We start from the raw sequence: 133213 nt of genomic DNA on the forward strand, positions 1-133213 counted from the left end.
GCAATTTGCATCTGAATCTTCACTTTGCACTTCACTTGCATTTGGAAATGACTTTTTGTGCCTTTGTGGGGACCATTTCCAGAAGGAGCCCAGAGTCTGCAGTAGAACTTCCCTGATGCCAACATTCTTTGCAGTCTGTGATGCCACCTCCTTGCCTCCCAGCACTTACCTTTCCTGCACTGGAGAGGGTCTGTGAGGGAGAGCGGCAGCAAGAGAGCAATTGCATTCTAGAAAAGGCAAATTTCTGGTTTAAAGTAGCTTTTTGCTGCCCCTGGTAACTCGTTTGGCACTACAGCCTGAGTTGACTGTTTAAACTCGCCTCCTTGGCACAGCACCCCTGGAAATAACCCAGCAGTACCTTTATATTTTAATCCCAAGATTAAAACCATTTCTTTGGGGGTAACCGGTTTCCCCCATACATTTTCTAATAAATGGAACATTAAGGGGCAAATTCATCAAGCGTCGAATTTCGAGGGGTTAAATCCCTCGAAATTCGACTGGGGAATAGAATCGGATAGAATCGAATAGGCAAATTCGGGCGAATTTACGCGCTGGCGAATAGTCGAATTGGCGAATATTCGGCAGGCGAATAGGCGCTCGATCGAATATTCGCGCAAAGGATTTTCATTCGATCAAAAACATGGAAAACAAGCCTATGGGCCTTTCCCATAGGCTTTTAAAGCAATTCGGTAGGTTTTAGGTGGCGAAGTTGGCAGTCGAAGTATTTTTAAAAGAGACAGTACTTCGACTATCGAATGGGCGAATAGTAGCAGCGTTTTTGCCCTCGATCCAGTACTTCGACTATCGAATGGCGAATAGTCGCAGCATTTTTGCGCTCGATCTATTCGAATCATTCTACTCAGGCGAATTTACGCCAATTCGATAGTCGAGGAGCACAAAAATTCTACGTTTTTTTACTTCGAATCCTTCACTCGAAGTTAGTGAATCGGCCCCCTAACTATACACTGGGCTCATGTGTAGGGCATTATAACAACTGTATTCTCTTTAGTAAGGATCTCTGGACATGTGTAATTAACAGTGGAAATGTAATATATTTGCTGCAACATAACATAAAGAACTCCATTCAACTTTAAATTTCCCGCCATATGCAAATTAACCTGAGTGCAAGTGAATTTGTGCTAGGCAGAAATGAACACTAGCACAAATGGGGGCAGATTTACTTAGGGTCGAATATCGAGGGTTAATTAACCCGCGATATTCGACTGTCGAATGTAAATCCTTCGACTTCGAATATTGAAGTCGAAGGATTTACCGCAATTCGAACGTTCGAACGATTAAATCCTTCAAATCGTTCGATTCAAGGGATTTTAATACATCGATTGAACGATTTTTGTTCGATCAAAAATCATTAGAAAGCCTATGGGGACCTTCCCCATAGGCTAACATGGCACCTCGGTAGGTTTTAGGTGGCGAAGTAGGGGGTCGAAGTTTTTTTTAAAGAGACAGTACTTCGATTATCAAATGGTTGAATATTCAAACGATTTTTAGTTCGAATCGTTCGAATCGAAGTCAAAGTCGTAGTCGAAGGTCGAAGTAGCCCATTCGAAGGTTGAAGTAGCCCATTCGATGGTTGAAGTAGCCAAAAAAAAACATTATAAATTATGTTTTTTTCCTCTATTCCTTCACTCAAAGTAAATGGGCCTCATGGAGTGTGAAAAAATGGCTGCAACTGGCTATTGGATAGCAGCATGGAGACTAGCAGCCTGCAGGAGGATCTGTTTGGCAGTGTATGGAGTTTCTCTGTCAAAAAACTTGCCTTTAAGCCAAGAATTAAAAAAAAAAAAAAAAAAAAAGAATTAAAAAAACAAGCACGTCCTTAGAGGTCCCTGGGAGCAACATCAAATGGTTCAGTAGCCAACATGTTAATTAACCCTCGATATTCGACTGCCGAATTGAAATCCTTCAACTTCGAATATCGAAGTCGAAGGATTTAGCGCAATTCGTTTGATCGAATGATTGAAGGAATAATCGTTCGAATCGAACGATTCGAAGGATTTTAATCCATCGATCGAACGAAATTCCTTCGATCAAAAAAACCTTGTAAAGCCTATGGGGACCTTCCCCATAGGCTAACGTTGGCCTCGGTAGGTTTTAGGTGGCGAACTAGGGGGTCGAAGTTTTTCAAAGGGACAATACTTCGACTATCGAATAGTCGACCGATTTTTAGTTTGAATCGTTCGATTCAAATTCGAAGGTCGAAGTAGCCAATTCGATGGTCGAAGTAGCCTCTATTTTCCTCTATTCCTTCACTCGAGCTTAATGAATGGGCCCCGTTGTTTGGGAGCCTCTGGTTGGGGATCACTGATTTAGATGGTTACGGTATTCATACAGTATATAAATCCAATTGGTATATAAGTTTAAAAATATCTTAGCTGAGTCAGAAACAGTTACTTAAATCAGGTAATTAAAAAAATAGGCAAAACCTTTTTTTTAACACAATGCTATTAGGGAATAAAGGAGAAGAAAGTTTTGTGTTTTTTCCAGGAAACTGAAAAAAGGAAGTGGTGAGACCTAATGACAGTTACATGTTAGAGATAAATAACTGCATGCATGAATACTCTCTTTTGTTGTGTGCACATATGTCGTTGAACATACTTTTTGCCTATTATTTTAAGCATACAAATGTATGCTTGTATAAAGTCCAAATGAGTTTTCTATGACACAGAGCCCTCACAGGGCTAAAATCTCATTTTTTATTGGTAATTTATTTAAAATCATGGAGTGCTCAAAAGATACACGCTGACGTGGGTCATGGGCCAAGCCACTTCCACAGTATCGTATTTGTTATTTATTGAACTAAACAGGGCAATTGAAGCGCCTCCGTGTTTAGGTAAATAGTTAGATCACCAGTGCCAACATAATTTGTATTGGACAATAATGTAAGTACTAGTACTGCTTAGGCTTAGGAAACTCATACTACATGAAGCAGAAGACTGATGGAATCTCATCCAATGCGGATATGGGACCCCAGAACTTTCTGCAGTGGAGCTAATAGGGAAACTGAACACTGCAGATATAATCTGGTAATGTGGTAAAGACAAGGCGGCTTGGACAAGGATAGAGTCCGGGAAAAGGACATATATATTAAAATCATAAGAAATGGACCTGGGGACTGGCGCTAACATAATTCCCCTTCATAATGGACTTACACAACAGTCACAACAAAGGGTTATAGTAGAGGTTTGTATAAACCAAGCAAGAAGTAGCTTCAGTTTCTGTGCTCCTCAGCAAGTAGCTGGGTGGATGACAACTTTTTATTCCAGCTCGTTCAAGAACCTACTAGGAATAACTCTCTTTTGGACCTTTAATAACTAACAATACTGAACTCATCTCTAACATTTGTGTGGGTGAGGGGCATTTAGGGAATAGTGATCATAACATGGTCTCCTTTGAGATTCTGTTGCAGAAGCAATTCTATAAGGGAGTAACTAAAACACTAAATTTCAGACTTGCAAACTTTGACAGTATAAGGGCATCTCTGCAACATATTAAGTGGGAAATGCTTTTCACAGGGTTAAACACGGAACAAAAATGGGAAGTCTTTAAAATGCTGCTTAATAAATATACTTGTCAGTATATTCCACTTGTAAGCAAGGAACGTCGTTGCAAAGCAAAACCTTTTTGGTTCAATAGAAGCGTTGGTGTTGAGGTGGGTAAGAAAATACGTGCTTTTAAGGCTTTCAAGTTATCTGGTACAGCCGAAACATTTATAAGGTACAAGGAGGCCAAAAAATCATGCAAGGAAGCTATAAGGCAAGCTAAAATTGCTATAGAAAAGGATATTGCAGCTAGCAGTAAAAAAAAATCCAAAATTATTTTTAAAAATGTTAATAGTAAAAAAATGAAGCAGGAAGGGGTGGGACCCATACTATCAGAGGGGGTCAGCTGGTTGATGAAAACAAAATAAAAGCGCAGATTCTGATTCATATTTTTCATCTGTCTACACAAATGAGGAACCAGTAAGTGAAGGTTTCCTTCTTAACAGTCCCAATTCTAGTAATACAACTAATGATGCATGGTTCACACATGAAGAAATTCAAAAGAGACTAGAACATGTTAAGATTAACAAAGGTCCAGGGCCAGATGGTATTCATCCCAGGGTAATTAGCGAGCTTAGCTCTGTGATTGCCAAACCTCTTTACTTAATTTTTCAGGATTCATTGAGATCTGGCATAGTGCCGAGAGACTGGCGAATTGCTAATGTGGTGCCTCTATTCAAAAAAGGATCCCGTTCTCAGCCTCAAAACTATAGGCCAGTTAGTCTGACGTCAGTGGTAGGAAAGCTTTTCGAAGGGTTAATAAAGGATAAGATACTGGACTTCATAGCAAATCATAATACTATGAGTTTGTGCCAGCATGATTTTATGCGTGATAGATCTTGCCAGACTAACATAATTTCTTTTTATGAGAATGTAAGTAGAGACCTCGATTCTGGGATGGCAGTGGATGTGATTTACTTAGACTTTGCTAAAGCATTTGATACAGTGCCACACAAAAGGTTACTGGTTAAATTAAGGAATGTTGGCCTGGAACATAGTATTTGTACCTGGATAGAGAACTGGCTAAAAGATAGACTACAAAGAGTGGTGGTAAATGGAACATTTTCTAATCGGACCAGTGTTGTTAGTGGAGTACCGCAGGGCTCTGTACTAGGTCCCTTGCTTTTCAACTTGTTTATTAATGACCTGGAGGTGGGCATTGAAAGTACTGTTTCTATTTTTGCAGATGATACTAAATTGTGCAGAACTATAGGTTCCATGCAGGATGCTGCCACTTTGCAAAGTGATTTGTCTAAAGTGGAAAACTGGGCAGCAAACTGGAAAATGAGGTTCAATGTTGATAAATGCAGGTTATGCACTTTGGCAAAAATAATATTAATGCACGTTATACACTAAATGGCAGTGTGTTGGGAGTTTCCTTAAATGAGAAGGATCTAGGGGTCTTTGTAGATAACACGTTGTCTAATTCTGGGCAGTGTCATTCTGTGGCTACTAAAGCAAATAAAGTTCTGTCTTGTATAAAAAAGGGCATTAACTCAAGGGATGAAAACATAATTCTGCCTCTTTATAGGTCCCTGGTGAGGCGTCATCTGGAGTATGCAGTTCAGTTTTGGACTCCAGTCCTTAAGAGCGATATAAATGAGCTGGAGAGAGGGACGGAAGACTTAAATTATGAGGGTAGACTGTCAAGGTTGGGGTTCTTTTCTCTGGAAAAAAGGCGCTTGTGAGGGGACATGATTGCACTTTACAAGTACATTAGAGGACATTATAGACAAATAGCAGGGGACCTTTTTACCCATAAAGTGGATCACCGTACCAGAGGCCTCCCCTTTAGACTAGAAGAAAAGAACTTTCATTTGAAGCAACGTAGGGGGTTCTTCACAGTCAGGACAGTGAGGTTGTGGAATGCACTGCCGGGTGATGTGGTGATGGCTGATTCAGTTAATGACTATAAGAGGGACTTGGATGATTTCTTGGACAGACATAATATCAAAGGCTATTGTGATACTAAACTCTATAGTTAGTATAGATATGGGTATATAGAATTTATGTAAAAGTGGGGAGGGGTGTGTGTATGGATGCTGGGTTTTCATTTGGAGGGGTTGAACTTGATGGATTTTGTCTTTATTCAACCCAATTTAACTATGTAACTATGTAACTATGTATGCCACCACTAATTTATTGCCGCCCTAGGCCTGGGCTTTGCTGCCTCACTACAAATCCGGCCTGCATTGAACACATTCTTACGTATGACAAATCCAAACCCAGGGAATTATATGTATTCCTGATTACTGTAGATTTGCTCTTCTGCCTAAAACAGCCATGTTTTTGACTTTGGGCTTTGCCCTCAGCTACTCAGGTGCCACCAGCGTATACACCGTGAGTAGTGATGGGCGAATTTATTCGCCATGCGCGAATTCGCGGCGAATTTGCGCGATTCGCGCCGAGCGAATAAATTCGCGAAACGCCCGCGAAAATTCGCGGTAAAAATTCGCCGGCGTCAAAAACGGGCGCCGGCGCCAAAAACGGGCGCCGGCGTCGGAAAAACGGGTGCCGGCGTCAAAAACGGGCGCCGGCGTCAAAAACGAGACGCCGGCGCCGTTTCGCGAATTTTTCGCCGTTTCGCGAATTTCGCGCGAAATTCACGAATTTTTCGGCGAAGCGAAATGGCGCAAATTCGCCCATCACTAACCGTGAGAATTCAGGAACTTCAACAGGGGCAGGCAAGGGAGCCAAACATATACACTGCAGGGGACGGAGCTGCTCAGGAAAGAGCTGGACGTAGTCAGACAGGTTCACAAGCCAAATTTGAAGTCAGGAACAAGCCAAGGTCAAAACCAAGAAGTCAAACAGGGGAAAGAACCAGGGAATCAGAAATCAGGGAACAATGATAGCAGGATTCAGAGCAGCTAGGAACAAGCAAGATTGACCTACTGTATATCAGGTAGTGAGTAAGTGCAGGGAAGAGGGTTTTATAGCCAGACGCATGGCTAACACTGATCACATGTGGCCAGATTAAATATAGACATATACAAGAAGTCCTCTGCACTCAACCCATTATCAATATATTTAAGACATTGAGAAATTTTGTGCATACAACTACTAAAAAATGCCTTCCCCTTTAAACAAAACAGGGATTATTTATCCATATATTGCAATATATTTAAGCTGGCCAACTACGTCACAGTCATCACATATCTGGCCAGCCCTACAGTCAACTTTCATCTGATTCATTAAGAATTCTATTGCTTCATTATACATTTTACAAAGGGACTAAGTTTTACCTGCAACTTACTTGCTGCTTTCAAAGTAAAACTCCCAAACTTGGCTGCACTTTTATTAGACACCAGTGGGATCACCTGACTATAGCTGGGAAGGGTGGGAGCTACAGTACAACATGGAGCTGGTCACTGCTCCTGTATAACTATAACAAACAAGGGAAGGTTGTGCTCACCACTAATTTTTAAACCATTAGGCGGGGGTGCAATGAGGCTGTGACCACAAAATACATATAGACAATTACAAGAGGTCCTCTGCACTCAACCCATTATCAATATGTTTAAGACAGTGAGAGCTGGACTTAGTCAGACAGGCTCATAAGGCAAATTTGAAGTCAGGAACAAGCCAACGTCAAAACCAAGAAGTCAAACAGGGGAAGGGAGCAGGGAATCAGAAATCAAGGAACAAAGATAGCAGGATTTAGAGCAGCTAGGAACAAGCAAGATTGACCTACTGTATATCAGGCAGTGAGTTATTGCAGGGAAGGGGGTTTTATAGTCAGACTCATGACTCATGATCACATGTGGCCAGAGTAAAATCAGGTAAAAGAAGTCAAGTAAATACAAGGATACTAATTACCTCTGCTTGGAGCAGAGGTTTCAGAGCTTCAGTAAGAATCTTTAGTTCAAATCCAGGCAGAAAGTTAAACTCACGTTGCACGAAAGAGTAAACTTTCAGTTTGAGGCAAGAAAACCCATTTGCTTATTTCTGTGACCACATGAGAGCAGCGGGGCCTCCCCCCCTCATTCCTTTTGTTTGTCTCATATAATCATATACTGTGCACTTAACATCTTTTCTTAAGAGTAATTTGTAACCAAGATTAAGTCACAATTTCAGAATAACTGGAACTGAAAATCAGCCCCTCTTGTTCTTCTTCCAGCTTATAAAACCCCCCTTGCAGGTGTGGGGAGGATGTCTGTTTTTTTTTTTCACTAGAGAAATTATACGACAAATGAAGCAGAACTTCACATTTCATTTAATGAATCTCTACATCGGTATGTGTTATTTTACTTGGTGGAAATACTCTCTATAGTCAAAACAATATGGAAACCATATATGGACCTCTCCCTAGTAATGTCTACTGATATCTTATTTCTGAAGCATAGACTTGTTAGGGGCTGTACCCAAGTATATCATCTCCCTGCACAACATCAGATGAAGGTCAGAGTGGTTTAAAGGTCCCCACCATTGGAGCAGAGAAAACCAGATCTCTTCACCACTTGCCTGTCTCATCCCCTGAAGAGTGGCTTGTATGACGTCTTGGAAAAGTATATCCAAGGCTACAGTGATCTCAAGATCTACAACTACTTTAGTAGAGGTATGTGTTATTTTGTTATATTTGAATATATCCATATATCTGTATATTTTCAGCATACAATGATTCTGTGGCTGAATTGCAGCAAATCCAGGGTTTTTATAGTAGCAAATAGATTATTAACTACATATCAAAACATGATATACAGAATGAGATGGATAAATAAGTAATGTATTAGAGCAGCCACTCAAAGACCAATCTTCCAGACAAACTTAGAAAATGATTTGTAGTTTACACCAGGATACAGCCTTACGCGTTTTGTAAATCACAGACAGAATTTATTAAGGATCGAAGTAAAAAATTAGAATTCAAATTTTTCAAATTAAGGGATTTATCATACTCTGGCCCTTTAAGAACTCGAATTCGACTATTCACCACCTAAAACCTGCCTGAATTTCTGTATAAGTCAATGGGAGAGGTCAAGGGATTCATTTGGTGATGTTTGTAGCCGTCCTGACATTCAAGTTTTTTTCTCCTAAAAAAAACTGGAGTTTTTCTAATTCGAATCAAATTTGATTCGAGTTTTGGGTCGTTTTAAATCGTTCGAGTTTAAAAAATGTGATTTTATTAATACATTTTGACTAGTGGAATTTTGAATTTCTTGGAGTTAAAAAAACTCACATGAATTCGAAATTCCACTCTTGATAAATGTGCCTCGTAGGCTGTGATTAAGGGGCAGATTTATCAAGGTCCAATTTTTTTGAACCCCCATAACTTCGAAATTCAAATAAAAAAAAGACCAACCACAATTTATTAAAGAAATTTTTTTTTGCGGGTACATAGGCTGTGATCGATCATTTGAATCAAAGTAAGATCACATTCGTTTGAATTCGATTTGAAGTATTTTTAAAAAAAACTTAGATTTTTCAAAGTCCACCAATTGACTCCAAATAGGTTCTAGGAGGTCTCCCATAGGCTACAAAATGCGTAGGTCCCATGCAGATGTGAAGTTTTTAACTTCAACTAATACACATAGTTTTTTACTTTATTCCTTGAGTGCTGGATAGCCCTGTCCTTCTTTTTCACACATTCTGGTTTGCCACTCCTTGAAGCAGGGGCGTTGGGGCTTGGTACCTGGACCACTCATTCACTTGGTGAGCAATTCACATTTATATCTGCATTGATATTCTGGGCACCCTTTTTCTTTTGTCTTAAATTGTATAAAGGTAACTCAAACCACCAGGAACCATTAGCTTTTTGGAGAACTAAACCCCCTTTATAAAAACGCCCCATTAACTACCCTCCATGATCCCCCCCCCTTTTTTTTCCTTCCCGTATAGTCTATTACTGCAGAAAGTATCCCTGTATACAGTATAATGATGGCTTATCCATGCAGAGTGACACAGCAGAGCTCAAGGGGCTCCATCTTCCTTATCTTTGGATTTCTTTGGAAGGGGACCGATAACACTGACCTATTGGTCTGTCTGGTTTTCGCTCCAACTGTGCATGTCCTGGAGAGCTCCGTAAAGTTCCAAAGGGAGGAAAGAGGAGCCAGAGAGACCAGTGTTATATTCAGGGACAGTTTTTGCAGTAATGGGCTATGCAGGGAGGAAACAGGGCGTGGGGGCAATGGTGGGTAGTGGATGGGGCTTTTTTCTTCTTGGGGTTAGTTCTCCTTTAAGAACATGTAACTATAAGTGGAATTTGACACATAGGGGCAAATTCATCATGGGTTGAATATCGAGGGTTAATTAACCTTTGATATTCGACTGGACAATGAAAATCCTTCGACTTCGAATATCGAAGTCGAAGGATTTTGCACAAAAACTTCGATCGCAGGAATAATCGTTCGATCAAACAATTAAATCCTTCGAATCGAACGATTTGAAGGATTTTAATCCAACGAACGAAGGATTATCCTTCGACCAAAAAAACGTAGCCAAGCCTATGGGGACCTTCCATAGGCTAACATTGGGTTCGGTAGCTTTTAGGTGGCGAACTAGAGGGTTGAAGTTTTTTCTTAAAGAGACAGTACTTCGACTATCGAATAGTCGAATAGTCGAATGATTTATAGTTTGAATCCTTCGTTTCGAAGTCGTAGTCGAAGGTCGAAGTAGCCCATTCGATGGTCGAAGAAGCCCAAAAAAACACTTCGAAATTCAAATTTTTTTTTTTTCGAATCCTTCACTCGAGCTTGGCGAATGGGCCCCTTAACCAGTAGGATCTAAATAACAATGATAAAAGAGATTTATTTTTTATTAATAAAAACCGGTAAATCTTCTGATTTGAGCCTAGACTCTAGTGAAGGGCTAATCTGACCCGTTTTTGCTTTGGCAAAAATGTATCGGAATACGTTGAAATCAATGGGCAACGATTTTTTCCACCCATTGGAGTCTATGGGAGTCATTTTCATGACGAAACACCTTGGGGGAACATTTCGCTCATCACTACTGGACTCACATTGTGGGTTGTGTAACTACGTAGTTACTTCTGTTTTTTTTTATGCTTTGCAAAAAGTGTTGCCCAACAGAGAGGCAGAAGAGAAGAGGAAAGCAGAGTTTGCAACACACAGACACAGGTACTGGCACTGGCATGAAATCGGACTATGAGACGAGATAACAAATATAAAGAAGGAAACAAGATAAATGGAGAATTCAGAGGCTCTGCACTGCAGGGTGAGTGAAAATTAAGCTGGAGGGTGGAGGGTGCTAGGTTGGACGTTGGGTGCAGTATAAAACCTTTCTGATCTAATACATTTATGAATGTAGTATTTTATAATGTTGTACAGTAATAATGTCTCTCCTGAGTTAATTAAATGAACTAAACTTAAGATGTGCTGCTCAGTAAATGAGTAAATGTGGTTGGCAGGATTTGCTGGGGGTTGTACACTGGTGCAATAACAAACACCACAATAGTGGCGGGTGTGTTAATAAATGAAACCCAAACAAGTTGTTCACTTTACTGGTCTGCAAAGAATTATACTTCCGACCAGAAACCAACAAACAAGGGGTGTCACTAGGGATGGGCGGATATGACCCATTTCGCTTCGCCAAAAATTTGGCGCTGGCAAAAAATTCGGCAAAATGCATTAAAGCCTATTTGACATTTTGTTTTTTGAAATGCGGATTTTTTTTTTTCCATTGAAGTTTATGTGCATCATTTCTGCGACTCAACCCTAGTCATTTTTGGGGTATGGTGCCGAAAAAAAGGCTATGTCTGGAGATGGCCTTCCCGATAATGGGTCCCATACCTGTATTATAATAGAATTAGGGATGCACCGAATCCAGGATCCAGTTTGGGATTCGGCCTTTTTCAGCAGGATTCGGATTCGGACAAATCCTTCTGCCCATCCAAAGCGAATCTGAATCCCAATTTGCATATGCAAATTAGGGGCAGGGAGGGAAATCACATGAATTTTTGTCAGTAGCAGTAGCACAAAATGTCTCTGTCTTAAATATATTGATAATGGGTTGAGTGCAGAGGACTCTTGTATTTGACTATATGTATTTTGTGGTCACAGCCTCATTGCACCTCCGCCTAATGGTTTTAAAAATTACTGGTGGGCACAACTTTCCCTTGTTTGCTATATATATTTATTTATTTAGGGATGAGCAACATTTTTGACAGTTTTGGCATGAAAAAATCCCCAAAAACTCCAATCTATTGTGCGCCGAGAGAAAAAAAAAGTTAAAAAAAACTCTGCAAAAAACTTCAATGCATTTTGTGACTTTTAGCCATTGCTGAAGCAAAATGGGACAGATTCTTTCATTACTAATACAGGTATATACACACACACAAGTATACACACATACAAATACATACATTCTCCCTCTGAGACAAATTGGAGAGGCTTCAGATGGGTTTTTTTTTGCCTTCATCTGGATCAACTGGCAGTTAGGCAGGTTATATATAGAGTTAAGGTTGAACTTGATGGACATGTGTCTTTTTTCAACCTAATTTACTATGTTACTATGTTACATACATACATGTACATACATGCATTCATATATATATATATATATACTGTACATACTGTAGAGAGAGTGTAGAGCAATTTCCTGCCTGAGAATGTTCCCTCAGTAACTCCCCATGTTCTTTTCTGCTGATTCACTGCACATGCTCTGTGCTGCTGTCACTTACTGAGCTTAGGGGCTGACTCAAAATACATAAAGAATATTAATGTTGCAATATAAGGCTGATTAGTAAATAATTCAGATTATTAGTACATGTCAGCTCAGAAACAAGTGCAATCAGCATCTGGTTGTGACAACCCCTAAGCTTAGATTCTCAACAACTGCCCAGAGCTCACTGAGCATGTGCGTGTCTTTCACCCTCCGAACAAAATGCAAGATGGCAAGCTCCTGTGACAATTTTGACAGCCTGGATCATTGTTACTATAGAGGCACTGAACATTTAGGCTGATGCAGTAAGTTCATTATATGAAATATAGCATTTCTGAATATATTCATTTTGTTGGTTTAGTTCTCCTTTAAAATATGCCCTAACAAGGATGGAGATTTTCCTGTGGAGATGAAGGTATCGATCATTACTATTAAGGATTTTAGTCCGGTACATCAAATTCAATATATAATGTACATTTCCAGCCTCATTCTTTTTTTTAGGGTTTAGTTTCTCTTCCCTCTGCGGCTGTCAATGACATTTCTGCTTTTTTTGTTATCTTGAGAAATAACAGGCCCTCTTTGTTATTTCTCCTTTTTCCATGCAGTACATCATTTTTTACATTACAGCTTAGTTTTTTGCGGTATTTTTATATGTGCAATTGGACTTATTTCTGTGTTCTACAGAAGAAAGTAAGGGGGGCTTTCACTAGTATTCAGACCAGGGTCGGACTGGGGAAAAAACACTGGCTCAGACCCACTCCGTGTGTAAAGTCTTTGTGGCTTCTGACTTCCCTCCCTGGCCCCCTGAAGTGGCCACAAGAGGAAGAGGTAGGCACAAGAGGCTGGAGGGGGGGTTGCTGCTCGGGTAGGGGGGCCAGATTTGCGTCTGGGGCAGGGGCTTTGTGATTTGGATGGAAGTAAAAACCCAACCCTGTGCCTTGAAAGAGGTTGCCTTATTTTAGTTGGGGTAACTTCTCTAAGAATTTAGTGATACAGTTTTATACAGTAATCATAATATCACATGGTATTGCCTTAATAATACATGGGCAGCATGGTGGATCAGGAGGTTTTGATTCCAGTTGATTCCGTTTTGATTCCAGCCAAGGCACTATCTGCACTGAGTTTATATGTTCTTCCTGAATGGGTTTCCTCTGAGGACTCTGGGTTTCTCCCGTGCTCCAAAAACACACAGGCAGGCTAACTGGTTTGTAATAAAAATGAATTTCCCTACAGTCTGTGAATGTGATAGGGACCTTAGACTGCAAGCTTTGCTGGGGCAGATGTATAATTTATGTATAGCACGGCATAAATGTGTCAGAGCTACCTGTATATTGGAAAAGGAGAAAGGGAATAATTTATAGAGAATTTTATTGTAAGCAAGCCATTATAGGCACACTAAGAATGCTGGGACACCATACATAAGATGCCACAGAGAATCGAACCAGGGTCTCTAGCATGAGATCTCCCATCAAAATCTGATCACTTAACCTCTAGGAAATAAGATTACTTACCACATCCTAACATTTTAACCTGTAAAACTGGAAACTGTAGGCCATGCTCAAAACTGCTATAATCCTACCAAGAAATATCTACTCACTACCCAGAGAAAGCCAGATTAGGGCTACATAGATTAGCAACAATTGACTCCACCGAGGATTGATAGAAGGAATTAGATCCCAAGGACATTATTGCCTAGTCTGTGAAACAGAGACAGGTTATAGGGACCAGATTCCTACCTGGGTTCTACTAAGAGTTGTCCTCAGAGGAAACTGCTTTCACCCCTCCTAGAGCTGTCAACTTCATAACAGCAATAATCGGGGAAACTTTCCAGGTCTGTGACATAATAGAAAGTGATGTCACAGGAAGTGACATCATGCACATGCGTAGAACCTCTCCTGAAGCCACAGAAACCATGCTGATGTCACTGAAGCAGTATGCGCATGCGCACATCTGTTTTTTTCACTACAATACTGCACAATTGTCAAAGTTCATCAGAAATCGGAGGAATGTGGGAAAGGATGGGAATCCAGTATTGATGGGCAAAATTATTTGGCAGGCGTGAATTTGTTGCGAATTTCCACTTTCCCCACTGGTGAATAAATTTCTCGAAATTGCCACGAAAATTTGCATAGTCAAAAATGGCCGTTTCAGGAATTTTTTTGGAGTTTTGCTAATTTTTTGGCAAAGCGAAATGGGACAGATCCATCACTAATTAGGAAACCCTGAGTAGCATTACCAACTGTTTTCCCACACTTAGCTGCATTAACTTTATGCCCATCCTTACCTCTTCTTCTGCTCTGTTATATTTACAGAGTATAGTACAGTATATAAGTAGACCTCAAAATCCTATGAATTCTGTATAGAAGTTATAAGGCGGTAACAAATGAGGCAAGTCAGGCTTATTTTGCTTAATACAGTATATGATTACACAGCACTGATGAAAGGGACATACCGTAGGAGACCATATGGAAGGAAATGTCATACCTCCTAACATTTCTAAAATAGAAAGAGGGACAGAAATAGTTTGACCACGCCCATTTTATGACCACACCCCCAAATGCCACATCCATTTTACTAAATTTGTTAGGTTATGGAAAGTCTGAACACATTTCTGGAGGTTTTAGGATCAGGTTTTTATGTGTTATTACAGTTTTGTTAATGAAGGTGAATTGACCTTTAAGCTGCAAGTCACAGTTTCCCCAAGAGACCTGCTTATCTTACAATTGTTACAATTGTTTCTTTGCTTAAATTGTTACAATTGTTTCTTTGCTTATCTTAAATTGTTCCAAAAGTATCCAAGTGCAGCTGCCACGTATTCTGGGCTCTCTGCAATTACGTTTCAAAAACGTTGTATCTTTTAATGGCTGTTCAGGGAAGGAGGTAAGAAAGTGAGAAAGACATTTTAGTAACAAAATTGGGGCTGTCAAAACCAGGACTCTCCCGTGAAAAATGGAACAGTTGGGGGGTATGAGATGTAGATACAACATGAAATGGCAGAGATTACTATATTTGGGGAAATGGAACAGATAGCATTAACAGCTAATTTAAATGTTGATTAAAATAGTAGAAATAGAAAGTAAAAGATAGAGAGAACCACAAAACCTCATTATTTTACACAACATTTAGATCAGCACTGAAACTACGTTTCGGGGTCACGTATCATTGACTCAGCTGTTTAATTCCTCAGCAAGATTTCTCCTGCTAATCTTGCTACTGCCAAAATTACTGCAACCAACTTTCTGCATCCTCCTCAACATACTTTTACTGAGCAAAAAAAAAAAATATATAAATATATGTATTTATAATCCAATCCTTTTGCAACTTTGAGTGTATTTGCACCCCTAAAAGTTCTATTGAACAAATTTAGCCATCTCTTTGCATTAAAGTGGTTGTTCACCTTTAATTTAACTTAAAGTATGTTATACAATTACTGATCGGTAGCAACTTTTCAACTGGTCTTCATGTTTTTATTCCTTATTGCTTTTGAATAATTTGCCTTCTTTTTCCGACCCTTTACAGCTTTGAACCGGGAGCCACTGATCAATTGCTCATTGTCTCAGAATATCAAGCTGTACATCATATTAGAAAGTAGATTTTAAAGTGAACAGCTGCTGTAATATGTTTTTGGTCTTTTCTGTTCTAGGTGAAGTGATCCTTATTCGGTTGTAGACCCATCTATACTGGCTGTAGATCAGGATGGGGAAAAGAGGATCTTGGTGTTGCTGGGAATACCTTGTTATTATACTGTTATTTTTTTCAATGCAGTGGAAGGGTGAGTATGGCTAAATTTGAATTAATCAAACACATACAACTCCAGGATTTAACTAATCAAACTGAACCCTTTAACTGGGTGGTCACATGGCCTGTTTAGTGATTACTTTCAAGATTTGTGTTCTTGGGGGCCTTTCATGGCAGATGGCAGTTGGGTTATATACACACTGGGGTCATTTATCAACACTGGGCAAATTTGCCCATGGGCAGTAACCCATGGCAACTAATCAGATTGCTACATTCATGGTTCTACTTTCAGCTGGCTTTCAAAAGCTAATCGCTGATTGGTTGCTATAGGTAACTGCCTAGAGGGAAATTTGCTCAATGTTGATAAATGAGCCCCACTGTCATTTTAACATAGCAATAAATTCTGTTATACAGTTACATAGTTAGTTACATAGTTACATAGTTACATAGTTAAATTGGGTTGAAAAAAGACAAGGTCCATCAAGTTCAACCCCTCCAAATGAAAACCCAGCATCCATACACACACCCCTCTCTACTTTTAATTAAAATTCTATATACCCATACCTATACTAACTATAGAGTTTAGTATCACAATAGCCTTTAATATTATGTCTGTCCAAAAAATCATCCAAGCCATTCTTATAGTCATTAACTGAATCAGCATCACAACATCACCCGGCAGTGCATTCCCCAACCTCACTGTCCTGACTGTGAAGAACCCCCTACGTTGCTGCAAATGAAAGTTCTTTTCTTCTAGTCTGAAGGGGAGGCCTCTGGTACGGTGATCCTCTTTATGGGTAAAGTTACATCAGTTACTACCTGTGACTTTTCAATAATTATTTTATTACAGAATGGAACAGAGAATCGTGTAAAGGTGCTAACCCTACCTTCATCAACACCAGTTATTATTAGTATTTTTATTACAGGTATGGGACCTATTATCCAGAATGCTCAGGACCTGGGGCTTTCCGGATAACGGGTCTATCCATAATTTATTCATACCTTAAGTCTACTAGAAAATCATGTAAACATTAAATAAACCCAATAGGCTGGTTTTGCTTCCAATAAGGATTAATTCTATCTTAGTTGGGATCAAGTACAAACTATTGTTTTATTATTACACAGAAAAAGGAAATCGTTTTTAGAAATCTGTATAATTTGATTATAATGGAGTCTATGGGAGACGTAATTCGGAACTTTCTGGATAACAGGTTTCCGGATAACGTATCCTATACCATTATTATTATTATTATTATTATTATTATTGCTGTTAATAATAATAATAATAATAATAATAATAACAACAATAATAATAAAAATATTAACATTCATTTCTAAAGTACCAACATATTCTGCCACACTGTTTAGTACTGTAAATGTGATTTATCATAAAGTTCCTATTTGGTATCATCCTGTCAAAAGTTGCAGGCCAGTAACTGTAATTATGGTGTATGACATACAATTGCACTATAAAAAAAAATATGTTTTACCATGAGAACTAGTGATGGGCGGATTTGTGGCGTTTCGCTTCGCTGAAAAATTCGCAAATTTTCTGGAGAAAAATTAGAGAAACTGCGCCGGCATCTCGTTTTTGACGCCAACGCTCGTTTTTGCCGCATTTTTTTGACGCCGATGCCCATTTTTTGATGCCGACACCCGTTTTTAACGCCGGCGTCCATTTTTTTACGCCGGAGACAATTTTTTTTGACGCCGGCGAACTTTCGTCAGCGAATTTTCGCAAATTCGCCGCAAATTCGCGCCTGGTGAATAAATTCGCCCATCACTAATGAGAACCATTTATTACAATGTTAGTACAGTATGTCAGGCTGCTGAGCACAGCTAAATGCATGAGTTAACTGAGTCTCTTGTATTTTACCCAGGCAGTGAGCACTTACATATGCGATTTAGTGCAGTCACATTCTATTGTGTATTTTTCAAAATTATGGGGCAGATTTACTTATGGTCGAATATCGAGGGTTAATTAACCCTCGATATTCGACTGCCAAATTGAAATCCTTCGACTTCGAATATCGGAAAATCGTTCGATCGATGGATTCAAATCATTCGAATCGCTCGATTAAATCGTTCGAATTGCTCGATTAAATCGTTCGAATCGCTCGATTAGAAGGATTTTAATCCCACTATCAAATGATTTTCCGATATTCGAAGTCGAAGGATTTCAATTCCGCAGTCGAATATCGAGGGTTAATTAACCCTCGATATTCGACCATAAGTAAATCTTCCCCATAATTTTGAAAAATACACAATAGAATGTTACTGCACTAAATCGCATATGTAAGTGCTCACTGATTTTTCTTCGACCTAAAAGCCTATGGGGACCTTCCCCATAGGCTAACATTGACTTCGGTAGGTTTTAGGTGGCGAACTAGGGGGTCCAAGTTTTTTTTTAAAGAGACAGTACTTCGACTATCGAATGGTCGAATAGCCGAACAGCCGAACGATTTTTAGTTGGAATTGTTCGATTCGAAGTCGTAGTCGAAGGTCGAAGTAGCCCATTCGAAGGTCGAAGTAGCCTTCGAAATTCAAAGTTTTTTGCATTCGAATCCTTCACTCGAGCTGAGTAAATGGGCCCCTATGTAGCCTGTAGTGTAATAATGCTTTGACTTCACTTGGTTGTGTTCATGGTTTATGTCTTGATAATATTGTATGATGTGTTTGATGCACAATTAAAATGCCAATAAATAGCAAAATTCATGTTGGAATAAAAATACTTCCATGCATTAAAAATGTATATTCATTCAATATTAATGTTTTGAGATGTTCAATGTGCAATTCAATAGCTGTACAGTCGTGTGTCTGTGTGTAAGTGCCCAGAAGGTTACATCCAGTTGCACGGGGCTGATGTAGAGCTGCAATATTTGGGATTCACCCCCTCAGATTCCTGTACAATAACATGCACCTTGGGAATCAAACACTGAATGGAATCATGTGCAGTATGTTATTTCAATCTTAGTAAATTCAATTCGATTTTTTTTCTGACAAAATATAAAGAATAATAATTAAAGCAAATGTTTATGACATATAAAATATTATCTCCTCTACAGGCAGGAACTGTCAGCGACAGACAAAGGAGGCTCTACCAGGGTTTAAAATTGAGGCACCAGCAGAGGTGACAGTGCAGAGGGGACTCTGTGTGCTCATCCCCTGTAACTTTACTGTTGGTCCTGGTTATACCTTAACCAAAGATGCCATTGGAATCTGGAATAAAATAAATGGCCCAGTTGCAGCTTCTACTGACTCCTCTCAGTTCTCTGATACAACAAACGGGCGCTTTATATTCACTGGGAAAGTGAGTGCAGGAGACTGTTCCTTCTCTATCAGTGATGCACAACCAGGAGACACTGACCAGTACTGGTTCAGACTTGAGGATAAATATCCTTTAAAATTTACCTATGTTGGTATCAAACCATCTGTATCTGTGACAGGTGAGTGAAAATAAAAGCAAATTGAATGAATGTACATGACTTGTGGATCCTCAATGCCTGGGCCCTATTCTTCTTTCCCAATAACCGACACCAAAACAATAAATCTGGTTGGAAAGGCTGCAGCTTCTTTTATTACACATTTACAGTAAATAGCAATCTCTTAATACATACAAATGATCAACCACAAGATATTCACAAGATACATAAACACATACATAAACCATTGCTGGCTGCATATAACACATACAATGTAACATTCTCCTGCCTTTATTTCGAACCTGAGGCTAGTTCCCAACACTCCCACATGCTATGTCTAGGGATGGGTTTGACCCGTTTAGTTTCTCCAAAAAATTGCCGCCATTGAAATGTCGCCGACGCCCATTAAAGTCTATGGGCGTCAAAAAAATGTTGTCGCTGCAAAATTTTTTTTGATGCGCGTCTTTTTTTTTTTTGGCGCACGACGCCGTACAAGTCTCTGGACGTCATTTCTGCAGCGAAACAAGGGGAAAAAATTCACCCATCATTAGCTGTGTCACTTAACTGGGCCTAGCCCCCCAAGGCCTACTCAGACTTGAACTACCTCCTTATTTTTCCCTTTTTTGGCTGCCCATAGTGCAGCCCACCTCTCCCCATCTAGCTGCGACTATATAACCATCACTGTTCCAATCTTCCCCTTGACCCCGTAACTAGTGATGGGCAAATTTATTCAGCAGGCGAGAATTCACAGCGAATTTCAGTGTTTCACCGCCGGCGGGTAAATTCACGAATTTGACGCAAAAATTTGCAAAATCGTGAAATTCTAGCATTTTTACTGAAAAATCCTGAAAATCTGACATTTTCCCAAAAAATCTCGGAAATTGACGCGGGCGAATTTTCGCCACTGAATTTTCACCGGTGAATTTTCTCAAGAGATTCGCAAATTTATTCGCCAGTAGCGAAACGCGGAGATTCACCGCAAATTCGTGCCATTCAAATTTATTCGCCCATCACTATTACTCTTCTATGATTGTTTGTTATTAATATGGCACAGGCATATTCCAAAGAGCTTTACAGAGATTACACATCAGTCCCTGATCCAATAAGGGTACCCTAGGGGCTGATTCACTAAGCTCGAGTGAAGGATTCGAAGTAAAAATACTTCGAATTTCGAAGTATTTTTTGGGTACTTCGACCATCGAATTGGTTAAATTCGTTCGAAGTTGAACGAAATCGAACGAATCGAACGAAAAATCGTTCGACTATTCGACCATTCGATAGTCGAAGTACTTCCCCTTTAAAAAAAACTTCGACCCCCTACTTCGGCAGCTAAAAGCTACCGAAGTCAATGTTAGCCTATGGGGAAGGTCCCCATAGGCTTGCCTGTGATTTTTTGATCGAAGGATTTTCCTTCGATCGTTGGATTAAAATCATTCGAATCCTTCGAACGATCGATCGCAGGATCAGCGCTAAATCCTTCGACTTCGATATTCGAAGTCGAAGGATTTCAATCCGAGGGTCGAATTTCGAAGTATTTTTAACTTCGAAATTCGACCCTTAGTGAATCGGCCCCCTAGTGTCAATTTTATCAGGAGCCATTACCCTGCCTGACACCCACTCACACATACACAGGGAGAACATACCAACTCCTTGCAGATAGAGCTTAAAGGTGAACTAAACCTTTTAAAATGAATATGGCTAGAAATACCAAATTGTATATAATGCACTTATTGCACCAGCCTAAAGTTTCAGCTTCTCAATAGCAGCAATGATTCAGCCTTAGATTGTGACATTTCTATTCTATGTGTACTGTATATTGTGAGTGGGTCCCTAAGCTCAGTAAGTGACAGCAGCACAGAGCATGTGCAGTGAATCAGCAGAAAAGAAGATGGGGAGCTACTGGGGCATCTTTGGAGACACAGATCTTTACTGCTAAAGGGCTGGGGTTGCCTTGGGCTGGTACAGAAACACAAAACTGGTCTGAGAAAGGTTATATGCTCCCAAAAACCTTTTATGTATGCATACAAAGGAAAAGTGCAATAAAATGTAAGGAAAGCTAAGGAAAAAGGGAAATGTTTAAGGAAGATAACAGGTAGGTGGGTTTAAAGGTAAAGGTACGGGACCTGTTCAGAATGCTTGGGACCTGGGGCTTTCTGAATAACAGATCTATCTGTAATTTGGATCTTCATATCTTAAGTCTACTAGAAAATCATGTAAACATTAAATAAACCCAATAGGCTAGTTTTGCTTCCAATAAGGATTAATTATATCTTAGTTGGTAAAACAGTACAAGGTACTGTTTTATTATTACAGGGAAAAAGGAAATACTTTTGAAAAATTTGTATTATTTTGACAAAATGGAGTCTATGGGAAACTGCCTTTCCATAATTCTAAACTTTCTGATTAATGGGTCCCATACCAGTATTAGCTCTGAGAGGCATAAAGAAGGTGTACGTTGCAGAGACTTGTGCATAATTCTTTAGATCAGGCTTGCTTAAAGTTGCAAATAGGCATGTATGGTTGAAAGCAGCTTTTTGAATAACATCAATGTGCCTTCAATTTTGCATTTATTTGTGCACTTGACCTTGAATTCATAATGCCTTCTTGTCTCATTCATCTTACAGATCTAAAAGAACCTGATATATCTCCCACCAAGGATCTGATCGCTGGTGAAGAAGTGACTGTGACTTGCACGGCTCCTACACACTGTCCTGGACTCTCTCCAACCTTCACATGGGAAGGAAGTGTAAATACAGAAAATACACAGAATAATAAATTGAGGCACCAAGATGGGAACTTCACCTACTGGTCAAATATCACTTTCACTCCATCACCGAGTGACCATAATTCCTCCTTAACCTGTACTGTGACTTATAAACATGGGTCTGCTACAACAAGCATCACCTTGAATGTTATATGTGAGTTTAGTTTTTTTAAATGATTCCAGACCTGTAGTTTTCCATCTTTCCAATGACATTTTCTATTTAAATAATATTGACAGTTGTATGAGTACAAACACACACATATGTCATTTTCCTAAAGAACAAATCAAGCTCCAAAGAGTTGCTTGTTACTTTGTTTAGAATACCTGTCCCTACAGTTAAAGTCTCAGCTGTTCATTCGCATAGGGTGGGTGATGTGCATGTAACACGCAGGAGGTTTTGTGTGAAGCAACAGCACTTTCTTTCCTACTCCTTCTCCACTGGGCTAAATAAGGAGTGTTGGTACTTAAAAAGTTTTCGGTCAGGGCTACCATGTTTTTTTTTCATAGCCCTTTCTTGACACTCCAGTAGAATTGGATCCCACTTGCTTTACCTGGAGTATTACCTCCAGGTGAAGAATGTGTTTTTTTCTATACAGCTAGAGCTCTAGGCTCTTTATCCAAGTTGAGCACACCACAACTTATTTAAGAGATTCCGTCTGTATTCCTGGGCAGTTCTCTCTCTTCCAGTTTGTAAAATTATTTCCAGTCTTGCTCATTCCTTAGGACATAATGATGGCTGTATGCACAGTACAACCTTAGGATCATTAGAAAGGGCAGAGTGTTGTATTTGCTGGCAAAAACAAATTTGACTTAGGCAAGGAGGCAGATTTTTTTTTTTTAATAAAGGGAAAAGAAGAAAACATGATTTATACTGGCATGTTTCAAAAAACTAAATAGGACAACAACTGATTTTCAAATGTCCATTAAGCAAAATCTCAGAAATCTCAGTAATTAATGGAACACTCTACATGTATGATGTTTTAATATGTACAAATATTTTTGTTGCAGATCTGCCCATTCTGAACATCACTGTTCCAGGTAATATTCCATTCACAGACCCTGTTAGAGGGGCTGGTAGCCCTGACCTTTGTGCAATATGGTCTGAAATTAATTTTTTTTTGTCTTTGACATATGCTTAATTGAGCCTAACCAAATGCTTGGCCACAATGAGAAGCATAACCTTTACCAATATATCATTGTGTCATTTATTTGCCCTACAAAGACAGTGAGCAGTCATTTGTAAGTAATTATTTTAGCTTTTTATTGACATTTTACAGTTTGTTTTTATCTTTGATGATACGTTTAATACCTTGCAGGGGGAACAGGAGAGAGGAGCAATGTGAGCATTAAAGAAGGAGACTCCCAGGAAATCTACTGTAAAGTGAACAGTAACCCAATGGCCAACATTAGTTGGACTAAAGGAAAAATCCCTGTTGAGAATACCAAGCAGAATGGACAGAAACTGACTCTTTTACTGAAGAATGTAACAGAGAATGACACTGATATATATACATGTACTGCACAGAACCAAAGGGGAATCAACAACCGCTCTATCAGTGTCTCTGTAGAATGTAAGTTACACGTATCTGATGTAAACTCCATTTCTTTTATAATAATAGCTTATATTTCATTTAAGTACTTTGAGGGTCCGAAACAGGGATAAAAGACTTCTAATGTTTGGAAAGATACCAAGCTTGCAGTTATTTTAGCCTGTACCTGAATATATATATATATATATATATATATATATATATATATATATATATATATATATATATATATATATATATACGTAAAACTGAACACATATGATCGAGTTGTGTAAGAAAATAGTGTGTTGGTGTTTCTTGTGTATTAGAGAGTTGGACTTCCATTGCTCAAGTCCATAAAAACTTCTATTTATGTTTTACTTTGCCTGATGTTGCCTTACCTGTAAATATGTGGGAAAGGGGAGCTCACAACAAATATGTTTTGCTGCATATAAGGTTGCTAGGACAAAAGGAAAGTCTCTTTTGACTTAGAAAAGCTGAATGGTCATTTCAGAAGCCTGTAGCAGGTGCCTCACTAGTCTAGGTCCTGTGGAACTGACTAATGTGTGAAGTTCTAGTTAAAGGGTTATTACGGCAGAACAAATTTGGTGTGTAATAATACATCAGTAGGGTCAGAATAACTCAACAGGATACCTGGTAAACTCTTGGTGGGCCTAGAAGCCAATGGACTCTTGGTGGGCCTAGAGTCAATGGACTCTTGGTGGGCCTAGAAGTCAGTGGATTTGTCACTGAAATAAAAACAAATTTGCGGACTTGGAGGGATACAAGTGGGAGCCGGCTGGGATTTGTGGACACAATTGAACCTTGGGCCTATCTTTCTTTTAGAAGTCAGTGGACTCTTGGTGGGTCTAGAAGTCAATGGACTCATGGTGGACCTAAAAATCAATGGACTCTTGATGGGCCTAGAAGTCAATGGACTCTTGGTGAGCCTAGAAGTCAATGGACTCTTGGTGGGCCTAGAAGCCAATGAACTATTAGTGTGCCTAGAAATCAATGGACTCTTGTTGGACCTAGAAATCAATGGACTCTTGGTGGGCCTAGAAGCTAACTAAATATTGGTGGGCCTAGAAGTCAATGGACTCTTGGTGGGCCTAGAAGTCAATGGACTCTTGGTGGGCCTAGAAGTCAATGGACTCTTGGTGGGCCTAGAAGCCAATGGAGTATTTGTGGGCCTAGAAGTCAATGGACTCTTGGTGGGCCTAGAAGTTAATGGGACCTCCTGTTCACCGAATTATTTGACTTTCTATAGCTATACCCTAGACATTCCCCATTTATATGCGAAAACAAAGAGGAGAAATGGTGGGAAGGACAGATAATAGAGTAGAGTAAAGTGATGGTTTAACGGTAAATTAAGTGGATTCAGTCTGGGAGTTTGGCCATATTTTTTTTTATATAGTGAGAAGTCAAGATTTAGTAAATAACCCCCTTGGTGTTGATTGTTTTGGTGAATGTGCATTGTGCTTATTGACTCAGGGGAGCTGTAGGAACCCTGGAGTTACCACCTAATTCAGAGAGGGTGGTAGCTCCAGAGTTCTCTTGTGTCACACAGCAGAACTCAGTTTGGAACAGGAGGCAGAAGGAAGGTGCTGAACAAAACTACACAGAAATGCAAGGTGTGCATGTTGACTTAAGTACATTTAAACTGTAGTTTTATACACAACCGGTGGAAATATAGGGGCCTGCAACTGTGCTTGTGCTCATAAATTACCTGTAGTAAGAGGGTTTTATGGTCTATACTTGAAGCCACTGGGATACAGTTCTGATTAGTCTGCCTTGTCGATGGAGATGTCTACTTCATGTATAGTAATAAACATGGCTCTGAGCAATGCCGAGAATACTGAATTCCATTAATTGTGAAAAAGGCAGGAGCAGCCATATATTTTGATCACAGTAGAAGATATTAGTCTATTACTATTTCTATTCTGCTTCCTTTTATTCTTTTGTATTCTTTCCCTCATTGTTTAGTGGGGGGAATGTACTTCTTCACCAAAATTTCCAAAATCAATAGTAATTTGAAAGAAACAAATTCTTACAATTTGAGCTTAGGCAATGAAAATTATTTTTAACAAAAACTGCCCATAAAATTCTAGTTTGAAATCTTTTTAAAATGTATTTTTTTTATTCACATTTCAGATGCCCCCCGACAGCCAACGATATGTGTAGATAAGCCGGAAGGTAACACAGGTAATGGATTCAAGAATGCTTGGGACCTGGAGTTTTCTGGACAAAGGATCTGTCAGTAATTTGGACCAGCAGACCTCAAGTCTGCTAAAAACTCAACAGAATTGTTTTGCCACCAGTATGGATTCATCCACTTTGTTTTCCATCAAGTACAAGGTTTATTATAACAGAGTAAAAGGAAAATCATTTCAAAATCAGAAATATTTGATATGGGAGATGGCATTTCTGTAATTCAGAGCTTTCTGGATACCGGGTTTCCAAGAAAGGGATACCATACGTGTAGTATATTTATATTTTTTTCTTAAGAATCTAGTACAATAAAGACCAGTTGTGTGATGCACTAAATGCATAATTTAAAGTCACGGTAGAGATACTTCTGTCCAGAGCTGATATTGATCCTGATACTGACAGCAGTGCTACAGGGAACTATCAAAGCAGAGGAAAAACAAATTCCACATTGCAGTTCAATTAAAATAGCCTATTGTACTAAGTACAAAAATGACACAAACGGGCACTTTTTACATTAACAATGCAACCTTATTGCATAGGAATTCAACTTAATTTTGGGTAACTGCAAACTAGACAGGATAATTCAGAATTTAAGGATTCACCAAAACTCTCTAATTTATATTAATATATTTTATCTTTACATTAATTCCAATTTTTGTTCTTTCCAGTTTGCCTTGCTGCTGGAAATATCACTGTTCCAGCTGAATCTGCACTGACCTTACAATGCGTTGCTAAAAGTAACCCGCCAGCAAATTTCTCCTGGATTCAGAGTAATCCATTCAACAAACATTCTGGAAATAGGGCTCTGATGGTCCAGGTTCTAAATGATATTGAATATACATGCCAAGCTGAAAATAAATATGGGCTATCAAATATTTCCATCATTATTATTGTCACACGTGAGTATGAATGAGAACGGTGACCCCGTGTTTAGGTTGTGTATACATGTAAATATATATATATATATATATATATATATATATATATATATATATATATATATATATATAGGTCAGCCTTTTTTTTCTCTGAACCCCTCAGCAAAAGATGTAGGTTGTATTTCTGTAGCAGAAGGAGACTGGGAAAACATAACAGGGTCCTGTAAAATAGTCTATTTGAAGCCTAGATCTTATGGTTGGTGAGTCAAGGAAGAGGAGGTAGTGGGGGTTTCTTAGTAAGCTCATTTATAGCAACTCAGTATGATTGAGCAAACACTGCTTAGATCTTCTTTCATGTCCTTGTTAATAAAACTACTAGCAGATGGAAAACAGAAGTGAGTAGTATGTTCCACTAGTGTTAGGTGACCCTTTGGTATTTAAAAGGGAGGTGATGAGGATTTTATCTGACCCCCTAGTGAAGAAGGGAGGATGTAGAACTGCCACAGGAGGCTGTAGGAAGACGTAGCTATTAGAGAGTTACATATGGGTGCTCGAGAAGCACAAAGTAGTGGGGGGTTGTTCATTGATACTCTGCAGGACAGGTAACATATATTAAATTTTGTTGGAACCAAGTGTAAGTACTAGAACCATTGTGTGCAACTTATTCTGCTCAAAATATGATTAAAGGGAATTTAAAGCTCCATAACACTGCTCCACTGCCCCACACCGAGTTCTCTATATATATGAAGACCAACAACAACTTGATTACAGACACAAGAGACTGCTCCAGCAAGAATGCAACTTACCAGCACTATGTCAGCTATGTTTCTGTTAATTTACATACAAGGATTAGTGACATATTTGCCCCGAGCTTCCAGCTCCAGTTGCAGGAACAAAAAACATGGAGCCAGATTTGAAATTCTTATTGAGAAATTATTTTACATGTTAATGGTGTCACTAGCCCTGGGGAGGTATTTGGATTCATGGTGTTGCTGGGCTACAGCTTTCTGTTGTACTTATTTGTTTAAAATCATAGAATATGCTGAGATTTGTAGCCCAGCAGCAGCAGCTCAGTAAAGCTCGATTAAGCAGAAACAGTTTAGTATCCTTATTTTTTATAACTTGAAATTTCCCTGTTTCTCTTAATAATAAAACATCTTAACCACACCATCTTTGAAATTTCCAAAGACTCATCCATGCATGTAAGGGCTGAGTTTATAGAGTTTGATTTTTATTTTCATATGATCCTTTTCTATTTCAGCTGCACAAAAGCCTCAGACAAATCTCCTCATTGTCGGACTTTGTATTTTATTTTTCACGCTTGTGTTGACAACATTGGTGTTTGTATACAGAGGGATGAGAAAGTGAGTCTTCCGTGAATTATTCCTTTGTCATATTACTGTATCGTTTCCAGGATTAGTGCTTTGATTTTATAGATTCTTTCTGTTGTGCAGAAACATACATTCAAGAATCATAATACAGCAAAAAAAAAAAAAAGTGTTATCTAGAGGCAGAACTAATTCATAGTGTGCATCCAAAACACAGTGGGGCTTATTTATAAACACTGGGCAAATTTGCACCTGAACAGTAACATTTCATTGGTTGCCATGGGATACTGTCTAGGTGCAGATTTGCCCAATGTTTATAAATGAGCCCCTTTGAATTGGGATTCCTAGGGCCCACCAGGGAACTGACACTGAGTGCTCACTTCACAACACTTAGGGGTTATTTATCAAAGGTCGAGTTGTTTTTCCTAAAAAAATTTAGTTTTCGAGGGTAGTTTCAGTAATTTTCAAATATTTTGAAAGTAGTTTGAATCTGAAAATACTCCAGCTGAAACCTGTGGAGGTCATGTAAAAGTCAATGGCAGAGGTCCCTTCAACCATTTGAAATTTGTAGCCTTCATGATGTTTGGGTTCTTTTGGAGGTTTGTGGTCAAAAACTCTATACATTTTTGGTTTTTTTTTTGGAGGAAACTTGATAAATATGCGTATTTGTGTTTTTCCCCCTGAATGCACTGATTCCAGTTTTTTACATTCAAGTTTTTTCATAAATAAGAAAACATTCGAGTTTTGAGTTTATAAACAACCTCACAAACCTCACAAACTTGACCTTTGATAAATAACCCCCTTAGATGTACACAGTGCTAAATGTAATAGGAGTCATGTTGACCTACTGTATTGTAAAAATAAGGAAAGTAACAGGCTGTGGCCACCAGAAGATCCTTCAGTAATGTGGCTGAACAGTCCAACCCTGTTAGAACAAATGGCCAATCCAATGCATCAGTTCAAGTTACGTTTTCTAATGTGTTTTGAGAGATCTGAAAAGATATGAAAACGCCCTTATTTGCTAACCACCTGCATCTACCTCTTGGCCCTGTCATGCAATTGCTTGATAATGTCTAAGTGACCTGGTTTAGACAACGCCTTTCGTAACAAGTTTAAATACAGAATTTGTCTTGACAGATTTATCTAAGGAATTGCCCATTGCTGACTTAAAATGACCAGCCCCAAAGGCACTATAATGGGGTTGTGCTATTTGGATACATCTGTTGAACTGCCCTTCATATGCTTTCCATATATTTGTATACAGTTGTATATATTTATTGATCTTTTTCAAGGTTTTATAATGTTTGTAGAAAATTTGTAACGAGCACAGGGTATTGTAAATATTTTTGATATTATAAAAATATTCACCTTGAGTCATTTTAAGAAACAGGTTAAAAAGTGTATGTATGAAAATTGATAGGACATGGATATAAAAAAATTAACACTGATTTATATTTTATTTCATCCTTGATATTATTCCTTATTCACTAATGAATTTTTGTCATTTTATTAATAGGAAGAAGGACTTACAGGAGGACACAACTACTAAAGAGATGCCTAAAAGTGATGGTGATGTGATTTACAATAATGTAGAGAATATGAAAAGCTATAGCAATGTAAGTGGTCATGTTGGGTCTCATCTATAGTACAATTCCCATTGTGTATGTAAGTGTGTACTCCTGAGTTTGTTGTTCTGCAAAATACAAAGATTATTGGATGAAATACAGAATGCTGTATGTAGCAGATGGTAGAAACAATACATCTTAGTTATACACTAAACAGAGTGTGCAGGGCATCCTTAACTGAGAAGGATTTGGGGATTTTGTGGATAACAAACTGTATAACTCTAGGCCAAGTCAGTTAGTGGCTACAAAAGTGCTGTCTTGCAAAAACGAGCCATTAACTCATGGGATAAAATCATAATTTTCCCTCTTAATAGATCTCTGGTAAGGTCTCACCTTGAGTATGCAGCGAAGTTTTAAGCTCCAGTTCTTAAGAAGAATATTAATGAACTGTAGAGAGTACAGAGATGTGCAACTAAACTGGTAAAGAGAATTAAACAATTAAACTATAAGGAAAGACTAAAGGTTCCAGTTATTTTCTTTGGACAAATAGCACTTGTGAGGGGACATGGTTACTCTTTACAAGTGCTGTATAAAAAGATAGAAGGAACCCAACACAAAAGAGGCCTTGCCTTTTTACTAGAGGAACTGAACTGAATTTGAAGCAACAAAAACGGTTCTTCATGGTGAGGACAGTGAGGTTGTGCAATGGCCTGCCAGGTGATGTTGATAAGGCAAGGAGACCAGTCCCTATAGGCAGCACAGTAAATAGTTGCAAAGGAAAAGGTTCTTGTTTAGGTTTATTTATCTTGTAATAAAGAATAATGTTTAGTGATGGGCGAATTTATTCGCCAGGCGCAAATTCGCGGCAAAAAATGTTTTCCGAAAAATGGCCGCCGGCATCAAAAACGAGAGGCTGGTGCCGTTTCGTGAATTTTTCGCCGTTTCCCGAATTTTGCGCGAATTTTTCGGCGAAGCAAAACGGCGCAAATTCGCCCATAATGTTATATTCCATATAGTCATACAGAAATGTTATTTGATTTTCTGCAGGAATCCTACATCAACACAGAGGGAGAAAAACCGGATAAGGATGATTTGTATATGAACTATGAAAAAGAGCTGCAATATGCCTCCCTCAATTTCTCAAAAATAAAACCAATGGAAGCTCCTCAAACGGAGATCATATATTCAGAGGTCAAACGCAATTAACCCTGGAGATATACTGAAAAGAATGCATGGCTGTAAATAAAGAAGGACTGTTGTACTATTGAGACTTGTTAAGACAATGTAGATAAAGGAAGCTGCAGGATATGTCTGTTTCTCAGGTTTTTTTCCATGATTGCTCAGTGGTACACTGGTTCTCCCTGACTATTGTATAACTGAGTCAAAGGTACCAGTGTTGGACTGGGGGGCCTGGGGCCCATTGATAAGCTGGCTGCCCTTCCTGAGCCGCAACACCGCTCTGCCCACCCCCACACACACAAACATACCTCTTTCTACTTGCGGCCATGGTGGGGGCCAAGTATGGAGCTCAAAAGCAGCGGCAGAGTCATTGTGCAGGGAGGGGGTCTGGGCAGGGTTTTTTTCCTGGTATCCCTCCTGCTTAGTCTGACCCTAAAAGGTGCCACAGCATTCTTCCTGAACATGGCAGCACTTTCTGCTTTTCTCATAGGCTTATTCAAGACTGAAGCTTGCACAGATAAGGTATATTCAGGTTTTCTACCAAACTGCATTTTCAATGTATTGTTGACACCCCACTGCATTATTACAGCATATTCAAATGAATTCCATGAGCATTACATTAGTGCCATGTTATATCAAAAGCAACAAAGGTTTGGGCACTGAGGCCCATGATCAACCCATGATTAAGTTACTATAGGGCATAAATGCATAGGGCATGGAGATGTTTTAATTTTGCTTTGAATAAAGACTTTTTTTACTTTTAAGGGCAGTGGCCAATGGGGAGATTTTTTAATCGCTGGAGTTATGACCAACATGTTGCTAAATTGCCCAGAGTTCAATATAAATACAAAAACTGGGTTAAATAAATATGATGTGCAAAATAAAAAAAATGTTTCTAATATAGTTAGTTATCCAAAAATGTAATGTATAAAGGCTGGACTCTAACATAATATCCAGAACACTACTGCCTGCTTTGCAGCTCTCTTAGTTTTCACTGATTGGTTACAAGGCAGTAACCAATCAGTGACTTGAGGGGGGTCATATGGGTCATAACTGTTGATTTTGAATCTGAGCTGCATGCTGAGGAGCAAAAGCAAACTCACTGAACTGTTATGTCCCATGTGGGCCCTCTTAAAGTCGCTGAAAAGCAGGAAGTTGTTTTCTCGCTGTTATGTTAGACATCCAATCACTTATACATTTTTGGATAACTAACTATATTAGAAATATTTTTTATTTTGAACAGTTTATATTCTGTTTTTATACTGAACTGATCCTTAAACTAACCATACGTTTGTTGCTCGTTGTGCTGAGAGACAGAGGCTGGTGTATCTGGACCACTGGGTGAGTGTTTTTCATACTTTGGTCTTTGGTGTCCCTTTTCCTTTCTATAACTTTTTGCTTTAACATCAAAATATCTTTCCATTTTTTGCAAATTTAAGTTTTTTTAAAAAAAAAACAACTTTTGTATTTTAAGGATATACCATATGAGCAAATCACTTGAGATTCAATAACTATTTTGGCCACCAGCCAACAATGTAGAAATAAAGATCTCATGTTAAATGTGAATAAAGTTTTACATATTTTAATTATTATTGTCTGAATGTATTTAAAATTAGGTGTTTTGTTATCTTTTGCTATGGAATAAATCTGATTTGATAAAAAGATTTTTTTATTACGGAAACATTCTTTGTTTTGACCTGCTTTAATTGTGTTTTATATATATGTCAGACTATCACCAATCACCAGTTTTCTGAATGGTTTTATGAACATAAGCAGAACTTGCTTTAACCACATATCCACAAACTGTTTAATGGGTATATTACTAGCTAATTACTTTTGCTTATTTTATCTTGTAAACTTGAATACAAGGAAAAAAGGGAGATTGATAGAGTCAGATTTATTAAGGTTCAAATGGTAAATTCAAATTCGAATTTTCAAATTTATTTTTTGGTCAAAAACTCACAAATTCAAATTTTAATGTACCAACTCGAGTTTGAATTTGAACGTGAGATTTATCACACCTCGACCCTAAAAACAGTTCTAATCCGAATATATTTACCACCTTAAATTATTAGATTAAGAGATGGTGACTAGTGTGAGAAAATAAAAGTCAAAAAAGCAAATATTGTGATGCAAAAGAGAACTGATTTGAAGAATATTCACATTTCCAAAATATAGTAACCATGGATATACGAGAATAAAACAGACAAGCTCATTTACAAATGTTCCAATACTATGGTCGGTCAAGGGAGAAGCCTTTTAGTAGTTACTGCACAGTCTTTTTACATTATGTTAAAGGTACACTAAACCCTGTAGCACTGTTCAACAACACTTTACAAAATTCTGAAGATTTTGTGTTTTTTGGGCAAAAATCAGAAAAAATTGAGTTTTTGGGCGGAAAATCCAAAAAATATGTACAATTCAAATTTTCGTACAATTTTCATGATTTTTTTTAGAGTTTTTTCCCACAGTGGAATTTTTCAGAAAATGTATTAATAAAAAAAGGGATACAGTAACAACCTCCACTCTGAATATACTGTACAAAAGTTGCACCTGATTTGCTTCAAATGGCAAAAACAATTGCATCCAGCCCCAAAAGAGCTGGGGCCCACCAGGTTTTTTCCCGGTGTCCCGTCGGCCCAGTCTGACCCTGCCTTTACTGGGACTAGTTCCAGAAAATGGAGTCCAGAGTCTGCAGTAGAACTTCCCTGGCGTGAACATTCTGCGCAGTATGTGATGCTGAATTCTGAAACAACACAGTTGTAACCCTAATAAATATTCATATTAATTGTTTGTTATTATAATACAATTGTTATAGATTTGTATCTATTCATAATAGGGCACCACTAGAAACTCAATGATGATTCTAACCTGCAAAGTCAGTTATAATATATTTCTTCAATAGTTACATGGAATTCACAATCCAGACAACGGCAAAGTGTAGATGAGACACATATTTCCCTTCTCCCTCCGGAGTCAATGATGGAAGCTGTGACATTTTAAGATTTTAGCAATAAGTTTACTGGAATCAACTCTTTTGCTGCCAAGGTGGAATGTAATTAAAATCTCAATAGCTTTTTTGCAAATATATAGCTCTGTAAAATCATTACATCACTCATTATCGCTAAGCAAAGGTTAAAGTTAACACTTGCTGTGGAATTTTTTAAATATTTTGCACAAACCATGGTTTGCAATTGAGACATTTTATTACACGCACTATGCATTTACGCAAAAGCCATTTTTTTTTTACAAACTTGGCTAGGAAGTCGTTGAGGTCTGAAATCAGTCAAAAAGGATGCAAACAATAAAAATCTTGGTCACTAATGTTTGCAATGGTCTTTGAAAGATTTCTTTTTTTTTGCTCTAACCATTTCCCTAGTAGTGTTCAATATCAGTGTGAAAGCATTTAAGGGAATGCAGATTTCAGGTGCTTTAGACTGGGGGTTCCCAACCTTATTTTTTTACCAATGAGCCACATTCAAATAAGTTGGATACCAACAAAAGCATAAAAAAACCTCATATTGAGTGTGGAAAAAATGGCTGCAATTTGGTAGCCCCCTGCAGGAGGGTGTGTTTGGTAGTGGATGTGGTCTCTATGGGGCAAATTCACTAAGATCTAAAGTTGCACCGGCGACAGCTCCGCCACACTCCGTCGCACTTCGCCAGGCGTAGTTTTGCCAGCGCTACGGAAATTCACTAAAATTTGAAATTGTGTGTGGGGAGGCGAACGGTAGCGAAGTTGCGATAGCATTTTATTTTGATAATATTTTATTTGATTTTCATGTTAAACAAATGATAACAGTATGACAGCAATTATAATGCACATTTTGTAATTGATACAATGGCATAGTATTATTAAAAACGAAATACCATTTAAAAAGACTGACAACAACTAACTGAAATTAACTAAAATTAACTAAGCCAGAAGATGTACACATATAGAAAGAACGAAAGAAAGAAAGAAAAAAAGAAAGAAAGATGTCCATTTGTCAAGTGGAATGTCTAAAAGCGCATCTTACAATTGGAAAAACCGTCCTATTTGTTCACCTGTATTGGAGTTACAAGCTTCAATATAAGGAGACCAAATCAGTTTATGGAATTATTTCCTTTGGTTTTGGTTAATAAGGCTTCTTGCCAACTAAGCTGGTTCATAAAAGAAATAGCATCTGCTAAAGATGCTTCTTTTTGTAACCAAGAATTAAATAAAGCTTTCTTGGAAGCAGCTAGAAAAAAAACTGTCAATAATTTCTTTTCACGGGAAATAAAATTTGTGTTAGAAACTGAAGAAAAAACTATATTGTCTAGATGCAAAAATGCAAATCACGGAGACAATTTAATCTTTATCTTCAATTGATAAATCAAAAAACCAGTGATTTCCCTCCAGTATAGATCAATCTTTGGACAGGACCATAGATAATGAAAAAGTGACCCATTAGTCTTGTCACATTTAGGACAGTATGAAATAGGGCTATTTTTCGAAAACAATTTTCCATAGCCTAGGTGGGTAATCTTAAAATGTTGTATCCTCCAACTTTCTGCTAAAATTAGTTTATTATAATCCCTAATAGATTTTACCAAATCTGAGGGAGTTATTTGACAATGCAAAAATTCAGACCATTTAGTGGAAGGTTTCGATAATAGGGGTAAATCTGAACTATAGGCATTCCCAAATTTTATTGAAAGAGAGCTAATAGAGATCAAAACAGGGAAACTCTGCCAAATCGTCTGCAAGCTTGTGTTCAACTAAAACCAGGTTTTTGTTATAATGTAGCATATTAAGACCGCATTGACACGCTAAATAATAGTATCTATCAGTAACCCGAAGCTTGTATTGTTCTTTGAGTTTTGACCAAGGCATTAAGGCTTTCTTGAGCGGATCAAATATATCTTTTACCAAAACCAGTGACTTCCTCTTAATTGAAAATATAAAAGTATCAGATTTTTGATAATCTGAAGGTTTAAGTAAAGGTGGCCATACACGGGCCGATAAAAGCTACCGACAGACCGTGTCGGCAGCTTATTGGCCCGTGTATGGGGCCCACCGATGGGCTTCACCGATCGAGATCTGGCCGAAAGTCGGGCAGACCTCGATCGGATGGGACAAAAAATCCCGTCGGATCGCGGCCGCATCTATTCGTTGATGTGGTCCCGCGATCCGACCGCCCGTTAGGCATCGTTAGAATCCGATCGTTGGGCCCTAGGGCCCACGATCGGATCAGCCCGATATTGCCCACCTCAAGGTGGGCATATCGGAGGGAGATCCGCTCGTTTGGCGACATCGCCAAACGAGCAGATCTCTCCATGTATGGCCACCTTAAGTGTTTGGCTGGCATGTAAGGGGTTACTGTATAGCTATACCCATGACAAGAGAATAAATGTTTCCACACAAATATAGAGTCACGATAGATAGGATTCCTATTAAAGTCATAAGGAACATTACCCCATTTGCTATGCAAAACAGATAATATATCAAAAAAGGGTTCTTGAATAGGGATGTAGCGAACCGCCGCCGATGTGTTCGCGAACGCCGTTCGCGAACACCGGCATAATTTGCGAACTGTTCGCGAACTGTTCGCGAACTTCGATCATCCGAAAATCGTTCGATTCGAACGATCGAAGGATTTTAATCGTTCGATCGAACGATTTTCGTTCGAATCGAACGAAAATCGTTCGATTTTAGCGATCGAATGGTCGAATGGGCGACCGATTTTGACGCGAACGCCTATTGGCGAACGTCGCGCGACGTTCGCGAACTTGCGGCGGACGCGAACAGTCGAAGTTCGCGCGAACTAGTTCGCCGGCGAACAGTTCGCTACATCCCTATTCTTGAAAGATCTCAATGTCGGGGTTTGTAAATTTATTGCCTTGAGAGATCCACTCAATAAGATATCTGGTGAGGGCTGACAAATTAAATGCTCTGAAATCAGGAAGGTTTAATCCTCCAAGCTTAACTGGAGCTCTCAATTTATAGAGGGCAATTTTTGCCTTTTTACCGTTCCAAATAAATTTAGTTAAAGCAGAGTCAAGTTTCTTCATATCATTGTGTTTTACAAGCAAAGGGAGATTCATTAATGGATATATTAGCTTGGGAAATATCAAGGATTTAAAAAAGAGCATTCGTCCCTTAATATTAAAGGGAGAGTTGGCCCATTTTTCACACATGGAAAAAATTTTTTGACAGGCTGGGGTAATATTCAAAAAATATTAATTATTTAGATCTGAAGGAATTATTAATGCTAAGTATTTGATTTGATTCTTTGGGTTTTTAGGTTGGAATTTCTTAAAGGACAAGGAAAGTCTAAAATAGAATAATGCTGTATTTTGTATACTAAACATAAGCATGAACTTACTGCACCACAAGCCTAATCAAACAAATAATTTATGCTTTCAAAGTTGGCTACAGGGGGTCACCATCTTGTAACTTTGTTATACATCTTTGCCTGACCCTGACCCTGCACATGCTCAGTGTGGTCTGGGCTGCTTAGGGATCGTCATAAACAAAGCTGCTTGAGTTCTGCATGGCTGGGAAGTAAGGCGGGGGCTCCCCCTGCTGTTCATAAGTATGATTGTTTCCCTGCTCAACATTTAGGGACCATCTGACAATTCCTATCGACAGCAGTAAATGAAGGCAGAATTTCACTGCAAACAGTCAGGTTTCTTATAAAAACGGTACACATTTTTTAATTAAAGTATATTGGAGATAGGTTACTTTTTCATTAAAGAAAGTAAAAATGGGATTTTGTTATTTTGCCTTTCCTTGTCCTTTAAGTAGTGAATTAGAAAAAGAACCATAGATATTCATTATTTCCGATTTCTCAGCGTTAATTTTGTAACCTGAAAAAGACTGCTGTTCACACTGCTGACTCATGACTGTGTGGCAAGTCATGGATCCAATCACATCATCAAGTTCGCTGATGATACAACTGTAGTAGGTCTCATCAGCAAGAACAATGAGTCAGCGTATAGACAAGAGGTGAAATGGCTAACGGACTGGTGCAAAGTCAATAATCTGTCCATGAATCGAAACAAAACAAAGGAAATACTGTAGTTCAGGAGAACATGTGGGGATCATTCTCCACTCTACATTGACAGATCTCCGGTGGAAATTGTCAAGAGCACCAAATCCCTTCCATCTGGCAGAGAACCTCTCCTGGTCCCTTAACACCAGCTCTATAGTGAAAAAGGCACAGCAGCATCTCTACTTTCTGTGAAAGCTGAAAAAAAGCCCACCTTCCACCACCCATTCTCACTATCTTCTACAGAGGGTCTATTGAAAGCATTTTATGCAGCTGCATCACTACCTGGTATGGAAACTCCTCTGTATCAGATCACAAGATCCTGCAGCGGGTGGTGAGGACAGCGGAGAAGATCATTGGGGTCTCGCTTCCTGCCATTATGGATATTTCCCACACCCGCTGTCTCCAGAAGGCGACCAGCATTGTCAGGGATAGCAGCCACCCTGCACATGATCTCTTTACCCTAGGAAGGAAGCAGTGACTTAAAAGAAACAAGTTATTCCTAAGATTGCTTTAGTTTGTTGAGTGCTGCATTCAAAGCATTGAATATAATAAACTTTATTCACAATAGAGCTGTTATTGAAGCAGTGTATTTGTCACATTATTTTTTTTAGTGTTACTGTTCCTTTAAGTAAAGAAGTAAACTAGAAATGTTGTGCATTATGTTTTGTGCTTCTGTACCAGCCCTTAAGCAGTAAAGATCTGTGTCTCCAAAGATGCCCCAGTAGCTCCCCATCTTCTTTTCTGCTGATTCACTGCACATGCTCTGTGCTGCTGTCACTTACTGGGCTTAGGGACCCACTCACAATATACAGTACACATAGAATAGAAATGTCACAATATAAGGCTGATTAGTAATTAATACACATAATTACTACATGGCAGCACAGAAACCAGTGCAATTAGCATCAGAATTTAATAATCAGCAAACCTGTAGCATCAGCTTATATTACAGCCAGGGAAGCCCATTTTCTGCTGGATAATTAGTGACGAGCCCTAAGCTTAGCTTCTCAACAGCCAATCAGAGCCCACTGAGCATGTGAGTGTCACAGACACTTTCCAAGATGGTGACCCCCTGTGACAAGTTTGAAGTCCTGGATCATTGCTGCTATTGACAAGCTGAAACTTTAGCCTCGTGCAATAAGTTCAGTATATAAATTTCTAGCCATATTAGTTTTTAGAGTTTAGTTCTCCATTAACACTAGTGATGGGCGAATTTATTTGGCAGGCGCGAATTCGAGGCGAATTTGCGCGATTCGCTGCCGGTGAATAAATGCGCAAAACGGCATCGAAAATCCGCAGACTAAAGTTTGCCAGCGGCAAAAAAAAATTGTCGCGTCGAAATACGGGCGTCGGCGTCGAAAAACGGGCGTTGGCGTAAAAAAAAAAACGGACGCCGGAGTCAAAAACGAGATGCCGGTGCAGTTTCTCAGATTTTTTGCCGTTTCACGAATTTTGCGAATTTTTCAGTGAAGCGAAATGGCGCAAATTCGCCCATCACTAATTAAGACCTCAATGTCTTCCTTGCAAAGTTTGGGACCAAATTGCTTTTGTGAACGTTCACAGTGTATATAATAAAATTTTGCAATCTCAGACCTTTTTTTATGACAAAAAAGAGCAGGTGTTAAAGGTTTGCAATGCGCAATCTCATTGCAATTAAAGCCAAATAAAGAATATTACATTTTTTTGCTAGTTGCGAATCTTATTACATTTTCACCTTAGCTCTTTCAGGATCATAACTGCAGAAAATGATATGATGGTCTTTTCCTTTTCACAGGGTGATAGGCTGAAAGAGATCGAAAAAAATTTTTTGGGGTACCCTCCTTCCCCCCTACATTTGATAACATATGGCACCTAAACTATACTGTGGGCTCATGTGTAGGGCAATATAACAACTTTATATCATTTTATTAAGGTTCCCTGGCCTTGTGTAGTGTAATGTATTTGCTGCAGCATATACGGCCATTGTCCTTTAACTGCACGCTGTAAGCTAATTAGCCAACGCTAGCGTATTTTCGCTAGTGCAACTTCGAAAGCATTCACTACCCTGGAGCAACATCGAATCTTCGTGAATTAGCGTTGTCCAGACGAATTTATGCCAAGTGTTGCGATGTGCTCGAAGCCAGCGCTGGCAAATTTTTGCAGGTAAGTAAATTTGCCCCTAAATCTTCAGAGAACCCCTATTATATCAGTGAAGTTTTTTTTTTTTTATTTGAAATAAAAAACAAGGGGTAACCGTCTATGTCAGCACATCAAAGATAGTAATACATGCCAAAGTGAGTCTTCTAAATTATTATAGCTGTTACACAGTATCACATTATCTGGGGGCATGTCATAAGTCATTCATATGGATCAAACGGGGACCGATTTAGAGGGCCTTCTCTTTGCGTGTTAATGAATGTCCCTCTCATTGTCAGGCCTCTAGCTGATTAATGAGATCAGTCATGGTAGGTTGTGCTGACAGGCAGTAAATACAATAAAACACAGTATTTTTTGTAACAATCAAAAAAGGTTCAAGCATAGAAATCTGAGAGAGACAAGAATATTGGCATAGAAAAGTAATAGAGGAGAGAGAATAGATACATTCTGCCCAGTGAAGTTGTTTTGCATAAAGGTAAGTCAAGCCACCAGGAAAGAGAAGGGATCACTTGATTTTCCCTGCATTAAGGGCATGTAAATATAAGAATAATTTGACACTTGGCCAATAGGAAGTAAACAAGAAAGATAGAGACATTTGATTTTGCTATTAGACAACACAACACATACATCTGATGTTGTGGGTTGTGAGTCTACATAGTTACGTCTGTTTGTTCTGTATAAAGTGTTGCCCAACAAAAGAGAAGTAGAAAAGAAGAAGTCAGAGTGTGTAACAGACACAGGCAATAGAATGAACGAGGGCTAGAAAAAGAGACATCACAAGAAGGAATCAAAATTAATTCAGAAGTTCTCTCCACTGCGAGAACATTGAGAATCAAGCTGGAAACCAAAGGGAATAAACAAGTAAGGAGATGGAAATCTACTATGGACTGCTGAGCAGATCTCTGTCTATTTATACAGAGGAATCCTGCTGTTTTATCCACTTTATTTATCAGATGCAGAGTTTATTGTATGGCAATGCAAGTGAGCTCTAACATGTGTATATGTGAAAAGTGCAGGATATGTATAAAGACGTATATAGATTTCATAATCTGTTGGGAGCATATCAGTGTAATATAATGCAAATATATACAAGCTCTGAGTAATTCACAGTGTGTGTGTGCTAGTGTATCTAGTGTGCAGATAAAACAGTTTATTGAATTGAAAAAGTGGGGTGTTGAGTAGTGATGAGTGAATTTGTCCCGTTTCGCTTTGCTGAAAAATCTGCAAAACACATTGAGGTCAATGGTCGACAAGAATTTTTTACACAAGTGAAAAATTTTCTCTCTCCAAATGCATTGAAGTCAACGGGTGTTTTTTCTTATGGCGACTTTTTTTCTTATGGCGACTTTTTTGTCCAAATGCATTAAAGTCAATGGGCGTTTTTTCTTATGGCGACTTTTTTGTCCAAATGCATTAAAGTCAATGGGCTTTTTTCTTATGGCGACTTTTTTGTCCAAATGCATTAAAGTCAATGGGTGTTTTTTCTTATGGCAACTTTTTTGTCCAAATGCATTAAAGTCAATGGGTGTTTTTTCTTATGGCGACTTTTTCGTCCAAATGTATTAAGGTCAATTGCTCTGCTGGGTTAATGAAATGAACTAGGCTTAAGGGGGGCTGCTCAGCAAATAATTAAATGTTTGCCCATGGATCTGTGCATTACAACTCCCAATCCAAGATTGTTAGGCTTTGCTGGGAGTTGTACACTAGTGCAGTAGGAAAATAAACAACACAATAGTAAGGAGTGTGTTAATAAATGGAACCCAAACAATCCATGTACAAACTTTATTACAACTTTCCCAAAAGTGTGATAATTTTTCGGACAAAAATTTGACACACCAGGGTGTCACATTTTTGGGGATGGTGCCAAAAAAAATAGGTTAGAGAGCAGATATTTTTACTGTCTATTCTAGCATGGTCCTCGCATGGTCATGGACTATATTAGTGGGCTCACTATTTGTTGATCTTTTTTTTTTTAAATTGAATTTACATTATACAGGTTTATGGCAGATTTACAAATGTCAGATGTTCATGGCACAGATATAGTACCACTTATCCAGAATGCTCGGGACCTGTTATATAGAAACCCATTATCTAGAAAGCTCTGAATTATGGGAAGCCTGTCTCCTATAGACTCTATTTTGATCAAATAATGAAACTTTTTAAATTGTCTAGTATAGGTCAATCTAAATACAACTGGACTTGCTGAGTAATCAATGAAGACGTTTCACTACTCATCCGAGCAGCTTCTTCAGGTTTGGGAAGTTCTCGTCATTAAAACTCTTCCACTAATCCAATCACAATGGCACATTGTAACTCTTCAAAGAGGTGAAATCTGAAGAAAGAGGTGTTGATTCTGTGTAGATACTGTGATAGGATTATCTATACTAGATATACCATGACCTGGATGAATGAAAATCTTATTTTTAAAAATGATTTCCTTTTTCTCTGTAATAATAAAACAGTAGCTTGTACTTGATCCCAACTAAGATATAATTGATCCTCATTCGAAGCAGACTATTGGGTTTATTTAATGTTTAGATGATTTTTTTAAGTAGACTTAAGGTATGAAAACTTAAATTACAGAAATTATTATCCGGATAACGCCAGCTCCCAAACATTCTGAATAATCGACCCTATACCCGTATCTTAGTTGGGATCAAGTACAAGGCAATGTTGTATTATTACACAAAAAAAGGAAATCATTTTTTAAATCTGTATTTGCTATAAATAGAGTCTATAGGAAGAGCTTTCTCGATAGTCGGTTTCAGAATAATGGATACCATGTCTGTATCATTTTAGTCTTGACAAAAACATTGATAAGAAATAAAAATAAATAGGATTGAAGCGAGACCCCAGAGTGTAGCATTATATATATATATATATATATATATATATATATATATATATATATATATATATATATAGTGAATAAAGTACCCCCTCTTGTAAAATATAAGGATATTAGAAGTTACCGAGGAGTTTCATGACCATATAAAAGTACGAGGCAGAAGGCCGAGTGTTTTTATACAGGTCATGGAACTCCGAGGTATCTTCTAATATCCTCATATTTTACAACTGGGGGTACTTTATTTATTATAATACACAAGTTTCATTGAGTCATGTGACAGAAATGACATCACAACTCACCGTTTATAACTGATGACATCAGAACTCACCGTTTATAAGGATATAATTTACAGGATATTCATGGCTTTTGTGTATTATATATATATATATACACATGCTGATGTTGCAATAAATGTGCAATAAATTAATTGTAGGGCTTCTATTAGCCTGTGGCTGGAGCCTAAACTCAAAGAACACACCTCTTGTACAGGTATGGGACCTGTTATTCAGAATACTTGGCACCTGGGTTTTTTTTTGGATAACAGTTTTTTCTGTAATTTGGATCTTCATAGCTTAATTCTACTAGAAAACTAAACATTAAATAAACCCAATAGGCTGGTTTTGCCTCCAATAAGGATTAATTATATCTTAGTTGGGACCAAGTGCAAGCAACTGTTTTATTATTACACAGAAAAAGGAAATGATTTTTAAACATTTGGATTATTTGCATAAAATGGAAACAGCCTTTCTATAATTCTGAGCTTTCTGCATACTGGGTTTGCGGATAACAGATCCCATACCTGAAGTAGTACAAGTCTATGCTTTATAGTATACACCTGTCTTCTATACATATATTGTAATGAGGTAAGTCATGTGTACAAAGATATTTAGCTCCAAATATGAGCACCGTTAGTATGCAGAGGGCCAGAAACCTACCTGTGTGGCATAAAGGGGATATAGACATTTAGCAACATTGCTCTATTCTGTTTCTGTTGCTTAATTATGTTTTTTACTTATAAATCAGGTGATTTTATGTTCCTCAGGTTAAGGGCATCCCCACCTGGTGTTCTCATATATATATATATATACACAAACTACTGGATAGGTGCACTTAGAAAACAATGGAAACGCCTAGGTGCTGGAACATATATCAAAATCTATAGAGTCCGCACTCATAGGTCTTTTGTGAAGAAAAAAATGGGTTTATTCAACGTTTCAGCTCTTAGACTCGAACCGTCCTGATAACGGCTCGAGTCTGAGAGCCGAAACGTTGAATAAACCCATTTTTTTCTCCACAAAAGACCTATGAGGACGGATTTCTTTGCTCTCTCTCTCTCTCTCTCTATATATATAATGTATAAAGACAAAAAATGTCAAAGAAGAAAAAGGTTTCTACGTCCAACAACAAAGGTACGAATACGTTGGACGAATAAACCTTTTTCTACTTGACATTTTTTGTCTTTTGCTGTTTAAATCCTGCGACTGCCATCACTTTATACATTGTATTTACTTTCTATGCGTAAGCACCCAGGTCTCGACTGCCTTCAGGTGTGCGTCTCATACACGCTGTTTTATATATATATATATATATATATATATATATATATATATATATATATATATATATATATATATATATATGAGAGAGAGAGAGAGAGAGAGAGAGGGGGAGAGAGAGAGAGAGAGAGAGAGAGAGAGAGGGGGAGAGAGAGAGAGAGAGAGAGAGAGAGAGAGGGGGAGAGAGAGAGAGAGAGAGAGAGAGAGAGAGAGGGGGGGGAGAGAGAGAGAGAGAGAGGGGGGGGGGGGAGAGAGAGAGAGAGAGAGAGAGAGGGAGAGAGAGAGGGGGGAGAGAGAGAGAGAGAGAGAGAGTAGAACACTTGCTGACTGATATAGGGACAAATAAGCAGTCTCTGGGTGTGTTTCTAGAGAGACAAGAGGAGTCATTTACCAGCCAGAAGCAGGGTGCAAAGCGTAAAACTCTGATGACACATTTATCATATTTTGTAACCAGTTGGTAAGTGTGATCATTTCTAAAGCCACTGACATAAACATAACATACATGACTTCTGCATTTGCCTGTTTAGCTGTAATTGACATCACATACATCTGCACCAGAACTTATTAATAACACGGCTTGCAGCATCAGATTCTATGATGGCTGTAACTTCACTGTCTTATAATGTTCAATGTTTTACAGTGATCCCTAAGTTCAGCCTCCTGACAGCAGCCCAGAGCTCACCGAAGGATTGCATGGTCACTGAATCTTAAAGGGCTGGTTCACCTTTAAGTTAACTTATAGTTTGTTATAGAATGCCAATTCTAAGCAACTTTTCAATTGGTCTTCATTATTTATTTTCTATAGTTTTCGAATGATTTGCTTTATTCTTCTGACTCTTTCCAGCCAGGGATGGGTGAATTTCGCACATTTTTTAGCGTTTCGCCAATTTTTCGGCGAAGCGAAACGGTGAAGAATTTGCAAAATTTAAATTTCACCGCCTACGTCAATTTTGCCGCCCATGTCAGTTTTGACGCCTGTGTCAATTTTTAAACCCGCATTAAAGTCAACGGGCGTTTGACGCCGCAATTGTTCCAAATTTTTTTTACGCCTGCGAATTTTCAGAAATTTATTCGCCGCCAGCGAAATGCGGAAATTCACCGCAAATTAGCGCCTGCCGAATTTATTCTACCATCACCATTGTAGGCTTTCAAATGGAGCTCACTGACCCCATCTAAAAACAAATGCTCTGTAAGGCTACAAATGTATTGTTATTGCTACTTTTTATTGCTTATATTTCTATTCAGGCCTCTCCTGTTCATATTCCAGTCTCTTATTCAAATCAATGCCTGGTTACTAGGGTAATTTGGACCATAGCAACTAGATACCTGCTAAAATTCAAAACTGGAGAGGTGCTGAACAAAAGGCTAAAGAACACATTTATTAATAAATGAAGACCAGTTGCAACTTAATCTCTACGTCATACTAAAATTAATTTTAAGATGAACAGCCCATTTAAAATGTTTTTGGTCTTATCTGTTCTAGGTGAAGTAGAACTTATAGAGAATCCATTTATACTGGTTATATATCAGGATGGGGGTCAGAAGATCTTGGTTTTACTGCGAATACCGTATTATTTTTCTGTTGATTTTTTTAATGCAGTGGAAGGGTGAGTATGGCTTAATTTGTATTGAATCAAAATTGTTTTCACTGCCAGAAGTGTAGGCTAAAAAACAACACATTCCAGCTGAGTTATTTTTTTCAACAAAACCTTCGTTCCCTGTGTGGAATGTTGGAGAGCACACACTAACAGCTCACTTATTATACACATGCAAAATAAAAATAGAAAAGTAACTCAAGGCTGTAATTGTCCTAACTGGACCTTTAACTGGGTGCTCACATGACCTGTTTACTGGAGAGGGTCTTTTGGCTTCATCACTTTCAACATTTGAGCTCCAGGAGGCCTTTAATTTCCATTAACATAATCCCTAAATCCAGATGGCACCTACTAACATTGCAATGAAATGTGTTACTCATTTACTTCAATACCTGTGGAACACAGAACAATGTAAAGATGCTAATCCTACAGTAATAAATCCAAATGCAAAAAAACGATTGACGGATTGAGGTTTCTGTGAAGCTAATCCTACAGTACCTTCATAAACACACAATTAATAATATGCATTATATTAAAGCACTTACATATGATGTAGTGACGAGATTTATCATAAAGTTCCTATTTGTTACCATCCCGTCAAAAGTGCTTTGCAGATCAATATGTAATTATGGTGTATGACATTCAGTTGTACTGTAAACAATAATTAACCACAAGAATCACCATTTATTGTCATGTTGGTATATCAGTGAGTATTCTCAGGTGTCACCCCTTTTGGGCATTTTGTCAGTGGTGGTAAAGGTTCCCCAAAAACCCAACTCTTGATCTTGATCAAACCAGTGGTATAACTTGATATTACTGGGCCCCAGATTGACCAGTTTTACCAATATTTGTTTAAATTATATATGAATTAGGACCACATGGGCACCTCTGTACCTCCTGAGCCCCCTGGAGCCATAGGGTCTGCTTCTTCTATAGTTACGCCCCTAAAACTAAAAGACCCAAACAAGAGGTTATAGGCTGAACACACCTTAACCCATGAGTTAATTGTTTGTTTCTTATTCGGCCTAGTGATCACTTAGATCTGCGTTTTAGTGCAGTCACATTGTGTGTGTTTCAAGCACAATATTATGCTTTTTTTGTGTTTGATGCACATTTAAAATTAAAATAAATTACAAAATGCATGTTAAACTGAAAAAAAGACCTGATGCACTAAAAAGGTGTATAAATTGAGATGTTCAATGGATATACAGTATAGATACTGTTTATAGTCAAATGCCTGTCTTTATAAGGGTTATTTATTAAAGTATGAACGCCAAAAACTAGAAAAAATTTGAGTTTTTTATTTTTACTATAAAATCCAATTTTTTATTGGAAAAAAAACATAATTTATTTATGATACCTCTAGGCAGCAAAATGTCTGAATCCAAAAATGCACACAATGTCAGATCTGCCTGAGTTGTATGAAAGTCAATGGGAGAGGTCCCTATCCTATTCGGAAGCTTCTGTGGTCTCCGCTGGCAAAATCCAAAAAATACTGGCTTTTTAGGAAAAAGCCTGAAATAATTGAGCGGTTCCGGGAAAAAAAAAAATTTGAAAAAAATAGTGCGATTTGGATTTTTGTTCTAATTTATACAGTTTCCCCCTGTTCCGATTACAGTAATTCAACCGTTTTAATAATAAATAAGGTCAAATTGTGGATCCTAGTTTGGTCTGACTTTTTTTTCAATAAAATAATCTGAAAAAAATCGGATTTTGATAAATAACCCCCTCTGTGTCGCACAGGGCTGCTGTAGAGCCACATTAGTTGGGATTCACTCCCTGCAGAATAACAGGCACCTTGGGAATCAAACAATGCAAGGAATCATATAACAGTTATTTGAATTTGAAGTTTATTTTTCGGGTAAACTGTAAAAGTATAATAACTAATCAAATGTGTATAAAATAGAACATTTTATCTCGTCTACAGGCAGGAATTTTCAGGGACAGAAAGAGATTGTAGATGGATTTAAAATTGAGGCACCAGCAGAGGTGACAGTGCAGAGGGGACTCTGTGTGCTCATCCCCTGTAACTTTACTGTTGGTCCTGGTTTTACCTTAACCAAAGAAGCCATTGGAATCTGGTATAAAATAAATGTCCCAGTTGCAGCTTCTACTGACTCCTCTCAGTTCCCTGATACAACAAACGGGCGCTTTATATTCACTGGGAAAGTGAGTGCAGGAGACTGTTCCTTCTCTATCAGTGATGCACAACCAGGAGATGCTGCACAGTACCACTTCAGACTTGTGGATAGAGATTCTTATAGCTACATTGGTATCCAGCCAAATGTATCTGTGACAGGTGAGTGAAAATAAAAGTAAATTGAATGTACAGGCTGCCGTTTTCATCATGAAGACCCAAACAGATTAGACAGTGTAAAAGGCAGGACAGGGACTGGAGGCAATATGACAACAAACTGTCATAAATCATCATCATCATCATCATCATCATCATCACTGACTGTTGCTCTTTTATTATTATGTTATTTATTTAGCACAGGCATATGACACGGAGCTTTGCAAAGGTTGTACATCAGTGACAGTCCTTTATCTCATTAAAGGGACAGTTCAGTTGAGTTAGTATGATGTAGAAAGTGATATTCTGAGACAATTTTATTATTTGTGGGTTTGCAGTTATTTTGCTTTATCATCTGGCAGCTCTCCGGCAGTTTGCAATTTCAGCACTCTGGTTGCTAAGGTCCAAATTCCCCCAGCAACCACTCACTGATTTGAATAAGAGACTGGAATATGAATAGGAGAGGCCTGAATAGAAAGATGAATGATTAAAAAAAAAATAATCACAATACGTTTGTAGTCTTACAGAGCATTTGAAAACTGGGAAAAAAAGGAATGTGACAAATCATTCAAAAACTATTAAAAATAAATAATGAAGACCAACTGAAAAGTTGCTTTAAAATGGCCATTCTATAACATATTAGTTAACTTTTAGGACACAATCAAGCTCAGGATCCCAGTGCTGCAAGGTAGGAGTTATATCCATTAAAGGTGTAGTTCATCTTTTAGTTAGTTTTTAATGTCCCAGAATTACCAATTAGTTGCAAATTTTCAAATAGTCTGCATTTAGTTTTTTTATTATTATAGGCGGCCAAATAATTATTGTTCTGTGACTCTGCAATTTTATGGTAATTGTTACTTTTTATTACTCATCTTTCTATTCAGGCCTCTTCTGTTCACATTCCAGTCTCTTATTCAAATCACAGCATGGTTGCTAGGGGAATTTGGCTCCGAGCAACTAGATCACTGCTGGAGAGCTGCCGAGCAAAAAAAAAATTAAATATTTCCTAAACCTCAAATTAAAAGTGAAGACCAATTGAGAACAGTCTCCTCTCTATTAAGGGGCACATTTACTTAGGTGTGAATTTTCACTTTGGAAATCTTCGCCATACTTCGAACAACTACATTAAGGGGCAGATTTACTTAGGGTCGAATATCGAGGGTTAATTAACCCTCGATATTCGACTGTCAAAGTTAAATTCTTCGACTTCGAATATCGAAGCCTAATTTTAAAAGCTTCAGCACTTTTGCGGCAACCTCTAGCCGCACAAAAATCTTGGATTAATTTTAGCAGCAATCATTCTTCATACATCTTTTACTTCACTGTCATCTTATTAATTCACCACTCAGAACTTGGTGAGTGGCAAACTAGACTTGGGTGAAAAGGGTAACAAATAGAACATTTCTCAGCTTGATAAATTGCTGGATTTTAGTTTCTTCTCATGAGCGAAAATTAGACTGGCGAAACGGCGTGAAAGTTCTCTAGAGCTGAGTATTTCCTCAAGTGAACTGTCTTACTTGCCTTTTAGTAAATTGGCGAATTCACTGTCTGTGAATTGTCATTCTGGCAAATTTCTGTCAAAAAAATGTAATATGCTCTTTAGTAAATGTGTCCCAAATGTTAATTTAAAGGTTAAATACCCATTTAAAACACTTTGCTGCTGTTTAACACAGATCTGCATTTCTGCTTAAAGGAAAACTATTCCCCCCAAACAATGTAGGTCTCTATAAAAAGATATTTCATAAAACTCATATGTAAAATCCTGCTTCATGAAAATAAACCATTTTCATAATAATATACTTTTCTAGTAGTATGTGCCATTGGGTAATCCTAAATAGAAAATTGCCATTTTAAAAAATAAGGGCCGCCCCCTGGGATCGTAGGATTCACTGTACTCACAAACAAACCAACAAACCATACATGTAAGGTCACATGAGCCAATTAACAGACATAGTTGTGTCTTTTGCTTCCACACTTCTTCCTGTTACAGTTAGAGCTGCAGTATTTCTGGTCAGGTGATCTCTGAGGCAGCACACAGACCATCATGAAATGGTGGCTCAAGGCAAGAGATGTAAAAGGGCAAGATTTACTTAAATATATATTCCAGTTTGGTAAGTGTTCATTTTGGGGGTATAGTTTTCCTTTAATGAGGGTACACATGGAGTTCTTAGAGACAAGTAAATAATTCAGCTCTCTTAATTCAGACTTCAGGGGTTAACCTCTGATTCCTTTCTGCCATATTCCTCTTGTTTTATTTACAGGCAACGCACATTACTGCTGCCTGGAAAATTGCTTCTGGTTGTAGAACAACAAGATAACAACATAAGTGCTGTAAAAATCTGTTATTTAACTTTAAAATTTCCAGTGCCCTCCTCGTTGCCTGGCTTTAGGTTCAGTGTAGTGTTGGGCAAATTTGGGCCGCTTCTCTCCGCCGAAAAATTCACAAATTTACTACAAAATTTGCGTAACAGAGAAAAATTTTGTCCAAATGCATTCAAGTCAATAGGCGTCTGAATGATTTTGATGCGCAACAATTTTATTTGCGAGACTATTCTGATGGATTTTTTGCCAGCAAATTTTCGCTGCAGTTTCTAGAATTTATTCGCTGTTTGTGAAACGTGGACATTCGCCACAAATTCGTGCCTGGCCCTTTTTTTTGCCCATCACTAGTTTAGTCCTCTTCTCACTTCACTTTCCATTAGGTCAACTGGTTTTTACAGCACTTATCTTATCAGCAGTTCTCTTGTTGTGCTGTTTGCCCAGTACCTATTAATGAGCCAGTGGGGAGGCCACTGGGAAAGAAAAAACAAGGGGCAATCTACATTACATGAAATGTTTTTGCAGGTATGGGATCCTTTATCCGGCAACCCATTAACCAAATATTATGGAAAGGCATTCCTCATTTTAATACATGCACTTGTGCATAATTCATCAGATAGGGCTTGCCTAAAGTTGCAAAAGAGCATGTATGGGCAAAATAACTTTTCTTAATTGCATCAATGTGCTTTTAAATTTTACATCCATTTGTCCACTTAGCAATTTGCCCTCATTTCATAATACCTGCTTTTCTCATTCACCTTACAGACCTAAAAGAACCTGATATATCTCCCACCAAGTATCTGATCGCTGGTGAAGAAGTGACTGTGACTTGCACGGCTCCTACAGACTGTCCTGGGCTCTCTCCAACCTTCACATGGGAAGGAAGTGTAAATACAGAAAATACACAGAATAATAAATTGAGGCACCAAGATAGAAACTTCCCCTACTGGTCAACTATCACTTTCACTCCATCACTGAGTGACCATAATTCCTCCTTAACCTGCACTGTGACTTATAAAAATGAGTCTGCTACAACAAGCATCACCTTGAATGTTATATGTGAGTTTTCTTTTATCGTGTTTCCTTTTTTTTATATACACAAGCAGTAGCTTTTCACCTTTTCAATGACATTTCCCATTTGTTTATGTCTATCTATTTATCTTAAAGGAATTGTTCACTATAAAAAAACTGGGTAAATAGATAGGCTGTGCAAAATAAAAAAAAATGTATCTAATATAGTTAGTTAGGCAAAAATGTAATGTATAAAGGTTGGAGTGACTGGATGTGTAACATAATAGCCAGAACACTACTTCCTGCTTTTCAGCTCTCTTGGTTTCCACTGATTGATTACCAGGCAATAGCCAATCAGTGACTTGAGGGGAGGCCACATGGGTCATATCTGTTGCTTTTGAATCTGAGCTGAATGCTGAGGATCAATTGTAAACTCACTGAACAGTTATGTCCCATGTGGCCCCCCTTAAAGTCATTGACTCATTAACTCAGAGTTAGAGAGCTGAAAAGCAGGAAGTAGTGTTCTGGCTATTATGTTACACATCCAGTCACTCCAGCCTTTATACATTACATTTTTGCCCAACTCACTATATTAGAAACATTTATTATTTTGCACGGCCTATCTATTCACCCAGTTTTTATTTTTACATTGAACTGTTCCTTTAAAGAACAAATCAAGGTCCAATAGGGATGGGCGAATTCGACCCATTTCGTTTCGTCAAAAATTTGCCGCCGGCGAAATGTCGCCAACACTTTTTTTTTGACGCATGATGCCATACAAGTCTATGGCCATCATTTCCGTGGCGAAACAAGGCGAAAAAATTTGCCCATCCCTACCAATGAGATGTTTGTTATTTTGTTTGTTCTAATAACTAGGGCTGCCATATCTGTGCCTGGACTATGCAGCTAAAGTTTCAGCTGTGTATTCACTACTCCAGATTCCCATAGGATATGTAATGTGCATGTAATATGCAGAATAGTTTGTATGAAGCAACACCATTTCTTTCCTACTCCTTCTCCATGGGGATAAATAAGGAGTGTTGCAGGGCATGATTTGCCTTGCTGGAGAATGCTGTATAGTATTGGAGCTCCTCATTGCAAGGATCTCATCCGAAAACCTATCGAGAGGAAATGATGGGCAGCTAAAAACAGGAGATATGTCCAACACCCCCAAAAATCAAAAATAGCATACTAAAACCAGCACAGCACCACTATTGTTAAAGAAAATGATCATCTTGTGTCTTTCAAAATGGCGCTGATTCACAATGTGCTTGGTGCAGTTGGACGTGTCAGAAAATGAAGGTGAATGCCAAAAGGAAGAAGATATAAACAGTTGCACACTTACCTCAGACAGTTGACATCCAAATCCAAGAAGTCAAATCCACTATCAAGTAGTGCTGCTACAGACATTTAACAATATGCCTAAAGGGCATCTATCGTGAAAATTACAATTTAATAGAAGCATTATCTCACTGAAATTAGACATTTTCTAAATATAATCAATTAATAATTCTGAACCGTTTATAAAATAATGAAGTTACTCTTCACTCACCCTCTCTCATCTATCTCTTTACTCTCTTCGTGCAGTAGATGGAGTCAGATTTTGATTGACAGTTACTGTAGGTCTAATACATGCTTTGAAAAGATTCGCACCCTTTGCCTAGAAGTTGTATTAGTACACTATTTCAAAATCACCGGCTCTGATGGAAATCCTGTTGCTCTGCGTTCAGGGTATGTGCTAGAGTCAGTTTTTTTGTTACCTTTTGCTTGTGTCAGTTATATGAGTTATGAGTGAGCTCTAAAATATGAGTTGTATTACCTGTCAATCAAAATTTGACCCACACCTCTGTTATGTTTTGGGTAGCCAAGGATGAGTAGAGTACAGTGCTTTATTAGCAGAGTCATGCAGGCATTACACAACAGTAAGCTTTCACGTTTTAAGCTACCAGGAAGTATGCACAGTATAAGTCTGGGCACAGTGACATCTACAGGCCATTTCTATAAACACCACAACTTCTGCATGAAGAGTAACAGGTGGCTGAGAGTGAGATACTAAAGATTTCTGATTATTTCATGAACAGAGCAAAGGCATCCAATATAAATGGGGGTACTTATTTTGCCTAATCGCTAGGAATGATGGAATATATGCTCACTTCACGAAACAGAGACGTACTTACACAATTTACAACTGGAAAAAGTTGCATTACAATTCTGGGAGGTCCCTACTGATCGTAACTTGGAGCCAGACTTCACACTACAGGGCGAATGGAAAACTCAAACACCATGACTGGATCTCTGGGCAAGAAGAAATTATATTTCATGCCCCTCCCCAATTCCTCTGCTGTGAAAAGTTTGTACAGATCAATGTTTACTTTCATATGACCATTAAGATGTCATGACCTTCTTCTCTTTTTCAGCTGCACAGAAGCCTCAGACAAATCTCCTGATTGCTGGACTTTGTATTGCATTTATCATGCTTATGGTGGTAACAACGGTGTTCATATTCAGATGGATGAGAAAGTGAGTCTTCAGTTATTTATTACTTTATCATACTATCTCTTCCAGGATTGGTGCTTTAAACCAGAGGGATAAAAGTTAGTGATGGGCAACTTTATTTGCTAGGCGTGAATTTGCGGCAAATTTGCATGATTCGCCACCGGCAAATAAATTCTCGAAATGGCAGAGAAAATTTGCTGGTGTCAAAAAAAATGGATGCTGGCGTAAAAAAAAACGGATGCTGGTGTCAAAAATGGGCGCCGGCATCAAAAACGAGACACCAGCGCCGTTTCACGAATTTTTCGCCATTTCGAAAAAAAATTCACTAATTTTCCGGCGAAGCTAAATGGCGCAAATTCGCCCATCACTAATAAAAGTTCCTTTTTAATCATTCTTTCTCTTGTGCAGAAACACATATTCAAGAATCATGTAGTGGGGCTACAGAAGTAAAAAAAGGGTGATCTAGAAGCAGAACTAAGTCCAATACATGATGAACTGGGCCTCTTAGGGTAACAAGTTGTGGTGAAAATTTTTTGGGTCAGACTTATCTAAGGAACTGCCCATTACTGCCTTAGAATTACCTGCCCAAAGGCACTATAATGCAGTGTTGCAAATGAATAAATGTGTTGATAAGTAATGACTGAATTTATTGGCCAGCCATAAATTTGCAGCGAAATTCCAAATTTCACAATGTGCAATATGTGCAATATATCTAATTTTTTTTTCCGCGAAACTGCAGTGAAAATTTGCACCAGAAGAATGCTCATAAGAAAAAAATGGCTATAAGAAAAAATGCCCATTGACTTTAATGCATTTGGACAAAAAAGTCACCATAAGAAAAAACACCCTTTGGACTTTAATACATATGGAGCGAGTAAAATTGTTGCTCATGTAAAAACTATCACGAGTAAAACCGCCCATTCACTTCAATGCGATTTGCGAAATTTCTAAATTTTTTGGGCGCAGCAAAGCAGGACAGGTTCACTCATCACTAGTGTTGATATTTTTCAAGGTTTAGAATGTTTGTAAAACATGAGTAAAGAGCATTGGGTATGCCAAATGTTTTTTCATTGTTTTAAAAATATTCAGCTTGAGTTATTTTAATAAACAAATGACAAGTTAGAAAATGTATGGATGCAACCTGATAGTATATGGTATGGATACAAAACAAAGACTAACTCATTTCCTCCTTGTTATTATTACTAATTCACTATTGCATTCCTGTAATTTTCATAGGAAGAAGGAGTTACAGGACAGAACTACTAAAGAGATGCCTAAAAGTGATGGCGATGTGATTGTCAATGATATAGAGAATATGAAAAGCTCTAGCAATGTAAGTGGCCATGTTGGGTCTCATCTATAGTATAATTCTCATTGTATATGTAAATTTGTGCTACAAAGATTATTAGATGAGACACAATCAGTTGTTTGTAGTAGATGACAGAAATAACAAATGTAAGTTAACAGAATGTCCTAGGAGTATTCTTAACTGAGAAGGAAATGTGGATTTTTGTGGATAACAAACTGTGCAACTCTAAGTCATGTCAGTTAGTGACTACAACTTAACTTGTTGGATGAAATAGTAATGTTGCCTCCTAATAGATCTCTGGTACGGTCTCATCTTGAGTATGCAAAGCAGTTTTGGACTCCAGAAGGATATAAATGAGAGAATGCAGTAACTGCGCAACTAAACTGTTTAAAGGGATGGAAGATTTAAATAATGAGGGTAGACTCAAGGTAGACTCAGAGTCAAGGTTGGGGTTGTTTTCTCTGGAAAAAAGACTTGCGAGGGAACATGATTACTCATGATTACATAACAAGTACATTATAGACAGATAATAGAGCATCTACTTTTATAAGGAAAATAACTAAAAGCCAGAGGCCTTCCCTTTAGACTTATGGAACTGAACTTTTTTTGAAGCAGCAAAATTGGTTCCTAATAGTGATGGTCGAATTTATGCCAGGTGTGAATTCTCGGCGAATTTGCGGAATTCGCCGCCGGCGAATAAATTCGCGAAAATTTGCTGGCGTAAAAAAAACAAGACACCGGCGCCGTTTCGCGAATTTCGCTGGAAATTCTCAAATTTTTTGGCAAAACGAAACAGCGCAAATTCGCCCATCACTAATTCCTAATGATGAGGGCAGTCGGGGTGGGGAATGGCCTCCCAGGCAATGTTGTGATACTAGATTTGTTTCATGACTTTACTTCTTAAACAAGCATAATATCCAAAGCTATTAGGATCTTAAAATCTACAATTAGTTAGTACAGGCATATATATATATATTATATATATATATATATATATATATATTACACAAGTTGAACAGCCCTTGCCACTGCTTCAAGCCCCACAAGCAGGCCATCTATAGACAATATTTATATAGTTACAAAGGTATGAGGAACACTTGTACGGTACTTCCCCAGCATTATATAATATACTGTATATTTTAATAGGTCTTGTTCATCTTTATATTTTAAATAAAGTACAACACAAGCACTGTATGTTATATCCTATATAGTGACACACAAACATGAATTATTTTTCTGCAGGAATCCTACATGGACACAGAGGAAGCAAAACAAGATAGGGATCATTCCGATTCATATATAAACAATGAAAAAGAAGTACAATATGCCTCCCTCGACTTCTCAAAAATAAAACCAACGGAAGCTCCTCAAACCGAGATCATATATTCTGAGGTCAAACGCAATTAACCCTGGAGATGTACTGAAAGAACACATGGATGTACATATAGAAGGACTGCTGTACTGTAAAGACTTGTAAAGACAAAGTAGATAAAGGAAGCTGCAGGTTATGTCTAATTCTCAGGATCTTTTCCATGACTAGCGATGAGCACATTTTTCCACCAGCCATGGATCTGCAGCAAAATTCCACATTTCGCCATCTGCTCACATGTTTGTGAAACTGCAGCAAAAAAATTCACTATGACATAAAACTCGCAGTGACATAAAAAGTCGCCATAAGAAAAAAACACTCATTGACTTTAATGCATTTGGACTAAAAAAGTTGCCATAAGAAAAAACGCCCATTAACTTTAAAGGTAGTTCAACCCCCACTAATAAAACCCCCTACCCTAAATAGTCCCTGCTCTCCCCCCACACACACAGGTGATCACACCTGTAATTGCCCCTAATCCTATACTCGCATATAAGTGCTCACAGGCGCCATTTTCCCAAAGAAGACTGAAGAGCTGAAGAAGACGCCCATGAGCTCCACTGAGCTGTCTCTGAAACAAGAGGTAATTAAAGGATTATAGGGGCACTTACAGTAGTTATTGCCTGTGCGGGGGGGGCAGAGAGGGGGGACAATGTAGGGTAGGGGTTTTATTAGTGGGTGAGTTTAACTCTCCTTTAATGCATTTGTACAAAAAAGTCACAGACAAAGAAAGTTGCCTCAAGAAAAAATGCCCCTTTAACTTTTTGAACCATTTTGTGAATTATGGGAGTTACATGAATTTTTTTTCATTCAAAGCTGGATTTGCTCATCACTCTCCATGACTGCTTAGTGCCTGATACACTGGTCCTTACTGACTATTGTATAATGGAGACAACAGTACCACAGCATTCTTCCTGAACATGGCATCACTTTCAACATTTCACATAAGTTTGTTCCTGTAACAACAAAAGTATGGACACTGAGGCACTCAATGGATTCCACAAGGGTCACATTGTTAAATGTAAAAAGTCCTTATTCAAAGCTACATTAAAACATCTCCATGCCTTACACATTTTATGCCCTAAGGGCATATAATCAACTGGTCCATGATCAACCCAACCATTCAGTTTATGCTCCTCCTGGTGAGAGTCTGAGGCTGGTGCACCTGGACCACTTTTTCTACTGGTTTAGTGTTTTTTCATATTTTAGTCTCTGGTGTCCCTTGTCCTTTCTACAACTGTTCACTGCGACATCAACACATTTCCCCTTAATGTTGCACATATCATCTTTAAAGAAAATATTACACTGAGAAACTACCTTTTCCGGTATTTTAAGATTATACAATATGAACAAATGACTGGGGATCCAATAACCGTTTGGCCACCAGTCAAGAATGTAGAAATTAAGATAAATATTGTAATTATTTTTGTCTGAATGCATTTAAAATAAGATGTTTTGTTATCTGTTGCTACATAATAAATCTGGTTTAATGAAAGAATTATTAATTATTGTTTTGACCTGCTTTATTGAATTTTATATATGTTCTGCTCTTAAAACCTCTGATTTTTAGAGATTTTAACACACATGGTGTAATTTTCTTCCCCCTATTTCCTCTCTAGTGTATAACAAATGGCTCAAAGTGCCCACTGATATCTAAGGCCATGTTGAAGATTTACAATTACAGTTTTTGCTGGAGTTGGAGCAACCTATCAGAATTGTGCTTTCTTCAGTGTACCTGCACTTGACCAATCAATCTATCACCAGTTTGTTTTGATGAACATAAGCAGAACTTGCTGTAGTCACATATCCACAAACAGTTTCACGGCAGAATATAATCTAAGTACTTTGTTCACAGCCCACTATTTTTGGTCCTGACCAACAGGTCTCCCAGTGTACAGAATACAGAAAGCCCAATATGCAAAAAAAAATTATACATACTGAAATATTATGCAAACGCTTGAAGGGACCATGATTTTTATGGTATAGTTTTTATTACTAAATTAGACTGTGTACATTGCAAGTAAATCATTCTACCATTTAAAATGTTATTCTTGAACCATTAATGTGGTTTTTTAAGTTCAGTGTGTAGGCAGCCATCTTAGGTCATTTTTCCTGTAGGGCAGTGATCCCCAATCAGTAGCTTGTGAGTAACATGTTGCTCTCCAACTACTTGGATGTTGCTTTCAGTGTCCTCAAAGCAGGAGCTTATTTTTGAATTCCAGGCTTCAAAAGGCAAGTTTTAATTGCATAAAAACTTAGTATAGTGCCAAGTAAAGTCTCCTGTAGGCAGCTAGTTCACATAGAGGCTACCAAATAGCCAATCACAGTCCTTTTTTGGCACCCCAAAGGACTTTTTTATGCTTGTGTTGCTCCCCAAATCTTTTTACATTTGAATGTGGCTCACGGGTAAAAAAAGGTTGGGAACCCCTGCTGTGGGGAAAGGGTGGGAGTTGTGATATCACTAAAACTTGCAAAGAAGAAGTAAAGAGTGACTTAAGTTTATCAGAGCACAAGTCACATGGCTGAGGGTACCTGGGAAACTAACAACATAGGTCATCTCCCATAGATTCCATTATAATCAAATAATCCAAATATTTTAAAATTATTACCTTTCTCTCTGTAATAATAAAACAATATTTTGTACTTCATCCAACCTAAGATATAATTAATCCCTATTGGAAGAAAACACAGCTTATTGGGTTTACTTAATGCTACATGATTTTCTAATAGACTTAAGGCATGAAGATCCAAATTATCCGGAAAATCCCAGGGCCCGAGCATTCTGGATAACAGGTCCTATACCTGTAATAAAATTGGGACTTGTGTAATAACCATTATTGGAGAAGCTACAGTATACTGATGACTGAATAAAGTCGTTCCTGTGTTCATCTGCGAGACTGTGTGGACCTCCAGTTTATTCTCCTCTAGTGTGTAACAACAAGTCCTTTCTGTTTGATGGTGATGTGCATCCTAAATGGTTAATTCAGCCAATTACTAATAATATTATATTATTACAGGCAGGAGAAGATGGTGACAAGGGGGAAGTATGAGAAGATAAAAGGCAAATAAGCCAGTGTTATGATGCAAAAGAAAACTTCACAAGTGAAGAATATGCACATTTGCAAAATATGGTAACCATGGTAATAAGAAAATAAAACACAGACAAGCTCATTTACAAATGTTCCAATGGGGGGGAAGCCTTTCAGCAGTTACTGTTATACAAGGTTCCTACGCAGTCTCTTTTAATGTTGGCCACATGCCTTCCCACTGTATCTTCTTTTGGTTCACTTTCACACGCACTTCACAAAGTAGTTCCTACTAATTTTCCTTAGATTTTTTATTTTTGTGATTTCCTCTTTCTCTTCTTTCCATATTAACTCCTTACTTGTCAGAAGCATTTGCACTTCAATTAACACTTACTGCCAGACCATTTTTGAGCATTTAGTGCTCCTTCAAGTTACGGGAATATCCTGGGAGGGGACTTTATGTTTAACCAGGGAAAACTATAAATCTATTTTCTCAGGTCAACCTAAATCTTTAAAATATGCTGGAATTCTACTTCCGTAGCACAATATGGGGGCAAATTTTCCTACCTCCGAAGTTGTGACAGCGTTGACTTCGCCACACTTCGTGCAAATTCACGAAGATCCGAAGTTGCGCACAAGTTACCGATCATTTGCAAAATTGCGCTAACAATGTTACAATCTGCAGTTCGAAGTTACGCTAGTGATGCCTAATTTGCATACGGCGGGAAGTTAAAGTACAATGGACGTATATGTTGCAGCAAATACATTACACTACACAAGCCCAGGGAACCTTAATAAAAGAAAATAAAGTTGTTATATTGCCCTACACATGAGCCCAGTGTATAATTTATGTGCCATATGTTAGGAAATGTAGGGGGGAAGGAGGGTGCCCCCAAAAAATGTATGATCTTTTTCAGCCTATCACCCTTAAAAAAGTAAAAGACGCCAGCATTTTTTGGGACATAGAAAAAATGTCAACTTTTTTTTAAGCAAGTCCTATCTACTCTATTGCACTTCGCCTGGTCTGAGGTGGCGAAGTAAAGTCTGGCACAAGAGGTAACGTTCAGTAAAATCCACAGCTTAGTGAATTAGCGTAGTTACGTCCGTTCGCCAGAGCGCAACTTCGCATGGCATAAGGGTGCGAAGTAGCGCTATAGTAGCGCTGGCGAATTCTCACTAGCGTTAGCCAATTTGCCCCATAGTCTTTTAAATATCTGAAATAAAATTATGTTTTCATTATTTATTTTACGGGCATATGTCAGAAACAGATTTTTTTATACTCAAAACTACAACTGATTAGTAGTGATGGGCGAATTTATTCGCCAGGCGTGAAATCGCTGCGAATTTGCGCAATTCGCCGCCAGCGAATAAATTCGCGAAACGCCCGCAAAAATTCACGGCAAAAATTCGCCGGCGGAAAAAAATTTTGTTCGGAAAAACAGGCGCCGACGTCAAAAAACGGGCGCGCCGACGTCAAAAAACGGGCGCCGACGTCAAAAAACGGGCGCCGGCATCGTTTCGCAAATTTTTCGCCGTTTATATCTTTGGGTGCTTATTTTTCAGCTGCCATATTATACATTGTTTATATTTATGGGCCTCTCTGTGCCACGTACTTGGGTAAACCTATATACATTGGACATCAAACTATTCAGTTGATCTCTGGCATTCATATTTACTGTAGGTTGTTTGGTACATATGAATTTGTGGGAGATGAGTTTTCATAAAATTTAAGAATTGAGGTGATTTAGAAATTTCATAAAAACCCTTAATTTTATCAAAGTTTTGGCAGTTCGTTAGTTCAAAGTTGAATAATATCTTATTATCCATTTTGGATTCAGGAGAATCTGCAGTTTACAAAAATATATGGTTAGGTTAAAAAACCCTCGAATTCGACCCTCGAAGTAAAATCCTTCCAATTCGAATATTGAATTCGAAGGATTTTAGCGCAAATGCTTTGATCGAACGATCGAATAAAAATCGTTCGAATCGAACGATTTTAAGCGATTGATCAAGAATTTTTATTTGACCAAAAAAAGCTTAGAAAAGTCCTGGGTCCCCATAGGCTAACACTGGACTTCGGTAGGTTTAAAGTGGCGAAGTATGAAGTCGAAGGATTTCTTAAAGAGACAGTACTTCTATTATCGAATAGTCGAATTTGATCGAATTTGACCTATTCGATGGTCGAAGTACCCAAAAAATTACTTTGAAATTGGAATATTTTATTATTCAGCTGTTGAGAAGCTAAGCTTAGGGGTTGTCACTAATTATCCAGCAGAAAATGAGCTTCCCCTGTAATATAAGCTGATGCTACAGGTTTGCTGATTATTAAATTCTGATGCTAATTGCACTGGATTCTGTGCTGCCATGTAGTAATTATCTGTATTAATTACTAATCAGCCTTATATTGTGACATTTCTATTCTATGTGTACTGTATATTGTGAGTGGGTCCCTAAGCTCAGTAAGTGACAGCAGCACAGAGCATGTGCAGTGAATCAGCAGAAAAGAAGATGGGGAGCTACTGGGGCATCTTTGGAGACACAGATCTTTACTGCTAATGGGCTGTGGTTGCCTTGGGCTGGTACAGAAGCACAAAACATAATGTACAACTTTTCTTCCTTATTTCTATAGTTAAGCTTTATGAACCTATGAACACATTCTGGATTTGTCAGAATGTAACAATATCTACTTCTCCACATTATGTAAACATTTTTTTTTTTATTATTTTAGGTATTTAGAAGCCTATATATTGTTACTGAAGTGAGATTGCACAACAGTTCCTTTTGTGCAATCCCACTTCAGTACCAATATATAGGCTTTGTGAGAAAAAAAAGCATCATTTCCTAACTAAAAGCTCCACCTCCAGAAAATGGCCCTAAAATAAAAGAGCAGCAAATGTAAAAGAATTTGCCTGGCAGTATGTTCAACTAAAGTGCAAAATACTTCTTGGCGGTGAAAGAGTTAAAAAAAGCCAAAAGGGGAAATTATAAGACATAAGATCAGTGAAACAGGAAAAGAAGAATGTGAACTGCTTTGTGAACTTCATTTTAAAGTGTTATGCACAAAATAAGATATAGGGAGGAGGGCTCTAACCAACAGCTTGGAATACACAGAACCCAGTCAAGGTTGTGAGCTCCAAAAACCAGTAAGTACTGAGAGGCTTCTCTCTTGCCTGACCATCATATTGGCACATTTATGAATGAGCTTGCCTGTGTTTTATTTTCTTATAACCGTAGCTACCATATTTTAAACATTTTAATATTTTTCAGTTCTTTCTCTTTTGCATCGTTGAAGGTTGAATTTTAGTGGTTTTAGAGGTTTTTGAAACCACAACGGTCCTATAGTATCAGTGCTCCTCCTACTGACTTCTAAAGCACCTCAAGAACTTTTACTTGGCGAAGTTTGCATGAAGGGCTTTTGTGTTTTTTTCACTTGATTATGTTTAAGTTTTAGAGCTTTTTAGAAAAATTTGTGGAACACAACAAAATTTGATTGTTAGTAAATGGACCCCATAATGTTGGATCTTACTTGATTCGCCTTTGAAAGCTTCACCCTTGCCATTGTCAACTCACAGCCTAAATCTAGTGCTGCACATATGCAGTAAAGAAAAGACACCCCAAAAGCATCGGATCTGTGGTTTCACTGGTCAGGAGGCACCTTCTTGCATGGACTGTGGCCAGAGCAAAATGTAATACTTTCTGTTGCAGTATTTTGGTGTACATTTTCTCAAATGAGAAAATGTTCAACAAAAATCAAAGAAACATCTCCAGGGGTTAAGGCAAATAAAAACAAATCCACTTAGTTTCTAAGTGGATAATGTCATAACAGGACAACGTTTGCTCCAGTTCTCACAACCCATAGCAACCCGTGGGTAGCGTTTACTAAACTGCTGTTTGAAAGAAAACATTTGATTGGCTGCTTTTTGGTGCAACGTTTGTTCTTGTTATTTGATAATATACCAACCCCCATAAGTAATAAAATGCAGTAACAGTAAACCATAGCAACCAATAAGGTGTTTGCTTTTACATAGGTGACCAGTAGGGTTGACACCTGGCCGGTATTTTACTGACCTGGCCGGTAAAAATGATGCTTGATGCCAATGTTATTAATAGGAAAAAAGGTAAGAATATAGGAAGGCCGGTATTTTTTTCCAGAAAAGGTGGCAACCCTAGTAAACAGTAAATTGTACCTGCTGATTACTAAGGGTTACTGCTCCTGGGCCTTTTATTACATAACCCCCTAAGGTGAAAATGTAAGATAAGTTGGCATTTGTGTACTTGGACTAGTGACCTATAGCATGTTAGCAACCATTTAGCAGGCAACTAGGGATGGGTGGTTTTTTTTTGCCTTGTTTTGCCGCGTAAATGACGCCCATAGACTTGTATGTCGTTGTATGTAAAAAAAAAAAATGATGCGTGTTAAAAAAAAACTTTGTCTCGTGTCAACATTTTTTTGAATTTATGGGCATCGGCAACATTTCGCTGGCGAAGCAAAACGGGTCAAATTCGAAATGTCGCCGACATCCATTAAAGTCTATGGGCGTCAATTTCTTTTTTTTGACGGGTGATGCCATACAAGTCTATGGGCATCATTTCTGCAGCGAAACAATGCGAAAAAATTCGCCCATCCCTTCATATATCCTGTTCAATGGATAACTGAAAAAGAATGATATGCAGATTGCTAGGATCATTATTAAACTGATATCTTGCAAATTATAAAAAACATTAAGTCAAGAGAGACAAGAACCCATTAAATAGAGTACCCTAAAGGGAAAACACCTTTAGTGAAGTCTGGGAACAGGGACCCAGTTGAACAAGGGCTACATCTGCCATAGACACTCCTGGAGTGTAAGTTGGATAGAATTAGCTAACAAGCAGTCTTGTGCTCCACCGTACTGCTGATTGCTAGTGGTAGCATTTATCTACCTAAGTGACACTGGGAGTTATAACCCTGTGGTGTGTTGCTAAATAAACAATTAATTTCATGTTTAAGAACCTTTGGCCTCCTACTTATATAAAGGGATACTGTCATGGGAAAACATTCTGTATCAGACTTCCTGCGTTCAGCTTAAACCTCATTGCCCTGGGCAAGAGCATGCTCAGTTTGCTCCTCTCCCCCCGCCCCCTCCCTTCTCTACTGAAATCTGAGGCCAGAGCAAGGAGAGACTCAGACAGGAAGTGATGTCACACCACGTTATTACTGCAGCTCCTATCCTAAACAAACAGAGAGTTTCTAGAGCTTTTTACTCCGGTATGGTAAAACATTCTACAGAATAAACATAGCATTCTATCTTGCACTATTGCAGCTAATCTATTGGCAATAAAATGCCTCCATAGCTTTCCTTCTCCTTTAATAGTGCTGCTACAGTAGAATTCTGCACCAAAATCCATTTATCAAAAGAGCAAATAGATTTTTGTATATTCTATTTTGAAATCTGACATGGGGCTAGACATTTTGTCAGTTTCCCAGCTGCCCCAGTCATGTGACTTGTGCCTGCACTTTAGGATGGAACTACTTTCTGGTAGGCTGGACTTGGCTTTTACTATTAAGTGCTGTTCTTATATCTACCAGGGAGCTGTTATCTTGTGTTAGGGAGCTGCTATCTCGTTACCTTCCCATTGTTCTGTTATTAAGCTGCTGGGGGGTGACATCACTCCAACTTGCAGTACAGCAGTAAAGAGTGACTGAAGTTTATCAGAGCACCAGTCACATGACTGGGTGTACCTGTGAAACTGACAATATGTCTAGCCCATGTCAGATTTCAAAATTGAATACAACAAAATCTGCTTGCTCTTTTGAAAAATGGATTTCAGTGCAGAATTCTGCTGGAGCAGCACTATTAACTGATGCATTTTTTTAAAAAAAACATGTTTTCCCATGACAGTATCCCTTTAACTTGTGCATCTGAGAGGTGTAGTTTCACTACATTCCTCCCTTCCTCTACACAACATTGTTAGGGTCCAACTGGGAAAGAGAGTCTTTAGTAATCAATATTTGTACCAACTCAGCTAGACAGTAAATTCTGGTCCAAGATAGGGTTAAATATGTATGGCTTCTTAAGCAATACAATACACTATTTTGCTTACCAGATTAGCAATAACTGCCTGTTTGTGCAATTCTACATCATAGGGTGGAGGCATGTTATAAGAAAAGTTCACCAGAAAAACATTTTATAAAAGCAGAACTATAATAATAAATAAATGGTAAAGTTGTGCAGTTTACCATTTAGGCACTGGCTGATCAAAGGTTAGGCCCCCAATTGACCATTCACATTTTGAATACCTGTGAGGAAGTCCACAAGGGCAACATATTCATTGGTCGTTGGCCTCCAGGACTAATGGACTCAAGAATATTTCTACCATGGAGATGGTGAGACTTATCCAGTGGGTTAATGTTCTGCCTGATCAACTCATTTACATGTTGCTAGGTATGGACACTATGGGGTCATTTACTAACAATCAGATTTCTATTTTTTTTTTCTTTAAAATTCGTGGTTTTCGCATTCTTTAAAAAAGCTCTACAAATTTGATATTTATGAAGTGTAAAAAGCACTAGTACAAAACTTTGCCAGGTAAAAGTTGACGAGGTCCTATAGAAGGGCTGCTCTAAATCAATTCAGACTTTTACAGGTTTTAGCATTTTTTTTCGCTAGGAATTGTCTAAAAAACTAAAATTTTCAAGGTACGGGTATGGGAACCATTATCTCGTTATCCAGAAAGATTCAAATTACGAAAAGCTCATCTCCCATAGACTCCATTTTATCTAAATAATCCAATTTTTTAAAAATGATTCCCTTTTTCTCTGTAATAATAAAACAGTAGCTTGTAATTGATCCCAACTAAATTATAATTAATCCTTATTGGAAGCAAAACCAGTTTATTGGGTTTATTTAATTGTTACATGATTTTCTAATAGACTTAAGGTATGAAGATCCAAATTACGGAAAGATCCATTATCCGGAAAGCCCTAGGTCCTGAGCATTCCGGATTACAGGTCCCATACCTGTATTCAGATTTTTTAGTTCAGAGCAATTTTCCATTCATACCCTTTTTGTTAGGAATTTATATTAAATTCCTCGACATTCGCAGTTTTAGGGGGTTATTTACTAAACGCTGAATGCAAAAATCATAAAAAATTAGTGATTATTTTTTCTGAAATTGGACTTTTAAAAAAATCACGAATTTTTCGGAATTTATTAAACGCAGAGGATGGAAAAGTCTGAATCCGAAAAATCCAGCATCTCAGACCTGTCGAGGCTGCATTTAAATCAATGGGAGAAGTCCCAATGATTTTTGGATGTGCGCTAGGTTTTTGGGCAAAAAACATAAAAAATCTGCGTTTTCAGTTGAAAAATCCAAAAAAAATCTGAATTTTCGGATGAAAAAGATGAAAAATCGTGAAAATCTAATTTTCGGGGAAAATGTAATAATAAATAAGCGTAAAAAACCCGAGTGGATTTGATCCGAGTTTGCAGCAGAAATTGTTGAGATAAAATCGGACTTTGATAAATAACCCTCTTAGAGTTTGTTTAGAGTTTAGTCATGGTCTCAAAAGCCACTAAAACCACGAAAATGAGACTGTTGATATATAGGCCCCCACGTTTTCTGGAGGTTGTGCCTATTGAATACAATTGTATTACTTTAACTTTTGATGTGTTATATTGTTCAGTATTTGGGAATACTGTATAAGGGGCAATTTATTTAAATAACTCATAAGCAATTGTAGAATTAGATGTGCCCTTTATTGTACATATACAAACACCTGCCGGCTAATTGTGTGTGCAATTTTGGTCATTTCCAATAGGCACTGGGTACTTTTAAGCACATATATTTTGTAATTATGATATAGCGATGTGATGACACCTGACTTTTCACTGTGTGCCTGGCATATTTTAATGTGTGTGTGATTTTAACTTTTTTTCTATGAGGACTAAATAAAGGCAATTTAGTATTTTCAATACTTTGTCCAGGTGTAGCTCCTTGTACAGGGGTTTTTCTTTATTTTTGTTTACATGTTATTTATTGCCCCTAGAAAGCTCCAATGTATTTAGGTTAATTTGGGACAATGAGTGAGTGTTTTTGCCTGGCTTTTTTCGTTATTATAGGTCCCCTCATATGGGCCAAGCAAAGCGACTAGAAGTGGGTCAAGTATAAATGGCGCTTAATCAGGCCTGGAGTTATATTGTGGGCATCCCCAGGACAATCGGCCGCCCCTTGCAATGAATCACTGGGAATTCAGCACTAGTTATGAGCAAATAAATTCACCTGGCACAAATTTATGTGTTTCGCCGCCAGTGAATACATTCGCAAATCTCCCGTGAAAATTTGCCAATTTCAGATTTTAACGATTTTTTCATGAAAACGTTCTAATTTCTCGATTCATGAAAACGTTTGAATTGCTTGATTTTTCCATGAAAACATTCAAACTTCAGGATTTTTTCGTGAAAACATTTGAACTCCTGGCACTTCATAAAAAATAAATAAAATGCAACCTAGGCCCCCCCAAAAAATCCTTAATCAGCCTTTAATTGTATTGAATGAAGTTAAAACTAGGTCCATGTTTATACAATGTGACCATATCCCTCAGGCATTTCTTCTTGAAAGTAGCTTTGTTGTAGTGTAAATCATCTTCGAAATCCATTTGACTTTGCCACAAAACACAAGAACTTAAACCCCCCCCTCCCAAAAAAAGGGGAAATCTAGGGCACCACAGACACACCTTTTACAATTTGACATTGTATATTGTATAGTGAATATTTGTATTGGATTTTAAAACATATAAACATTGCTGGAAGGAAAGAGACACGTGTACCAAACATGGGGCGTGAGTTAAATTTAGCGTAACACATTATATTAATATCATAGGTTTTCTGTGTGACTACAGAAGCCGCAGACAGGCAGCTTTTTGAAGGGTCCATCTCCAAAATCAAAATGGTTCAATTTTATTTAAATAAAGAGAAAGTGAAAAAGAAAACAAGGGGGTTCATGTGAATTTGTGCAGTGACACACTATTCAGTCCTGCCAATATCCAATGCTGTTGAGGTGGTTATTCTCACGACTTTATTCTTCTGTTCAAACCCTTTCCTTGTACATAACGTTTTTCTGAATCTTTTGTTTTGCTGTCCAACCAGCATCTATCCAATCCACGAATACCAAACTGAATCCGAATCCTAATTTGCATATGCAAATTAGGGGCAGAAAAGGAAAAAGTGTGAACATATTTTTCACTTCCCTGTTTTATCAGGCAGTAACCAATCAATGACTTGAGGAGGGCTCACTGAACAGTTATGTCCCATGTGGGCCCCCTTATAGTCACTGACTAACTCAGAGTTAGAGAGCTGAAAAGCAGGAAGTAGTGTTCTGGCTATTATGTTACACATCTAGTCACTCCAGCCTTTATACATTACATTTTTAGATAACTAACTATATTAGTTACATTTTTATTTTGCACAGCCTATTTACCCAGTTTTTATTTCCACGCTGAACTGTTCCTTAAAAGTCAAAACTTTCAAAACATAGACCATGACCATAGACAATAATAATGCAAATAAAATAGAGGGATAAAGAAGAAAACTGAATGAGTTGTTACTACAAATTCTAATGCTATATTCGCTGGCATGCGCGACACATATATTTACATCTGATTGTTAACATTGGCTTATGGTATTTTGAGGGTTTATGGATATAAATGCCAATAAAAATGATTGAAAAATGAAAATGAATAATGAAAGTGAATGAGAAGGAATGAAAGGAAGGTAAATGATCTCTCTCTCTCTCTCTCTGTCTCTCTCTCTGTCTCTCTCTCTGTCTCTCTGTCTCTCTCTGTCTCTTTCTGTCTCTCTCTCTCTCCCTCTCCCTCTCCCTCTCTAAATATATATATATATATGACAAACAAGGGAAAGTTGTGCTCACCACTATTTTTTAAAACCATTAGGCGGGGGTGCAATGAGGCTGTGACCACAAAATACATATAGTTAACTACAAGTAGTAGTTGACTATATGTTGACTATATGTATTTTGTGGTCACACCCTCATTGCACCCCCGCCTAATGGTTTTAAAAAATAGTGGTGAGCACAACTTTCCCTTGTTTATTATAGTTTATACAGGAGCAGTGACCAGCTCCATGTTGTAGCTCCCACCCCCTCCAACTATAGTCAGGTGATCCCACTGGTGTCTAATAAAAGGGCAGCCAAGTTTGGGAGTTTTACTTTGAAAGCAGCAAGTAAGTTGCAGGTAAAACGTATTCGTCCCTTTTATAAAATGTATAATTAAACCATAGAATTCTTAATGAATCAGATGAAAATTGAGCATAGGACTGGCCAGATATGGGATGACTTTGACGTAGTTGGCCAGCTTAAATATATTGCAATATATGGACAAACAATCCCTGTTTTGTTTAAAGGGTAAGGCATTTTTTAGTAGCAGTATGCACAAAATGTCGCTGTCTTAAATATATTGATAATGGGTTGAGTGCAGAGGACCTCTTGTAGTTGACTATATATATATATATATATATATATATATATATATATATATATATATATATATATATATATATATATATATGGGCAAATTTACTAAAGGGCGAAGGGACTATGGCTGGGGAGAATTTGCCAATTTGGTACGGTCGATGGTGTAACTTCACTACCAAAGGAGATAGACTCTGGCGGTACTTCGCTCCCTAACGCCTGGTGAATTTTCGCTCTTGCCAATGGATGTAACTGCGCAAATTCACTTAGATGCGGATTTTAGACCAGGCGAAGTGCAATAGAATAGATAGGTGTTCCTCAAAAAATAGGTAAAATTTTTTCTAAGTTCCAAAAAACTTAAACTATACACATAAACTATACACTGGGTTCATGTGTAACAACTTTATTTTATTTTATTAAGGTTCCCTGGGCTTGTGTAGTGTAAAGTATTTGCTGCAACATATACGTCCATTCAACTTTAACTTCCCGCCATGTGCAAATTAGCGCAACTTTGCTTCACTTGGCGCAGTAACGATAGCGCAACTTCGCCAGCGCTCGGAGCCCTTGACGCAACTTTGGATTTTAGTGAATTAGCATTGTCCTGGCGCATCTACGCCTGGCGAACTGTTGCGCTGTGAGCGTAGCCATCGCTGGGGATAGTGAAAATGTCTGCATCAAGAAAAAGTTATAAATGTATATATATAATATGAAAGTACAACAGGACTGAGCATAGTTACAATGAGCATCATATTACATTATTAAAAGTGTGTTGACAAACCTTTGCTTTATTCAAAGCAATGAATGACCAACTCTGGTTTTTCTGTAGGCATATTTAATAGCCCTAAAGCACTTTGTATAAAGTCTCCATTCCTCAAGCCCCTGCATGTTTTCACTGGGAATGTAATTGTTGTGGTGATATTTCTAAACAAATTGTGAATAACTGAGAAATAAAACAGAATTTAACCACAACATGCGGTTTATGCTTCCACCAAAATCTACACTGTGGTGCAAAGTTCTGTAACTTCTCCTTTTTCCCACAAACTGTAAATAGGCTGGAGCAAATAAATAGTTGCTATAGTGAGATCATTTAACTTTTGTAATATGTCTCCATTAAAGGGACACTAAAACCTGCAGCACTGCACTGCTCAACCAAACTTCAGTCAGTTGTTGCTGAACTATAAGGCTATGGACGCACAGGCTGTTTTCAGTGGCTGATCAGCAGATGTTTTGAGTAACTTTGCAGGCTGAGAGAAGCAGATCTGCTCAGTGCCCCGCTCTATTGATTTAGAATAAGTGATGGACAAATAAATTTGCCTGGCACGAATTTTGCGATGAATTTCAGAGTTTCGCCACCGGCTAATAAATTTGCAAATCTAATGCGAAAATTTGCTGGTGAAAATTCGCCGGCGTCAATTTCCGATTTCGTTCGAATTGCTAGATTTTTTGTGAAAACTTTCAGATTGCTCGATTTTTTCCTTGAAAACGTTAGAATTTCACTATTTTTTTGTGAATTTTTCGCCATTTCGCGAATTTTGCGGGAAATTCACAAATTGTTTGGGGAAGCAAAATGGGAGAAATTCGCCCATCACTATTAAGAATTAGCCTGTGTAACAGGCTGAAAACAGCTGCTGACAACAGCCTGTGTGTCCATAGACTAAATTCCAGAATTTTTTTTACATATTATCAGGGTTAAGGCAAGCTGAGAGTTGTAGTCCAGCAACATCAGGGTTGTATTCTTAAAGCAATATTGCTCAAAAAACTTCACCAGCTCTCCAGGGACTGTGGCAGTATTAAAATGCAAAATAATCCTCCAATGAGAATCCCAGCTGATCTGTATAAATCTGACTCCCTGTTCTTTGTTCCTGTAATTGGAGTTGGAAGGTTTAATCCCAGTTTCCCAGCACTGAACAAGTCTGTCCTTTATCCCCATGTTTGATTCCAGTGTCATATAATGACCCCAAAATGACACAATAATCTCTGTATGACAGATACAAATGGATCAAATGGAAATGATTGAAAAGCTGAATGGTCATGATAAGGTGCCTTTTCTGTTAGTGGAGCAAATGCCCCATTTGTTATTGCCTTCCAAATGGAGTAGACTGCAGGGATCCCCAACCTTTTGAATCCATGAGCAACATTCAGAAGTAAAAGGAGTTGGGGAGCAACACTAGCATGAAAAATGTTCTTGTGGTGCCAAATAAAAGTGTTATTAAATTATAAAATATTTATTTGTTTGCAGGTCATGTGCCGGATCTTTAATTGTAAGGGGATGAAGAGAATGTTGATGCCACCATCGCATGCTCTGATCACCATCTTCCTTGTGCTTCTGAAAGGCAAGTATGAGTTCAACCCCTTGTGCTTATTGTGTTTGTCTTTGAATCCTAATACAAGTACCACATTTGGGGAGGGATCAACTTTTGTGCCTCCTGCTATAAATTAAGAAGAGGTAAAATAATTAGTGATGGGGCAAATTTATTCGCCAGGCACGAATTTGGGGCGAATTTCAATGCTGGCGACGATTATGATGCCGGCGACGAAAAACAGACACCCATTGACTTTAATGGGGGATGGCATCAAGTTTGACCCCGGCGAATTGTCGCAGGTGGCAAAATCGCCGCTTTGTGAATTTTCTGCCGGTTCGCGAATTTCGCGGGAAATTTGCAAAATTCGTGGCGAAGCAAAACGGGACAAATTCACCCATCACTAAAAATAATAGATACGTATGGCAGAAGTCTCATATTGTACAGTTAAAACTGTCATATATTTCTGGAGGGTACATTTATTATAATGCATCTTCTTTGGTGTATGGAGATTTTTCTAGCAAATTTTGTAGAAATTCGTTTTTTTGGAGGGATCATTCAGATATCAACCAGGCGGGCCCCATACATGGGCCAATAAGATGCCGACTTGGTCCAGAAGTTGGAATCTAATTTTGGCAAATGTATGGCCACCTTGACCTTGATTTTTACTTTCAAAGAGGCGACTTGTAAATGCTACGTGCTGCTTGATTGCTATGGGTTACCAGACCGGTTGCAAACTCTGCTAATTTCCACGTGCCTGTTCATTCAATACCTAATATGTTACCAGCATTTTGGCGTTTTGTATTATTTACATTTTCCTGTGCAATGTAGCATTTAAAATAACACAAGACAATAGCTCGTATATGTCTCTGTGCAGGCAGGGCCACAGCAACTTGTTTATATAAACTATAGTAGTACATATCTGTTAGCTACTGTGTATCATGTGCTTGAATGGCTGTCCCCATGGCTATACAGCAGCTTTTTTATATAAACTATAGTAGTACTTATCTGTTATCTACTGTGTATCCTGTGCTTGAATGGCTGCCCCCATGGCTACACAGCAGCTTGTTTATATAAACTATAGTAGTATTTATCTGTTATCTACTGTGTATCCTGTGCTTGAATGACTGCCCCCATGTCTACACAGCAGCTTGTTTATATAAACTATAGTAGTACTTATCTGTTATCTACTGTGTATCCTGTGCTTGAATGGCTGCCCCCATGGCTACACAGCAGCTTGTTTATATAAACTATAGTAGTACTTATCTGTTATCTACTGTGTATCCTGTGCTTGAATGACTGCCCCCATGGCTACAAAGCAGCTTGTTTATATGAACTATAGTAGTCTTTCTGATGCAAACCGACTAGTTTTACCAGTGCAGGGCATATTGTCATTCCTTTAAAACACTTTCATTACTTGGTTTCACTTTAAGGAACCAGTTATGACAGAATATGCCCCTTCGACATAGCCAAACCCCCTCTGCCGCTAAACAATGGGAATTTCCACAAAACTGAAAGTACCAGCAGGACTCGTAACCCTTTTCTAGAAAATAGAAGAAATAATTATGCATTGAGCTGTTACTATTTACATTAGGTTTATGCCACAAAGGGATATTTGAAGCCACTACTTATAACTCTGAAAATTGGTTTCATTGTTCCTATGGAGGAATTACAGTAACAGTGTGACCCATTAATATACGATGAAACCAGTTTCCAACCAACAAATGGAATTTGAGTAAAATAATTCATTTGAGTATTTGTTTCTGCACAACTAAATGAAATATAAAATCTTCTCCTCTCTGCAGATATTAATTGCGAGTATACTATCAACATGCAAAAACATGTGACTGTCCAAAAGGGGCTGTGTGTGCACATTCCCTGTCACTTTACTGTTCCTAAAGGGGAAATATTATCCCCAACAGCCACTGGAATCTGGTCCACGTATCGTACTAAACTTGTATCTTCTGCTGATTCTAAAAAAACAAGATTTACCCTGACTGGGGAAGTAAGCAAAGGAGACTGTTCCCTTCTGATCAATGAGGCCAAACTGGAAGATACAGGAACTTACAAATTCAGACTGGAGGATACACTATCATACACTTACAACAGTATCCAACCGAATATAAAGGTGACAGGTGAGTACTGATCAATCTCCACCTACTTGCCAGCTACAAAAATTATATTCAAGGCCGCCATTAGAAATCACGGGGCCCTGAACAACAACATTTTCGGGGCCCCCTGGCGCCCAAGCCCCGCCTCAGATCCCGCCCAGTCCACATCACAGTTAAAAGACCACACAGACATCAGCGCTAAAAAAGGAACCCCACCCCACACACAAGTTATAAAAAGCTATTGATGGTCAGGGCCCCCTTATAAGAAAAAAAAAAAACATTGGCCCCAGGGACCCCATAAAAGTTTTTTTAAAAAAAGCATTGGTGCCAGGGCCCCCCTTACAAGTAAAAAAAAATTGGGGCCCCAAAAAAATATTTAAAAAAAAAAAACATTGGCGCCAGGCAAGGCCCCCCTTACAAGTTAAAAAAATTGGGCCCCCAAAAATTTATTTTTAAAAAAACATTGGCGCCAGGGCCCCCCTTAAAAGTTAAAAAAAAATTAGGGCCCAAAAAAATATTTTTTAAAAAAATATTGGTTGCGGGGCCTATAGTATATTAAAATAATACATTGGTGGCCAGGGAATTAAAAAAACACAACTCGGTGTTCAGTAGAATTGAACTCGTGGCTTTAGGACTTCAACTTCACCTCCTTTCGTGACTTTGGGTCTTTTCACCGCTTCAGGACTTCAATTTCGGCTGTTTTTGTGACTTTGGTTCTTTCCGCCGCTTTGGGACTTCGGCTGTTCTGGGATTCATATTTTCGGCTGTTCAGGATTCAAAAATGGCCGCAAATCGGCACTCGCAAGGGGGGCCCGGCTCTTTCAAAAGTGCAGCACTGCCGGGCCCCCCTTCATACCCAGGCCCAGAAACACTTGTCCCCCCCCTGATGGTGGCTCTGATTATATTACTTTTACAGTATACTGAAGGATTGCATCTCAGTGACAAAATATAGGCTAATTTATAAGATAAAGTGTGCAAAGTGCAATTTATGCCATTTTTTACCCGCAATGCAAAGTTTATTTTCCAATAATTCCAGTATATCAGCAGTAGAGAAGGTACAATGCACCTCACACAATTGCAATCTTTAAAATAAATGCACTAGTCTAGTTAGCATCAGTTCTGGAATTACATCTGCACTAGGGCCATTGACGTAAAATGCTATGGTAATCCTGGAGCTACTGCCAATTTTGGAGATGGGGTAATTCCAGGGCCCCCCAGCATTGATAGGCATGCTGACTTCATTACAGAACATGAGAGCAAGCAGTGGCAAGTATAAGTTACAGAAGTGCAAGAACACTATTCACACAAGAAAGTGAAACCCAGGACAGTGCATGCTGGCAAAGGGTGCATGACAGGGGCGGGACAAAGTTGCCTGGCAGGGGATTAGCAGTGGGTTTAGTGACGTAGTTGGGGGGTGGAGTTGTAAAGGGATGTGTAGCACTAACTGCTAAGGAGGGCATCCATTTTGGAAGAAGAAAAGGAGTCCCACCCTCCCTCCCTTGTGTTACCCTTTGTGCTAGTTGTCACAATTGTGGCCTGGGTAGTGGGGCACAGGATAAGTTGATGTGGAATGGTGAGTATTGGGCTGACTAACCAAGAGGTGATGAGAGGGAATAGCCCGTTGTCACAGCCGGGCGGCGGGTCCCTGGCAATGGGGAGAGTTAATTAAGTGGAGTTTTACCAAGTACCAAGTTGGTTAATGGAACTTGGTTGGTGGTGTTCCTCTCTAAGAGCGGTGGTCTCTGGGAGGGTATGTTGTATTGGGGGTAGCATGCAGTCCTGCGTACCCATCATGCTAGAAGGCACAAGCGGCTGGTGGCTTAACGATTGCATGCACCTAATTGGGTCCATTGCCAGGGGCCTTGCAGAGGATTAAAATGTTAATGGTATATCACTGTTCATATTTGTATGTTTATAATGTTGTTAATATAACTGTTATTGATATATGTGTTATCTATTGTTAAATAATCTGTTGTGCAATAAAGCTGTGGACAAAAAGACTCCAACAAATAAAATGTATGGTGAGCGAGTTGGTTATTCCTAGGCCAGTTTGGGGGAAAAGGCAGGTATTTGTCCCTGCCCATGTCATGGTTTTATTTGCACAACTGGCTGTGGCAAACTTGAGCAGCTGCACTTGGGTCTAAAATAGGTGGACTATAATGTATTTATTACATAGGCTATATGGGAATATTTATGGATAGATATGATTATTAATAACTTTAAGTGATCCACTATCATAGTAATGATAACACATGTCACTGTTTGATCCTTGTGTTTTAAGATTTATGGAACATTTCCAAAAAGGAGCCATATATATCTCCCAATAGGAGTATGGCGGCAGGGGAGGAGGTGATGTTGACTTGCACTGCTCCGGAATGGTGCACTGGGATTGCCCCCGTATTCACATGGAAAGGAAGTATAAGAATTACAGAAACCCGAACCAATGCATTGCTGCACCCATATACTTCCACCTACATGTCCAACATCACTTTCACCCCATCACAGCAGGACCATAACACCTCATTAATCTGTACAGTCACTTATGGACAAGTCTCTGCCATCACAAGCATCATCCTGGATGTAGAATGTAAGTGATCTCTCTGGGTTATTATTATTATAATGGATACAATCTTGCATGTCCAGTTATTGCTTAAGAGGCATCTAATGTTAAAATAAACAGATTTATCAAGGGTCTAATTGAAAATTCAAATTCGAAATTCAAATTTTCAAGTTTTTTATGGCCAAAACTGTCAAATTACAATTGAATTATTCAAATTCAATTAAAGTTTTTTTTTAAAAAAAAAATTTGAATTTGATTTTCAAGATTTATCATACTCTGGCCCTTTAAAAACTCAAATTCGGCTATTCGCCACTTAAACCTGCCAAATTGCTGCTTAAGTCAATGGGAGACATCCTGGGATCAATTTGGAGTTGTTTGCAGCCTTCCTGACCTTCGAGTTTATTTTTCGGAGAAAAAACTTGAATCAAGTTTTTAAAATTCAAATCGACTTTGATTCGAGTTTTCGGGTTGATCTTATTTACCCGAGTTGAACAAATTCGATTTTCGAATTTCGAGTTCATGGGAGTTTTTAAAAACTCCCATGAATTCGAAATTCAACATTTGTAGACATCAATATGATTTTATTTTATCTTGTTTTGTACATTTTTCTTTTTTGTTCTGTTCTGAAGATCTCATTTAGATCTGACCTTATGTCTTATGTAGTAATTTAAAAGCCCCTTTTTACGTTTTACAGGGCACCAGAAAAAATGGTGTAAAATAGGGTAAAAGGTAAAATCAGGGAAATACATCAGGCAATATTTATTAGTGAGAACGCCAACTGTGTAAAATGAGGGGTTTTCACTGTATCAGAAAGTCTATGTTAAGCATTTTTTATGGAATCCAATTCAGAGTTGCGAAAGGAAACCAGCGCTAATCCAGCACGAGGTGTAGACAACAAGAGAATGATTCTCATATAGTGTAGTATTTTTGTATAAATGTAATACACCACTTTGTGAAATTAGAGTAATAAAACAGTGCCCTTTATAAATTATACTGTTTGCCGTGCCACTTATAAAAATTCACACAGTGAAGTGAATCTTATGTGAGGGTACTCACGAACGTTTAAACGAGGTTTTGGCGTTTAGAAAGATAGTGTAACATTCATCCTCTCACTTCTCTCCAGATTCTGTAGCTTTAAAACAATGCGCTGACATAGTGTAAAATCGTCACTTTTTTAATCTCAAAATAGCATTAAAAACACACTCACAATGTTGATGTTAAAATTTTCGCATAAAACAAAGTCACCACTTCGCCATCTGTTGGAGTCACCAGGCAGCCAATGTAGATGGTATAGCCGGCGTCTCGGCCGCCTCGTGTATCCCAGTGCGCTTGTGGATGACGTCATCCACTGTAAGCATTTTTTATGGCTTGATATTTTTAAACCAATTTTTGTTGTTTCAAAAAATTTGTGTTATCTTTGCAGATCCACCTTCCATGAATATCACTATGCCAGGTAATATTATATTTACATAGTACTGTAATAAAAAGGCACAAAGTTTGCCCAGGTCTAGTATCCCATAGCAACCATATGCTTGTTTTCAAACAGCTGAATAGTTAAAGGGCATGTGTACAGTTTTTATAAGAAACCTGACTGTATGCAGTGAAATTCTCCCTTCATTTACTGCTGTGGATAGGAATTGTCAGACGGTCCCTAACTGCTCTGCAGGGAAACAATCATACTTATGAACAGCAGGGGGAGCCCCTGCCTTACTTCCCAGCCATGCAGAACTCAAGCAGCTTTGTTTATGACGATCCCTAAGCAGCCCAGACCACACTGAGCATGTGCACAGTCTTAGTCTTTCAAAGATGTTTAACAAAGTTACAAGATGGTGACCCCCTGTAGCCAACTTTGAAAGCATAAATCATTTGTTTGATTAGGCTTGTGGTGCAGTAAGTTCATGTTTATATTTAGTATACAAAATACAGCATTTCTAGCCTTATTCTAATTTAAACTTTACATGCCCTTTAAAACAACTTGCCAGTTGGTTGCTTGCAAGACCAGTAGCAAACTTTGCACCTTTTAATGCACCTTTTAATACACCGCTCCCATAGAGTTTGCAAGATATTTCACTTCACTGTATAATGAATTCAAACAGTGTCACTGACAGAATGAAAACAATTACAGCAGAACCCCCATTTTATGTTTTTCAGGGGACCAGAAAAAAATTATGTAAAATCTGGGAAAATGTTAAATCAGAGAAATATATTAAGCATTATATATTGATGGGACTATAAAAAATAAGGGAAAACAATGTCAGGGGCTGTGTAAAATTGAGGTTTCACTGTACAAACAATGGGAAGGGCAGAAATTGAGAAATTAGTTCAAAGTGCTCTGACCATGAAAGCTTACAATATACTGGTTGTGTTAAATAATACTTACTTCAACGGTTACTGTATTTTTAACCATTTTTATTAAAGTAGTGATAAGCAAAACTTTTCGCCATTTCTTTTGCGGAAATGATGCCCATAGACTCCAATGGGAGAAAAAAAATTGTTGCTCATCAATAAAAATGTATCGCTCATACACTTCAATGCATTGCGAAAATTTTTTACACATCAAAACAGCTCATATTTGCCCATCACTAAAGACACTTAAGCCCAGCAAGGTGAGGGGTGTGTCAGTATATATGGCAGCCAACTGCTGACTATAGACAGTAAATTGCAAGTGAGCTGGTCAGTATTGTTCTTCTTTAAAGGGGAACTCCACAAAAACATAACTTGAGCTTTTTGAATAATTTCAAGCAACTTTGCAATATACATCATTTAAATAATAAGCAGACTTTTCATGATTTTTTTATGGTTCAGAACAATTCCCTAAGCCTAGCCCCCTGCTCTCCTGCTGATCTGTCTGACTACTTTGCTGAGCTGACTGACTACTGTTACTTTGTATAAACAGCCATCTGTCCTCAGCCTGCATCCTCCAACCCCCACAATTCCCTGCACACGTGATTTCAATAAGGAAAGGAACATCCCAGTGCAATGCATTGTGGGTTATGTAGTTCCTGCATGCTGTCTGTAAGCTGTGGAGAAATTGATACAATTTGTAACATCAGTGTTTAGTCCCTTCTTCCCTGCCAGGATTTCAAATGATGCAGAAAGAGAAGAACTGTTATACAGCTGGATTTCAGCATAGAAAATGGCATTTAGTCATACTTTTTGAAGAAACAGGTAACTGTGATGGGTATCAAATTTTGGTTTGGAAGTCGGAAAAACTTCAATGGACCGACGTTTCTATAGTGATTGCCCAATCTTGCCTGCTATCCAAATGGTTCTGACTTGGCACACGTAAGCAAAACAGGCAGTAATACTACACATGTGCCAGTCTAATAGTAGGTAGTGATGGGCGAATAAATTCGCCTGGCACGAATTTGCGGCAAATTCCTGTGTTTCGCTGCAGGTGAATAAATTCGCAAATTTTCGCAGGAGATTAGCAAATTTATTCACCGGTGGTGGTAAAAATTTGACGGAGTCCATTTCCGATTTTCACAATTTTTTCATGATTTTTTCGTGAGAGATTACGATAAAGATTCGCCCATCACTAGTAGTAGGGATATAATACACATATGCAGAGTTAGAGCCATTGGGAAAGCAGGCAAGATGCACCGCTGCACCTCTAAAGAAAGTGACCAGAACCAGTGTTATCCAAAGTGGGCCAAACAAGGAGCAGAAAGGAATAAATACTTTTTTCCTCCATCCCATATCAAAGAAGCAATTAATGTTGTATCCTTGCTTCTCTAAAGGGGTTATTTAGCAAAGGTCAAATTTCGAAGTTATGTTAATATATATTTTTTATTAAAAAAACCTTGAAATTTCAGGAAGGCAATTAACATATTCAAATGGTTCAGCAGACATTGACAACTACATTAATTTGGCAGGTTTTAGGTGGTATCGAAAGTATCGAATTAGAACTGTTTCCAGGGTTGTGGTGTGATAAATCTCACATTCAAATTTTACATTTTAAATTTAGAAATTGTGAGTTTTGACGGGAAAAAAAAAATGAAAATTCGAATTTACCGTTCAAACTTTAGTATTCTGCCCCAAAGAGAGAATGCTGTAAATCACAATTAACCATTAGTAGAAAGGAGCATAATACTTTCATCTCAGTTGACAGAAATATTTTTACCATGGTTAAGTCTGATATTGACTGAAACTGAGAAACAAACAGAATATATTTCCCAGTGATAATAAGATTTACTCTGTGTCCTTTTGTCGCTATACTTGGGGGCCAATTCATTAACTTCGAGTGAAGGATTCAAAGTAAAAAAAAACTTCGAATTTCGAAGTGTTTTTTGGGCTACTTTGACCGTCAAATGGGCTACTTCGACCTTCGACTACGACTTCGAATCGAAGGATTCGAACTAAAAATCGTTCGACTATTCGACCATTCGATAGTCGAAGTACTGTCTCTTTAAGAAAAAACTTCGGCCCCCTAGTTCGCCACCTAAAAGCTACAGAACTCAATGTTAGCCTATGAGGAAGGTCCGCATAGGCTTGGCTATGTTTTTTTGGTCGAAGAATAATCCTTCGATCGTTGGATTAAAATCCTTCGAATCGTTCGATTCGAAGGATTTAATCGATCGATCGAAGGATTTAATCGTTCGATCGAAGGATTTAATCGTTCGATCAAAGGATTATTCCTTTGATCGCTCTAGATCGAACTTTTTTGCGCAAAATCCTTCGACTTCGATATTCGAAGTCGAAGGATTTTCATTCCCAGTCGAATAGCGAGGGTTAATTAACCCTCGATATTCGACCCTTGATGCATCGGCCCCTTGATGTTAGTGGCATTTTAGCCATGAGTTGAGGTTAAAGTTTTGACTATGTGGCCCTTCTAAGGGGTCTTTTACTTTATTCTATGACTTTTATTAAATTGTGAGACTTTATTATACCCGTCACTTTCTACCATCCCAGTTAAATGTGTCTTTGGTGTAATTGGAAATTACAGGGTTTCACATATGTCTGTGAAGATTCTCATTGATCCAGGTCATGGTATATTTATAGTAATAAATCATATTAACTGGACTGTCATTTTTTTTTCTCTTAAAGACATTTCGCTAGTCCTCTAACTGGCTTTCTCAATACAGAAGAATGGGTTTCACAGCAAAATTTCTTAGGGACATGTGCACCCCATGGCTTTTTTTGGTTACCTTGTTCATCATTGTCCCCAGTCCCCAATAGCTGGATCTGGTGCCTAGTTTGTCACTCCCTTTTTTCCATACCAACTTATCTATTTCTGTTTATGTTTTGTTCAAGGATATGAAAGATTGTTAACACAAGAGAACAAATCTGTGACTGTAATAGAAGGAGAGTCCCTTAATATCTGGTGTACTGTGACCAGTAACCCAATGGCCAATGTTACCTGGAGTACAGAAGATGGTCTTATCCTAAGTACAACAATAAATAAGAGTCTAACTCTTGCACTACGGAACATCTCACTTAGTAATGCTGCAACATACAGATGCCTTGCATGGAATTCACATGGAAACACTAATGATTCTATCACATTATCTCTGGAATGTAAGTGCCACCCACTCAGCTGCTGAGTAAATGAAATACGAAAAATATGAAATATGAGACTTAAGATTGATAAAGCTCATAAAAAGACTTTTCTGAATCAAAAACCCCCTTATTGGTTTGCATTGCATTCATTTTCAGGGCTTAATTATTCAGTGTGGTGTTAGAGCTCAGAACTCTAACACCCCATAAGACAGAATGAAGTCCAACCACTGAAATCAGTGGGACACACATAGATAAACTGACACATCGATTAAAGCTTTTGATGCACCAATGTGTAAAGACACTTTCCTGACTATCGGTAAAGTATTAAATGTGATAACATTTAAACAGATGGAAATACATCAGGATTCCTCAATGTCTTATAGGTGCCGATTAAGAGAATGTTTCATACATAATACAAGATTATTTATGCATTTTTCCTGGGTCCCACAATTGTGGGAAACACTGTACTGGCTGGAGGGGAACTGACTACGGCATAGTGGATCATGTATTCAGATCAGGCTTTATATGATGGGAATTCTACTAGGCAGAAGGCCACTTAGGCCACAAGAGGTCTTCTAGTACCTTGGAAGGCCAATACAACGTTATAATGTAGCTTGAACACAACATGCAACTGAATGTATAAGAGCCATGTTTTGGCATCATACAACACTTGGGGCAGGTCACATGTTGAATATGATTGCAAGCGAGCACAGTAAAAATACACTACGGTGGGGTCCAGCTTTAAGATTTGGGAGAATATGAAATGTACTGTATTTTTACTTCATTTTAATTACAATTATTTTTTTTTCTTTGCAGATCCCCCAAAAGAAGCAACGATCTGTATATACAAATCCAACCCTGACGGTAAAATCAGCAGGGGGGGCAACTGTGTGTTAGTTATATGCACCTTTGTTACTGTTTCATTCACCCACCTAAAGTGTATAATGCAGCGGCACCTCAGAAGTGGCAGAGATTTCCTTACACCATATTACATAATGTTTTGCTGCAGAGGCCTTTGATTGTATTGCCAGTGTACTCGTAAAAGGGAATTGAGGTTTTAGCCATAATATAAATACAGTGTTTCACAGAGAGCCACAGGGCAACACATGCATCACCTGGAGAGTCCAAAGAGAGACACTCTGGAGAAAATGATCTCAATATTTTCTGAAAAAAACTCCGACCAAATCCGCCTGGGCTTTTTGGGGCTTATTTATTAATACACTTTCCAGAAAAAATCTTGAAAAATCAGGGTTTTTTTTCATATTTTTCATCAGATTTTCACGATTTTTCCGGATTTTTCACCCGAAAACTCATAATTTTGCCCAAAATCTTCAAAAACTTTGGGGTATTGCTAAAAACCCAGCGCATATCAAAAATCATTGGGACTTCTCCAATTGACACAACCTCGACAGGTCTAAGATGCCGAATTTCGAGATTCAGACTTTTGCCATTCTTGGGGTTTAATAAATTCCGAAAAATTCGTGATTTTTTTTAAAAGTACGATTTTTTAAAAAAAAAATCAAGAATTTTTCGTGATTTTTGCATTCGGAGTTTAGTAAATAACCCCCATTAAGTCCCAAAGATTTCTATAAGTATATAAAAAGTTAAAAATGTCACTTTAACCCAAACCATGCAATTAAAACTTTGTAAAAGAGGCCCCTTTAATATCTTTGCAGGCAATATTTGTAAATGGTTTTCAGTGCAATATGTTCAATATATGCTATACGGAAACCCGTTATCTAGAAAACTCCTAATTATGAGAAGGCTCTCATAGATGCTATTTTAGTCAAATAATTTGTGTTTTTAATATTGATTTCCTTTTTCTCTGTAATAATAAAACAGTACCTTGTACCTGATCCCAACTAAGATATTTGTCCTTACTGGAGGCAAAACAATACTATTAGGTTTATTTAATGTTTAAGTTATTGTTACATAGATACATAGTTACATAGTTAAATTGGGTTGAAAAAAGACAAAGTCCATCAAGTTCAACCCCTCCAAATGAAAACCCAGCATCCATACACACACCCCTCTCTACTTTTAATTAAATTCTATATACCCATACCTATACTAACTATAGAGCTTAGTATCACCATAGCCTTTGATATTATGTCTGTCCAAAAAATCATCCAAGCCATTCTTATAGTCATTAACTGAATCAGCATCACAACATCACCCGGCAGTGCATTCCACAACCTCACTGTCCTGACTGTGAAGAACCCCCTACGTTGCTTCAAATGAAAGTTCTTTTCTTCTAGTCTAAAGGGGAGGCCTCTGGTACGGTGATCCACTTTATGGGTAAAAAGGTCCCCTGCTATTTGTCTATAATGTCCTCTAATGTACTTGTAAAGTATAATCATGTCCTCTCGCAAGCGCCTTTTTTCCAGAGAAAACAACCCCAACCTTGTCAGTCTACCCTCATAATTTAAGTCTTCTGTCCCTCTAACCATTTAGTTGCACTTAGTCTCTGCACTCTCTCCAGCTCATTTATATCCCTCTTAAGGACTGGAGTCCAAAACTGCCCCCATACTCCAGATGAGGCCTCACCAGGGACCTATAAAGAGGCATAATTATGTTTTCATCCCTTGAGTTAATGCCCTTTTTTATTCAAGACAGAACTTTATTTGCTTTAGTAGCCACAGAATGACACTGCCCAGAATTAGACAACTTGTTATCTACAAAGACCCCTAGATCCTTCTCATTTAAGGAAACTCCCAACACACTGCCATTTAGTGTATAACTTGCATTTATATTAATTTTGCCAAAGTGCATAACCTGCATTTATCAACATTGAACCTCATTTTCCAGTTTGCTGCCCAGTTTTCCAGTTTAGACAAATCACTCTGCAAAGTGGCAGCATCCTGCATGGAACCTATAGTTCTGCACAATTTAGTATCATCTGCAAAAATAGAAACAGTACTTTCAATGCCCACCTCCAGGTCATTAATAAACAAGTTGAAAAGCAAGGGACCTAGTACAGAGCCCTGCGGTACTCCACTAACAACACTGGTCCAATTAGAAAATGTTCCATTTACCACCACTCTTTGTAGTCTATCTTTTAGCCAGTTCTCTATCCAGGTACAAATACTATGTTCCAGGCCAACATTCCTTAATTTAACCAGTAACCTTTTGTGTGGCACTGTATCAAATGCTTTAGCACAGTCTAAGTAAATCACATCCACTGCCATCCCAGAATCGAGGTCTCTACTTACATTCTCATAAAAAGAAATTAAGTTAGTCTGGCAAGATCTATTACGCATAAAACCATGCTGGCACAAACTCATAGTATTATGATTTGCTATGAAGTTCAGTATCTTATCCTTTATTAACCCTTCGAAAAGCTTTCCTACCACTGACGTCAGACTAACTGGCCTATAGTTTTGAGGCTGAGAACGAGATCCTTTTTTGAATAGAGGCACCACATTAGCAATTTGCCAGTCTCTCTGCACTATGCCAGATCTCAATGAATCCTGAAAAACTAAGTAAAGAGGTTTGGCAATCACAGAGCTAAGCTTGCTAATTACCCTGGGATGAATACCATCTGGCCCTGGACCTTTGTTAATCTGAACATGTTCTAGTCTCTTTTGAATTTCATTGTGTGTGAACCATGCATCATTAGTTGTATTACTAGAATTGGGACTGTTAAGAAGGAAACCTTCACTTACTGGTTCCTCATTTGTGTAGACAGATGAAAAATATGAGTTCAGAATCTGCGCTTTTATTTTGTTTTCATCAATCAGCTGACCCCCCTCTGATAGTAAGGGTCCCACCCCTTCCTGCTTCATTTTTTTACTATTAACATATTTAAAAAATAATTTTGGATTTTTTTTGCTGCTTGCTGCAATATCCTTTTCTATAGCAATTTTAGCTTGCCTTATAGCTTCTTTGCATGATTTATTGGCCTCCTTGTACCTTATAAATGTTTCGGCTGTACCAGCTAACTTGAAAGCCTTAAAAGCACGTCTTTTCTTACCCACCTCAACACCAACGCTTCTATTGAACCAAAAAGGTTTTGCTTTGCAGCCACGTTCCTTGCTTACAAGTGGAATATACTGACAAGTATATTTATTAAGACTTCCCATTTTTGTTCTATGTTTAACCCTGTGAAAAGCATTTCCCACTTAATATGTTGCAGAGATGCCCTTATACTGTCAATGTCTGCACGTCTGAAATTTAGTGTTTTAGTTCCTCCCTTATAGAATTGCTTCTGCAACAGAATCTCAAAGGAGACCATGTTATGATCACTATTCCCTAAATGCCCCTCACCCACACAAATGTTAGAGATGAGTTCAGTATTGTTAGTTATTACAAGGTCCAAAAGAGAGTTATTCCTAGTAGGTTCTTGAACGAGCTGGAATAAAAAGTTATCATTCAGCATATTTACAAACCTACTAGCTTTTTCTGTCTTAGCAACCCCATTACCCCAGTCAATGTCTGGATAATTGAAGTCACCCATAGCAACAACTTGACCCAGCTGTGAAGCCGCTTGTATCTGCAAGAGTAGCTGGGCTTCATATTCGACACTTATACGAGGTGGTTTATAGCATACACCAATGATAGATAGATTTAAGGAATGGTAATCCAAATTACAGGAAGACCCCTTATCCAGCATTCTGGATAACAGGCCCCATAACTGTATATATAAATAAATAGTACCCTAAAGGGTAAGTGCCACATGCTCTTATTACTTTCTTGGTGGTGGACTGATGATTTGAACCATTGATGTGGGACATGAGACAGGGTGGACGCATTGGTGTAATGGCTTTGGGTGCAAGTACCTTTAATGAATGACACCAATACATACAATGACTCCATCCATTTACGTGTGGCCCCTTAAATGACCCCTTAAATATTTTGACACGTGTGGAACCAGCAACTCATTTTTTATATGTGGGTTAGGCAGATCCTGGGAATTTCTTTCCTTGTTACTTTGATATCTTTACCACTTTCATGAATTAATTACTAGATACAGTACATATAAATTGAGCACAGAATTGTACCTGGAAGGGAAATATTGTTCTTTTAGTAAAATATATTAAATAACCACAAAGAAACTGTTGTCTATTGTGGCAGGTCTTCTAGATTGTTATTTTGAAGAAAATTCCTTTGAAGAAGTTGAAGAGGGAACATCACTTTCCCTGTTGTGCACGGCGAAAAGTAACCCCACCTCTAATGTCTCATGGATTAGGCATGGACAGACCAATATCCAAAATATTTCTGCCAAACAGCTACTAAATGTCACCCAAATGGGAGTTGGCAGCACAGAGGTTTATATTTGCTGGGCAGAAAATAAGTATGGACAAGCAAACCGTTCGATCACCATTAAAGTCACATGTGAGTATTAATAGGGAGAAATACCACCCGCTAGAGGTATAATTATAATTCTTAATATCTATAATTTATCTACATTCTATAGAGCATCTCATACATGTATATATGTAATCATTCGAATCAATCTCTAATGTAAAAACATAAACAAAGCTCTCATACATACTTGTTATTTTATTGGGATATTAATGAACCCTCTCGTGTTTTTGGGCAAAGGTAGAGAACCGGAGCACTGGGATGAAGCTTATACATTCCCAGGGAGAATAAACTGTTTGGGATCACACCCAGCAATGTTAATCTCTGGGCTACAAGGATGAGGATCAGCATTTTAATATTTCGCTGAGCCTGGGAGTAGAGAAGCAGCAAAGCCTGGATCACTATTTCTGTATTGTAACTATTGGAAATATCGTTTAGAGTCTAAGCATAAAGAGTTCTTTGTGGAAACTGGAAAAGGAACCGATGTGCTCCTGATTTGCATCACAAACATTAATCCTCCATCAGATTTAATAATGAAGAAACATACAATAAATACTTTATATTAGGTGAAAAATAAACCTGGACTTCCAACAGGCCATGGAAAGCCCCAAGGGAACGAAGCCACGGTTGAATGAAAACCCTTATTAATGTGGTGCTTTCACTTTTATTAATTATACTATTTTTTAAATATTCACTTCTGGCCAATAGCCTGGTAATTACCCACCTCTTGCCCAACACCACGAGAAGTTCCATCACCTCTGGCTCAGTATTTCTATAGTGATAATATGGGTTATTCTGCAAGCTATGTCACCAATGTCTATGGATGTTACACCCCTGGAACTGCAACATTTTTGGCAATCACTGTTGTAATTACGAATAACCATCTTGCAATTGTGTTTTACCTGCAGGCTGTTCTAACTGTGCTAATTAATTATGTTGTTTGTATAAACAGCAAGCAAATGAGACACTAATTAACCATAAATAAACATTTAATTAAGCCATTTTTTTCTTTTCAGCTGCTACTAAACAACAACAAAAACCACCAGGCATCATGTCAGCTCTATTTGTTGTGCCGCCTCTTGTTATTGTTTTGTTGCTTATCTCAGCATTTATCATGATCCGAAACAAGAGAAGGTCGGTTTGCTTAATTCTTTATATTACAGTAACTGTATAGTAATCCTTTTGTCTTAAATAGTCTTGCCTTACCTGACAGCTTCAGAGAAAAGGAGACTTTTTTCTGCATGAAGACCAAAGGTGTAACTAAATCATTAAAACATGTTTTATTCAAAGCGCATCAGTTAATAGTGCTACTCCAGCAGAATTCTACACTGAAATCCATTTCTCAAAAGAGCAAACAGATTTTTTTATATTCAATTTTGAAATCTGACATGGGGCTAGACATTTTGTCAATTTCCCAGCTGCCCCTGGTCATGTGACTTGTGCCTGCACTTTAGGAGAGAAATGTTTTCTGGCAGGCTGCTGTTTTTCCTTCTCAATGTAACTGAATGTGTCTCAGTGGGACATGGGTTTTTACTATTGAGTGTTGTTCTTAGATCTACCAGGCAGCTGTTATCTTGTGTTAAGGTGGCCATACACGGATAGATCCGCTCGTTTGGCAATAGGTGGGCAATATCGGGCTGATCCGATCGTGGGCCCTTGGGCCCAACGATCGGATCCTTCACGTGCGCAAACGGGTGGTCGGATCGCGGGACCGCATCAACGAACAGATGCGGCCGCGATCCGACGGGATTTTTAACCCCATCCGATCGAGATCTGGCCGACTTTCGGCCAGATCTCGATCGGGGAAGCCCGTCGGGGGCCCCCATACACGGGCCAATAAGCTGCCGACTCGGTCTGTCGGCAGCTTTTATCGGCCCGTGTATGGCCACCTTTAGGGAGCTGCTATCTGGTTACCTTCCCATTGTTCTTTTGTTTGGCTGCTGGGGGGAAAAAGGGAGGGGGTGATATCACTCCAACTTGCAGTACAGCAGTAAAGAGTGATTGAAGTTTATCAGAGCACAAATCACATGACTTGGGGCAGCTGTGAAATTGACAAATTGATAATAGCCCCATGTCAGATTTCAAAATTGAAAAAAAAAAAAATCTGTTTGCTCTTTTGAGAAATGAATTTCAGTGCAGAATTCTGCTGGAGCAGCACTATTAACTGATTCATTTTGGAATTTTTTTTTTTCCCCATGACAGTATCCCTTTAAACATAGCCAAAGTTATGTTAATGTGATGTCTGGGGTTAAACCACATTTTTTTGTGGCATGGATCGATACAAATGAAAGTATTGTTTACTGCATGGATAAAGACTTGATTTTGTTTTCCTAGGAAACAGTTGTTACACAATGATAAAAAACAAACTACATCCACCCCTGTAAATGACTGTGATGCACATAAGACATATGAAGAGATCCCACAGGGAAGCAGCAGTGTAAGATATCATCCAAGTACAGATACAGGGAATAAAGCCTTATATATATATATAGTAAAGGATTAATGGAAAAAGTGTTTTACACAATGCTACTGTAACCCTGATAGTAAGTGAATATACAGCAGTGTGGGAAATGGTGCCCCCTGCTGTTTCCAGTAGACTGAGCCTCCAGTTATTATGGAAGAACAGAATGCACATTATCTGTGTATATATTATCAGTGCCTCTCCTCGGTGTGTGATTGTGCATTACTGCCGACCCCACGGAGAAATAATAGTACAAAAGGATTCATAATGTATCATTCCTTTGCAACATGTGCACAATCCATAGATGTGAACAGATATTGTCTGTATAAAGTGCAAGAAAATGGTACATCGTATATAAACTGTATGACAAAAATGTCAAAGTGACAAAATATCAATCTGACATCTTGATGCTATAAATTCAGTATACTGAAATCTGAATTAGAGTGAGCTGGTGATGTGAGTTGGGGGGCTGGACACTAATAACCAACGATGGGCAAATAAATTCACCAGGCGCAAATTTGCGGCGAATTTTCACACTTCACCGCCGGCAAATAAATTTGCTAAACTGCAGTGAAAATGAGCCGCATCGAAAAAAAAATAAATTTGGATGCACGTCAGAATAGTCGTGCGCATAAAAACTGTCGTGCATCAAAATGATTGGCCGGCCATTGACTTTAATGCATTTGGACAAAATAGACACCCGTCAATTTGTCGCGGATGTCAAAATTGTTGCGGGCGTCAGAATTGTGGGTGTCAAGTTGACACGAGCTTCAAACTTTACTGGGAAATTCACGAATTTAATGGTGAAGCAAAATTGGGGAAAATTCACCCATCACTACTAATAACATCTAATAAATGTTTGCAGACTATAGTAATCTTTTTTCCAAAAATACTTAATGGATTTGGAATCATGGAATTAATTTGGGCAGAGAAGGGAGGCGGTGCTATTCATATTTTACTGGTTGACAAAAACAGTCTTTATAGAGAATGACAGTAGGGTCAGTATCAGTGGTATAACTATAGAAGAAGCTGACCCTGCTCCCTTGGGGGGTGGTTAACAAGGGGTCCGCAGAATACACCCAACTGCCCAACCACACCCACATTGGTTTAAAAACACTGGGGATGCACAAGGAGATACAATAATTTTTTACATTTCCTGTGCGCCAAACTCCATTGCTCTGGTCCCAATGATGAAAATTTACGAGAAATAACAGCGAACGGCTGTGTAAATCCAGCCCTGTCCCCTCCCCATCTACTCACCTAACTTTGAGTGCGGAGTCTGTTGGGTGAAGACACAAGGAGTGCCATCAGGGGGTGGGAGAGGGTGAAGAGTAGATGGGTGGGGGTGGGTAGGGATTGCTGTGAGGGGGGCCAGCACACAAAATGATGCCACTGGTCAGTATTCAAGGCAATAAGACATGCGGGTAATGTGCACAATAAGTGATGTAGTGTCGGCACCCTTTATCAGTTTGGCTAGGCTTGTCTTCCACCCATGCAGTAGTTTCTAAACTTTATACTGTAGGTGTAGGGTTAATGTTTGATTTCCTGGTTGCAACCCAACTTAACTATGTAACTATATATTTATATTTTCAGCCAACTGACAATACTGATTTAGAGATCGCACCAAAAGATGAAAACCTCTCTGAGGATGGCGCACCCATTTATATAAACTATGGGGAGGATCTGCAGTATGCATGTATTCATTTCTCACATCTGAAACCTAATGACAGTCCAGAAAAAGAGGAGGTTGAATATTCTGAGATCCAATGCAAGTCACAAATATTATAATAATATTTGTGAGAACTCCATGAAAGAGAAAGTCAGGAGGTTCTGAAAGAGAATTGTCCTTTAAATGGTCAATCCTTTTCCAAGAGCATCAGTGGATAAATGGACAGCACTTACCCAAACAGGGTTTCTTTATACTGAACATGAACAAGGTTTGATGAAAGAAGCACCAGGATCATCTTAATAATCCAGCAAAATTACTAAACCAGGGGGTAATTCCCAAAGCCAGTACATGTAAATATTTTCCAAATATGTCTACCCATGACATAGTGTTTAGGCGCTATCTGTATTCTTTTTCAAGCTGGTTAAAGACCAAGACTAACAAATTAATTGTTAGAATGTATTTTTTCACATAAACATATTATTCTTGAGTAAACAATAAAGGCAGTAAAAAAAAGTATAAAATTGTACTTGATGGTAACTAAGCGGCATGAATCCATATTGAGTTTATTTCATGTTTAAATGATTTTTAGTAGACTTAAGTTATTGTTCCCTTATCAAGAAAACCCCACTTCCCAATCATTCTGCATAATAGATCCTATACCTGTACAATAATCATAAAACATAATTACTAACAACAGAGGTAAACAATATATATGTACATATATATATATATATAGACATATTATTTATAGTTATTTATAGGGGAAGTAGCAAGAAAACCCAAATACAGATACAGAGAGTTGTAAGGCTCACACTCTTTTTTTTGTGGATTCCATCTGGACAGGCAGGTAGACAAAGATTGGAGCCTAGGATGAGGAAGGCCTAGCAGGAAAGTTAGTTGTAGGGATATATTCTTTTATAGCTTGCTCTAGGCGTGAGCGTTAGTTAAGGGCATTTAGTGAACAGCCTGATGCTCCATCAAGGAAAGCAGAAGGATTGGGGTCCTGGTTGTACTAACCAAGAATAGCTATCCATGTGTACAGACTTAGAGGTAGAAGCTGTCCCTCCTAAGCTTCATTTGAGATGCCTGAAAGCATCTCATAGTTTGGTCATTAGCCCCTGATGGGCAATTAATTTAAAGGTTATATTTTCAGTACATGCTGAACAACTGTTGCTGGACTACAGCTCCCAGCAAGCATCAGCCTTCATTATATGTGACATTATTCTCGGACTTTTAGTCCAAAAACAACTGAATAAAGTTTGGTTAAGCAGTACAGTGAAGCAGTTCCCCTTTAAAAAGTATAAGGAAGAGAGTTAGGAAAACTAGGAATGGATAGAAAGTGTGTCAATACTAATCCGACACATCCACAATACTAACTAACAAGCTAGGGATCAAGGTAAGAGACACTTGTTGAATAACATTTCAATGCAAAGCTAAATTGGTATTGATACTTCAATATTAGAAACTATTTTGTTTCTCGAGATGTTTTGTCTGTTGCTTAATATCTCTTCATATTCCAAACTCAGCCACTTCTCCTGGGCCGCTGCACAGATTTGTATTGACTTTAATTACAGTATAAATGAACCTGATAAACTGTTATTACACAATAGCTATTTAATCTGTATCATGATCCGTAGTACCAGAAGGTCTTTCCAGCTGACGCAAGGTCACCCATTCCGATTAGAAGAAAAGAGGTTCCACCTAAATATTGGAAAGGGGTTTGTTACAGTGAGAGCTGTGAAGATGTGGAATTGTCTCCCTGAATCAGTGGTACAGGCTGATACATTAGATAGCTTTAAGAAGGGGTTGGATGGTGTTTAGCAAGTGAGGGAATACAGGGTTATGGGAAATAGCTCATAGTACAAGTTGATCCAGGGACTGGTCCCATTGCCATTTTGGAGTCAGGAAGGAATTTTTCCCCCTCTGAAACTAATTCGAGAGGCTTCAGAAGGTTTTTTTGCCTTCCTCTGGATCAACTAGCAGTTAAGCTACAGAGTTTAAAGGTTGAACATAATGGACATGTGTCTTTTTTTCAACCCTAACTTACTATGTTACTTTGTCACCTATGGTTACTGTGTCGCATCCAAAATGGATATAAGCAGCTTCATCCACCATTGATCCTTCTCCAGCCCCTAATATATCCCATACATAGCTCAAGCAGTGCACTGGGGAATAAGAATACTGGCAACTGCCACATTGTATAATAGATCCGTCTTCCAGCGCTGGCTTCGCGCACATCGCGACTAGTGATGGGCGAATTTATTCGCCAGGCGTGAATTCGCGTTTCGCCGCCAGTGAATAAATTCGTTTTTTTTTCGAAAAAATGGGCGCCGGCGTCGAAAACGGGCGCCGCCGCCGTTTCGCGAATTTTTCGCCGTTTCGCGAATTTCGTGCGAAATTCGCAAATTTTACGGCGAAGTGAAACGGCCCAAATTCACCCATCACTAATCGCAAAACTTCGCCAGGCATAAATTCTCCTGGACAATGCTAATTCACGAAGGCCTGAAGTTGCGCGCAGGGTACCGAAAACTTGCGAAGTTGCGCTAGCGAAAATACGATCAGCAGTTCATAGTTACGCTAGCGTTGGCTAATTTGCATACGGCGTAAAGTTAAAGTACAATGGCCGTACAATGGCAAATACATTACACTACACAAGGCCAGGGAACCTTAATAAAATGATTTATTATAAAATGATGTGCCCATAGTTTAGTTTAGGTGCCATATGTTATCAAATGTAGGAGGAAGTAGGGTACCCCCAAAAATATTTTCAATCTTTTTCAGCCTGTAAAAAGGAAAAGACGCCAGCGTTTTTTGGGACATAGAAAATTTTTCATCAAAATGTCAAGTCCTATCTACTCCATTGCACTTTGCCCTGTCTGAGGTGGTGAAGGCAAGTCTACCCATAGATGTAACGTTCAGTAAAATCAAAAACTTGCGTAGTAATGCTCTTTCACCAGAGCAAAAATTCTTCAAAAATTAGAGTGCAAACTTCTCTCTCCGTCGCTAGTGAAATTACGCCAGTGACCGTAAATCAGCGAAGTGCCAAAATGACTTCACCCTTTAGTAAATTTGCCCCATATTCTGTTTATAATTTCAATAATTTAATTCATTATTTATTTATATTTTATTTATAACTCATTTTTTAAAAAATGTTGCCTAATTTTTTTTTTCACTTTTCCCACTGATTTAAATGCACAACTATGGTTATTATTGGCGTATTCTTTATTAAAGCATCAAGTAACCTTTGGCCAAAGTACTCTCCTTAAAACTTTTATCTGAAGGTGGCAGATCTGAGCATGCTCACTGTATTGAACAGCAAATTTGGGTGGCCCCATACCTGAATGCAAATTTGACAGAAGAATGTACATTTGGACAACAAAGAAGATCACTGGCACACAAGGCATTCCAAGCAGGGAAGCTCCCTTGCGTATTTATTTGCAACGTTTCGGGGTAGTACCCCTTTGTCAAGCATACACCATTGTATGCAACAATTTATAACCCCCACACAGTATAATCGACATGTCATCTCATTAACATAATTGATTCAAATTAGCCCACAAGTGGTGGAACCAAGTGAAAAATCCATAGAGGGAGCAAACAAAAATAGCTAAGTAGAAAAATTAACTAAATAGAACAATTAAATATAAAATTAATTAATTTGATCACAAGAGCTCATTTGTGTCATTTCTGTCACTTCACAACAAGAGGAGTCGTCTGGTTAATCTATATAGTCCAGGGATATGTAAGTCATATTATTCAATGTAAAAGAGAAGCAATTTTCATATGCAGTTGAATCATGTTCACCACAGCTAAGATAAGAAGTTGAAACAAAAATGTTTTAACAATAGTTAAGGCAAAAAGAAACAACAAAGCTTGCAAATTAAAGTATACAGTTAGGGGCACATTCATTAACTTCGAGTGAAGGAATAGAAGAAAAAAAACTTTGAATTTCGAAGTGTTTTTTTGGCTACTTCGACCATCAAATGAGCTACTTCGACCTTCGACTACGACTTCGAATCAAAGTATTTGAACTAAAAATCGTTCGACTATTCGACCATTCGATAGTCGAAGTACTGTCTCTTTAAGAAAAAACTTCAACCCCCTAGTTCGCCACCTAAAAGCTACCAAACTCAATGTTAGCCTATGGGGAAGGTCCCCATAGGCTTGGCTAACTTTTTTTGGTCGAAGGATAATCCTTCGATCGTTGGATTAAAATCCTTCGAATCGTTCGATTCGAAGGATTTCATCGCTCGATCGAACGTTTATTCCTTCGATCGTTCGATTGAAGTTTTTGCGTATATCCTTCGACTTCGATATTCGAAGTCGAAGGATTTTAATTCCCCAGTCGAATATCGAGGGTTAATCAACCCTCGATATTCGACCCTTGATACATCTGCCCCTTAGTGTTACATTTTTGTAATTTATCTTACCCTACGCGGGGAGAGGGAGAATGGAAAACATTTGTCTATCCCTGTAGGAAATTCATGCAGCATGGTTATCTGAAAAAATTGGAATAAGAGTTAATTAAATAAATTCACAAGTAACACGACATATTAAAATCCTCATTTAACCCCTTTGGGTGCCTAGATTGTAACAGCCAAATTCAATAGCATTCACGCTGCAGTAATAATTTCTTTACGTCAAGACCTTGTTTGCATGTAACCTTCTCTAGAATTTGCCATCTGAGTTGTGATATTCTATTGCCCCTGATTAAAGAAGTGTTTTGCCAACAGTGTCTCTTTTTTTTTTTGATTTTTCAACTGTCTTCGTGAAACCTTTATGTTCTGTTTGTGTTTCAGAAGTTGGGGGCTGGTAATTACATATAGTAGATTTGTGCTCGTTCAATCTTATTTTCATAGCTCTACTAGTTTGTCCCACGTACACCAACCCACAAGGACACGTGATGCAGTAAATAACCTCCTTGCTATCACAAGTGTGGAACCCTTTGATCTCATGCTTTGTGCCGTATTGGGGATGTAAAACAATATTACCTGGAATTATACTATTGCAATAACCGCAATTTCTACAGGCGTAAGTGCCTAGATTCCGTTTAGATAGCAAAGTAGAGGGATTCGAAGTGGGAGTAGCCTTAGGCTTTATAAGTTCTTGGATGCATTTACCTCGTCTATAGGAAAAGACCGGTGGTTGTTTGAATAAGTGTCCTAATTTGGGATCAGTTTGTAAGATACCCCAATGTCTTAAAATTATTCTTTTTATGGCCCTTTTATTGGTATCAAATATAGTAATAAAGGGGATGCGCTGATCTCTACTGGCCTTTTTGGATTTTTTCTTTAGGGTATCCTCCCTTGGAAAAGCTTTTACTTCATCACAGATAGCATTACGTTCAGTTATATTATAGCACATTTCCACAAAGTTTTGGACCATTTTAGAAGATTCTTGGTCATACAGGGCATCAGAAGAAGTAATACGTTTAAACCAAATTGATTGGCTTCTGGGTAGACCTTTAAGGAGACCCCTTGGGTGGAAACTTGTGGCTCTTAGAAGGTTATTTCTATCAGTGGTTTTACTGTATATAGAGGTGACAAAAGAAGACCCAATAACCTTTACACTTACATCAAGGAAATGCAATTCACTAGTATTTGTTTCCAGGGTGAATTTAATCGTAGGATATACACTATTTAACTAAAATGAAAAATCCTTCAAATTTAAAATTTTTAAATTATTCAAATTTGATTTGAGTTTTTTAAAAAAAATTGAATTCAATTCTCGAGATTTATCATACTCTGGCCCTTAAAGATATATTGACAGCAGAAATTAAAAGTTTTTTTTACATCCATCATAACATTGTGTACTATTTCTAATTTTGCCATAAAAGTATTTGCAGATGCTTTTACATTACCCATCTGATCTCCCATGTTCCTCTATGAGGAGTCTGCCATATTTGAACTTCAGAAGTTTGTTAGCATTAGAAACTCTGACAGGCTGAGAAGGGACAGTAAGGTTGGTAAAACCATTCGATAATCGAAGTACTGTCTCTTTAAAAAAACTTTGACTTCAATACTTAATCTGCCGAAGTGCTATGTTAGCCTATGGGGACCTTCTACAACCATTTTCTAAGTCTTTAGTGGTCGAAGGAAAATCCTTTGATCGATCGTTAAATTTGTTTGAATCGTTCGATTTGAACAATTTAATCGTTCAATCGAACGATTTTTATTCGACCGGAGGATTGCTAAATTTGTTGAAAAAACTTCGAAATCGATATTCGAATTTGAAGTTTTTTAATTGGATGGTCGAATGTCAAAGTATTTTAAATTCGAAATTCGACCCTTGATAAATCTGCCCCTTAATGTACTTTAATATTTTGAAGAATTATTTTTTAGTGTCAGTATCACTTTAAAGAACTCGATTTCGACTATTCGCCACCTAAAACCTGCCACATTGCTGTTTAAGTCAATGGGAGTCATTCTGGGATCAATTTGGAGTTGTTTTTATTGGTCAAATTTCAAGTTCACAGGAGTTTATGGGAGTTTTTAAATACTCATGTGAATTCAAAATTCGACCTTTGATAAATTTGCCTCTAAGTTGTGTCAGTGTAGTTCCCATTAGAAACAAATCAGAAATGTTATTTTTAAAATTGTAGAACACCAAGTAAAACTAGTTGTGGATACTGGTTGATAATGCTATGCTCATGCTCTTTCTTTTTAAAGGTTTTTATTTTGCATTTTAGAAAATCAAAGTAATTAAAAAGAAAAACCAAGAAATAGTAAAAAACATGCTTGACACTTACAAGAAGACTGGGCACAGTTGTTTACATGTAAACAGTGACTGTCACAAAGTGGAGGAAAGCTAGAAACAGGTTATTTAGGTAAATATTAAATTAAACATAGAGCTCAGTCCTCTGGTAAAGATACTTTGGGGTTAGCATTGAACCATGGTTCCCATATTTTCTCAAACTTTCTGGGTATACTCCGAGCATGATATGTCAATTTGATTATAGGCAATGTAGCATTTATTAATTCAATCCATTGTGGAGTGTAGCAGAATTGACCGTATCCATTTAATAGTTATTAACTTTTTTGTATAGAACATTATATTTTTCAAATTTTCTTTAATTAATTTTTAATAATACAGCAACAAAGTTTCAAACAAACAATATTTGCCAAGATTCTATGTGAATCATACAAAGAAATTAATTTAACTTTTGAATAGAACATTGTAGAGAATAGTAGTGTTCTAGATTTTTATAGGGATATTGTCTCATCTATTATACCTAATAAGCAGATCTGAGGGAATCTGATCCTGGGGAGGGCTAGTCATTCATTTATGTAGTGTATGACTTCCATCCAATGCGCTGTTACTCTAGGGAATTTCCAAATTAAATGAAGAAATCCAGCTTTCTCCATAACACATTTCACATATTTGGCTCCTTTTAGTCTTCCTATAGCTTTAAGCCTCCCATTGGTCATTATATAATGAGGGCATAATTAAAAACCACTTCTGTTTGGCTTTGTCAAATGGAGCAGTTTGAGAGTACTGAATAATGCTATATAATTGAGATAGTAATTTGGTGGGGTCTGTGGCCCATAGTCTTGCTTCCCATGACAGCAGTGTTGGTGTAAGTTGGTAGGACTGGAATTGGGCATAAAATGCATGCTTCAACTGAAAGTAACAAAATAGTTGTATATCCTGACAATTAAGTTTGGTCTTTAATTGTTCCAGGGATGCAAGACAACCTTCAACCAGTAAGTCATCGAAGCGCATGATACCTAGGTGTGGCCAGTACTGAAAATGTGCTAATTGTCTCATATGTGGCAGCCCATCATCTGCATATAATGCCACTTTTTCTTCTATATTGCCAAATTCCAAAGGGGATTACCTTAACTAGAGGTGTTTGCCTTAGTTTTGCTGCCAGTGGCTAGTGTGAATAATAGGGGTGACAGGGAACACCCTTGTCTGGTACCTCTCCCCAACTCAAATGCCACAGAGAAGGTATTTTTAACCCAGACTTGAGTGTTGGGTTTCCTGTACAGCAACTTGACCCAGGAGATGAAGTTGGAACCACAGAATCTCCAGAAATCACCACAGTTATGACCAAATGAGTCAAATACCTTTGTTATTTGTAGTGCAGCTACTGCCCCTGTAGAATAGTATTGGTGGACCATTTGAATGTGTGTGTATAAGAAACATAGAAAAATATCCCCCACCTGCTGCTGGAGGTTAATCCAGTGGCAGAGTTAGGGAGTGTGATTAACTTGATAAAGTGGGGCAGCGCCAGAGTCCAGAATATCGAAATTTATCATGTACGGTCTCTTTAAAAAATTCTACTTTGACCATTCGCCAAAAAACCTGCCAAATTGCTGTTTTAGCCTATTGGGGACCTCCTAGAACCTATTTGGAGTCAATTGGTTTAGAAAAAAACTTTGAATCAAATTCGATTGAATCTGATGTTACTTCAATTCGTATGATTCGAATTTGAATGAAAACGACCTATTCAACTGAAAAAAAATGTTGATTTTTTTAATAAATTTCGGTTTGTCTTTTTTTTTATTCAAATCTTTACTTTTTTTTTTATTCGCAAAAGGTCCCCCATAGGCTAACACAAATTCAGCAGGTTATAGATGGCGACAGTACATGATAAATTTCAAAATTGAAATTTCACATTTTTTTTAAACTGGAATGTAATTTGGACTAAAATAAAATCAAAATTCGAATTTAGAAATTTGAATTTTCAATTCAACCCTTGATACATCTGTCTCTTACTGTTGCCATATCCCCTAATTATATTAGATTTTATCTGCTCAAAGGTAAAGAATACTTTCTAGAGACTGGATGAAATGCTATGATTGAGCAATACTAATGTTTTTCAATTCTGGAGAAAATTTATGAGAAGTCTAATTCTATTAATCTAACTATAATCTAACTGAGAATGTTGAAGATACGCTTATACTGTCAAAGTTTGCACGTGTAAAATTTTGTATTTTAGTTACTCCTTTACAGAGTTGCCTCTGCAACAGAATCTCAAAGCAGACCATGTTATGATTGTACCCCAAGAAAAAATCAGCCCAGGGTTCTAGGAACCAAAACCTTTCCTACACAAGGGGGGTTATCTACTAGTGATGTGCGGGCCAGCCTGATTCCCACGGGACCCGGTTCGGGTTCGGGCTGACCTCGCTCCCTAATTTGCAGGTCCCAGACGGGTCCGGGTTGAGCTCTTCTGCCTTGCTCTCCCTGCCTGCGACCTGACATTGCTGACTTCGAATTCCGGATGTGCGCCTGCTCGCCCAACCCCTTTTGTGATGACATTAGTGGGGCGGGTCGCATGGGTCTATAAGAGGAAGGGGGAAGTTGGGGGTGCGGGCTGGCTCAGATTGAGGGAGGTTGGGTCGGCTGCAAGTCGAGGAAAACTCAACCCGTACATCACTATTATTTACTAAACTCCAAATTTATCTGGTTGGACTTTTAAGGGTAAAACTCAAATTTTTTTGGTTTTATTAAGGCCTGATACTGCAAAAAGCCAGAATCTGAAAATCCACCATCTCAGACCTGCCGCGGTTATGTATAAGTCAATGACAGAGGTCCCTATACTACAGTATTTGGAAGTTTCTGTAGACTGTGCTGGAATTAGCCCCAAAATCCAACCATTTGGGGCAAAAATCAGTAAAAAAAAACACCCAGAAAAAATAGTATAATTCGGGTTTCCACATGATTTTATCAAGTTTTTCCCCAGAACAGAAGTTAAGGTAAAATCAGGTATGGCAATCTGGTTGTTTTTTTTTTTTTTTAAATCATGAGATAAATTTGGATTTTAGTAAATAACCCTCCCCAACTTTAGCCACGTATTTAACTGCTTGAGCTCCCACTGTGTTCCTAAACTTACACGTGACATGGGCACAATTTAAAAAAAATAACATTGGAAAACCTTCTCTTAATCTACGAGCCAAGATCCCTGAAATTCATTCTTTAAGGTCCTCTATCTACCATTAATTTTGTCGTTATTACCAATATGTACCAAGAGTCAATGTGCAGGTCTGAGCAAACATTTCATTGCAGTTTAAGAAGGTCACACCAAACACTGAGAGCATGATATGCTTACTTTTGCCAAAGCAGATATGTTTTTGGATCACTTTTTTTCAATAAATATATAACTAAGTATTACAATTGTTGTTTAATTTATTTAACTAGATCATCTTCGTCGACTTTTAACATTTATCTGAAAATCAGATGATGCTTTAAGTCACATTCATATAAAAATATAGAAAAAGGTTTGCAAACTTTCACACACAACTTGTATATACTCACAAACAGATATGGGGAGAGAGACAGGAAGGAGAAGTTGAGAAAGATTGTGGAGCAAGTGGTTAGAAAAATGTTAATTTCATGAAAAAAAAGTAGAAAGAGAAAAAGGAACCATTCTGAGAGTTGGGACTGCAGAGAGAGCAAGTATTGAGTTTCATCTGACTTATCCACAATACTAAGGTAAGGATCAAGGTAAGTGCTGTCTTCTTGAATTACATTTTAATAGTACAGTAAGTAAAAGTGAATTTTACAAATTGTTTTGGGGCTTATTTATCTTGTCTCTTCTTTTGTATGTATAAATGGTGAGTAAAGCATGGATTAAGCAGTAGTTATACCAATCGCAATGAGCTACTGTATCAATTCCAGTAGCAAATGGATCTATGTGACTTTAGCCAAACTATGAATTATTCCCCTGGTGCAGCCACCATGAGAATACGGCCAACTGTCACATTGTATCAAACTTGAATTAGTGCCCCTTCTTACAATTACTAGAGGGCAATCGAAAAATAAATTATAGAGGAATTTATATGCGATGCTGGAATTTTGGAAGTGTTATAATGCCTGCCACTAGCAAGAACTGTCTTTATTTTGCTGCCTGTCCCTTTATCAGTGTTAGACCATCCCCCATAAATCTATGCCAACATAGGTATTCCCCTATACTAAGCACAATTCAGCAGGAACAGTCCCTAAGTTTGCTCATAGTCTGTACAGAGAGATCCCATAAAACTAGAAATAGACTCCCTTTTATAGAAATAATCCAAATTTTTTAAAAATATTTCCTTTTTCTGTGTAATAATAAAACAGTAGCTTGTACTTGATCCCAACTAAGATATAATTAATCCTTATTGGAAACAAAACCAGCCTATTGGGTTTATTTAATGTTTATATGATTTTCTAGTAGACTTCAGGTATGAAGATCCGAATTAAAGAAAGATCCATTATCTGGATAACCCCAAGCCCCAAGCATTCTGGATAACAGGTCCCATACTTGTTCTTGGTCCCAACTAAGATATAATTAATGCTTATTGGAAGCAAAAACAGCCTGTTGGGATTTTAGTTAATGTTTATATGATTTTCTAGTAGAGGTCATGTATTAAGATCCAAATTATGGAAAGATCCATTATCCAGAAAACCCCAAGTCCCAAGAATTATGTATAACAGGTCCCATACCTGTGTATTAGTGAGGGATACATCACTAGGGCATAAGGGCATGATAAACAATTAATTCTTACAATAGAAAGCAAATATATATAAAATTAAGAATTGTTTATGACTAAAGGACATTAAGTGGGTAAGAAAACAGTGTGAGATGAATCAAGATAGAGAAAGAGGTAGAATAAAGATAAGCAATGGAAAGGGGAAGTTTGTGAAGTTGATATAATTCTAATTTCTTTAATCTGCTGTCTGGAGCTAGAGCACATTGGGTGCAACTAATTATATTCACTGTCTTAGAGATGCCTTAACCTGCTGCCCTCCAGTTGTTCTAAAGCTGAAACTTGTTGCTTAACAGGACTGAGCCGCTAACTGGGCACCAGTCTTACTTTCTTCTTCTTTATGTTTCTTATTCTTTGCAGGTAAACAGCAGGATTTCACAATGGAGTAAACTAATAACAGAAAGCTGTGTTTTGGGGAGATGGGGACACAGAGAAGGAGGGATAAAGACAGGGGAGTTCAGAAGAAATTGATTTAAACACAAACAGAAAGGTAAGTAGACCTTGAATGAATGGTAAAGTCAAGGTGTATACTGGGATCTATTACTGCATTTCTATCTAATGTGATGATATAAGAGATTCTAGTTTCATTTCCCAAACATTGAACAAAGTTGCTTTCATAAGTAGCACTGTAGGGAGTTTATTGTAATTTACCGTATATACTCGAGTATAAGCCGACCAGAGTATAAGCCAAGGTACCTAATTTTACCTACGAAAGCTGGGAAAACTTATTGACTTTAGTATAAGCCTAGACACAACTACAGCCCTGTCTCCCAGCAGCGCACATTCCGCCAAAGCGACCCCCCCAGCGATCATCCGGACTTCTTTGCAAAGTTGATGGTGATAGAGAATTGCCAAATGGATTACTGTGTGCATTGTCCCACTGTCCCACTACCATGTGCAGAGGGTGCTGTGTGATATTGCCATCACTGTTATTCTTTCATATAACCAACAGAGGGTGCTGTGTGATATTGCAGTCACTGTTATTCTTTCATATAACCAACAGAGGGCGCTGTGTGATATTGCAGTCACTGTTATTCTTTCATATAACCAACAGAGGGTGCTGTGTGATATTGCAGTCACTGTTATTCTTTCATATAACCAACAGATGGCGCTGTGTGATATTGCAGTCACTGTTATTCTTTCATATAATCTACAGTCTGGTCATTTCCCTATGGGACCAGACTGTAAATTATATTCTTATAAACGGCGCGTTCTTTCGTCAGAACGCGCCGATAATAAGCTTAAAGAAACAGCACTCGCAGCTGCTGCCTTGCTTCCCACCGCTATAGCTTTCGGGCTCCACATTTCCTCACTTCCCACAACGTGATTTACCCGTTTTATGCAATGAAGGGCTTCTCTTTCCTTCATCGCATCTCTCACTCCTGTCACAAGTCCCCTGCAGCTGCCTCCCTGGTGTCGCTTTCCTCACAGGATTCCTCTCCATTTTCGCTCCCCCTCCCGTCCAGTGTCTGAAGTCTCGCTCCGCCTGCCTTACACTAACAAAGTCTCGCTCTGCCTCCCGTCCACTCTCTCCCCCTCCTTCCCTGCATGACCGGTCTCTGATGCAGTAAAAGAAAATTATGTCACACAGAGGGGGAGCGATATTTTAGATAGTGGACGGGAGGGGGAGTGAAAATCCTGTGAAGAAAAGAGCAACACCAGGGAGGCAGCTTTGCAAACAACTCTTTGCTCTTGTTCCATACTCTCATATGCTTTACTGGTCCCTTTCTGTCAATCGGAATTTACTGCAATGATTTAGCCCGAGTAAGTGAGTAAAAATGCATCTTGAGTAATACTATGAATTTGTTCAGCACAGCAACACAGAACCATGCTCAATTCATTCTTACTAGTCCTTATTAAATTGCAGGACTTAAAAATGGCAATTCTATATCCAAATACATTTTGAAATATTGTATATACAGTATACAGGAGATTTGTGACAGGACTGAGAGATGCGATGAAGGAATAAAATACAGGTACCTAAAGAGCTGCAGTTAAAGATAAAAATCAACTTGTAGAGACACTTCAAAAAAAGTAAAAGTAAAACTGAACCCAGAAACTGTAGATTATAATAGATAATGTACCGCCCACTTAAAATTTATAAAGATATTAATAGTCACCTCGGAGTTATGTGACGTGTATAAAAGCACTCGGCCTGCGGCCTCGTGCTTTTATATGGTCACATAACTCCTCGGTAACATAATATCTTTATAAATTACAGTAGGTGGTACATTATCCACTATATAACCAACAGATGGCGCTGTGTGATATTGCAGTCACTGTTATTCTTTCATATAACCAACAGATGGCGCTGTGTGATATTGCAGTCACTGTTATTCTTTCATATAACCAACAGAGGGCGCACTGTTATTCTTTCATATAACCAACAGAGGGCGCACTGTTATTCTTTCATATAACCAACAGATGGCGCTGTGTGATATTGCAGTCACTGTTATTCGTTCATATAACCAACAGATGGCGCTGTGTGATATTGCAGTCACTGTTATTCTTTCATATAACCAACAGATGGCGCTGTGTGATATTGCAGTCACTGTTATTCGTTCATATAACCAACAGATGGCGCTGTGTGATATTGCAGTCACTGTTATTCGTTCATATAACCAACAGAGGGTGCTGTGTGATATTGCAGTCACTGTTGATCTTTCATATAACCAACAGAGGGCGCACTGTTATTCTTTCATACAACCAAAAGAGGGTGCTGTGTGATATTGCAGTCACTGTTATTCTTTCATATAACCAACAGAGGGCGCACTGTTATTCTTTCATATAACCAACAGATGGCGCTGTGTGATATTGCAGTCACTGTTATTCTTTCATATAACCAACAGAGGGTGCTGTGTGATATTGCTGTCTCTCCCCAAGTGAACTGTTGGTATAGGAATGATTAAAAGTGACTGCAATCTCAGTTACTGCCCGCTGACCCGAGTATAAGCCGAGGTAGACTTTTTCAGCACATTTTGGATGCTGAAAAACTCGGCTTATACTCGAGTATATACGGTAATTATCTGAATTATCTGAGCCCAGTGTATAGTTTATGTGCCATATATGGGGGGAAGCCGGTTACCCCCAAAAATGTTACGCTCTTTTTCAGCCTATCACCCTGAAAAAGGAAAAGACGCTAGTGTGTTTTGAAAAATTTTCAACAATTTTTTTAAGAACTCCTATCTACTCTATTGCACTTCACCTGTTCTGAGGTGGCGAAGGCAAGTCTGGTGCAAGAGGTAACATTCAATAAAATCCACATCTTAGTGAATTTGTGTAGTTACGTCCATTCACCAGAGCGCAGATTCGCCTTTCGTTAGGGAGCGAAGTATCGCTAGAGTATATCTCCTTCGCTAGCAAAGTTACCCTGGAGACCATGAGTAAATCATTGAAATTCCAAAATTACTAAGAGAACAATGCCTGAGATGTATGAAAAATGCCTTGAAAAATGTATATACACATTCTAAAGTAGTGTTTCCCACAAATAGGAAGTTATTGCTTTAAACTTTGGGGTTGATTTACATCCCAGAAAAGAATTACAGGTATGGGACCTGTTATCCAGAATGATCTAGACCTGTAGTTTTCCAGATAATGGATCTTTCTATAATTTGAATCTCCACACCTTAAGTCTACTAGAAAATCATATAAACTTTAAATAAACCCAATAGGCTGGTTCTGCTTCCAATAAGGATTAATTATATCTTAGTTGGGATCAAGTACAAACTACTGTTTTATTATTACAGAGAAAAAGGAAATATTTGGATTGTTTGGATAAAATGGAGTCTATGGGAGACAGACTTTCCGTTATTTGGAGGTTTCAGGATAACAGATCCCATACTTGTACACTATAAAAATTAAAAAAACAAATATCAATTGTGCAAAATATTTTTTATTATAAATACTTATTTTCCTCTTGGTCACCTATTTTCTAGGTAAGAGAGTCCGTCTGTAGCCCCTGAGCCTTCTGCATTGACCATGAGGATGTGGTACAGTGGGTTCAGGTTCCTTTGGCAGTACCACCCAGTTCTACTCTTTCTGCTGTGGGAGGGTGAGTATGTGACACTGTTATATATGTGATATTGTATTTATACTGTGTTCATATGATAGCAATCCCAGATACAAGAGTAAATGAACATATCTGATAGTAATATGGGTCTCTATGGGGCGCCTAGCCTACAATTAAGGGATTTATTCCTGAAACGCGTAAGGTGATAGTTGTTCGCAGGATACTGCAATAAACCTGTTTTTTTTCTGGAGTGCCTTCCTTTCTTTGATTGTGGCCATTAAGTTCATCCACTCCAAACCTCTTAAACTGGACACAAGATGGGCCTCTTCCCTGTCATCTCAACATTCCTCAAGTTGATATGTGAGAACTGAAGTCTGTTAGCCAGAGGAGAGTCTCTCGGCACTGGGACACCCCTGTCAAAGTTGAAATACAGTTTCATTGAATGTGGGGCCTTTAAGCTGAGGTAGATAGTGAAGAAAATACCCTTGTAGAGGTCCTCCATAAGACAAGTAAATTAAGAATGGACTGGAAGGACTAATGGAATTGTCACATATTTTGAGAGGGGGGATAAATATATAGAGGATAGTTCAAAGAGGAAGCCAGAGCAGAAATGTCCTGCCTGAGAAGCCACATAGGTTAGACTGGTATTAAGGAGGTCTATCTAAGGACAGACCCAAGAGGAAGTTTATCTGTAGGAACATCTAATTGTAGAGAAGTCCCAGAGAGTAAATCAGCTCAACCCAAGCATGTTGTATCATATTTAGTTCATTCTAGCTATTTCATATAAAGGGACATTTTTGTAACTACTTTGCGACAATTCAACTACAAACAAACCCCAAGTGAAAATAATTTGGCAGGTGCATTTTCCCAACTAAGTAGGAAAAGGGAATAAGCCAGGTGAATTTCTAACCCATTATATAGCAACTTGTATTACTGTATTTGTTCTTTATTATTGCTCCTATTTAACCCTAACCCTTCATTGTAAAATTACAGCTTCACAATCTCAATATCTCCGGCTGTTAGACTATTGTTACACTATTGTTCTGCTCATACTGATTACCAGTTGGCACCCAAATAATATATTATTTAGAAAACTGCTCTGCTTTCATTTTATTATTTATTATTAATCTCTGAAATGAGGGAGTGGCAAACAGAGCTACAAAAATTCAGAAACCTATTTATTATTTGTGGTTTTTGAGTTATTTAGCTTTTTATTTAGCAGCTCTCCAGTTTGCAATATCAGCCATATGGTTGCTAGGGTCCAAATTACCTTAGCAACCATGGACTGCTTTAAATAAGAGACTGGAATATGAATAGGAGAGGGTCTGAATAGAAAGATGAGTAATAAAAAGTACCAATAACTATAAATGTGAAGCCTTACAGAGCATTTGCTTTTTAGAAAGGGTCAGCGACCCTCATTTGAAAGTTGGAAAGTGTCAGAAGAGGAAGGCAAATAATTTAAAACCTATACAAAACAAAACATGAAGACCAATTGAACAGTTGCTTAGAATTGGGCATTCTATAACATACTGAAAGTTACCTTAATGGCGAACTGCCCCTTTAGTACAAGCACAAGTGTCTTATAAAACATGGGGGGGGCATTAACTAATACCAGCCATATTTGAATTAGTGCAGTCAAGGCCAGAACTAGGGGTAGGCAGAGTAGGGGCAAACCTAGGGAGCCGTCATGGGGGGGGGCTACACTTTTAAGGGGAATTATTTGGTTTGCTTGACCTTTAATAGTTTTTCAATTTTATAAACTGCCTTTTCTTGCCTGTGATTTGTACTGCTGGCATAAATACTCCCCACCTCCCTCTTAGCAGCTGCTGGCACATCTGTGGGCAATATCTTGGCTGCTGCTGGCACAGATAAACAGTTGATATGGGGCAATATGATGGAATTTTGGCTGCCGCTGGCTCAAGTACATATTTGGGGGCAATTTTATGGATATTTTGACTGCTGCTGGGATAGACTGCTGCTGGCTCAGGTACATGGGGCAACATGGTGGCTGATGACACAGGTACACTGATGTTTGGGGCAATATGATGAATATTTGGCTCCTGCTGGCACAGATACAAATTAGGGGCAACATGATGGATTTTAGGCTGCTGCTGGCAAAGGTACAGATTGAGGTAACAATATGATGGATGTTTTGGCTCCTGCTGGCACAGGTACAGATTGGGATCTTGGGAGCAATCTAAGGGATTGACTGGCGTTGGCACAGGTACAAATGGGAGCAATATGATATGTGATGGCACATGAGGTAACACAATGGCTGCTGGCACAGGTACAGGGGGCAATATGAATGGTAAGGTGAGAAATGGTAATGTTGGACCATGTGTGGGGGGGCTCTGATTGAAGCCCTTGCCTAGGGTGCCAGGGCTTCATTCAGTGCCCCCTGAGTACAGTAACCCTTAGCAACCAGTCAGCATTAGCTTAGATCAGTCTGTAGCAGGGAGAATAGTGAAAGGCAAGTGTCTGTCTGTCAGCAGCCGAATTACTGGAGCAGGAACATGGAAACAGAAAACTGATTGTTGGTAACAAAACAAACAGCATTAAAAAATGACAATGTATGATTGCTGCTGAGTGTGTGTGTGTGTGTGTCTCTCTACAGTGTAAATCAAATGCCCTTTGTGTTTGAAATGTTGGCTCAGGTTTTATAATCTAGTGACAAGCACTAAAGAATCATAGCAAAACTTATATGAACAATATATTTTCTCCCGACAGGCAGGAATTGTCAGCGACAGACAGAGGCTCTACCAGGGTTTAAAATTGAGGCACCAGCAGAGGTGACAGTGCAGAGGGGACTCTGTGTGCTCATCCCCTGTAACTTTATTGTTGGTCCTCGTTTTACCTTAACCAAAGATGCCATTGGAATCTGGTATAAAGGATATAATGGACATCCAAATGGTCCAGTTGCAGCTTCTAATGACTCCTCTCAGTTCCCTGATACAACAAACGGGCGCTTTATATTCACTGGGAAAGTGAGTGCAGGAGACTGTTCCTTCTCTATCAGTGATGCACAACCAGGAGATGCTACACAGTACTGGTTCAGACTTGAGGATAGAAGTCCTTTAAGCTATAGCTACTTTGGTATCAAACCATCTGTATCTGTGACAGGTGAGTGAAATAAAATCAATACAAATCCAGAGAAGTCCCAGAGACTGTTACGTCTCCCTCGTGGTCCTTATAATGTGTTTAACTGAGAATCCCTCCATAGAAAATTCTGTATGAACTAATAATAATAATAATACTTTTTAAACAGTTAAAACGTTATTAAAGGTAATGGTGTTCCCCAGCACACACAATGTAAATACCACAAACAAAATCTACATGCTACACATTTTAGATTGTAAAGGTTAAAGGGCAAGTCAATCCCAAAAAAAAATCTTTCCCATATCCATTTATTAAAAACTTTCAGCGCTTTAAAGGGTTGGTTTATATATAAATTAACTATAAGTATGCTATAGAAAGGCTAATTCTAAGCAACTTTTCACTTGGTCTTTAATTTTAATTTTTTTTATGGTTTTTGAATTATCTATCTTCTTCTTCTGACTTTTTCCAGATTTCAAATGAGGGTCACTGACCCCATCACAAAACGAAATGCTGAAATGTTGCAAAAGTCTTAGGGGATTATTTACTTAAATCAAAATGTATCTCATGTTTTATTAAAAAAACACACAACCAAACTCCTATGCCCCATTTTAGCTTATTATTAAAAAAACTTGATTTAATTGGAAAAACTCAAAAAAATCAAAAACCCTAATCGCTTGAAGTTTTTTCCCCAAAAAGTCAGATTTTTCGGGCTAACCCAATGCAGACCATGAAAACTTCAAATTCAGATAGTTGCTTCTCCCATTCACCTATACAGGACCTTGACAGGTCTGAGATAGATGATTTTCAGATTTTGTAGCATCAGGGTATAATAAATCTCAAAAAAAATCAAGTTTTTTTTTCCCTCTAAAAATTTGTTTTCTAGCAGGAAAAAACTAAAATTTTTTGAGATTTGAATAAATCACCCCCTTAGTTCTAAAGCAAAGACAGGTCTGTTAATCAGCTGCCTTGTATTACATTGTGTCAACAGTCTGAACCACCAGTGCAGAGAATAGAAAATGAAAGACACTGCTTTCAATAGCTTTACATACACAATTAACTTAAAAATCAATGAATATTTGTAATGAATGTGTATTGAAAAGTTGCTTAGAAATATGTTTTCTTTTATTATATTATATTTTGGGTTGACGTTCCCTTTAAACACAGGAATGGTGACAAAACCATTGCAGTCTGCAGCACACGTATGAACTTATAATTACTGTGGAGCGTGTGTATTGGCAGCCGTATCAGGTTCACTTTTCAGTGTCAAATTGGCTGATCATTGTTATAACCATATTTTCTGTTATCTTAAGCCAAAGTTATTGCAATTTCTAAGCATTATTAACTGTAGTAAATTCTTGTATTTCTGGCAGGTTAAATAATGACAGTTGAATAATGTTCTTTGCTCTTTCTTTAAGACTGAGCTGATTGTGCTAATAAACCTGTAACACAACATAAGCGGTAGCACAAGATACAGACCCCAAATGAGTTGCTTTTGTGAATTATGTTTCAGTCTTTGCCAATAATCTTACAGATCTAAAAGAACCTGATATATCTCCAAACAATGATCTGATCGCTGGTGAAGAAGTGACTGTGACTTGCACGGCTCCTACACACTGTCCTGGACTCTCTCCAACCTTCACATGGGAAGGAAGTGTAAATACAGAAAATACACAGAATAATACATTGAGGCACCAAGATGGGACTGTCACCTACTGGTCAAATATCACTTTCACTCCATCACTGAGTGACCATAATTCCTCCTTAACCTGCACTGTGACTTATAAACATGGGTCTGCTAAGAAAAGCATCACCTTGAATGTTATATGTAAGTTTTCCTTTCATCATGTTTTTATATACGGGTATGGGATCCATTATCTGCAAACCTGTTATCCAGAAAGCTCTAAATTACAGAAAGGCCCTCTCCCATAGACTCCATTTTATCCAAATAATCCAAATTTTAAATATTATTTCTTTTTTTTCTGTAGTAATTAAACAGAACAGTGTTCTTTATCCAAACCTAGATATAATCAATCCTTTTATGGAAGCAAAACCAGCCTATTAAGTTTATTTAATGTTTACATGATTATTTATTTACATGATCCAAATTACTGAAAGATCCATTATCCAGAAAACCAAAGATCCAGAGCTTTCTGGATAACATGTCCCATAGCTGCACACTAGTGATGTGCGGGTCAACCCCAAACGACCCTAACCCGCCCCTCCCAATCTGCACCCGGCCCACTACTGCCCCTCTATTTTTAGACCCCCAACCTCACCTGAACCCTGTTATTGTTGCCCTTATATTTCCACTGCTGTTTGGTGATGGAAGACTGACCTAGACAGAGCCAAGAAAATACTATTTCCCTCATCTAGCGGAAATCCCTGTAATACGTGCAGTACTCAGCAGCAAGTAGAGCAGATTACATACAGTAATGAATTGATACTACTTTGGGAATGCAGCTTATTACAAGACACTGGCTGTTTTTGTTTATTCTAAATATGACCTTTATGAGCCGTAAATGGAAATATTTTCTCACATAGGGTTTAAAATTGAGGCACCAGCAGAGGTGACAGTGCAGAGGGGACTCTGTGTGCTCATCCCCTGTAACTTTACTGTTGGTCCTGGTTATAACTTAACCAAAGATGCCATTGGAATCTGGTATAAAGGATATAATGGATATCCAAATGGCCCAGTTGCAGCTTCTACTGACTCCTCTCAGTTCCCTGATACAACAAACGGGCGCTTTATATTCACTGGGAAAGTGAGTGCAGGAGACTGTTCCTTCTCTATCAGTGATGCACAACCAGGAGACACTGACCAGTACCAGTTCAGACTTGTGGATAGAGATAATCTAAGATTCACCTTCCTAAATATCCAACCAACTGTATTTGTGACAGGTGAGTGAAAATAAAAACATTATAAACCTTTCTTCTTTCTGGGCCTTTCTGCTAATGATTATTTTAAAGGTTCTAATTGATCAATAGTACTGACAAATGAGAAACACCGAATCTTAAATTTGCTGCTGCACAAAGCTTTTCTATTAACCGTGATAGGCCGGTGGAAGAATTGGCAGGGGGATCATAATAATCATGATAGTGTGTGGGGTTGCACTGCTGGCAAGAAGGGGGTGCAGAGATTAGAATGGGACATAAAAGGGGAGAGAGTCAAACAGTGGAAGGAGATGACAGAGATTAAAAGTAATGGAGGGGACACAGCAAAAGAAGCAGCTCAAAAATGGCAAAACAGAAGAATAAGGTGCAGAAGAAATTGGAAATTAAGATATCGGTACAGGAGACTGGTGTTGTGGGGAAGATAGTGGAAAACGGTTGAAAACCCAATTTGTGAAGGACAATATATGAAGGTGCAGACAGAGATGTTGGGAATTAAAGATAACATGAAATACAGAAAGAAATAGAGAAAATATCTGTGTGAGAAGAAGAAGAGGGGATGAAAGAAGGTAAAGGGAAAGCCGGACAAGAACAGAGAAGCAGAAGAGGAATGGGAGACCTTGATAGAAAGAAAAGTCAATGTTGGGCATAAATGTTCTGTATATATAATGTATATACTGTGTCTTACTAAATATTGTACTTGGGTATCAATACCCTCTGCCTCTCACTGTATAGAATGTGATTTGGAGTATTAGTTCTCACAGGAGCTTATTTATTAATGCTGGAGATAATTTACACCCGACAATAACCCATGTAAACCAATCAAGTTCTTGCTTTCATTATTTTACCTGAAACTGTGTAAAAAAAATAAGCACTGATTGGTTGCTATGGGTTACTGCCTAGTGCTGATAAATGAGCCCCACTGTCTTTACTGTATAAAATGCTTGGACAATCAGTACCCACACCTCTTACTGTATAATGTGCTGGATGTGTCAGTATTCATGGTTTTACTGTGTATAATGTGCTTTGGGAACTTGTATCCACTGTTCTTAGTGTATCTAAATGCAAGTCCCTATTTCCTTGAAGTGCAATAACAACTCACTGTATATTTTCTTTGGCTGTAGGGCCTACATGTAGTTATTCATCTTATTATATAATGGGCAGTGCATAATAGACTCCATTTTATCCAAATAATCCACATTTTTTAAATGTATTTTCTTTTTCTGTGTAATAATAAAACAGTAGTTTAGACTTGATCCCAACTAAGATATAATTAATCCTTATTGGAAGCAAATCCAGCCTATTGGGTTTATTTAATGTTTATATGATTTTCTAGAAGACTTAAGATATGAAGATCCAAATTAGGGAAATATCCATTATCTGGAAAACCCCAGGTCCTAAGCATTCTGGATAACAGGTCCCATACCTGTACTTAGTTTGGGAATTAAATAACATGAAGTCTTTCCCCCATCCCTTCACACTGTGGAGAAGCTCATGTCATGTAGAGTGCATATAAATCAATTACTAACTAAGCATGCATGATGGGAATATAATTTGCACCCAGTTTTAATGATGATGAGGATTCCACAATAAGATGACAACCAGACAAGGTTTCCATTTTAAAAAGACGTTTTGATCCACTGCAGAAATGGATTTCCTGTTATTTGAAGATTTTGAAAACTCTGAACACTTGTAGTCCTACAGTAGATGTTGAAGAAAAGAAATGTATTTCACTCCATGTTCTTCTTTAGATCCCAAGGAAACGTGTTTGGATTCCAAAGTGATTCCTGCAATGGTGGCTGGAAATATTTTCATTTTAGCTCTGATGGGCCTGGGAGGTTTTTGGTACCTGAAAAGGACCAGGAAAATGTCAGAGAAAGGTAAAATGGAAATACAGAATCAGATATTATTTAGTATTTCAAACAATATCTTTTTTTCAAACATGTGTAAGAAATAAAACAGATATACCAATAAGGAACGTGTATCTAGGGATCTGATATAATTGGAGGGATATGATCTTAAAGGCACCTGCCATCTGATTTTGTTTCCCCCACCAGAGGTGAGATCTAATTGAGCTGCACTCGATCAAATGATCTGGAAAGGGAACGAGCAAGATTTGATCTCCTTTGTGAATAACCTAAATATGTATGATTTTAATGTGAGCTTCACACATACCTAGGGTTGCCACCTTTTTAAAACATTTTTACCGGCTGCTGGGGGCGGGGACACAAAGGGGCGGGGCGTGACGTCAAAATGGACGGGCCGTGATGTCAAAAGGGGCGTGGCCGTGAAGTAGTAAAGAAAAGGTAAGTTCCAGGGGATTGGGGGCAGGCCGAGGGCTCCTTTTACTTGTATTACAAATTTACCGGCAGCTACATTGCCGGTAAATTTGTAATACCGGCCCCGGCCTTGGCAGGTATTTTACTGGCTTGGCTGGTAAAATACCGGCCGGGTGGCAACCCTACACATACCTATTCTAAAACTTTTTTGATTTTTTTTGGATCTTGAGAATATCGTGGATAGGAGAAATCTCGGTACATGTACACATTTTTAATCTGAGAGTGTTAACTCTTATCCTGCATCCTAATAGCATGTGTCCCTCCCAATGTATTAACAATATCCCTTGTTGCCACTATGGATGGACTTTAGTTCAAGGTTACATATACAGTAACAATCAATGTTGTTTCCTTTCAGTTTTCAGTATTACGGGGACCAAAAAGCAGGGGCCAAGCCTCAATACCAGCTTGGATAAGATTTTGGGTCAGTGTTAATTTGACACTCTTGCTCTATATTAGGGTGAGAGCTTATTTGTGCCCTGGGTACCCCTGGAACTATAGCAGGGTGACTGTTACCCCAATGTTTCTATATATCTGTAACCTTGTTATGAGCTAAGGGGGCCCAGCCTGAAGGCCAGTTAGGGGGAGATGTGAGGTAAGTGTTTATTTGTGCCCTGGGTACCCCCGGAACTATAGCAGGGTGACTGTTACCCCAATGTTTCAATATATCTGTAACCTTGTTATGAGCTAAGGGGGCCCAGCCTGGAGGTCAGTTAGGGGGAGATTTGGGGTGAGTGTTTATTTGTAACCTGGGTACCCCTGGAAATATAGCAGGGTGACTGTTAGCCCAATGTTTCTATATTACTGTGACCTTGTTATGAGCTAAGGGTTCCAAATCTAAAGGCAAGTTAGACCTTTCTTTTAGCTTATGGTGGTACAGGGTAGATCAAAGAGATGTTTCAACTAAAAAGTTCAAAAACTGCTCCTCTGAAGCAGCTAATTTGGAAATATATATTTTATTATATGCACATAGGTGTATTTCCAATTATTACCCAAAGTGATGCAACCTGACACCTCTGTATTATAATTCATTAAGGTGAAACAAGAGAAGGTTCCAAGCCAAAGGCTGAAGAGTCTACATATGAGGTAAGAAATGTTTGTATGTGTAATGAGAATTAGCAGTCTGTATAAAATCAATTCCCTCTGCCTTTCCCACTGCCTAGCTTCTATGAAGATTACTCAACTAACAGCTTCAGTATATAATACTCTGGATACAATGTGCCTTTTCACCTCCTATAGACCTTTTACTGTGTTATAAGTCACTAACAAGAAGCCAGAAGTGGAGATGATCTAGTGGCCCTGACAGACAATCCTTTTAACTGGACCAAAATATACTGTAACTTTCCATAAATCTTTCTTATTCCTGTATAATAATTACATGTACTGTATGTCATTCAGCAGGAAAATATAAACATATAGTGGCCCTTGAATTTTGACAGGGAAGCCATGAAATATAACATATTACCTGGAATTTATATATAAAGTTTGCTGTTGATATAGAATCTCTCATTGCCATATTGAATATCACAATTTACAATTCTTTCATCTCTTTTTAGACAATGAAGACTCAATCTCAGGATACGTACAGCACATTGAATCTGCCAACAATCAGCAAGACTCACTGAGTGTCTATCCCCCTCAGCAAATCACTCAAATTTACAATCATTTTACAATTAATTATTAACTATAAAGGAATATTGATTTTGGTTTGCATTAAAGACAATAACTGTTTTTTCTGTATCTGTGACTATTTTGTCACGGATAAATTTTTCCACTGCAAATTTTTCATGCAGTTTCGCAATAAAATTTATAGATGCCGAAATGCCGAATTTCCATGGCTGGTGAAAGAAACCTCTCATCACTACTTCTAATTTGTGTTTCTGTTAACTGCACCAGCGAAATGTAGTTTAGTACATCAGCTGCACAACATTTATTGTACTTAATTGTACAAAACTGTTGAAATAGATTCGTGCTTTTTAATTATAATATTACATAATATTTCATATACTGAATTCATGTTTCGAATTTTTCAAGATTTGGTTGTATGCTCCAGGGAGCATTGTGGGACCTCAAGTCCTGACAATATTATGTATGCATTTGTTTGCTCCTATTGAAGGCAATAAGCTAAACATTCCTATATTCATACATTTCTTACTGGAAGTTAAGGGTAGTTCCTGCACCATTCTATAGTACAGGCATGGGTCCTATTATCCAGAATCCTTGAGCCTTTCCGTTACTTGGATTTCCATACATTTAGGGGCAGATTTATCAATATGAGTTTAGAACTCAATAAATAAAAACACCCCCATGTTCTATTCATTCACATGGGGTTATTAGAATTGTATATATCAACGGGTGAAAGTTAGAACTCACCATTTGATAACCATGTTTTTAAAAATCCAATAGTAAAAGAACGTGGGTGGGTTTTTATTATTATTATTAAGCTCTAAACTCACATTTTATATTAATCTACATCTGTCTGCTAAAAAAATCATTATAAAATAAACGGAATAGGATTGTTTTGCCTCTAATAAGGATGAATTACTTCTTAGTTTTCTACTGTTTTATTATTACAGAGAAAAGGGAAATCCGGTTATTAATTCTTAATCTTAATTATTTGATTATAATGGAGTCAATATGTTGCCCATATGAAAATTAATTCAGAGTGCGAGGGTAGGGCAAGGGCTCTTACACACGGGCGTTTTTTTCCAGGAGTAGAGGAAGATTATTAGTGATGGGCGAATTTGCGCCGTTTCGCTTCGCCGTGAAATTCGCGAAAAGGCGAAAAATTCTCGAAACAGCGACGGCGGCTCGTTTTTGACGTCGTTGACGTTTTTTCGACGCCGGCGCCCATTTTTGACGCCAGCGTCCGTCGAAAAAAAAATTTGGACGCCGGCAAATTTTTTCCGCGAATTTTTCGCGGGCGTTTCGCAAATTTATTCGCTGGCGGCAAATCGCGCAAATTCACCGGGAATTCACTAAAGATTATTTCATACTTACTGAAATCTTCCTTTCCTAGACAAACTCCATGTCAGAACGTAACAGGATAGCCCCTACTCCCTGCTCCCATTAGAAGGAACCTCCCCAAGCCTTTAAAAGGCCAAACACACCCACCTACCGGCGTCTTTGTAACAAGCTCTTACATTACCAGAGAAAAAAGGGTGGGTGTACTGACATGGAGTTCGTCTAGGAAAGAAAGATTTTGGTAAGTACAGTATGAAATAATCTTCCTCTTTCCCTAAACGAACTCCATGTCAGAACGTAACAAGTTAACATTATCCCATGGAAGGGAATATACTTTAAGAAGAATCTATTATAAGGAATGGAGTATCGTTGACTAGATAGTCCACCATGATGCAAACTCTTTACTTTAATATAGAGAGTCCAGGTGAAAACCCCAGAATAAGTTCACCAGGCTAAGAATAGCGCTATAGTATAGCCTACACTAGAGAGAGAGAGAGCGCGAGAGAGATGTTAACCCCCTGAGAGTGAGGAACAAGTTAGCTCACTAACCACTACTTCACCCTTGAGAGAGAGAGAGAGAGAGAGAGAGAGAGAGAGAGAGAGAGAGAGAGAGAGAGAGAGAGAGAAAGAGAGAGAGACAGACAGACACACTCCTGTGCAAGGTGAATTCAAGCTGAATGCAAGCTGAAATACTTACTCTCCTACTCACCAAAAAGCATTCATCACATGTATGCCTAATTTCAGTGCAAATTGCAAGGTACCTGTAAGAAACACTTGGTAGGAGTAACAGACCAAATATAGGAATGATCTGTTTAGGATATTACCATAAATGTAGGTTATACAATGTACCTAAGGCCTGTACCATAAACATCTTCATATCAGAATGCATGTTAGTCAGGACTGTTCTAACAGAAAACAGATCCTAAAGATCGGAGACAAGGGCACCTGAGAAAATAATTGGGATTAGAATTCCTTACACTGTGTAAATTCCTGTGATGAGGCAGACTCCATTTACTGTGAAGAGCTGAGCAACTACAGTACCTAAGAAATAGAGCCCCCGTTGGTTGACCCAACCTAGTACTCTGAGAGGTATAACTGAATACCCTTAAGGTTACAGATCCCAATAACCCCCGTGCAACTAAAGGATTAATCCCAAGATTTATGGAGGCAGATTATCTGCCCTGGATAAATGCTTATAGTCACCCACAAACCTGTGTTCTTTCTACCCGTAAGGGACCCATTTATATGTGGAATCAACTATACTACATATTTAATCGGTGAGACTGACCTTAGAACTGGAGGGACCCTATGGATGTTCCAGTAAGTGCCAGAAGGGCTTCTGATCCACTATAGTCATGCTGGGTCTTATGTATCAGGAGTGGCACAGGAATGTGAATCCGAGAACAAACCAGGATAATAGGAGTGTCGTATCTGGAAGTTACTGTGCGAATGTTTCAGACACAAATTTTTTTAAGCAGGTGTAAATGTAAATCCCCCTAGTATAGGGAACAATGTGACCAACATGGTCAAAACCAACAAAAAAACACTTCCAAACCTTCCATTTGAAGCTAGACAAACCTGTAGGACCGATACATAAAATATCCTTAATTCATACTCAATGAAATTAATAAGACTGGATGTTGTAAGAGATTACACTCTACTGTAATAACTGCAACCGTACCACTTAAGGGAAGCCTATGATCTTGCTCAGGAGAGCCAAATACATTCTCGCCCGAAGCAATAGGACAGGTAGCAACTGCAGTATTTAACTGTGAGGAGGAAAGATCCAAAACTGCTGGTGTTCCAAGAGGGCACTGACCTAGAAAGGAAAAAATAAAAAAATGAACACTCCTAGGATGCCTCCATCTGCTGTCCAATCAGTTACCTATCTGGTGTGGAAGAACAGCCGGCCCTGTATTCTAAAAAAAAAACACTAAGTAGGGGATTGAGAAATTGAAGAAAAAATGGGCCTTCTGGACACAGAGCAGAAAACCTGGCCTTAAGTCACAAAGCTGCTTTGTTTTGCTGGTAGTATAAGCAGACTATCCCTATCCTGGGCCAGATTGGAACAGAGGTCATCTCTATTGACTCACAGACACTTTGAGGACTCCTATACCCTGAAAACCCTTGGTTTGAAAATATAGACCTTAGGCAAATTCCCCGTGGCCTGATGTGTATGTGTACCCTGTCTCTATAGACACTCTGTATTGGAAGATAAAATGTCCCACCTATCCTGACATTAAGAATATCAGTAGAAATAGTATAGGCATAACACTGGGAAGTGGCTCCCCTCTCTAATTTGTAGGAGGCACCGAGGAGTCACCCTAGAAAATGGTAGAGATACATCTAGGGATCCTTCAGCCAAGCATAGAGAACTGTATACCTTGTTCTTCCTTATCTCTGACATAGCTAGAACTTCTAGACCTGTATTATATCTATATGTGTATATGTATACCTATGAATATGGAATTCCACAGGTTGCACACCTAGAAATTAGCCAGATGTCATGGCTGCTATAGTAAAATTTATGGATGAAGAGTTCAAGTACTGAATGTTCCAGGAATCTTCATAAATACTATACGTTGCATAAAAATATAGGTTTATTGAGCAAACGTTTCTGGTTCCACAAAAGAACCCATCCCAAGGGCACAAATCATATATAGATATCTGTGCACACATATACACACACACATTCATATACATGCCTTAGTATTAAAATATATGCACCTGCCTATGGCCCTCTTATAGATGCAAACATATATGTTGCTTGGTAGACCAGTTGTATTATGGAGCTTATCCATTAATTGAGCATTAATGGATAATGCAGAAGAAAATATAAGCACAGATACAATCACAGCAACATGAAATACATAGTTTATATTAGCTGCAGTAGAATCCCCCTGCAGGATGTGGGCCATGGTGCGAGCATATATTAAAATGTGTGATTATAATATGTACCTCGGTCAGAGTCCTAAGCTCCTGGTTCTGGCAGAGCACAGTACCCGACCCCAGAGCCCGAGCCGAGTGGGTAGTAATAAATCAGAAAATTGACTGGGCAAAGCAATTATCTGGCCCTCCTTTCGTTCAGGCAGTGATACAATGCTGCTGAATCTGGAAAAATTTACATTCAATGGTCCCAAAAGTATTACATACCTGTGGTTATTCTTAACCCAGCAATCCTTATGACAGACAGGCTTCAGAACTAGTGATGGGCGAATTTATTCGCCAGGCGCGAATTCGCGGCGAATTTGCGCGATTCGCGGCAGGCGAATAAATTTGCGAAACGCCCGCGAAAATTCGCCGAAAAAATTTGCCGGCGTCCGAAAATTTTTTTCCCGAAAAACGGACGCCGGCGTCAAAAACGGGCGCCGGCGTCGGAAAAACGGGCGCCGGCGTCAAAAACGGGCGCCGGCGTCAAAAACGAGACGCCGGCGCCGTTTCGCGAATTTTTCGCCGTTTCGCGAATTTCGCACGAAATTCGCAAATTTTTCGGCGAAGCGAAACGGCGCAAATTCGCCCATCACTATTCAGAACTCCTGTAGTGTTTATCATGACAAAATTAAGCTTACCTGCGATCAGGAAAAATATTGCCTAGTGCAGTATAAAATTACATTCCCTGCTTAATTTATTAAGCCATATCTTATCCCAGGAGCAATGCCATGGAATGAAAAGACCTTCATATGTAGGTATTCCTATCAGTACTCATCTGGATTAAACCTGAATGTACCCCAGAAACTATTACAACCCCGTGCAATTCATAGTTTAGGTTAGCTGCAGTTTTAGAGCAAACCTATATCAGACCTTCATAGCCACCCAGCCCAGTGATCTACATCTATTAGGGCTACTGGTTCAAGGTGAGCAATAATTAGAGCATATCATACTGCAGAGAATAGGAGCATACCGATATGATCACAGCAACATGTAATACATAAAACATTAGCTACTGCTTAGGGCAAGCGTATATCTAGCCATCCTAGCTGTTCCCAGGCCTGTGCTTTACATACCTTAGGGCTACCTGTTCCAGGTGAGCCGTAGCCAGGGTATATACTGCAGAAGAAAATATAAGCACAGATACAATCACAGCAACATGAAATACATAGTTTATATTAGCTGCTGCTTAGGGCAAGCATATCTCAGGCCCTAGCAAATCGAAAGGCCTGTGCTCTACATCCATTAGGGCTACTTGTTCCAAGGGAGCAATAGCCAAATCGTATACTGCAGAAAACATGAAATACATAGTTAGGTTAGCTGCTGCTTATAGCAAGCATGTAATGGGCCCTCCGGTCATTAAAGGGCACACTACACCGAACATATTAAAAATTTGAAGAACTTTATTGTAGATCTTCTTTACGACCTACGAGCCCTCCACCTCTGGCCCGGTAGGACTTTCCGATGTGCCACCTCCCTCCTTCGGCCAGCGAGCCACCGCAGCAGTGCCCCTGGCTTTTCTGGGTAGGAATTTAACACCACTGGCCTGGGTTGTCCACACTGTCCTGACTGTCTCGGATTGTCCTGTCTGTGGCCGAGCCACGGCCACTAGGCCTCTATCTCCTTGGTGGGGTGTCAGCTACCCGTGCTAACTTGCCTGACTGACTAAGGCACCTAGTGCCCCATTTAACATGTACCTGACTATTTGTCCTGCTTCCAAAAACCAACAACCCTGACTATAGCTATCCTCTTTTATACCTTTAGCCCTGAGCATTACTATAACATGCCTCTCTCATGTGTTTTTCCACATCCTACACATATCCTGTACATGTGCCTTACCAGTGCTGTCCAGCATGGAACCTCCTGAACATATCCTTAACACTATTGCCATCTAATGGACAACCCTTGCAATTACACCATTTTAAACATTTCAATACTTTTCACCCACAATATCATACATGCATATATCAAACACTTGTTCTCATTCATTTTCATACAACATCATTTCAATCACCTTACAAGCGTGTATCAGGGCCTAGCAGCCAGACAAATCTGTGCTCTACATCTCGCAGGGCTACGCGTTCCTTGTGAGCAATAGCCAGAGCATAAGCTGTATAACAAAATAGGAGCACAGGTACAATCACAGCAACATGAAATACATAGTTAGGTTAGCTTCTGCTTCGAGCAAGTATGTATAAGGGGCCTAGCAGCCAGCCAGACCTGTGCTCTACATCCCGTAGGGCCACGTGTTCCATGTCAGCAATAGCCAGAGCATAAGCTGTAGAACAAAATAGGAGCACAGGTACAATCACGGAAACATGAGGTCCATAGTTTAGATTAGCTGCTGCATAATGCAAGCTTATATCAGGCCCTAGCATTCAGCCAGACCTGTGCTCGACGTCCATTATGGCTACCTGTTGTATGTGAGCAATCGCCAAAACATGGAATGCAGAACAAAAAGTAGCGCAATACAAATTATGGATTATCTGCTGTTTAGAGAAAGTATATATCAGAGCCTAGCAGCCCCCCAGCCCAGTGATCCATATTCAATATAGACTGGGAGTAAAAAGCAGCCTGGGCAAAAAAAATCAAAGCAGCCCACATTTAAACACACAATGGTTTTGTACTCATTCACACATATATTGGGGTAAAACTGCAAAAAGTATGTGCATAAAGAGCTGCCTTTCTCGCTTAACTGTACTTAATGTAAAATATTACAGTACAGTAACATATTTTTTACTGGCACCACACAAATCTAATGTGTCCTTATTAACCATTTTGTTGATTTGCCATTTATTGACAAGGATTCAATAGTTTACAATTACAGTATGGGGTACATTGCTTCTTATAATATGCTAGTGAAAAAACAACTCACCCACTTTCTACTCTTCTACACTTTCCTATGGGATTTTTCAGAAATGTATTTATCAATGAGTCAGTTGCACATTTTTCTCTAAAAGGCATTTAATTGCAAGCTATGATTATGAGTATCGTAGCACAGAACACATAAGGTTTGTTTTAGTAAAGTCTACTTTTTGTTTACTGGCCTGGTGTGGGTTTATTGTGAGTGCTACCCCATCCAGATTTAGGGTTGCCACCTGGCCGGTATTTTACCGGCCTAGCCAGTAAAACACCCGCCAAGGCCGGTATTACAAATTTACCGGCAATGTAGCTGCCGGTAAATTTGTAATATCCCTAACTGAAGTCCTTGGCCTGCCCCAATCTGCAGAAAATCTACCTTTTCTTCGGCGCCTGGCCAGTTGCATGCCACCCCCTTTGACGTCTTGCCCCGCCCCTTTGATGTCACATCCAATGCACGCCACGACTCCGCCCCATTTGCAATCACTCCCACCTCTTTTTACTGCCCCCAGCACCGGCCGGTGCAAATTTTATTGAAAGGTGGCAACCCTATCCAGATTCTGTAGAACTACTACATGTGCTGAAGGTCTTGTTGGGACATGAACGCCTAGGCACCACATCATTGTGGGCAAATGTCTACTTTTATGCAGTGCTGCATTGGCTATATCTTTATAAGTTTGAACTACTCCTAAAGACTAAGTGCTGTAGTTCAATGAGAATCCAGAACAGTATATAAGTAATCACCTAAAGGACACAGTGCCAGTTCCAGCAGTTTAACACATGCATGATTCCCAGCTGAGTGGGTGGCAAAATGTTCAAATGTGATTTTTAATAGACACAGTAATGTTCTGATTCACAATTCAGCCCACCCAAGCCCCACACCCTTTTTGTTGTATTGCCAACTTGTAATTTTCAGTACTCTGAGAAATGCCCTTGCAAGTCCCCTTCCCTCGGCCTTTTCACAGACTGTGTGAAGCAGTGAAACAGACCTTTCTGCAGCCGTGCTGTCTCTTGCTGTACTTCTCCTAATAATCAGCTCTCTGCTGGCAGGCTGCAAACAGCACACCGTTTCTAATTGTCTGCAGCCTGCCAGACTTGCCAGCAGAGAGCGGATAATTAGGAGAAATACAACAGGAGACAGCACGGCTGCAGAAAGGTCTGTTTCCCTGCTCCACACAGTCAGTGAAAAGGGCGAGGGAAAGGGACTTGCACGGGCAGTAATCAGTTGACTCCCGTACAGTAGATCAAGAGCGGCCCACTTAGCTAGAAACAGAGCGGCCCCTCGGGCAATTGCCCGTATGCGTACATTGTCAGTCCGGGCCTGCTGGTGTCCTATTTGCAAATGGCCTGAATTCAGCACCCAGCCTGTCAGTATACAATACTTGTCAGCATAAGAGAATGTTAGCCCAATTATCTATTTGTATAAGGGCTACTGGTTTCAGGCAGGCAACATGCATAACCAGGCACAGTGCAGATAAGCATATGAATATATAGCATGCAAGCAGTTAGTTAGACTTTAGTACACTGCAGAACAGCATAAGGACACACTCCTTACCTGCTGCTCATTATGCAAGGCTGGAAGCAGACCCCTTAATGCCACAAATTTCAGGACACTCTATTGTTGACAGGAACACAGGCCTCCCAAGTTTACTGACAACAGCAGGACTTACCTGAGGCTGCAGCTTCCTCACCTGCTGAGTTAGAGAGTGGGCGGGGCCATCTCCACTTGCTTTAGCTGGACCTGATTATACTCAGCTGGTGTCTGCACTCAGTGGGGGGTTGATTATACTCAGCTGGTGTCTGCATAGGCAGGGAACCCAAAGCAACTGCTGAGGTTATACTGAGGCAAATTGGATAATTAGTGTTGGTGCCTCCTGCACAGGCCCAAGTTTGCTATAATATGAAGCCTATAGCGCAACTTTTTTTTTATTTATTTATTTTTTTTAAACTAACTTCACCTTAGGAAAGTCTGTTGAGGGAGGCAGTTGGCCATGACCTGCCCCCATTAAAACAAAAAATAAAAAAAAGGTAACAGGGGGCAGTAAGGTTCAGGCCCCTAACTAATTAGCCTAAACTAACTGCCACCTCCCTCGCCCATCCGTAAAAATGGGGTGTAGGGGCCACATACACCTCTGCTGCCGGACGCCATCTGGGCAGGTCGGGAGGGCACATGGATGGGGGACAAGCACCTGCCACCCAATGCTCTTGATAGCAATACAGGAAGGCAACTGAAATACAGGCAGACAAGGAGTAGCAAACATTGCACCTCAGTGCCTTACCTGATTCAGGAGCTGAAGTTCAGAAGACTCCAGGTTTGAGGTAGTGTGCTGGGGGGAAAAAAGGTCCCATGGGCCAAAACCCCTGTCCCTAGGATGCTTTTTGGGCAGGCCTAATGCTTTCCTAGGCTTAAAAAGAGAAATCCATTTAATAGTTATCAACTTTTTTGTATAGAACATTATATTTTTTAAATCTTTCTTTAATGCTGTATCCAGCAACAAAGTTTTAAACAAACAATATTTGACAAGATTCTATGTGAATCATAAAAATTAATTTAACTTTAGAATAGAACATAGTAGAGAATAGTAGTGTTCTAGATTTTTGTTGTCAGTGGCCCATAATCTGGCTTCCTATGACAGCAGTGTTAGTGTAAATTGGTAGGACCAGAATTGGGCATAAAATGCATGCTTCAACTGAAAGTAACAAAATAATTGTATATCCTGACAATTAAGTTTGGTCTTTAATTGTTCCAGGGATGCAAGACAACCTTCAACCAGTCATCGAGGTGTATGATACCTAGGTTTAGCCAGTACTGAAAATATGCGATTTGTCTCATATGTGGCAGCCCATCATCGGCATACATTGCCACTTTTTCTTCTATATTGCCAAATGGGATTACCTTAACTAGAGGTGTTTGCCTTAGTTTTGCTGCTAGTGGCTAATGTGAATAATAGGGTGACAGCGGACATCCTTGCCTGGTACCTCTCCTCAACTCAAATGCCACAGTGAAGGTATTATTAACCCAGACTTGAGTGTTGGGTTTCCTGTACAGCAACTTGACCCAGGAGATGAAGTTGGAACCACAACCAAATTTCTCCAGAAATCACCACAGATACGACCAAATATGTCAAATACCTTTGTTATTTATAGTGCAGCTGCTGCCCCTGGAAACAATTAAAAAATATCCCCCACCTGCTGCTGGAAGTCAAATCCAGTGGCAGAGCTGGGGAGTGTGATTACCTTAGGGGCTCGGAGTTGGCACATGCACAGTACAGAAAATCTACTACACGTGTGCCAATTGATAAAGTGGGGCAGCGCCGGGGTCCAGAGTCTCAGCAAGCACAGACCCAAAAATATGGCCTTGCTCTGTAGATAAATGTAAGGAACTTAAATGAGTTTAAAAGAGTTCATTGGTTTTTGATTCAAAGAAGGATACCAAATAGATAAACATTTTTTTCACCTAATATTATGTCCATGTTAATGAATCCATATAGATTTAGGAATATAAAATTTTTTGAGCAATGTCAAATTGCCTTTGTTAAATGAAAATATGAGTGAGTGTTTTTTTGAATCCTAAAACCCCTAAAAGGATACCATGTGAAAACATAAGCTGGAAAACAAAATCTTAGAGGGGTAAAAAAAAAACCTCTTTTAGGACTTATAAATACTGTACTACAACAAATGTTTCAAAGCAACAACAGAGAAGGCAGAAATTGTACATAGGGACTTATTGCATCCCAAGCTAAAACCTTTTCCCCAAAAGTGTTTTAAAGGAATTCTGTCATGGGAAAACATGTTTTTACAAAATGCATCTGTAAATAGTGCTCCTCGAGCAGAATGCTGCAATGAAATCCAAAAATCTATTTTATATTTAATGTTAAAATCTGACATGAAGCTAGACATGTTAATTTCCCAGGTTCCCTCAGCCATGTGGCCGTGAGCCAAATTTAAATGTAAACAAAGTTGGAGAACAACATAATTGTGCTAAAGGTTCTCAGGGTTGCAAAATATGGGCTGTAGTTGTCTATTGGTAGCCGCTATGTGGACTGGCAGCTTACAGGAGGTTCTGTTTGGCAGTACAACTGGTTTTTATGGAACCAAAACTTGCCTCCAAGCCTGGAATTCAAAAATAAGCACATGCTTTGAGGCCACAGGGAGCAACATCCAAGTGATCAGAGAGGATCATGTTGCTCACAAGCCACTGTTTATGGATCACTTGTCTAGATAAATTCTTCCATATACCTGCATTACACACATACCTATATAACTTGTTGTCTACAAATGCATGTGCTGTACTACACATACTTAAATAATGTCCTTGCCAGCTCAACAGGACCAGGCTGATGACAGCAATGCCAAACAATGCCTGCACCACCTACAACTAAAAACACATACAGGGGCAGATTTATCAAGTGAAATGAAAAAATATCGAATTTCAAGCTATTTTTTGTGAACTTCGACTAGGGAATAGTCTAAATTCGATTTGAATTTGAAAAAAAAATCTAACATTCGAATATTGAATGTACTGTCTCTTTAAAAATTAGACTTCAACCATTCGCCAAAGTGCTGTTTTAGCCTATGGGAGACCCCCTAGAACCTATTTGGAGTCAATTGGTGGACTTTTTCTTAGAATAAACTTTGAATCAAATTCAATCGAATACGAAGTTACTGTATATACTTGAGTATAAGCCGAGTTTTTCAGCACCCAAAATGTGCTGAAAAAGTCTACCTCGGCTTATACTCGAGTCAATGTGCAGAATCACCCAAACCGCATGAATAGTGCTCATGAAATCTCCTCCTGTGCCCCGCACAGCTGCCTCATTCCTGGCTGTATTCATTAGTTCAGCCAGCAGCCATTTTCCCTGCATTACATTGTTCCTGCTGTAAATGGGCATGCGCCAATTTACTTGACCTCTCCATTCAGATCACCTACCCCCCGCTGACCTGGCGAGAAAATGATCAGCGGCCTCCTGCATCTTCTGGGCCCCTGCCATGGCGTCCGGCACATTGTGTAGGAATTTCTGCCGCACTTCTGAGGTTCGTTATGCAGTTATTACTGCACCGATACTACGGGTCCTTGTGTAGGAATTGCTGCCGCACTTCTGAAGTTCGTTATGCAGTTAATAGTGTGCCAATACTATGGGTCCTTGTGTGTGTCTCTCTCTCTCGTCTTTCTTTCTCTGTAATTTGTCTCTAAATCCTGCCCTAGCAGTGTATCCTAGAAGATTAGTACTACTGGTTGAGAGAATGGGCATTAACACTCAGGGGTTGATACTTATTATGGAAAATTTTACTGAGCTGTAACAATTTTACTGAGCTCTCTCTTTTTTTGTGGCCAAATTTAGGAAAACTTACCAGCACCCTAGGCTTATACTCGAGTCTCAGTTTTTGTAGGTAAAATTAGGTACCCCGGCTTATACTCGAGTATATACGGTACTTTGATTCGCACGATTCGAATTTGAATGAAAATGGCCTTTTCATCTGACCCGCAAATCTCTAGAATTGAGGATTCGCGCAGGAACTTTTATCGATTTTTTTATGTTTAATCATGTCTTCAAATAAAGAAGTATTTAGTTGCTTAAGTTTCTAATCTTTGAGAAAAAAGTTTTAATATCATCTTTTAAATTATTTTTTATGCTCAGTGCCTGAAGGTGTTGGATGAAAAAACCTCAGATTTTATTGTCATGTAACATATAGGGGATTATTTACTAAACCTCAATTTTTTCTGGTCAAGTTTTTAAAGGGGAAAACTCAAATTTTTAGAGGAAAAAAACTTTTTTAGTTACTAAATGTTTAGAGATTTATCATCATCATCATTTATTTATATAGCGCCGACAAGATACGCAGTGCTTTACCTTAGTTATAACAAACATGGAATAAATGGAGAATAACAAACAAGGGTTACAGAATACGATAGGATTAAAGGGCCCTACAAATTTAAAAAGTTTAAAAAAGTAAAGGTTAGGGTACAATTGAGACATTAGGATTTTAGAAACAATTTTGTGATTTTTGATACAGCAATGATCAAATAATTAAGGTACATTGAATAAGCTTCCTTAAACAGGTGGGTCTTTAAGGAGCACCTGAAAGTTTGGAAAGAAGGAGAAAGTCTGACAGCTCAAGGCAGAGCGTTCCAGAGAAAAGCAGAAGCCCGAGAGAAGTCTTGTAGACGAGAATGGGCAGAAGTGATCAGAGGAGAAGTGAGGCGAAGATCAGAAGCAGAGCGAAGGTTGCATGAAGGAGAGTATTTGGAGATCAGAGATGAAATATAGGAAGGGGCTTCATTATTAAGGGCCTTGAAAGTGAGTGTTAGTAATTTGAATTTGATTCTAGAGGAGATTGGGAGCCAGTGAAGGGACATGCATATGGGAGTAGCTGATGTTGAGCGGTGAGATAGACAAATGGGTCTAGCGGCCGCATTAAGAACAGATTGGAGTTGTGAATGTTGGAATACCTGCGAGGAGTAGGTTGCAGTAATCAAGGCGGGAGATGATAAGACACTGAATCAGTGTTTTAGTTGATTCTGAACTGAGATATGGTCGTATTCAGGCAATGTTGTGCAGTTAAATACGACAAGATTTTGCAAGTGTTTGCATGTGTGGTGACAAAGACAGATGTGAGTCTAGTATAACTCCTAGGCAGCGTGCCTGTGTGGTGGAATGAAAGGTGGTGTTGTTTATTGTGAGTGATATCTGAGGGACAGGGGAAGATCTTGGAGGAAATATAATGAGTTCTGTTTTTGAAATGTTCAGTTTCAGTTGGCGCTGTGTGACATCCAGGAGGAGACAGCAGAAAGACAGTCAGAAAGATCAGGAGTAGACAATTAGAGTTGGGTGTCATCAGCATAAAGGTGATACTGAAGTCCAAATGACTGAATACGTTTTCCTAGCGAAGTTGTACAGAGTGAGAACAGCAGAGGGCCTAGAACAGAGCTTTGAGGAACTCCGACAGAGAGAGGGAAGGCAACTTTAAAGAAACAGTCAGACAGATAAGAAGTAAACCATGAAAGAGCAGTGTCACGAATGCCAATTGGGTATAGAATGTCTAGGAGTGTGTGGTCAACTGTGTCAAAGGCTGCAGAGAGATCTAGAAGGATTAGTATGGAATAGTGACCTTTAGATTTATTATACCTTAAAGCCGTTAAAAATTCAAACCAGAAAATACTCAGCTAAAACCTGTTCAAGTCATGTAGAAGTCAATGGCAGATGTCCCTGAAAATGTTTCTTGACATCATGATCTGTGCTGGTTTTCATACGATAATCCAAAAAAGTTGGGGAGGGGGGTTTTCAGCAATTCCGGCATCAAACTCATACAATTCATACGATTTGAATTGTCACACAATTTTGTCTAGACTCTTCCCGCATCAACTTTTTCTTTTTCTTTTTTTTTTTGATAAATGAGTTTAATGTGTGTATTGGAGTTAGGTTGACTTTGTTTTAATAAAAAAATGTAGATACATTCGAGTTTAAGTAAGTACTCCACACACTGTACAAGCTACAGTATTTCTGTTTCAATCACTAAGGGGCAGATTTATCAAGGGACGAATTTCAAGTTTATTGGTGTTTCTAAAAATCCATAAATTTGAAATTAAAAAAAAAGACCAATCGATGGGTCAATAGGATCAAGCTGCAAACTCAAAAGTTTACCAAACAACTCCAAATTGATTGTAGGAGGTCTCCCATAGGCTAAAACACAAATTCAGCAGGTTTTAGATGGCAACAGTACATGATAAATTTAAAAATTCAAATTTCAAATTTTTTTAAACTCGAATCTAATTTGGACTATTCCCTAGTCACACTAAAATAAATTGAAATTCGAATTTAAAAATTTGAATTTTCAATTCGACCCTTGATACATCTGCCCCTTACTGTTTCCATATCCCCTAATTATTATATTAGAATTTTATCTGCTCAAAGGTAAAGAATACTTTCTAGAGACTGGATGAAATGCTATGATTGAGCAACACTGGTAAATGTTTTACAATTATGGAGAAAATTTATGAGAAGTCTATTTCTATTAATCTAACTATAATCTAACTGAGATTATGTTGCAGAAATGCACTTAAACTGTCAAAGTTTTCACGTCTAAAATTTTGTATTTTAGTTACTCCTTTATAGAGTTGCCTCTGCAACAGAATCTCAAAGGAGACCATGTTATGATTGTACCCCAAGAAAAAAAATCAGCCCAGGGTTCTAGGAACCAAAACATTTCCTACACCAGGGGGTTATCTACTAGTGATGTGCGGGCCAGCCTGATTCCCACGGGACCCAGTTCAGGTTCGGGCTGACCTCGCTCCCTAATTTGCAGGTCGGAGGCGGTTCCAGGTGGAGCTCTTCTGCCTCCAAATCTAAACTCCAAATGTATCTGGTCGGACTTTTTTTGGTTTTCTTAAAGCTTCATACTGCAAAAAGCCAGAATCCGACAATCCGCCATCTCAGACATGCCGCGGTTATGTATAAGTCAATGACAGAGGTCCCCATCCTATTTGGAAATTTCTGTTGACTGCACTGGAATTAGCCCCAAAAT

General features: G+C 38.5%; 3 protein-coding genes across 6 annotated transcripts; all 3 read left to right on the forward strand.

The window, feature by feature from the left end:
• Nucleotides 1-10576: 10576 nt before the first annotated feature.
• Nucleotides 10577-31701, forward strand: LOC108696820 (sialic acid-binding Ig-like lectin 8). Its single transcript, XM_018226479.2, has 11 exons — nt 10577-10730; nt 15820-15948; nt 18980-19360; nt 21961-22254; nt 23109-23138; nt 23417-23671; nt 25784-25834; nt 26509-26739; nt 27980-28082; nt 29563-29662; nt 30659-31701. Exons 2-11 carry the CDS (start codon nt 15873-15875, stop codon nt 30815-30817), a joined length of 1680 nt encoding a protein of 559 aa, XP_018081968.1. The 5' UTR covers nt 10577-10730; nt 15820-15872; the 3' UTR covers nt 30818-31701.
• A 14137-nt stretch (nt 31702-45838) lies between these two features.
• On the forward strand, nt 45839-117942 carry LOC108695947 (sialic acid-binding Ig-like lectin 10). 3 transcript variants are annotated; one of them, XM_041569709.1, is made up of 9 exons: nt 45839-45956; nt 47872-48243; nt 51322-51615; nt 110382-110738; nt 112246-112539; nt 113256-113612; nt 115355-115483; nt 116976-117025; nt 117496-117942. In XM_041569709.1, exons 1-9 carry the CDS (start codon nt 45881-45883, stop codon nt 117562-117564), a joined length of 1998 nt encoding a protein of 665 aa, XP_041425643.1. In that variant the 5' UTR covers nt 45839-45880; the 3' UTR covers nt 117565-117942. The 3 variants fall into 3 exon arrangements, with proteins under 3 accessions (XP_041425643.1, XP_041425645.1, XP_041425644.1); XM_041569710.1 differs by lacking the exons at nt 45839-45956; nt 47872-48243; nt 51322-51615 and adding exons at nt 102512-102587; nt 103970-104099; nt 107545-107660 and having other exon boundaries at nt 110346-110738; XM_041569711.1 differs by lacking the exons at nt 110382-110738; nt 112246-112539; nt 113256-113612; ... (1 more) ...; nt 116976-117025; nt 117496-117942 and adding exons at nt 53985-54087; nt 55300-55396; nt 56615-57106.
• On the forward strand, nt 74344-92638 carry LOC121395650 (sialic acid-binding Ig-like lectin 14). Of its 2 annotated transcripts, XM_041569712.1 has the most exons (9): nt 74344-74669; nt 76927-77232; nt 78629-78658; nt 82459-82722; nt 83521-83568; nt 87778-88038; nt 89025-89142; nt 90343-90445; nt 92063-92638. In XM_041569712.1, exons 1-9 carry the CDS (start codon nt 74366-74368, stop codon nt 92255-92257), a joined length of 1629 nt encoding a protein of 542 aa, XP_041425646.1. In that variant the 5' UTR covers nt 74344-74365; the 3' UTR covers nt 92258-92638. The 2 variants fall into 2 exon arrangements, with proteins under 2 accessions (XP_041425646.1, XP_041425647.1); XM_041569713.1 differs by lacking the exon at nt 90343-90445 and having other exon boundaries at nt 92063-92183.
• Nucleotides 117943-133213: the final 15271 nt, after the last annotated feature.

This window comes from Xenopus laevis, chromosome 7L (genome assembly GCF_017654675.1).
Source record: "Xenopus laevis strain J_2021 chromosome 7L, Xenopus_laevis_v10.1, whole genome shotgun sequence".
Taxonomy (NCBI): Eukaryota; Metazoa; Chordata; class Amphibia; order Anura; family Pipidae; genus Xenopus; species Xenopus laevis.

Bases quoted from the DNA above. Each gene is read 5' to 3' on its own strand.
- LOC108696820 (XM_018226479.2), top strand. From the start codon at position 15,873: ATGGGGAAAAGAGGATCTTGGTGTTGCTGGGAATACCTTGTTATTATA. The intron at 25,835-26,508 runs GTAATGGATTCA...TGTTCTTTCCAG, and splicing joins TAAGCCGGAAGGTAACACAG to TTTGCCTTGCTGCTGGAAAT. The intron at 26,740-27,979 runs GTGAGTATGAAT...TTTCTATTTCAG, and splicing joins CATCATTATTATTGTCACAC to CTGCACAAAAGCCTCAGACA.
- LOC108695947 (XM_041569709.1), top strand. From the start codon at position 45,881: ATGGGGGTCAGAAGATCTTGGTTTTACTGCGAATACCGTATTATTTTT. The intron at 110,739-112,245 runs GTGAGTGAAATA...ATAATCTTACAG, and splicing joins ACCATCTGTATCTGTGACAG to ATCTAAAAGAACCTGATATA. The intron at 117,026-117,495 runs GTAAGAAATGTT...ATCTCTTTTTAG, and splicing joins CTGAAGAGTCTACATATGAG to ACAATGAAGACTCAATCTCA.
- LOC121395650 (XM_041569712.1), top strand. From the start codon at position 74,366: ATGCAAAAACATGTGACTGTCCAAAAGGGGCTGTGTGTGCACATTCCC. The intron at 74,670-76,926 runs GTGAGTACTGAT...TTGTGTTTTAAG, and splicing joins ACCGAATATAAAGGTGACAG to ATTTATGGAACATTTCCAAA. The intron at 77,233-78,628 runs GTAAGTGATCTC...TTATCTTTGCAG, and splicing joins CATCATCCTGGATGTAGAAT to ATCCACCTTCCATGAATATC.